Source organism: Helianthus annuus, chromosome 12 (assembly GCF_002127325.2).
Source record: "Helianthus annuus cultivar XRQ/B chromosome 12, HanXRQr2.0-SUNRISE, whole genome shotgun sequence".
In the NCBI taxonomy this organism is placed as follows: Eukaryota; Viridiplantae; Streptophyta; class Magnoliopsida; order Asterales; family Asteraceae; genus Helianthus; species Helianthus annuus.
In genome coordinates, this window is record NC_035444.2 from 2727431 (window position 1) to 2870661 (window position 143231).

At 35.3% G+C, this 143231-nt stretch overlaps 12 protein-coding genes, 3 long non-coding RNA genes and 1 other non-coding gene across 22 annotated transcripts; 7 read left to right on the plus strand and 9 right to left on the minus strand.

Moving 5' to 3' along the window:
* Positions 1–9264: 9264 nt before the first annotated feature.
* On the minus strand, positions 9265–9337 carry TRNAA-AGC. The gene has a single exon. It is a non-coding gene; the product is annotated as a tRNA-Ala (tRNA).
* A 3833-nt stretch (positions 9338–13170) lies between these two features.
* Positions 13171–15234, minus strand: LOC118484754. The gene is made up of 3 exons (XR_004874348.1): positions 15150–15234; positions 13781–13824; positions 13171–13409 (listed from the first exon to the last, which is right to left on the minus strand). It is a non-coding gene; the product is annotated as an uncharacterized LOC118484754 (long non-coding RNA).
* Positions 15235–15287: 53 nt separating this feature from the next.
* On the minus strand, positions 15288–20069 carry LOC110893796. Of its 2 annotated transcripts, none has more exons than XR_004874349.1 (5): positions 18759–20069; positions 17276–17507; positions 16367–16422; positions 15465–15783; positions 15288–15400 (listed from the first exon to the last, which is right to left on the minus strand). It is a non-coding gene; the product is annotated as an uncharacterized LOC110893796 (long non-coding RNA). The 2 variants fall into 2 exon arrangements; XR_002565961.2 differs by having other exon boundaries at positions 17437–17507; positions 18759–20063.
* Positions 20070–22589: 2520 nt separating this feature from the next.
* Positions 22590–27766, plus strand: LOC110893795 (proline-rich receptor-like protein kinase PERK1). The gene is made up of 7 exons (XM_022140928.2): positions 22590–23267; positions 24027–24572; positions 24775–24861; positions 25273–25343; positions 26021–26097; positions 26204–26351; positions 27156–27766. The coding sequence occupies exons 1-7, from the start codon at positions 22757–22759 to the stop codon at positions 27612–27614; spliced, it is 1899 nt and encodes a 632-aa protein (XP_021996620.1). The 5' UTR covers positions 22590–22756; the 3' UTR covers positions 27615–27766.
* A 2477-nt stretch (positions 27767–30243) lies between these two features.
* Positions 30244–34224, plus strand: LOC110893794. The gene is made up of 3 exons (XM_022140927.1): positions 30244–30343; positions 32051–32400; positions 33545–34224. Exons 2-3 carry the CDS (start codon positions 32056–32058, stop codon positions 34133–34135), a joined length of 936 nt encoding a protein of 311 aa, XP_021996619.1. The 5' UTR covers positions 30244–30343; positions 32051–32055; the 3' UTR covers positions 34136–34224.
* A 5442-nt stretch (positions 34225–39666) lies between these two features.
* On the plus strand, positions 39667–47402 carry LOC110893793 (aspartate aminotransferase, cytoplasmic). The gene is made up of 12 exons (XM_022140926.2): positions 39667–39925; positions 41333–41404; positions 41505–41566; positions 41653–41736; positions 42676–42775; positions 42869–42989; positions 43539–43702; positions 43822–43959; positions 44679–44800; positions 44892–44986; positions 45899–46019; positions 47191–47402. Exons 1-12 carry the CDS (start codon positions 39860–39862, stop codon positions 47273–47275), a joined length of 1230 nt encoding a protein of 409 aa, XP_021996618.1. The 5' UTR covers positions 39667–39859; the 3' UTR covers positions 47276–47402.
* Positions 47403–48434: 1032 nt separating this feature from the next.
* LOC110893792 (rho guanine nucleotide exchange factor 8-like) lies at positions 48435–52108 on the minus strand. The gene is made up of 7 exons (XM_035981040.1): positions 52030–52108; positions 51818–51976; positions 51559–51713; positions 51392–51466; positions 50627–50893; positions 49452–49778; positions 48435–48824 (listed from the first exon to the last, which is right to left on the minus strand). The coding sequence occupies exons 1-7, from the start codon at positions 52106–52108 to the stop codon at positions 48435–48437; spliced, it is 1452 nt and encodes a 483-aa protein (XP_035836933.1).
* Positions 52109–58774: 6666 nt separating this feature from the next.
* Positions 58775–63862, plus strand: LOC110893791. Of its 3 annotated transcripts, XM_022140924.2 has the most exons (5): positions 58775–59461; positions 59554–59665; positions 59748–59819; positions 60171–61620; positions 62148–62770. In XM_022140924.2, exons 4-5 carry the CDS (start codon positions 60174–60176, stop codon positions 62732–62734), a joined length of 2034 nt encoding a protein of 677 aa, XP_021996616.1. In that variant the 5' UTR covers positions 58775–59461; positions 59554–59665; positions 59748–59819; positions 60171–60173; the 3' UTR covers positions 62735–62770. The 3 variants fall into 3 exon arrangements, with proteins under 3 accessions (XP_021996616.1, XP_021996615.1, XP_035836612.1); XM_022140923.2 differs by having other exon boundaries at positions 58775–59665; XM_035980719.1 differs by lacking the exon at positions 58775–59461 and having other exon boundaries at positions 59654–59819; positions 62148–63862.
* A 529-nt stretch (positions 63863–64391) lies between these two features.
* On the minus strand, positions 64392–65227 carry LOC118484755. The gene is made up of 2 exons (XR_004874351.1): positions 65161–65227; positions 64392–64626 (listed from the first exon to the last, which is right to left on the minus strand). It is a non-coding gene; the product is annotated as an uncharacterized LOC118484755 (long non-coding RNA).
* LOC110893789 (ATP-dependent DNA helicase Q-like 5) lies at positions 65112–75175 on the plus strand. Of its 4 annotated transcripts, none has more exons than XM_035980720.1 (20): positions 65112–66446; positions 66518–66571; positions 66652–66764; positions 66853–67065; positions 67143–67221; positions 67380–67433; positions 67544–67618; positions 67711–67764; positions 67849–67893; positions 68258–68352; positions 68829–68958; positions 69049–69147; positions 69254–69309; positions 69724–69826; positions 69915–70043; positions 70164–70333; positions 70644–70668; positions 70769–70884; positions 71624–71734; positions 75031–75175. In XM_035980720.1, exons 1-19 carry the CDS (start codon positions 65178–65180, stop codon positions 71709–71711), a joined length of 2967 nt encoding a protein of 988 aa, XP_035836613.1. In that variant the 5' UTR covers positions 65112–65177; the 3' UTR covers positions 71712–71734; positions 75031–75175. The 4 variants fall into 4 exon arrangements, 3 of the variants coding, with proteins under 3 accessions (XP_035836613.1, XP_021996609.1, XP_021996610.1); XM_022140917.2 differs by lacking the exon at positions 75031–75175 and adding an exon at positions 72787–72948; XM_022140918.2 differs by lacking the exon at positions 75031–75175 and adding an exon at positions 72434–72741.
* LOC110893790 (dynein light chain 1, cytoplasmic) lies at positions 73786–75228 on the minus strand. Its single transcript, XM_022140920.2, has 2 exons — positions 75014–75228; positions 73786–74018 (listed from the first exon to the last, which is right to left on the minus strand). Exons 1-2 carry the CDS (start codon positions 75149–75151, stop codon positions 73875–73877), a joined length of 282 nt encoding a protein of 93 aa, XP_021996612.1. The 5' UTR covers positions 75152–75228; the 3' UTR covers positions 73786–73874.
* A 4119-nt stretch (positions 75229–79347) lies between these two features.
* On the plus strand, positions 79348–83515 carry LOC110893787 (protein LIKE COV 1). The gene is made up of 7 exons (XM_022140916.2): positions 79348–79622; positions 80573–80625; positions 81178–81287; positions 82119–82286; positions 82359–82456; positions 83023–83149; positions 83266–83515. The coding sequence occupies exons 1-7, from the start codon at positions 79491–79493 to the stop codon at positions 83358–83360; spliced, it is 783 nt and encodes a 260-aa protein (XP_021996608.1). The 5' UTR covers positions 79348–79490; the 3' UTR covers positions 83361–83515.
* A 529-nt stretch (positions 83516–84044) lies between these two features.
* On the minus strand, positions 84045–88721 carry LOC110893786 (probable ubiquitin-conjugating enzyme E2 37). The gene is made up of 6 exons (XM_022140915.2): positions 88440–88721; positions 88301–88370; positions 88104–88209; positions 87036–87134; positions 86803–86928; positions 84045–85051 (listed from the first exon to the last, which is right to left on the minus strand). Exons 1-6 carry the CDS (start codon positions 88579–88581, stop codon positions 84224–84226), a joined length of 1371 nt encoding a protein of 456 aa, XP_021996607.1. The 5' UTR covers positions 88582–88721; the 3' UTR covers positions 84045–84223.
* Positions 88722–91588: 2867 nt separating this feature from the next.
* LOC110896232 (ras-related protein Rab5) lies at positions 91589–97089 on the minus strand. Its single transcript, XM_022143696.2, has 6 exons — positions 96585–97089; positions 93218–93295; positions 92969–93136; positions 92766–92888; positions 91891–91984; positions 91589–91821 (listed from the first exon to the last, which is right to left on the minus strand). The coding sequence occupies exons 1-6, from the start codon at positions 96624–96626 to the stop codon at positions 91721–91723; spliced, it is 606 nt and encodes a 201-aa protein (XP_021999388.2). The 5' UTR covers positions 96627–97089; the 3' UTR covers positions 91589–91720.
* Positions 97090–104750: 7661 nt separating this feature from the next.
* On the minus strand, positions 104751–108635 carry LOC110893785 (aldehyde dehydrogenase 1). The gene is made up of 8 exons (XM_035980721.1): positions 108495–108635; positions 108249–108391; positions 107541–108014; positions 107277–107450; positions 106805–106942; positions 106585–106722; positions 106445–106506; positions 104751–105233 (listed from the first exon to the last, which is right to left on the minus strand). Exons 1-8 carry the CDS (start codon positions 108571–108573, stop codon positions 104960–104962), a joined length of 1482 nt encoding a protein of 493 aa, XP_035836614.1. The 5' UTR covers positions 108574–108635; the 3' UTR covers positions 104751–104959.
* Positions 108636–124071: 15436 nt separating this feature from the next.
* Positions 124072–128608, plus strand: LOC110893784 (ARF guanine-nucleotide exchange factor GNL2). Its single transcript, XM_022140914.2, has 3 exons — positions 124072–124748; positions 124835–125895; positions 126014–128608. The coding sequence occupies exons 1-3, from the start codon at positions 124110–124112 to the stop codon at positions 128517–128519; spliced, it is 4206 nt and encodes a 1401-aa protein (XP_021996606.1). The 5' UTR covers positions 124072–124109; the 3' UTR covers positions 128520–128608.
* The last annotated feature ends 14623 nt before the right edge of the window (positions 128609–143231 follow it).

The window sequence follows — 143231 nt, forward strand, 5'->3', positions numbered from 1 at the left end:
TGAAGCCACTGCACAAACTCCAACTCCACAACCAGAACCCATTATACCTCATAACGAAGGCACATCAAACGCTCAAAACCAAGACAACGCTCAACCCGAAAATCAGCTCAGGAGGTCATCTAGGCAAAAACGGCCTACTAATTGGGATGATTATATTACCTACCTGACTGAAATGGATGCTGGAAAGCTAAATGATCCTATCTCTTATAATGAAGCCATTAGCAGTGATCAATCTTCTGAATGGAACAAAGCAATGATTGATGAGCTTGAATCCATGAAGAAAAATGACGTTTGGGATTTGGTAGAATTACCCAACGGTGTCAAACCTGTAGGTTGTAAATGGGTGTTCAAAACAAAACTAGATCCGAATGGGAACGTTGAACGCTATAAAGCGAGATTGGTTGCAAAGGGCTACACTCAGAAAGAGGGAATTGATTATCAAGAGACGTTTTCACCTGTCTCTCGTAAAGATTCATTAAGGATCGTTATGGCCCTAGTAGCTCATTTTGATTTAGAGCTGCATCAGATGGACGTCAAAACTGCTTTCCTTAACGGAGACTTAGACGAAGATGTTTACATGAAACAACCTGAAGGCTTTAAACCTGAAGGTCAGGAGCATCTAGTCTGTAAGTTGAAGAAATCCATTTATGGGTTAAAACAAGCATCACGTCAATGGTATCTCAAGTTTGATGAAGTCATGAAGAGGCAAGGTTTTATGAAGAATCAAGTGGATCAATGCACCTACCTCAAGATGAGTGGGAGTAACTTTACTATACTTGTCCTTTACGTAGATGACATTCTATTGGCAAGTAATAGTTTAGACATGTTGCATGAGTCGAAGCGGTTACTCTCGCATAACTTCGACATGAAGGATCTCGGAGATGCTTCTTACGTCATTGGCATCGAAATTCACCGAGATAGACACAAAGGGATCTTAGGATTGTCTCAAAAGACTTACATAGATCGTGTCCTTACACGTTACAACATGCAACAGTGCAAACCCTCCGTCGCTCCAGTAGTTAAGGGAGATGTTTTCGGTTCATTCCAGTGTCCGACAACAGAGGTTGAAAAGGAGCAAATGAGCCAGATACCTTACGCGTCATTAGTCGGGAGCCTGATGTATGCTCAAGTCTGTACTCGCCCAGATATCGCTTATATTGCTGGAATGCTAGGCCGTTATCAGACTAATCCTGGCCTAGATCACTGGAAAGCAGCTAAGAAGGTCCTCAGATATCTGCAAGGGACGAAAGACTATAAACTGACTTATAGAAGAAGTGATCACTTAGAAGTGGTAGGTTATTCTGATTCTGACTTTGCCAAATGCAAAGATGACAAGAAATCCACTTCGGGCTACATCTTTATGTTAGCAGGCGGACCTATCTCATGGAAGAGTCATAAACAACAGTTAACTACAACTTCCACAATGATGGCAGAATACATTGCTGTTTACAACGCAACCTGTCATGGAATGTTGCTTAGAAATCTGATCACTGGACTCAAAATCGTTAATTCCATTTCTAGACCATTGAAGCTTTACTGTGATAATTCAGCTGCCGTTAGTTTCTCGAACAGTAACAGTTCGACTGGAGCTGGTTTATATCTCGATACAAAATACTTGTTCGTACGTGAACGAGTTGAGGAAAATAATCTTTGTATTGAGTATATTAGTACTAAAGATATGCTAGCGGATCCGATGACTAAAGGTCTCCCACCTAAAGTTTTCGAAGAACATGTATCGAATATGGGACTTACTAAAGACCTTGTTTAATGGCATATTGTACTAGCTTATGTTTTAATTAATAAAATTTCCTCAGTTTGATTTTGTATGTCTCTAACATATGTTCTGCCGGTGTAATGACATATAGACAAATATAAATACAAATCAGACGCTAAAGGGCTTATACATATTTTGATCGTAACTATTAGGTTTTAAATTGAGGCTATAGTATGACTAATGGGGGTCCTGAGTCGAATGATGATTCAACGGCTGTATTTCTCTGCTATAGTTCTTGGTTTAAAGCTAAAATGAGTGTTAACTCCTGGCCAGGCTTACCTAATACTCATGATAAATGATTACTTGGCTAAGTGGGAGAATGTGAGATTAAATATATAAATGTAATATTTAATCTTGTAGCCTATATAATCATTTATATTATATTAGATCAAAATATATTTATTAACCTATTAATAATTAGTTGGTAATTGTTGATGGACCATATTACCCTTATTAACTAATTGGGTTTCCTCTTGGGTGTATAAATAAGGGGCTTATTAGAGAGTTAAAGGGTTACACACATTACACAATCACAACCCTCATAACATCAAAGAATTCGGCTCTCTCCCCATAACCGATTCTCACCCTAGTTTCGGTTTCATCACCATCATAACTTACACCCTAAGGAGGAACCAGATCATCCTAACAATCATGACTAACTCGATGGCTGCATCCCTGACTGGATTCTCTGCTGGGTTATCTGCTGTAACAGGTATTATTCATGTTTTCCATTATGTTTAAACATAACTGATCCAACAGTATTAACAGGCTTACACCCTAAATAACCAAACTCATTCAGAAGTTCCAAACAATACTTTCTTTGACTAAAGTAAACCTCATCTTTATTATATAACACTTCAATTCCTAGGAAATATTTTAAAATTCCTAGATCTTTAATTTTAAATGTATCATTTAAAACCTTTTTAATATTCTCAATCTCAACAACAGAATTCCCAGTTAAAACAATATCATCAACATATACAAGTAAGAACACAGTAACTCCCATTTTGTTCAAAATAAACAAGGAATGATCACACTTGCTTTGTAAAAAACCAAATTTTAATAAAACATTAGTTAATCTTTCATTCCATTTTCTAGGTGCCTGTTTAAGGCCATACAATGATTTGACAAGTTTACAAACTTTTGATTCATCTTTAGAATAATAACCCTGAGGTAACTTCATATAAACATCCTCAGTTATAGACCCATGCAAAAAAGCATTATCAACATCTAACTGATATAATGGCCATTCAAACTGTACAGCTAAGGCAACAACAGTTCTTATAGTAACCATTTTGACAACAGGAGAGAAAGTCTCTCCCAAATCAAGACCTTCTCTTTGATTAAAACCCTTAGCAACCAGCCTAGCTTTAAACCTTTCTACTTCACCACTTGACTTATATTTAACTCTATAGACCCATTTACAACCAATAGCCTTTCTGTCTTTTGGAAGATCAGCTAGTATCCAAGTGTTATTTCTGAACAAAGCTTCCATTTCTTTGTTCATTGCTTCTACCCACCTGGGATCACTAGCTGCCTCTTCATAACATGAAGGCTCAACAATCTTATTTAAGAAGCAGTGAAGGCCATATTATCAGATGACAAACAAGCATAAGTGACAACCTTATCTAAACTGTATTTTACTTTACTGTTTAACACAAAATTCTCAAACTTCTTAGGCACAACAACTTTCCTAGTAGACCTTCTAACTGAAGGACTTATTCCCTCAGATGGGTTAAACTCATCATGTGAGGTACTACTAGTGTCCTCTGCCCTACCAGATTCTTCACTACTACTACTTTCAACTCCTTCTGCAGAATGCTGCTGGTCAGCACTACTAGGAGTGGCAGATGTAGAGGGAATTGGTTGCTGATCTTCACCAGTAACCTCATGAGTTTGATTACTCCCCTCTTCATCATTGGGAACTAAAGGTTCAGTTGTTAAAGCCTCAACACTATCAAAAAAATTCAGATGGTCTAAATTTTCAGTTAAACAAACATCTTGACTGGTTAAACTATTTGACTTATAAGGAAAAACTGTTTCATAGAACTTAACATCTCTAGAATAAAACTCTTTTTTATTATCTAAACTCCACAGTTTGTAACCTTTTTTAACATTAGAATATCCAATCAATATACACTTTTCAGCATTATAAGACAATTTATCTGAATTATTTAAAATAGTGCTAAAGCACAAACAACCAAACACTCTAAGATGTGTAAGTGAGGGTTTAAAACCAAACATTAATTCATAGGGACTTTTACCTAACAGCACAGAAGATGGTAACCTGTTAATAAGATAGACAGCAGTTAACACACAATCAGACCAGAAGTTAAGTGGAACACCACTTTGAAACAGCAGAGATCTTGCCAAATTTTAAAGATGTCTATGTTTTCTTTCAACCACACTATTTTGTTGTGGTGTGTAAGAACAAGTTGTTTGATGAAAAATTCCTTTAGTTTTACAAAAAATTCCCATTTTATGATTAACAAACTCAGTCCCATTATCACTTCTGAAAACCTTAATTTTAGTTTTAAACTGAGTTAATACTAACTCATAAAAGCTTTCTATGTTATCAAACACTTCCATTTTATTTTTAAGTAAATAACACCAAACAGTACGAGAGAAATCATCCACAACTGTTAAGAAATATTTGAAACCATCTCTACTAGTGACCTTATATGGTCCCCAAACATCTAAATGAATAATATCACCTATATGTTTAGTTTTATATTCACTTAAAGGAAATGGGACTCTAACTTGTTTTGCCCTATGACAAACTTCACAAGAATTTTTCATAATATTAACAACACCCAGATCATCTTTTAAAATTGACAAGACTTGATCAGCAGGATGACCTAACCTACTATGCCACAAATTGCTATTATTTAAACTGTTAAAACAAAAATTTATTGAATTACCATTTTTGCTAACAAAGTATAGACCATTATCCTGTTTACCAGTCACCAGGATTTTCCCTGATTTCGAATCCTGAAGCACACAATTATTATCATTAAACGCCACAGTTATATTATTATCTTTAGACAATTTATAAACAGATAGTAGATTGACACTATATGTAGGAACAAAAAACACATCATTTAAAACAACATCTTCAGCCAGTCTTATACAACCAATTTTAGACACTTTAGCTTTTGTTCCATTAGGATGAGATACAGTTAGATCATATTCAGAAACATCAATACTATTAAACATATCATTATCTGTTTTAACCATATGTTGATTAGCACCAGAGTCACAAATCCAATTACAGTCAAAACCAAAGTTTATTAGACTGGAACAAGACATAAACATATTTGAAGAATTAAAGACACAATTAGACTCACCTCCCATATTAGAAGGTTGAGACTCAGAACTGGTTTTTTCACCTAGGAGACTCAACAATTTAGCAACCTGTTCTGGAGAAAAAGGAGACATAGATGGCATAGAAGACACATTGGATTTAGAATTTGAAAAATTTTTACCAGTTTGACTTCCAGGTTTCTTTTTGAACCCTGAAGGATAACCAACTAACTCAAAACACCTATCAACTGTATGTCCAATTTTATGACAATGTGTACATTTAAGATTAGGATTAGGACCTTTATATTCTTTTCTTTTTTGTTCAAAAGACTGGTTGGTTTTAGAAACAAATGACACATTTTGATTCTTTGAACTTCCACTAGAATTTCTATGTGACTCTTCTCTGGATACAACTGAAAAAGCAACTTTGACAGTAGGTAATGGCTCTCTAGTCAACAAATTAGTCCTTACAGGTTGATAGATATCATCTAAACCCATAAGAAACTGCATCAATTTTATTAACATTGAAAAATCATTATAATCTTTTGCAGCTTGGCAAGAACATGTGGGCAGCTGAACCACAGCATCAAACTGTTTCCACATGGTGTTTAGTCTATGATAATATTCAGAAACTGAACTCCCATTTTGAGTAATACAATTAATTTTTTTATATAAATCATAAACTATAGAGCCATCAACCTTGTCATAAGTTTCTTTTAGATCAATCCAGACTTCTGAGGCTAACTTAGAGAATACTTGCCCTAAGTATAACTCCTCAGAAACAGAATTTAACAACCAACTTAGCACAACAGAATTACATCTGTCCCACTGACTACTTAGAACATCATCATCAGAACTCTTTTTATATTTACCATCTATAAACCCAAACTTATTTTTGGCTTCAAGAGCCAATTTCATAGCACTAGACCACACCCTATAGTTTTCAGTTCCTTTTAGTTTTATACCAACAATAGTTAAAGAACTTGTATCACTAGGATGTAAAAACAATGGATCACCTATATCCAACTTGCTAATCAAAGTCTGAGAAGACCCAGCATTATCATCTTTACCAGTCATGATCAACAATCAATGAAAAAATAACCACAAACAACAAATATACCAACAACAAGACAAGAATACAACAAACCCTAAGGCGAAGCTGTATCAGTGTCCAGATTCCAGGTTCGTCACTTATAGTGCCTGGACAGGTCTTAATACAGGAGCCAAATAACTAAGCAGAGCAGGACAACAATAGAGAAAACCAAGTAAAACAATCAAGTGCCGGTCCTCACTACCCCGACTTCAACTAGAACAACAACAACAACAAAAAAGAGAAGAGAAGAATGATCTCACAGTGGGTGCAAGCAATCCAAAAAACCACCAGATCTGAACAGATCTGAGGTTTTAACACAATATAAAGAATAACACAACTGGTCAGTTTGCCCTAAACCTTCAAGGGTTTAGAGACCAACACAGTTCTTCAACAAGAAGCAAGAAACCCTAGCTAGGGTTTGAATATCCACAACCTCCCAAGATCCAGAAGATCAAACAATCACAGACACAGATCTGCAACTTGAAGCAGACCTACACAAAACAACAATCAAATCAGACTAACACAGCGGAAATAAGACCGGATCAAGAGCTCAAAAGCTCTGATACCATGTAAAATTTTATGAAACAAATAACAACACAATCAACCACAAGAAATAGCGACAAAAACGGTGACAAAATCTTATTAACCCAAACCAAAAAGATTTCCCCCCAAAATACCCAGAAGATCTTACAATAGTAAGATCTGATACAAAGTACAGAATACAGAAATACAGATGATGATCATCCACTGATGATCATCAACAACAACAGTACAACAACCAACAAGAACAATCTCTCAGATACAGATGAGAGATTGTTTATACAAATCTTCGTAGAAGACTGAAACCCTAGCAGAACAAGATGAAATGGTTACAAGTACAATAATGATCAGCAGATCTCCTTTTATATCTTGAAACTTCACAATTTCCACTTTAACCCTTCAAGTATGCTCCGGAAAGATAAACAGCCCTCAAAGTTACAATTAGAACCCTGAAGATATTTGTTACAGTAACAACCAGGCTAACAAACAAGATAGCCCAATAATAACCAACTAACAAACATAACCACAAGCCCATTTATAAGACCAGATAACACATGAGCCCAATACAACAACATACATAAGCCCAATGAATGAAGAACAATAAGTAACAACTTTTAACAGTAAACTTGCAAAAATCATTAATTTGTATTCTTCCCCTTTAATAACTAACTAAATTAAATTTGTAACTCCTTTTCAAAATATATACTTTTTCCAAATTAAAAAAAAAAAAAACAAGTTAATTTAAAGCGTAAAATAAATTACTAGTTGTGTAGGATATATTTTCGAGGTGTGTAGGATAGATTTCGACTGTGTAGGATAAAATTTTATAGTGTGTAGGGTATATGTAGGAAAATTTTAATATTTGTAGGTTTTGTAGATTATATGTTGGATAATTAATGATTAATTGACTAATTAATTAGAGAGTTAATAATTAATTATATGAGTTAAAAATGAAATAGTATTTTACTAATATGCACTTTCTTCTTTTTCTTCTCACACTAAATTTATTCTCAAATGAACCTTCCCCTATACAAATATAATGTAAAAACTCATGATATCGTTTTTAATATGTGCAACAATAATTAATGTTTATAAAAATATTTGGGTATTCGTAACAAACTAAAACAATAATGGCTTAAGCATGCTAATTTGAACAAACGTATGGCTAATAGTCAAGAGTTGCATCTATATTCGTTTGTAGACATGATTCAATCAATGTATGACTCTATCAATGAAATATCAGTCTCTTTCTCGCTACATCTCTTTCTCTTATTGTTTGCTATTAATGGAAATCAATTTTTTTTGCGTAAGTGGTCATATTCGAGTGAAAGAGAATGGTGTATACTCATTTTTTGTGGACTAAGCTTGATGATTTACAACATAAAATGAAGATGAACATTTACAACAATCTTGATGATTTTCTTGAGATTTACCAACAAATGTAAATTGTAAACACCAAGGTAGATATGATGATATGCTTTTGGGCTATAACAAGAACAAATCGATAAGAAACTTTCCTTAAAACCACACCGAAAACCACGCATTGACAAATTTTACAAGTAAACTAGGAAAACGATACACATTATAAGAACCTCAACAAGAACTTTATATATAAGTTCACCTCATAAATTAAAAACCATATTCAATCTCGATCTCGTACCAGGTTACTTTGACGAGTAAAGGTGTTGCGCATGAAAATCATACTTGCTTTACGCTGCAGTTCAAACTCAAAGTGTTAGTTTACAAGTTACAACCACTATAAAATAGAATATCATTAAATGGCATTCGTCTTCTTGAGATCTAGAGAGTAAATTATGACAAATATGAATGAACTTACTTCATTACTTGAAGAAGGAATGTGATTTTCAAGGAATCATGGATTACTTAAATAAACACGCCAGTTGTCAATAAATGGCAAGTCATCTGGATTCACACTCGGGACATCGTAATCTTGAAGCATGTTGATTATCTCCTTAGTCGCACCAAAAAGTCGGACTGCAGGCTTCGACACATGCCTCCCTTTTCTCTATCACACTAGTGTGGCATTTCATTGCTATGACTTGGGGTAAGTTGGTGAGACATGCAGCCATTATGTCAGCGATCCTTGATGATAATTCATCAAATAATCTCTCGTGGCTTTCCTTGTCATTAATGATTGTTTCAGTAATACGATACATTGAGTTCGCACAACAAGACGTGAATTTAGAATCATCATCTGTACTTCCCACCCCTTCGTTGATCTTGTTTTTAGACTTTTCCAAGAACAATTGGACGATCTGCAGTGTTGGATCCACTTGGGAAGCAACTATATTCACTTGAGAAACAATATTATCCAATTCGTCTCCTAACCATTTGCGACAGACATCAACTTCTTGCCATAACGTTTCAGACGCCTTTTGACTGATTACATTGGCTTCAACAGCATTGAGGTTTTCTTCCACAAGTGTCATGTATTCAAAACCTTCCTGCCATGATCCAGTAGTTGCTCACATAGTGTTGTAGCCTCTCAATGGTTAATGATTATCTAGCTGATTGTTGAAGGTCTTCAAAAAAATGGAGATGCGGGGTATCGATCCCCGTACCTCTCGCATGCTAAGCGAGCGCTCTACCATCTGAGCTACATCCCCTTTTGGTTTATCTACATAACTTTATCACATTACTACAATATTTCTATAAGTATACGATTCATTAAAATTGAATGGCCCATTTTATCGTTCACCATTGTGATCTTATAATTTTTTTTAGATTACCATGTCATCATCCATCATCCACAATCAACCGAAATTTCAAAAATAATGTATACTTTAGGATCATAGAATACACAAACATAAACAACATTTTAAATTTTTAATCCAACTCAAACTTAAAGCAATGCTTTTCGAAACGGCCGGTTATGGTGCGAGGCGGCTGACCGAAGCAGAGGTTGATGAGATCATAGACAGCTTCTTTCTTTTGTTCATTTTCTCTTTGCTTTCTCATACAAGTCTTTCCGAATGGTAAGAGGAAAAAGATAGTGGTTGGTTATTCACAAAAAAACATGGGCCTTTATCAGATTAAAAAAAAAGAAAAGAAAACATGGGCCTTTGCCCTTTAGACAAAACAAGCTCTTGAAGCCCAGTTTTTTTTTTCAAGTTTTTTCCTTTCGGACAAGATCTTCTATTTTTTCTTAAAAAAAAAAATTTCTATTTATCTTATATATTATTTATTTATTCAACTAACTATAATGTAATCTGCTTTAAGATATCGGTTCAACTAGCGGACAAGTATGACTACGGTTTGATCACCAATCTGGTTTTAAAAATATTGGCTAAAAGATTAAAACAACTTTAAATAGTCGTGTAAAGTGTAAACTACATGACTGTTTAATGAACCGCTCGACGAGAAGTTTGTTTCTTTTATCAACAAACGATGGTGAATAAAATATGTGTGTTCATTTAGTTAAACAAACGAACGGGAAAATGTGTCTCGTTCGTTCATTTGTGGTCGTGAGCGTAGATGAACGTTTACTTTAGTATGGTTTTATTAGTTTTTAGGCCCGACAAATTGGTGTTCACGTTTACTGTAATTGGTGTTCACTTAGTTATGTTCATATGTTTATTTAGGTAAACAAACGAACAGGAAAATGTGTCCCGTTTGTATTTGATTAAGTATGAGAAGCGCTCGTTCATACTTTTAGTGAACAAACATAAGCGAACATAAACACAAACACAAACAAGAAAACCTCATTCGTGATTAATGTTTGATTGTTTGTGCCATTAAAATTAAACAAACAAACATGAACATAGTCTGTTTGTGCTCATTTGCTTCATTTATCGGCCTAGCTTCAGAGTCCCCCATTCTCCTTCTTTTAGCCTTACCGCGTCTTCGTTTAAATATATACGGCAATATTGTTTTGTCAAGATATGACTCATATGGTAAATATACCTTTTTAGGTGGTATCCCAACTATAGCTTAATCGTAGGCTCAAAGGATTGAAGAACACAATTGGTGCAATATTGTTATCAGCCATGTGGTATATTTGGAAGGCGAGAAACAAGAAAGGATTCAATAACAATTTCATACAAGTCTCAAGAACGGTGGAAGAAATAAAAAAGAACACATTTTTTATGAAGGCAAGATACAAGTTTCAAAACTTGAATTAGGAGCGTTGGTGTGATTTTAATATGAGACGTAATTGTTTGAGTTCGTATCATTTGTTTTGTTTTATTTTACTTTTGTTTTGTATTTGTTAGGTTTTACAGCCTTATTGGTCCGTTTCTGTATATCATAAAGTTTCCTTCCTTAAAAAAGTTAACTCTTTGTATGTTACCAATATTTATATAGGAATGGAATCAAATACAAACACTTATGTTTGTAAGAACCGTAAGAACCAACACATAATTGACAAGTGTCCCTTAATAAAAAAATTAGTTTAGGGATAATTTAGACCTTTTCACCATATTTATTTATATCTAATTAAAAATAATTATTAAAACATCTATAAATCCATGCAAGTTTAATTCAAATCAAAGTTTGAATTTTTTAACATATCCATGATCTAGTAACTCTCCATGATCGAACCAACCATTAGGGGTGGGTGGGGGTGGGTGACGATGGCGATGGTTGGTGGCAGTGGGTGGTGGGGGTGATAGTGGTCGTGGTGAGTGATGGTTGGTGGTCGTGGAGGGTGGTGGTGATGGTGATGGTGATAGAGAGTGACAAAATGAATGAAATGGAAAAAAAAACAAAGGAAGTGGATATAATGAAATTTAGGATGTATTAGGGGAGTGGGGGTGGTCCGTGATGGACCATCCATCACTCGTGAAACTATCACTAACACCGCCGCCACCTATTCCCATCACTCGTGAAACTTTAACGCGTTGATAATATCACGCATTGAAGTTTGTTGAATGTATGTGTATGACTTGTACATTGTGTATTAATACTTGTACATTGGAATCCCATCACTAGTGATGACCACCGCCACTAAAGAATGCTTGTGAATGATAGAATAGTGGTTGCTGACATGGCGGAACATGATTGGATGTTTGCGAGTGATGGAATTTCATCACTAGTGACCACCCCTACTTCCCTTACTTAATTTGAAAGCCATATTTCGACCCGGACGTTTTCGGGATGCCGCTAATAACCAACGAATGGCAAGTGCTTTTCCTTGTGTGGATCCTATTTCAATGGGAACTTGATGAGTCGATCCACCTACACGTCTTGCTTTTACTGCTATACCGGGATATTTATGGAATCTCCATGAATAGGATCAAACCTTATTCCATGGTATTTACATGAGGTTCTTCTTTCTTATTGTTAAGAAAGTCCCCGAGAGGGCTTAGTTGATCCATGATTTAGGTTTCATCTTTCGTTTCCTTTTCGTTTGTTTCAAAGGAATGAGATTACTTGTGTAGTGGGTGATTTCATTTCATCAACCAATAAAACACATTTTTTTTCATTTCTTCACAATTATCCATTTCATCATGTCTTTCATTCAGAATACCAAACATTATCTAAAAATCCCTCACCCTAACTATTTCCTTGATTTGATTCTGTATTGATTAACATTATAGGTTTTTTTATTTGAAATGAAATATTATAAACTCTCCCTTAAATTTTAAAATATGTTTTAGAAGCTACAATCTTAGAGAAGCTTAAGTTCAAATAGTATATCACAAGGCAAAAGTATCTTCAAGTTTTTATAAAAGATGTCCACCGGGTATGGTGGAGGTGACCTTAGTCAAACATTCTTACTCGGCCCGCATATCACGCCGCCACTCAATCACAACCCCCATGTGACACACATGGGCCACCACCCCATTTCTTACGATGGTTGGTTGCTAAGGACCATAAATACCATATAAGACAACCATAGGATGCTCAACTCACATTTCAAACATATTTAGGGACTAAACTATAACAATGGGGTGATTTGGATTACACTAATTATATGGTAGTACGAGTATCGTTTCTTACATCGTTCTAGCGTTTATGGAAGACCATGAATGATTAATTTTTCGATAACACGAAGGTTTGTCAAAAAAGAACTAAGAAAAAAAATCAACGTTCTATTTGGATTAGATGTAGGACAGTCTCTAATTCTCTATCTTGATTAGAATGAAATTTACGGTGTAAATTCAATATGATTCGTAATTTTCGTATGGCTGATGGTGATCTAGTTTCTTGCTATCTATTTGGATTAAACGTACGACAGTCTCTATCTTGGTTAGAATGAAATTCACGGTGTAAATTCAATATGATTCGTAATTTTCGTATGTCTGGTGGTGATCTAGTTTCTTGCCATGCTGGCCCGATGGGTTAATTACCGACTCACTTAAGTTGAAGCGGGTTGGGCTGGTTTAATTTAACAAGTGGGTTGGGTTAAATTAAGGATCAGAATAACTTGGTTCACAAGATTGGCGGGTTAAGTTGTAGATAATTATAAGTTGTTAAGTATGTAGTTTACTACTAATTATATATATATATGGAACCCATTAAGTGGGAGTTAACTTTGAAATCCATCTTGACCGTCGGATCATGCTGAGATTAAATCTCAGCCCTTTAAACTCCCAAAAATAACCACTCTAATGGAGGTTATTTGCAGTTTTCTGCAGGTGGTTTTGTTCCAGAAATTTAGGCCCATGATCTCCACTCCTCTTGCAAGTTTCCTCCAGAAATTTAGGCCCATGATCTTGTGCTATATAATGCACCTGCCTGTAACAAGTTCAAACATATTCGATCAAGCATTTCAGCAAAAAAAAATGAAGCAAAGCATAACTGAACTCGAACTAGGCGACCAAAAGTGTTCTACCAATGAAAATCAATCTCCCTTACCATCTTTATCGGCCACTACAGCAAAGGTTAGTAAAACCATTTGTTTACAAACCTGCTACTGTCACTATACATACACTAAACTTTTGTATTGATTTTGTTGTTTTAGGAGATCACCGTCAAGAATCCGTTCATAAAAAGTGGACCAGAATGTTATCAGGTTTTTATTTTTATTTGATACTCTTAATATAAACTTAGATATTTCTATCATCAACAATTTTGATTGATTTTTTATTTTAGGAAATGAAACTTACCATTCTGGATGATGAGCAGCAGAAAACGTTGTTTCATAATGGACCTGCATGTAATCAGGTTAATACCGTTAATATAAACTTATAACTCTTGATATGTTCATGATCATCAATTTTCATTGATTTCTTATTTCAGGAAATGGGACTTGCTAATTTGGATGATGAGCAGAAAACAATAAAAAAACATGGAGCAGCTTGTGATGAGGTATCTATTTCCAAACTATAAATTTCCAAATTTTTGTTGCTTTGATGGTTGTAAGATGTGTATTGAGTGTTTTTCAAAAAAAAAGTTGTTTTTTTTAAGTTTTAACCCAAAGGTTTTTATGTTTCTCATTTTAAACCTTTTGACATTTTTAGTTTTAACCTAAAGTTTTCCAACTTTTCAATTTAACCCCAAGACTTTCTTATTTTCCTATTATTACTATTATTATTTTATTATTATTATTATTAAAAAAATTTATTATTATTATTATTATTATTATTAAAAAAAATTTATTATTATTATTATTATTATTATTATTATTTATCATTATTACTTTTAACTATTTTTTTTATTATTATTTATTATTACTATTTTTATTATTATTTTTTATTATTATTACAATTTAGAATGGTATTGAGGGTGGCATTCATTAATTTAGAATCGTATTGAGGGTGGCATTCGTTAAGGGTGGCATTCATTAAGTGTTTTAACAAAACAGTCATTACAATATACCTTTTATTATAATTATTATTCCTATTATTACTATTATTATTTTTATTATTTTATTATTTTATTATTATTATTATTATTAAAAAAAATTATTATTATTATTATCATTTATCATTATTATTTTTAACTATTTTTTTATTATTATTTATTATTACTATTTTTATTATTATTTTTTATTATTATTACTATTTTTATTATTATTTTTTATTATTATTACAATTTATTATTATTATTATTATTATTATTTATTATTATTATTTATTATTTATTATTATTATTTATTATATATTATTATTATTATTATTATTATTTTGCCACCACTAATTCTTTTTTTATTATTTATTATTATTATTTTTATTATTTTTTTATTGTTATTATTAAAAAAATTGTTATTATTATTATTATTATTATTATTATTATTTAACTATTATTTTTTATTATTATTTATTATTATTATTTTTATTATTATTATTATTATTAAAATTTATTATTATTATTAATATTTATTATATATTATTATTATTATTATTATTTTTTTTATTATTTTGCCACGACTAATAAAATCCAATAGATCGATAGCGTATAATTGTCCTTCTATATTGACAGACCCAAAATATAAAAGCACCGGCCTTGCTGAATGTACAGACTCAAAAAGACTACCTGCTAAAATCGGGATCCACTGGCTTGAGTGGCAGTGGCAATAATTTAGGAGTAAGTGAATGGTTGGTCCCCCTCAAGTTGTGTAATATATTGGCAGCAAACCTGGAGGCATAGATGGCTGCACCAAGACATGGGGAGGTACCGGTGGCAGTGTGTGCTACTGCATCCTGGACTTCTGCCTCCCACGATGTCTACGCCAAGCAGCCTGTATAAAACAAGCTCCCCATGTCCTCCAATGTTGCGAGTAGTACCTGACAAGTTTAACATTCTCTTAGATTGTATATAAATATGATAAGTTAAGTAAAGAAAGATTACCGAAACGTATGCTGGAAGCGCTTGCTGTGTAGTCTCCTGAACTGGTAGGCTACAATCTTGAGGTCATTAGCTTTAAGTGAAAACGCTTCGACATCTGTAATCACTCTCACAGTTGTCGTTGAGAGGGGGAGAGTCGAAGACAGGTTTGGATCCAAAGCCCATGTGAGTAGCTCATCTCCACAAAAGTCACCTGCCTTGAGGTTACTAGAGTTAAAGAAGCCCCTTCTTCCACCATTTGTAGTCACAGTTAGCAAGTCTCCGCGCATTATAAACAGCATCTCATCTACCGGATCTCCCTCTCGCACTATGTAGCTATTCTCTGTGTAAAGACAAATTATTTGTGAGTAAAATACAAAAGTTCGGTTTTAAACACCTTAACTCATTTTTTACCCTACATATAACATTTTAAAAGTAAATATTGGAAATACTTTATTTTTAAAAGAAAATTGTTATTAATCAGGCTTGAATGTAAATTTTTTTTTTTAAGAAAACAACTCATAAATGTGGATGGTTTTTCAAAGTCACAAAATATGTGGAAGCTATTTTTCAGCAATTCAGTTTTTTTTTCACTCTTATGTTTATGATTATTCTTATTAGTTTTATATTATTATCATAAAACACTAACTATCATAATAATAATATTATTATTATTATTATTATTATTATTATTATTAGTAGTAGTAGTATTATTATTATTTAATTATTATTATTATTATTTATTATTATTATTTTTATTTTTTATTATTAGTATTGTTATTTATTATTATTATTAAAATATTAAAATTTATTATTATTATTATTATTTATTATTTTATTACATTTTTTTATTATTATTAATATTTATTATTATTATTTATTATCATGCAATTAAGGAGTGACATCAACATTTATGAGGTACTCACCTGCGAGTAACTGCCCTTCAAAGGACCAAATTGTCCAAAAGATCTCGAGTCTTCATCTACAGCAAATCAGTTTTTTTTCAATTTTATGTTACCCAAAAAATGGCATGTTCTTCATCTACAAAGCATTCTTATTTGCTTATCAAGTTCAAAGCATTCTTAAATATAGTCAGCCACTTTTGAATTTAAATTTAATCTAACTGAAAAAAAAAAACTGATTTGCTGAAATATGGCCATTTTTTAGGTAACATAAAACTGAAATATAGCCAGCCACTTTTGAACAACATTACAAATAAAAGCTAATTTATATTAAGTGTACACAAAGCTAATTTATATTAAATTATCTAATATAGAGGTAAACTATTAAATCAAACTTTTATTACTAATAGTTTTAACATCAAATTAATAATATCAACATAACATGATAAATGGTTAAACCTTTGCAGTTTTCTGACCTGATGGGTTGCTCCACATTTTGTGCCCATGATCTCCTACTTTTTAGAGCCCATGATCTCCACTCCAGGTCTAATAGATTTAAATCTAGATAACTTTTTAGATGATCTTTTGTTATTCTTGATTGATTGAGTTTGACTTATTTATTTAGGCTAATTTTAATTATGATGATTTAACCTTTTTCCCCCAACTCATTTACTACAGGTGGATGATATATTTTTAATAAAGAACATGAAGTATATAAGTATTTTTAATCCTTTAAAAAAATATAAGTATTTTTAATAGAGAAAATGAAGTATATAAGTAAAATATATTTTTATCCTAAACCGGAATATTGTTGAATGAATAGCTTAATAACTTGATAAACTAAATAAAGATGTGTTCTTATGACGGTTCTTAAATTTGAATAAATCGACACGAAGTTTTCCAGACATTAGATGTGGTTTAATTATATCGCACCTCTACAAATGTGGCACTATTACTCATGACTTTCTCGGTACGCCTTGTACTCAGGTGTTGTTGCCTATATTCATGTAAGGATAATATATAAAGGGCAATTGGGAAATTACACTAAACCTACAGGTGCAAAACATGATATAAAACTGAAAAAGAATACTCACAAAGTTTATGTTGAGAGAAGACATGAACATTCAAACCCTTGACCTTTGATGTCAGACCGGCCAAATTAAACCTGGCAAACACGAAAGTAACTTCATTAAACAATAGAGTGCTAAATCATGGTGTAAAGTAGAGAGAACACCCCTCAACGCAATCAAGGTTATGTTGAGCGAATAGACCTACCCTTTGACTTTTGAGGTCATCAAGATCAGGGCCGGCCCAGAGGGTGTGCAGAGTGTGCCACCGCTCTGGGCCCCCAAAATTTGGGGCCCAATACTTTTTTTTTCATTCGGTTTACGCTTAATAGCGCTTTGAGTCCGCATATATTCACCCTATTTTGACCGACCCATATCTTGCCCCTTATTCAAAATTCATGTATTCACCATTGGTTCAAGCTTAATTTGCATGTAGAGAGAAGTGTAAGGGAAACATGAGAAAAAATAACAATCTTTTGTTTTTTGTTTATATCTTTTGATGGTATCGTTTGATTTATAAAAAAAATAGGCCCTTACAGATAAATAACATGATCTAGGGCCCGAAAAAAATTTTAAGTTTTTTTTTATGTACATATTTTAAAAAATTTGTATGTTTTTAAATGAAAAATCTTAAAGGGCCTATATTTATGAACCAAAAACGTTAAAGCTCAACTGTTTTTACCAATCAAATTCAAAAGACCAACTGTTTTAGTGTGTAATGGATTAACGACTTGGGCAAAATCAATAAACAAACATAATGGATTAATGAATAGGTCCCAAAATTTTTATCACGCACAGGGCCAAAAATTCTTTCGTAATTTTTGAAGACGGCCCTGATCAAGATTATCAGTAAACTTTTAACATCAACACAAAGTCTTTAAATTGTGAAAATTAAATTTAACTCAAAAAGCAACCTGCTTTCCTTTGAGAAAACAAAATACCCTTTGACTTTTGAGGTCAAATGCATCACATTTTGACATTACCAGAGATCAAGATCCTTTAAATCAAGAAAATACAAGACTTTATAACTTTTAGCAGCACAGATAAACAATTAATTTGAATAAGAATTAACCATCTAACTCTACAGATTATCAAGAAGTACATGAACCCAAAACTTATATCATATTAGTATCATTTTAATATACATGTTTATAGACCATGTCCCAAATCATACTATTTCACGATGCATATATACACAGACAGAATATATACACATACATATATTACAAATTCTCAAAAAATCAACAAACAAAAACTTTCAAGGGTTAGCATGGTGATAGGCGTTTGATTAGATATTAGGGTATTGAGAAAACAAAAGATCTTCCAAGTAACTTAACAACAAGAATTACCTCAACTTGATGTTGCAATGATTGGATTATTTCATCAAGAACACCACCATGTTTTACCGGTGAACTTGTCGGAAGGAATTAAAGTCGCCGCGTATGTGCTCCGATCTCCGATCTCTCCCGTTCTCCGATCTCTCTCTCTCTCTCTCTCTCTCTCTCTCTCTCTCTCTCTCTGGACAGGGCAGCGTATGTGCGGCGAGTTAAGATGAAGACGGAGCTTGGGGTTGTGTGGCGACATGCGAGCAAGCACGGGACGCCGGTAGCCGGCCGTAACCGGTACCGGTCGCCGATGATCGGACAGAGAAACCAGAGGGCTGAAAGATGATGTCGGCTGCTGAATGTGTCTCTATGGTTTTAGGGTTTTTATTATAACACACTCACTTATATATTTAGGTTGAATAAATGGGTTGGGCCAAGTGTAAATCAAACTCATTTTGTTAGGTTAGAGATTATGAGCCCAATTATTATTATTTCTATTTCCATTTTTTATGTGCCAACAAAACGAGTTGGGTAAAATCAAATATATTAGAATTTAGTAAAGTACATGTCGGGTAAAACCGGGGTTAAGTACATGTCGGGTAAAACCGAGTCCAACAAAACGAGTTGGGTAAAATCAAATATATTAGAATTTAGTAAGGTTATAGAGACCTATTAATAATATCCTATAATTTTGAAGGCCTACTTATAAAATAAAATTACACAAACATGTGACATTGACTGAGAATTTTGATATACATTATAGGGATATTGGATTTAAATAATCTTAACTTTCACCAATTGACCAATAACAATGATTTTTACCGTACCACTCCCGACTTTCAACTTACCCAATAATAAATTGACCTTAATTTGAATTATGTATAGCATCCCAAAGGCACAATAAATATAATATTCTTAAAGGGATTAAATTATGTTTTTATAATAAAATAATATGTTAACCTTATTTTGAATTCGTATAAGTTATAAATTTTCAAATCAATATCTTCAACTACTACAATTATAACAACACATTCAATTTTTGTTTTTTGTCATATAACATTAAAGTTGTAGGTCTAATTGATAATGGATGTGCATTCCATTGTTGACTATTTTTCATCTCTCACACAATACGGAGTTTGGTATACCGTTACATTCGTTTGGGTCGACTTTGTTTTGTCTATCGCTGGTGAAAACAAATTATTGGTTATCTTTCTCGATCAAGCCGTAAGTGTCATTTTTCTTTCTTTTTAAATAAAAATTTATTTCTTACTTAAATCACTAAAAATCTCTTCATCTTTCAGAGACAAAAAGTAGCCACATTCATCCCAGCATCTTTAATTCACTTTTACGATGACATGAATTTGGTTGGCAACATGTTTGTATTAAGCCGTTTCCAAATTGAAAACTTCGAATACAAAGAGTGGCCAAAACATGAAAGGCACATCTTGGTTTTTGGTGACTTCAAGATCGTAATTAGTGAATATACTAAACTTATTAAAATGACACCATTTCATGTTTTGCCACTCTGTCATTTTTATTTTATATTGTTGTGTGGTTGTACACTGTTCACGTTCGTTTTCCTTTTATAAGTTAAAAATGGTGCTTTTGTTTATAATGTTGTTTAGATTTGTGTCCACTTAATGTGGGTGTTTGAGATTGCTTATTTTGAGCTCCTTTTAAGTTTTTGACCTCTTAAAAGTTAATAGGTCATTTTTATAGTTTTTGGATAATGTGTTTTGAGAACGAGGTTTAGTGGTTTGCAAAGAAGAAAAGAAAAAGTTAGATGGTTGCAACCTTTTCAAAAAAGGATATGGAAAAGAAGAAAAGGAAAAGCGTTGCTGAACACCCTCAATATACATTATCTTTGTTTGTTACACTGTTAGCGTAAGCCGTCCAACGGACGGGTATTAAACTAGTTATGTTTGAATTAGGATTATTTGTCTAGCAAGTTAGACTAGAGAAATATAATCAATCTTAAGTTATTTATGATTAATAGAACGTGAGAGTTATTCATGAATTTTTTTCTTCTACTTTTATATTTGGTTTGAGTGTCAATTCATAATTGGGACCTGAATAGGTTTTCTTTTTCTTATAATGTCATGATGTTCATTTGTTGTTAAAAATACAAATAATTAATAAGGTTTTAAGCATTTGTAAATTGAATAATTATGATATATCAATACCCACTTGTCTCACTTTGATGGATTAGGCAATGATGGATAGAGCCTAGCTTTCTTGCAAAGGTGTCATGTTCTATCCTGAGCCTACCTTGGTTTTCGTCCCACCATGTGTTACGTCAGAGAATGTTCAGCTCTTGTGGTGGCACAACGGTTGTCAAGTGGCAGTTGACAGTATAGTTTCCCGGGGAATACCCAAGCCAAACTCTTAAGCCAGCGTGAGCCCGGTTAAGACAACATAGTCTGACCGAAGTGAGATACCAGGGCTCTCTAATTTAGGGAGTGTGATACCCTAATAGTGATGGTTGAAGCAGAGATATAGTTTTGGTAGTTGAACAACTTTTGTGTGTACAAGATTTAAATTCAAGAGCATTCGTATAGATGGGATAAGATAGTGTTTTGTCGGCTAATGTGTAAATAAAATATATGGATGTTGCATGTGAATTGAAAAGAGAAGTGACCAAACAGGCTGCCTGCCAACGATGCCAAATGGAGCAACACCCTGCCGCTCGAATGAAGCCAAACCAACGACCAACGTTCCCGTGTTTTCTTTGTTTTTTCTTTCCTCAAATATGTAAATATACAACTCACTCGTTTTCTTTATACAGAAATATCTCTTTGAAATTGTCAAAATACACGTACTTGAAGAAAAACTAAAAATACTAATTTGTTATCTATAAAAGGGGTCAAAATTTTATAAGTTTATATAAATTTTCATATAAAACGATCAAAGTTTGAAATGTTTTACATCAATTAGAAAACCTAACTATGTACTTCTATTCTATGTATGTAACAAGTGTAACTATAGCTGACATTTTTGGGTTGATTTTATTAACAGTGAGATTTTGTAACGAATATGATAGATTCTCACAATCGCTTAACTACAACATTTACGGTTTTTAACGAATACGATAGATTCCCCATGGGTTTGCATTCTCGACTCGTGACCTGTTGGATATTCATAGATTCATTCATTCAAATGATGTTCATAGTAGAATGATTAAATCGGTTATTCTTATCTCATGCTGGTTGATATGAAAGGTGCGGAATGATAAGGCGTTTTTTAAAATAGTGAGATTTTTTTTTCAAATGAAAATATATTAAATTGTATATTATTAAACTCATAGTTTTAAGATATAATTAGTGCAGTTCCCAATGAGGTGGTGGTGTAGTGGTTGGGGGAAAAAACTTGTGTTCCTTGTAACCCATATTCGACTTCCACTCTCCTCATTATTTTCTGTGGCATCCAGGTGAAAGGCGAATATGGGTGGCATCGGTTCGTCGTGGATAGAGACGAGGTTTTACCGATTATTTCATTGTCGTATCTTCGGACAGGTGGAGATTGGGTTTCCGCGTATCTAGGAGAACCAAGGGGCTGGCGGCGGTCTAGTAGTCGACTCTGACCCCATCGCCCGATATCAGAGTGATTGACATATCAATCCTTACCGTTCAAAAAGAAAATAATTAGTGCAGTTGAAACCGAGTAAACGTACATTGATGGACCATAAACGTTTCACCAACTTAATTATTGCAAAAAGATAAAAATATAATAAATCTGTTAACAAGCTAATAATAATATATTTTTTAAATAATATAATCATCCAAAAATCAAAAAACCGAGTGTGGGCCATCATCTTTCTCTCTACATCCTGGTTTACAACTTTGTATTGCATTCGATCCATTCCCCCATGTGGAACAATCCCATATGCTCCAAATTCACTTTCTCAATTTTATCTTTTATTTACAAAATAAACAAAAAAAAAACTCCCACTAAGATAATTCCCAATTTCTCACACATATTCATAACATTTTAGTGACAAATCTTGTATCCATTAATCTTTAATTATGTCATCTCCACCGCCGGTCACATCTCCGGCACCCACATCACCACCACCACCGGCCAACACCACCACACCACCGCCCGCCGCCACAACACCACCACCAACCACCCCACCGGCGGACTCCTCTCCACCACCCCCTATCCCTCCCGCCGCATCTCCGCCGCCGCCGGACACTCCATCTCCGGCAACCTCCCCTCCGGCGCCACCCACAACCACCGCCCCACCTCCGTCCACTGGATCCCCTTCGCCGCCGACGCCACCTACTCCAAGAAACAGCCCGCCGTCCCCTCCCGGCCGGTCTCCGCCGTCTCCGGCGGCACCTAGAGGTGGCTCCACTAGTCCTCCGGCCGATTCATCGGATAATTCTCCCGGAATTTCAACTGGGGTTGTTGTTGGGATTGCAGTTGGTGGGGTTTTGATTCTTGTTGTGTTGAGTGTTTTGTTTATTTGCTGTAAAAAGAGGAGAAAAAGAACTCAAGCTCCGGCCGGTTATTATGTTCCACCACCGCCTAAAGGTTGGTACTTTTTCATAACCCATGTTCTAAATTTTGTATTTTTTTATGTTTTATGAATCTTTATGTTTAAATATTGAATCTTTTACATAACCCATGTTTTAAATTTTGTAATTTTCTGTTATTCATGTATCTTTTTGTTTATCTATTGATATTTTTTTCATGAATCATGACCCTTGTTCTAAATTTTGTAAATTTTTGTGTTTTATGAATGATCCATGTTCTAAATTTTGTAAATTTTTGTGTTTTATGAATCTTTTTGTTTAAATATCTAATCTTTTTCACAACCCAATTTCTAAATTTTGTAAATTTTTGTGTTTTGTGAATCTTTTTGTTTAAATATCTAATTGTTTTTCACAACCCAAGTTCGAATTTTGTAAATTTTTGTGTTTTATGAATCTTTTTGTTTAAACATCTAATTATGTTTTCACAACCCATGTTCTCAATTTTATAAATTTTTGTATTTCATGTATCTTTATGTTTAAATATTGAATATTTTTCATTACCCATGTTCTCAATTATATATTTTCTTGTGTTTTATGAATTTTTATGTTTATTTGTACAATCTTTTTCCCAACCCATGTTTTAAATTTTATAAATTTTATAAATCTTTGTGTTTTGTGAATCTTTATTTTTATTTATTGAATCTTTTTCACAACCCATGTTGTAAATTTTATAATTTTTTGTGTTTCATGTATCTTTATATTTATTTATGTAATATTTTTATCAATTATCTTGAATTTGGGTGTTCACACATTACAGTGGATTCTTATGGCGGTCCACCACAACAATGGCAGCAAAATGCACCACCACCCACTGACCATCATATAACAATGCCACCACCACAACCTAATCCCCCACCACCAGTGGCTTCCCGGCCACCACAGCCACCGCCACCGCAGCCGTATATCAGCAACAGTGGAGGTTCGGGGGGTTCAAATTATTCCGGCGGTTCAAACTCACTTCCACCGCCTTCACCCGGGTTGTCACTAGGGTTTTCAAAGAGTACATTCACTTACGAAGAGTTAGCAATGGCAACGGATGGATTTTCAGAAGCTAATCTTCTTGGTCAAGGCGGGTTTGGATATGTACATAGGGGTGTGCTTCCGAACGGAAAAGAAGTGGCGGTTAAGCAGTTGAAAACGGGTAGTGGACAGGGCGAGCGTGAGTTCCAGGCGGAAGTCGAGATTATTAGTCGAGTTCATCATAAACATCTTGTTTCTTTAGTTGGATATTGTATGACTGGTGCTCAAAGATTGCTTGTTTATGAGTTTGTTCCGAATAACACATTGGAGTTCCATTTGCATGGTAAGTTTTCACTTTCGGAATCATGAATTAGGGGGGCGTTTAGGGCTTGTTTATTGCGGTTTCTATAAGGGTATAAGCATTTTCGAGTGTTTGGATGAAGAAAAGGGTGAAGAATAATAAGCTAATAAGAAATGCATAAAACACTTAAGTATAACGATATATCAAGATCATAATCTAAATCTTTGAATAAAAACGATTTCAGGAAAGAACCGCCCTGTAATGGAGTTCCCTACAAGATTGAGAATTGCACTTGGAGCTGCAAAGGGACTAGCTTATCTCCATGAGGACTGTAAGTTCATTATATCTTTGAAATACAAAAGAAGGGGTGGGTTATCGACTTATCGTACAATATCCCCTTAACGTGCGAAGCGTACGAAGTCCACATTTCGAAATTACGCATGTTATCTACATAATTACGCACGTTATAAAATTCAAATCTCGCATGCCATGAAGCATAAAAATTATGCATGGTTAAAACTCAAATTACGCATAGGTTGGTTTAACCCTAATTACGCATGTTATATACATAATCACGCACGTTACTTTGGTCACTTCGTACCGTCACACGCTAAAACCCATTTGTTTGTCTAACTTTCACTACAAAAGAAAAAGGGTTTTAGTATTTAGTAATAAATAAAAAAAATAAAATAAAAAATAATATGATAATTCAGTAGTCCTCAACATTTTTTATCGTTCGCAGGTCATCCTAAGATTATTCATCGCGATATTAAAGCGGCTAATATTCTTCTTGATTTCAACTTCGAAGCAAAGGTAGCTTATTATCATTCTTATTGTAAAGGTGGCTATTTCAACCCATTTACGCACGAATGGGTTGACTTAGCCTGTGTTTTATCTCAAACCACGGGTCAAATGGGCCAAAATCAGAAAAGGGGACTGTTGAAATGGGTCGAATGCGTCACACACATTGAAAGTCACCAGAACTTATTTTTATTCAAAGATTTATATTATTGGAATAATATTGTTTTTCGTAATCATAATCAACACATTATTTATAGAGTAGACTTCCGTTTTGCTCCCTGTGGTTTGGTCACTTTAACGGTTTTGCCCCAAACCTTTAAAAATAGCCATTTTACTCCCTGATGTTTTGGTTTTGTTGCCAGTTTGCTCCCTGCGGGGAGCAAAATGGAAAAACAAACAATTTGGATGGAGTTAGAGGCGGGGAGCAAACTGGCAAAAAAACCGAAACATCAGGGAGTAAAATGGCTATTTTTAAAGGTTTGGAGCAAAACCGTTAAAGTTACCAAACCACAGGGAGCAAAACGGAAGTTTACTCTTATTTATATAAAAAGAACGTACAGAAAGTGTTTGCAGTAGCAACCCGACCCGACCCATTATAAAAATACATTTTGACCCGTTACCCAACCTAAACTTGAGATGTCAATTATCGCTTTGTTGTTTGCGGATGCTGACCTCAATTAAATTTGCAGGTTGCTGATTTTGGGCTTGCCAAGATCACTTCCGATGTTGCTACTCATGTCTCAACGCGAGTTATGGGAACTTTTGGGTAACGTTTATATTTTTTTTTTCTTTTCGACTTTTATACGTATAAGATTCAGTTTCTCGGAGACCTCATGACATGTTTTTTCGTACAAATCCACTATGTATTTTAGGTATCTAGCTCCAGAGTATGCATCTTCAGGAAAACTGACAGACAAATCAGACGTTTTCTCGTTTGGAGTCATGCTTTTGGAATTGATCACGGGCCGCAGGCCCGTTGATTCAGCCCAAACTTATGTGGATGATAGTTTAGTAGACTGGGTAAGTTCACTTACTTACAAACGTATTTTTTTTCGGTCACCTTTTTCGGGGATTCATGGGTTTAGACTAGGGGTTCAAACAGTGGCGGATCTTGCCCGTTGAACGTGCCAGGGCCGAAAGACACGGGCACTAAAAAAAGTCCGGGCAAGCCCGGGCCAAACATAGTATATATAAAAAATTTCGATCGAAATGTGGAAAATTAGCACTACGGCCGAAAAACTTGCCCGGGCCGTGGCCCTGCCATAACCCTTCTAAGAACCGCCCCTGGGTTCAAAATGGGTCGTGTTCGCGGGTTGGCGGGTTCAACCCGATTCGAACCTGAAAATTTTAGACGAACCCAAACACAACCCGAACCTGAAAATTTTAGACGAACCCAAACACAACCCGATTCGCAGGTTGACCCGAACACGACCCGTTCAACCCGATTTTTTTTTATTTTTAAATTTTCTTCTGCAAATTAATATATGAAAATTAGAACTTATTACAAAAAAAACACAAGTTTATACAATACAATTACATTTAAATTATAAAATCTTATGCTAATTTCTCTTTTTAAGTTAAAATTATGGCATAAAACACCCAATTTAATTTATGACATAAAACATACTGTAAATAAATATAATATAAATGGGTTAAATGGGTCAACCCGCCAATGTGACCAGTTTGACTAGAACCTGACCCGTTTAGACTAAACCCAAACCCGCGAATTTCGTGTTAGGTTTGTGTCGTGTTTTCAGGTCGTGTCACAAATTCACACCCCTAGGTTTAGTATAATTTTATAATCCTAACATAAATCAAATACAGGCAAGACCGTTGCTTACACGAGCTATGGATGACGGAAACTTCGACTCCATAGTCGACTCACGTCTACAAAAAGAATACAACCACAACGAAATGGCCCGTATGATTTCTTGTGCCGCGGCCTGTGTCCGCCACTCAGCCCGCCGTCGGCCCAAGATGAGTCAAGTAGTTCGGGCCTTGGAAGGCGACGTCTCACTCTCGGACCTAAACGACGGGACCCGCCCGGGCCATAGCTCGTCTTACGGGAGCTCAGACTACGACACAGCCCAGTACAACGCAGATATGGTTAAGTTCCGGAAAATGGCGTTAGGCACGCAAGAATACGCAACCAGTGAATATAGCCGACCCACAAGTGAATACGGGTTGTATCCATCTGGATCGAGTGGTGAAGCGCAGGACACCCATGAAATGGAAATGAACAAGTATAAAAGAGACGGACCGGGCTTCAGTGACGGGTTCTGATCCGAAAAGTTAAAACCCGAGTTGTGTATAAAGTTTCTTGCTAATCTGATGATATTCAAAGTATGATTTTATGTGAGTTTGATTGTATTTAAATGTTACATTTTGTTTTATATAACAGAAATTCTTTTATTTGATTATTTTAAGGAAGGTCTTATCTGGGGCTGTATTAACTATTAAGTATTAACTTCCAAATGTTTTCCGTAAGGTTTCTCTACTGAGGAGGTCCCAGGTTTGACTCCTGCTGTGTACATATTGGGATTTCAGTATGGAGTTGGGCCTGGGCAGGGTTTAAGAGCTTGTCTTGCTTTGTGGGGTAGTGGGTCTTTTGGCCCGTACAATTGAAAAAAAAAATGTTTGTTACATGGTAATGTAACTGTCATGTAAACGGTTACATTTTGCTATGTACATATTGGGATTTCAGTATGGAGTTGGGCCTGGGCAGGGTTTAAGAGCTTGTCTTGCCCTGTGGGGTAGTGGGTCTTTTGGCCCGTACAATTGAAAAAAAAAAATGTTTGTTACATGGTAATGTAACTGTCATGTAAACGGTTACATTTTGCTGTGTACATATTGGGATTTCAGTATGGAGTTGGGCCTCGGCAGGGTTTAAGAGCTTGTCTTGCCCTGTGGGGTAGTAGGTCTTTTGGCCCGTACAATTGAAAAAAAAAAATGTTTGTTACATGGTAATGTAACTGTCATGTAAACGGTTACATTTTGTGGGTCCTGTTACAAGACTTTGAAGTTTGAAAGCTACTATTTTTAATATCAGTTGGTGTCTATAATAAATGAAATCTTGTTTTATTAAACCTAACGGTCACAACAATACAATAAAAGATGATGAGAAGAAAGAAATGTGGTTATACAACAAAAGATGATAGAGACATGCAAGTTTATCACAAAAATATAAACAAATTGGTCCCATAATAAATACAATAAATAGAGATCAAGGGTTATGTCGATGCATATAAAAACATGCGGGAGTCTCAAAGATGTGTGTTACTAATCAACCTTGTTATCGTGTCGAAAAAATAACTATATATGCTACAACGCTAGCGCTGTGTTCCGGAGGCTCATTTAAAGAGGTAAGAGAAAGGAATTGAGAGGATAGGGAAAAATTCGTGTTTCGAAGTTCTTTTTTAAGAAAGAAAGGGAGAGAAGACGGTAAAGAGATGGAAAAATTAAGCATAACTCTTAAATTCCAAATTGGAGGGATTTGGAAAGAAAGGATTTGTATAAAATTCTAACTCCCTAGAAATTCCTAAATTACCAACCCTGGGCCAGACCCACGATGGGGTCCGGATGTGATGGACACACACCTTTATTTTTTTTAATGTTATATACAGTTAGACATCGAAAATCCCAACCATAATCCTAAAATTGAAACTATATCCTATGTATCCCCCCCCCCCTTTAAAACTTTTGAAACCGTCCTATAAGAAAAACTATAATGAAAATTTATAAAAAAAAAAATATAAAAACTAGTTAGTTTATATAAACAGAAGAAATACACTGGAAGCAACGCGGTGTACCCTAAAATATGCCACGCACGTGTCGTGTCCCCAAAAAAAGGAAAGAAAAAAGAACACCAGACGGATTTGGATTCGAACCGGCGCCCATTCCTTATAACAACAAAACGCTAACCACTACACCAAAGCCACAAACACATCATCATACTACCAGATCAAAACCTATATATACATTACACATGTCCGATGTATAGAAAAAATAAAGCAACTAACAGTGTTCTGTCACGTGGCAAAAACACTATTCCTAAGCTTCTATAATTTATACTAGTATTAAGCCCCTGCGTTGCAGTGTTTATCATAAAACTATGTTAAGTAGTAGCAATATTATACCATTGTCAGCGACCACCAACACCGGAAAAGCTCGTAAAAACAAAATAAGTAAAAACGGGAAAAAAAATAACGCCGAATGAAAAGCAGATGTAAAATCTCTGAATCACGCACGCTCATTGCTGAGAAATTAAACCGAAACGTAAAATATAGAAAAAAATAATTAAGTCCATCCAGAACCCGCGTGAAGGACGAACTTGTCAAACGCAAAAAAATAGATGTGACACAACAGGCCAGTCAAACGGGAAAAAAACATACGAAAAAATGTTGAACCCCACACGCACGTTGCGGTGCGTTAACTCACAAAATTTAGAACGAAATGAAAAACTTAGGAAAGATGAAAAGTATGGTGGACCAAAATTGAAAATAAAAAAAGAGTTAGGATTAAATTGCAAAAGATGAAAAACTTTTGGTTAAAAATAAAAAACAAATGGTCTAAATTGCAAAATTGAAGTTATTTATTAATTTTAGATAAAGATAAAGATAAAAATAAGTGATATCTATATATTGGTTCTTAATTAATAATTAATATTAATATTAAAAGAAATTTATTAAACAAATATAAATAAAATTTATGAGATTGAAGGAGGGAATGCCATGTGGCATTATTTGGATTCTTTTATTATAAGTTAGATTTATATTTATATTATTATTATTATTATTATTATTATTATTATTATTATTTATCTAAATTATAGCTAAGAAGCCCATACCGATTATCAATTTTCATTGTCCAAGCCCATTAGCCCAACCCATTCCGATAAAACTTGCGGTTTTTCCCATTCAACAATCAGCGACGAGACAACTGCTACCGGAGCCAGAATTCCCAGTTTCCCACCACCGCACTAAGTCGCCGGAGATCCCCCCTTTCCGACCAAGGTACGGTTTTTCTTGTTGTGTTTATTATTTTTGATGTTTTATTTGATGAATAATGATGATTAGGGTAAGTTATTAAGTGGCCTAACTAACAGATACGAACGGCTAGAAAACATAATTATACGTTAATTTAACATTAACATTACATTTCATTGTATGCTTATGTGGATTAGAATCAAAATTTAAAACTAGGGTTTGAAAATTGAAGTAGCTTTGGTTCGGTTTATGAGAGAAACACACACGCTACAAGAGATGAAACACTGCATATGGTTGTATCGGTTAACGTTCGGTTATGGCACACCCTTAATCATAACCGATTATCAGTTAGTTCCGTTCGGTGGCGGTCCGGTTATCGGTTAATTACTTAAGGAAAAATTACAAGTTTTGTCCTTTATCTTTATACCACTTTTCAGGCGGTGTCCTTTTTAACGAATGTTGGCAGACGGTGTCCTTTACTAGGTATTTTGTTGCAAGTTTAGTCCTTTACACCCAACCCAGTTAAAAAACCCTGTTAATTGTTGACTGGCGGTGTCCTTTACTAGGTATTTTGTTGCAAGTTTAGTCCTTTACAACCAACCCAGTTAAAAAACCCTGTTAATTGTTGACTGGCGGTGTCCTTTACTAGGTATTTTGTTGCAAGTTTGGTCCTTTACCTAGGTATTTTGTTGCAAGTTTAGTCCTTTACACCCAACACTTAACAGGGTTTTTTAACTGGGTTAGGTGTAAAGGACTAAACTTGCAACAAAATACCTAGTAAAGGACACCGCCTGTCAACATTCGTTAAAAAGGACACCGTCTGAAAAGTGGTATAAAGATAAAGGACAAAACTTGTAATTTTTCCATTACTTAATTCTGTCAATCTCAGTTATCGGTTAATTCGGTCATTCCCGGTTATCGGTTAATTCAGTCAGTCAATCTCGGTTATCGGTTAATTCGGTTCGGTGGCATAGTTGCTACAATTGTTAGTGTTTTAAGTCTTAGTGTTTTGCAAGTTGCAAAAGGTTAGTTTGTTAATGGTAGGAGAGTATACTGAATTGTTAGTGTTAAATTGCTATATATATAAATTTTGCGTGATATTAAAATTACCGATATCCCACCGCAATTACCAATATCTCAAATATCAATCCTTGACCGATATTGATGCAGCGCGTGAAACGAAAAAAATGAAGATTACACGTTGATTCTATGAATACCCGTGTAGTTCTTCCCCAACCCCCAAATTGTAACCCCAAAGGCCACGGAATTTGAAGTGAAAAAAACAGTTTTCTCAAAATTCAATTCTGATCTTCTCATTAGCTTTAGCAACATATAAATAAAGACTGAAATTCGAAACGGGCCTAAAAAAGATAACGGGCCAAACACACGGCCTAAAACAAAAAGCCCAAAATAGTTCAAAAAACATAAAAATGCAAATAAGTAATAGAAATAAGCGTTTTTTGGCCCGGACGATGACCCAAACCGCCGTAGGCTGTTTGCAGCAAGATGGAGCTTGTTCTCACGTTCGAATCGCCTGGTCGCACGTCCCAAACGGACCCCCGTAGCCCAAGTTAGAGCCATTTTAGTGAAGGCCCTTTTGTTACGCGGTCTTGGGCCTCCAAGTACAAAATAGCCCGTTCCTCCACACTTGGGCCCACATCAGATATCCGATTTTTTACCGCCTTAACTGCTTAGGTACATATGTTAACTTTATTTATGTTACCGTGTAGAAAGTTATCATGGGCAAACACAAACACGAAGCCAACGGAAAGAAGGAACAACTAAAGTGGACGGAAAATATGGATAATTTTTTCATACAAGCCATGATAGCGCAACAAGAAAACGGCAATAGGGTTAATGGCAACTTTACTACACATGCATACAACAATATGGTTGCGGAGCTGCGCACAAAGCTTCAAATGGATTTCACGAAAAATCATTTGAAGAATCGTTTAAAAACTTTGAAGGAGCATTTTTCGCAGTGGTACGATATGTTTCACGGAACGTCGTTGAGTGGGTTCACATGGAATTCTAGTACTCAGTTAATTGAAGCGGAGGAGGAAGTCTGGGATAAATTAATAGAGGTAAGTGCTTTAATTATTTTTAGGCTTGTATATGAATCAAACGAACACGAACGGGGCGTGTTTGTGTTCGTTTGTTTAAGTTTTACCGAACAAACAATTGAACACGAACAATTAAACGCACGGGGTTTTCTTGTTCGTGTTCGTTTATGTTTGTTCGTTATTAGTTTAAAGGAATTGTTCATGAACGCAATGGCTTTCGGTTGGGGGGGGGGGGCGAAAACGTATATACCAAAAAAATTCTATAGAACCGGGGGGCGAAAACGTATATACCCACAAATTTCTATACGAAAACTACATATATAACACTACTGAGCGAAAAATTCGAGGGAGCGGGCGCCCCCTCCCCGCCCCTCTTATCCTTCGCCCCTGCATGAACGTGAACGAACGAACGTCACCGAACATATATGAACGGACATAACCGAGCTAACACTAATTAAAACTAAATATGAATAACAATGTCTTCGGCCTAAATACGTTATATGTTTATTTCATAAAATACACTAAATTGTAACGAGCCGAACAATCTTAAATACAAAATATTAATGAATGGAATAAACAAACAACATAAGTTAATGAACATAAGCGAGCGAACGTTCACGAACATTAATGAATAAACTTAAACGAACGTTTACGAACATAAGTGAACGAACGAGACACGTGTTCATGTTTGCTCATTTAACTAAATAAACAAAACGTTTTATTTATGTTCGTTCATTTATTAAAGGGTAAATTACTTTTTGAGTCCCTGTGTTTTTTAGTGGTTTTAACTAGTTGAGTCTAAAAGCAAAAAGTTTAACGACCTGAGTCTCTATAAGCATTTTCTTTAACCATTTGAGTCCTTTTGAGTCCAAATTTTAACCTTTTGAGTCCAATTTTTTGGACTCAAATCGTTATAAAATGAACAAATTTGGACTCAAAACGTTATAAAATAAATTGCTAGGGACTCAGGGCGTTAAACTTTTTGATTTTGGACTCAAGTGGTTAAAACCACTAAAACATAGGGACTCAAAAAGTAATTTACTATTTATTAAATAAACGAACTTTCTACCGAACGAGCAACGATCGGTTCATTTACAAGCTTAATTATTTTTTGAATATTTAGACTGTCGTTTATGATACTAATTATCGCGATTTTGTTAAATAGTCCAAGCCTGATGCTGCAGCGTGGAAGACGAAGAAAGTCTCAAACTTTAATAAGATGTTAGAATTATTTTCAAAGGATAGGGCAACCGGTGCACACGCTGTAACCGCTAAAGAAAGAAACGCCCAATTGCAGAAGAACGACAACATTAACGCCGATACGAATCTAGACATGGAAGACTTCTTAGCTGCCAATGATGTAACTCTCGAGAGCCAATACAATATCGATGATGATATTCAATTGGTAGATTGTACCGAGCAGTCTTCTAGTGAAAAGAAAATTAAAAATAGAAAAAGAAAACTTGGACAAGAAGCTGAAGATTTTACCTCGAAGCTTATAAAAAGCCTTGACGATGTGGCTCTTGCCATTCGTGAAGGTAATAAAATATTAGAAAGAGTTTATCATCGGGAGTATACAGGTGACGAGATTTATAAAGAATTGGAGCCGATGGGTTTGGAACCTCATGAAATGCCGATGGCTTTCAATTATTTGGTGGAGAATCAAGCTAAAGCAAGATCAGTATTTACTTGTCCGGTTCATATTCGGTTGAGTATACTGAAATGTATGATGGGTTTGAGTTATAAAGCGATATAAGGATGTATAACTCGAACCCATCATACATTTCAGTATACTTGTTTGGTAAATTTTTGGTAACTTAGTACATTATCTAGTAAATTTTTTCTTGTTTGGTAACTTGGTACATTTATTAAGATTTTTTTTTTATTTCTTCTGCATTGAACTTTTTGTTCATGGATCTTGAAAGCAATTGCTGGTTAAAGGATAACTTTTATTAAAGGTTGTTTGTGCTTATGTTGGTCGGTCGATCGAGTTCAAAAATATCAAACCGTAGCGAGAGGTTGTTTGATGTTTATGCCAAAAATCAACCTTGTAAAACTTGACTAGACCGGACCGTAAAATTGGTATGTCTTTGATTTTTTTTAGATATGACGAGGGGCGAGGGTTTATGGGTTCTATCTGGTTTTCGCGCATCAGGGAGTATGGTGGTCGAGGGGTCGACGTTGGACATAATGTTTACTTAAGTCAATACTACTTAATTGTTGTTGTTTCATTGCCAAGTAACTAATGAATTAATTAATTATTCATCAACAGCTTATGTTTTATGTTAATACACTTATGTATTAAGGCAATTTACATAATGGGAATGTAGATGATAATTTTCCTTAACACAATTTACATAGGTTAAAGTTGTTTTATTTTAAAGGGTATAATAGTAAAATTCTAACTTTGTTTTCTTGTCCTCCCAACTCAGGATTACATAAAATGTTTAATTTTCTTTCCTCTTTATTAGACTCGGAAACACGAATATAAAATCAATCTTTCATTTCTTTTCTCTCCTAATTCCTCTTCCTATCTCTTCTTTTGTTGAATGAAACTCGGGAACACATCATAGAAGGATGAGACATTCATACTACAAAAATCAGTAGAAAGACGAGACCCGTACTTTAAGCAACCGCTACGACAACTCTAATGCCGCTGATACTTTTTCGATCCTAAAATCCTACATATGAGTTATTTTGCAAATCGCCTTTATTTTTAGACTCATTTGTTGGATAATTTGGACACTTATTAAACTTTATGAAAGAGAAGGTTATTTTGATAACTTTAGGTAACCACTTAAAAAGTCTAAAGGTTCATATCTAACGATCAAAATTTATAAAACAGATATTTTAATTTTTACATTCAACTTTTAGTTATATATATAACAAAAGAGGGTGGGTTAGTAATAGTTCCTAAGAAACAATCTCTATTTTTGCATTATTTTTCTTCCTTAAATTTACATGCAAAACACAAGTTTTTTTTAGTTTATTTTTGTGTTTCAACCTTCAATTTTTAGCATTGTCACTTACACCCCTACAGGTTTCTAAAAACTTTGTGAAATGTCATTTTGACTGCCTCAAGTTTTACGTGCTTATTTTTATGTAAGGGGGTCAAATATAATACATTTTCGTGCTTATTTTTATGTACATTTATGTTGGTCTACGTTTTGTTCGGAAACGAGTCAGGTCAAATATAATACGTTTTCACTAGGCGGTATAAATTCGACTTACTTTACGTTTCAACCCCGCTACATTGCATGGTACCATTCTTTAACGTAAAAAAAAACACTATTTTCTTACGTGCTTATTTTTAAGTATGTTTCGTTATAAATCCAAGTTGGTTCACATTTGACGTAAATTTTCTTGGGAATGGGTCATGTCAAATATAATGCGTTTTCATGCTTATTTTCAAGTGTGTTTTCAGTTGGTCTACGTTTTAACGTAAATTTTATTCGGAAATGAATCAGGTCCAATATGGGATGCCATAAGTTCGAGTTATATTAAGTTTTGACGCCGCCACGACGCATGACGGGTCAAAATACTAGTTAAGTTATATAAAGTAAATTTAATTTAGCAAATTTAGTTTTATGTTCTCGGGCCCTATTTAACGGGTAAACATTAAACTTTGTGGGCTAACAAGTGAGATGGCCTGTGGCCAGATGGCATTGCAGGCTTGGAGCCCAATAGAGCAGCCCAAAGTTTTTAGACCATAACACGTATCTAATTTTATTCTCAACTAGCATTAAGACCCGCGCGCGTTGCAGCGCGGATTCTTCTCAAACATCAAATGGATTAGTTCAAACGTTATGTGATGCGTTAACCATATGAAAACACGCATTTTAACGTATTTGATTAAACTCAATGTAACCTATATAAACATTACGATTTGATCAAAACATAAAGCATATCAAATTATAGAGTAAAATCATAACGTATTATATATGACCCGAGTAATACATAGAAAACGTAACGGGTATAACGCAAAAGTTGACATGTATAATGAAAAGAGATTAATTAGAGCTTTTAAAAACGGAAAAAAGAAACCACAATTTGACTCCACTTGGATCCAAACAAAATTTACAAAACATTTATAAAAATAATCACGAAAACATATTATATTTGATCTGACTCATTTTGTCGTGCTCGTTGTAGATTTTCATGAGGTTTTTTAAGATATAAAATTACTTGGATCCAAACAAAATTTACAAAACATTCATAAAATAATCACGAAAATATTCTAAAAGCCTTTACATTTTAGGACCCGTGCGTTGCGACGAATTTGTCAAATGGAGAAAAATAGATGCACTGCGATTGGCATGTCAAACGGGAAAAAACGTTGAACCCCACACGCACGTTGCGGCGTGTTGACTCGCAAAATATAAAAAGAAACGTAAAACGAAAAATTTGCGAAAGATGAAAAATATGGGGGATCAAAGTTGAAAATATAAACGTGTTGGGGTGAAATTGTAAAAGATGAAAAACTTTGGGTTAAAAGTAAAAAAGTAAAAGGGGTTAAAATGTAAAAGATAAAACCTTTTGGGTTAAAAGTGGAAAATGCAACTTTTTTTTTTGAAAAACCCCCAATGCATACATTACAACAATACAAAGCAACAACTTGTTGCAAATTTATGATATGGAAATGTTTATCAGACGAGAACTTTATACACCACTGGTTCGGTACACTCTGACTGCTGTTATTTAGCACTGATGGTTTTTAGAGTTGTACCTGAATCGGGTTCACAAGTCAGACTGGTTTCCGGATGTTGTGTAGAGTGGACGCGAAAAGAAGTTGTTGGATAAGAAATGTTTGTACTTCTAGATTTATTTCACTCGTCCTATCTTGATGTTTTAAAAAATTTGAAACCTTTTCACGTTTATTTGTAAGCGTACAACTTTCTTTCACCTTTATCTCTCATCTTAAAAAAATTCTTGCATCTTATTCACCATTTTTATATTTATCTTACTCACAAATACTTTTTTTTTAATTATATTCCTCATTTTTATACAATCACAATAATTTTATGGAAGATGAATAGTAGCTTTTTATATATAAAAAGATACCGTACCAAATTTTCAAATTATAAAAATAGGGTGTACATTTTGTGGCTATGATATGGAGTGAAAAATAATGATTTTTAGACATTTGTCTTAAAATTTAAAAGTAAGGAGAGATATAGTGAAGCTGTTGTGAATGCTCTTATACATTAGAGCAATTGTTAACACCCGCACATATAGAAGGGCTAAAATTTGAAATTAGACGTCTATAATTTTCTATTACTTGGTGCGTGATATACAACAATTCCAATTTCCAACAAATCGTTTATAAGAATCGTCCTCTTATTAAACGAAAATTCGTGTCAGCCGGTGTTTTCAAAATTGAACTAGTCAGTACGGGGACCAAACACATAATAACATCTATTTTAGTTGATCGGACCACTTTTTTTTTATTTATCTTTTATTTTGGTTTTGTCTCCAAAATCTTGTTTCCTGATTTATTTAGTATTTCATACTTCACATTTTGTTTATTTAAAGCTTTGAATTATATTTTTATCTAAATCTATACAAAAAGATAAAGAATTTTCATATATTGTTTTCATTTAGTTACATATTTATATTTTGAACTTTTAAATTATTTATAACGTCATTTGATTTTTAAAATCGGTTCAGCAGATCTGACCGGTCCGACAAGTAAATAAGCAAGAAGGTCAGTTCAACAGACCGCAATTATAAAAGCGTTGATGATAACCATTAAAAGTCGCTTCACCGGGTTATTAATTTAATCCGGAAAACATCAAAAGTTCAAAAGTCAAAACTCTTTAGGTTTTACATGACTAATGTAGATGGGAAAATGAATTAGTGTCGCAATCAGCATTTGTTTTAACAAATTCAACATGCCATTCTGGTCTATTTAATACATCAAAATTGTTCTCATTTAGTCAACTTTCTATAACTTCCTATCAATTTATTTTAAATGCGGTCCCAATCGAACCATTTGTTCCAAATTCATGCCGAAAGCAACATTTTTAATATCGACCTTTGATACTTCTAAAAGTCCATGTTGACATATGAAGAAAAATACTAAAAATAGCACATAGTGAACTTGATCAATATTTTAATAAGCACTTTATATTCGATTTTAAGAATTAAGTCAATGGTTATTGTTTATTTATTAACCAAAGAATCATTAACAAACCCATACATAATTTCCCATGAAACATTCTAATTTAATTCTTAACTCAGTGAACCAAACGACCTCTTAGACGTGTAGAGATAATTAATTAGATGTACTATCTGACACCACTTGATTTATTTTGGAACACGTGATTTACCTCTTATGTTGATCATTGGACTGGTCACTAGTCGGTAGTGCGAGACACCTAGCAGTGACGTAACCATTTTTTGTATGTAAATGTCTGTCACGCCCTTTCTTCTTTCTCATACTAAATTATTATTATAACTGTTTGTAACACTTTCTTTTTCTCTCATATTAAACCAACAAAATACAATGTAAAAATATACCTTGTGATTCATACAATCATCTAGTAAAAATAGGTATGTAATGAACACAATAGTAATCTACAAAGCTAAATTACATGACATATGATATGTTGATCAAATGTTTTCATTCTCCGAACAAACTTGAAAAACCCAAAATATAATTCGAAAAAAAAAATTTGTATTTAGGGTTTAAGTACTCAAATCAGCTCCTTATCCGAATCAAATTTGAATTTGTTAATCTCAAACTGACCCGACCTGATTATTCAAACTCAAATTTATTTCCAAAATGCAAACCCAAATAACCAGAACCAAGACCGATAATGTAAATATACTAAGGCTACATAGTGTGATTTAAAGCCCCCCATGCTAGTTAAAGTGTCACTCAATGTGGCGTAGGTAGTGAGACTTTAGCTAACCCATTCGTTAACTAGCATTGTGCGGTTTTACGTGGTTTACCTAAATGTTTAAAATACAAAGAAATGAAATCTGATTGGCTAACTCAAGGGTGACCCCCATAAAAAAGAAATCTGATTAATGTCGGTCAAGGGCTTGTCGGAGGTGATGAGGCGCCCCCTTTTGGCTTGAGTGGGGCGGTGTTAGGGGGCTTTAAAAGATGACGTGTAGGTGAGCGTCAGTCACCCCCGCATAGCCTAATAATTTTAAACTGCTCAGACATATGTTTTTACCAAGTGAGATAGAATACAAACTTGAATAACCCGAACCCGATTCGACAAACATATATCTCGATAATTTAAACATATAGTATTAGTCTCAAGTGTCAAGTGGTTTTCTCAAGAGTGTAAATCACAACCCTTGTCGGGCAAAGCATTTTCAACCTGATGTTAGTTTGCGTGCCGCCCACGGTATTTCCATAATAAATCAGCAGCTAAAAACCGTCTGAGAAGATTTGCATATAAACCCACCCCCAATTTCTTATTCTCTCTCACAAATTCAATAATAATTCTTGAAGAACAAAAAAACAATGGCTGATCATTCAAGCTCCGTTTTCTCCCAAATCGCTCGTGCTCCTGAAGATCCCATCTTAGGGGTATGATCCACTACTTTCCCCTCTTTCTTTTTGCAACTTTCCGGTAATCAACTTCATATAATCTACTCATCAGTTGAGTTTTAGCGATCAAGTTTAAATCTTTAACATAAACACGATTTGGGTTTTTATAAAGTTATGTTCTTGACTAATAATATTCGATGTTTAGTCATTATTAAACATTCTAAGTTCTTGTAATCTACTGATTAGTTGAGTTTTAGCGATCAAGTTTAAATCTTTAACATAAACACGATTAGGGTTTTTATAAAGTTAGGATCTTGACTGATAATATTTGATGTTTACTCATTATTAATTGTTTTAAGTTCTTGTAATCTACTGATTAGTTGTGTTTTAGCGATCAAGTTTAAATCTTTAACATAAACACGATTAGGGTTTTTATAAAGTTATGATCTTGACTAATAATATTCGATGTTTACTGATTATTAATCATTCTAAGTTCTTGTAATCTACTGATTAGTTGAGTTTTAGCGATCAAGTTTAAATCTACGATTAGGGTTTTTATAAAGTTATGATCTTGACGAATAATATTTGATGTTTACTGATTATTAATTGTTTTAAGTTCTTGTAATGTACTAATCAACTGTTATATCAAGAGTTTGTTTTTTTTTTTTTTTTTTTTTTTTTGATCAAGCTTCATTTTTTAAACAAATCCCCTTTTTAGGGTTCTCAAATCTCATGAACATGTTGATTGATTGTTTGCAAAATTGGGTTTTTTATTTATTTATTTTTTATTGTTATTATTACTAGCTTAGAAACCGCCTATTATTATTTACGATGTAACTTGGCAAGTATGAATGAAATCGCTATTTATTATATATAAAAGAATTAGATAGGGTGAAATAAGAGAAGCCCGAAAAAGAATTTCGGGTTCACATAATTGTGACGTGTTACAACGAGTTACTATTTTTTTTTATTATTGTTTTTTATTTGAGTAAATTACTTTTTGAGTCCTGGTTTTAACCACTTGAGTCCAAAATAAAAAAGTTTACGCCCCGAGTCCCTAGCCATTTATTTTATAACGTTTTGAGTCCAATCTTGTTCATTTTATAACGATTTCAGTCCAAAAAAATTGGACTCAGAATGTTAAAATTTGGACTCAAAAGAACTCAACTGGTTAAAGAAAATGCTTATATGGACTCAGGTCGTTAAACTTTTTGCTTTTGGACTCAACTAGTTAAAACTACTAAAACACAGGGTCTCAAAAAGTAATTTACCCTTTTTATTTATATGGGGGGAGGGGGGTTGTGGTAGACTTTTAGGGTTTTAGATAATCTTGGATGAAATTGATTTGTTGATAGTGGCATTTGGTTTTTGTTTTCTTATAAAAAAATTAATAAAAAAAGAAACTCAATTTTTTTTGTCTTTGTTATATGATGAGACAAAAAACAGGTTACTGTTGCTTACAACAAAGATTCAGACACATCAAAGTTGAATTTGGGTGTAGGTGCTTATAGAACTGAGGTAAGTGATTGTGATTATGTTCTTGATTGATTCATTAATAGTTCTTTAATTGTGATTGATTAATGATTATGCAAAATTTTTTTTTTGTTGTGATTAATAGGAAGGGAAACCTTTGGTTCTCAATGTTGTAAGACAGGCAGAACAAAAGCTCGTTAATGACCCGTTAAGTAACTTATTCTTATACCCGTAATTTGATTCGAATTAGTTGATATTCGGTTGTGTGATTTTTAGTGTTTTGTGAAATTTAGGTCTCGGGTTAAGGAGTATCTTCCCATTGTCGGACTTGCAGATTTTAATAAGGGTAGTGCAAAGCTCATTTTTGGTGCTGATAGGTAACAATTTTTTTTTTTTTTGGGCCTAAAATCAGTGTTTTCTAGACTTGATAACTTGAACTAGGGCTGCAAACGAACCGAACGAACATGAACAAGACCTTGTTCGTGCTCGTTTGTTAAGGAATATATGTGTTCACGAACTGTTCATGAACACTCACCGAACGAGATTTTATGTTCGTGTTTGTTAAGGAAATGAACTAGTTCGTGTTCGTCTGTTAATTTTAGGAAAAGAATGCAAACAAATGTTCATGAACAGAAACTAATGTTCATGTACGCAAATGGAAACAAACGAAGGCAAACAAGCGTTCATGAACATAATATATAATAAATTGATACTTTTATTTGTTGGAATTTTGAAGGAATTAATAAAATATACAAACTAAAAACACTAATGAACTATCGAGCACAAATGAACATACACGAACATGTTACCGAACGTTCACGAACATAAATGAACAAGCGTGGCCTCTGTTCATTTATTTCATTCATTTAACTAAACAAACCGAACGTTTTGTTCGTGTTCGTTCATTTATTAAACAAATGAACAGAGGCCACATTCGTTCATTTATGTTCGTGAAGTTCGGTAACGTGTTTTCATTCATTTAACTAAACAAACCGAACATTTTGTTCGTGTTCATTCATTTATTAAACGAATGAACACAAACGAACATCCCGTTGAATGGTTAACGAACCGTTTGCTGAACGTTCGGTTCTTTGTAGCCCTAGCTTGAACCATAACCTTACAATCGGTCTGGTTTTTTGAAATTGGTTTGACCAATGGACTAGTAAGGCTGTGGGTTTGATTACTGGTAATGAAAACATTCCCTAAAATAGTAGAGTCACCATAAATACAATTTTACGGTGTAATTGTTTATTCTTATATTCATAAATCAAAATAATTAATTAGTTTCTTCTTTGGAAAAAAAAAATGAAAAATAGCCCTGCAATTCAAGAGAACAGAGTCACTACCGTGCAGTGTTTATCCGGAACCGGCTCACTAAGGGTCGGTGGAGAGTTTCTTGCAAAGCATTACTATGAAGTAAGCAAACAAATTTATATATTTTTCATTCGGTTTAATTATATTCTCAAAACAATAATGATGATTACGCCTTAATCACTTTTTTTTAAACAGAAAACGGTGTACATTCCATCCCCAACATGGGGAAACCATCCGAAAATCTTCACTTTAGCCGGATTATCCGTAAAGACATACCGTTACTATGATCCTGCTACACGTGGGCTCGACTTCCAAGGTATGAAATAAAAAAAAATCATTATGATATATACTTGTTTTTGTTAGTTGTACGTTATCACTTTCAAGACATAGTAGGGATGTTCATCGAATAACGAATTTTCGAATTACTCGAATCAATTTTTTCTAATAAATTTTTTTTTGCTTGAATTCGAATTCGATTAAAAACTGGTAAATTCGAATAAATTCTTTTTTATTCAAATTCATTTAAAATATGTAAATTTGTTATGGGCTACTTGGTAATGGGCAACCACTTGGGGTGTCCCAGTGGCCAGCCTCACCCACCTCTTTCCAGAGGACCCCGGTTCGAATCCTGGCAGGCACACCCTCCAGGCTTTCGTTTCCGGTTGGGTAGTAACTGCCAGGCAGCTATGGGGCTAAGCTAGCTTGTGGAGTGGGATCACTCCAGCGGTTGGGAGGACCGTGCAATATCCCCCCCCCCCCCCCCCCCCACCACACACACACACACACTTGGTAATGTGCTATTTTAGGACTTACCATAGGCCTTTTCAAGATATTAACTCGATGGTTTATTTAAATATACAATTAGGCCTTCTGGAAGATTTGGGTAACGCTCCAACGGGAGCGATAGTCCTCCTTCACGCGTGTGCTCACAATCCAACTGGCGTCGATCCAACCCTTGATCAATGGGAACAGATCCGAAAATTGATGAGATCAAAAGGGTTGTTACCGTTTTTCGATAGTGCATATCAGGTTGATAAAAATTTCGACTTTTTTTTTTTTCTGAACATAATTTTTAATCTTTTTGTGTGTTCATGTATCTATTAAAGTTATAAAGCAATAAATGCTTATTTTTGTTAAACTTCATTTAGGGTTTTGCAAGTGGCAGCCTCGATGCAGATGCACAATCTGTTCGAATGTTTGTTGCTGATGGCGGTGAATGCTTTGCAGCTCAAAGTTATGCTAAAAATATGGGACTTTACGGCGAACGTGTTGGAGCCCTTAGCATTGTGAGTGACAATTTTTGTTTTTATTTACAATAAATCTTTTTCATGTTAGAAGCAATTTTAGTAGGGGTCGAAACGGGTCGTGTTTGCGGGTTGGCGGGTTCGACCCCCAACACGACTCGAATATTCGCGGGTTGACCCGAACACGACCTGTTCAATCCGATTTTCTTTTATTTGTTTCTACAAACTAGTATATTAAAATTAAAATTTACTAAAAAAACACAAATGTATATAATACAATTACATTTAAAATTTAAAGTTATAAAATCTTATGTCAGTTTCTTTTTTTATGTTATAATAATGGCATAAAATACACACCCAATTTAATTTATGACATAAAAAATATTGTAAAAAATATAATATAATATAAATGGGTTAAACGGGTCAACCCGCCAACCTGACCACGTTGACCCTAACCCGGCGCGTTTAGCTAGACGGGTTTGCAGGTTCAACCTGAAATTGACCCGAACCCGTTTAGACTAAACCGAAACCCGTGAATTTCGTGTTAGGTTCGTGTCGTGTCAGAAATTCACAACCCTAAATTTTAGTCTGTTGGATATAATCGTTGGGGGTGAAACTGTTTTCAGTAAGTAGTTTGAGTTCGGTTATTTCAAACTGGTTATTCTTTGCTAGATTCACAATTACTAGTTTACCCTTACGGTTAGGCAAGTCGTTTTCAATAAGTTAATTTTTCCGTGCGGTTAATTAAGCGGGTTTAACAGGTTTGCAAAACCGCCGACGTTGCAAGCAGGGTAGAGAGTCAACTTAAATTGGTTATTAGGCCGATGTATTCGAGTCCGCCTCTTCATGGTGCGTCTATTGTTGCAACTATACTTAAAGACAGGTACCGTAATCTCTTAAAAAAGTTATAAAGAAATCGGCTTTTTTGGATTATTAGTTTTTAAACTTTATAAAACTTCTTGTGTTTATTATAGTAATTTGTACAATGAGTGGACGGTTGAGCTTAAAGCAATGGCTGATCGGATTATCAGCATGCGCAAGCAATTATTAGAAGCCCTACAAGCAAGAGGTAAGACTAGATTTTTTTAGAGTAAAGTACACAGATGGTCCCTGTGGTTTACTAAAATTATGGATTTGGTCCCTAGCTTTTCCAAAATACACGGATGGTCCCTCTCATAGTTGTTAAAAGCCATCGCCTCTTGCGCCTAGGCCCATTTTTCAGGCGAGGCGAGGCAGTTGCGCTTTAAGTCGAGGAATTTGCGCTTTATATCTCTAGGTGATGATGGTTCAGGCGCACATTCCGGCAAGATTCCTAGATTCCGGATAGTTTCCGGCCAAATTCTCTAAATTCCGACGAGATTCTAGCCGGATTTCTACTTTTATCTAAGGAAAACTACTTTCCTACACTAATACACTAATATTTTTAGAACTTTTGGTTCTAAATAGATGACATATAGTTTTATATAATAGATTTTGTTTATTTAATTTGAAGAATAGTATTATTTTGCTAATACATAATGTATTTTTAACTTCTTTTCATTATGCGATTAATTTTTCTCAGGCCCTCGCTTTTTATGCGCTTTGCGCCTAGGCCCCAGGCGAGGCCTATGCGCCTTGAGTGCGCTTAGCGCCTTTAATAACTATGGTCCCTCTGGTTTGCACTTTGTAACGCATTTAGTCCCTAGCCAACAAAACTAAAGGTTTGTTGGCAGGTCCAAAAGTTAAGGACTAAATGTGTTACAAAGTGCAAACCACAAGGACCATCCATGTACTTTTGAAAAAAGTTGGGGACTAAATGCGTTACAAAATGCAAACCACAGGGACCACTTGTGTATTTTTAAAAAAGTAGGGACCAAATCCAAAATTTTGGTAAACCGTAGGGACCATCCGTGTACTTTACTATTTTTTTATTTATAAATTATAAAAGCATACTTTAGCGTATCATTTAAGCTTAAAATCCGTGTGGTTTCACATGTATCAGGAACACCGGGTGACTGGACTCACATTATAAAGCAAATCGGAATGTTTACTTTCACCGGGCTGAACGCTGAACAAGTTGCTTTCATGACAAGAGAGTATCACATCTACATGACTTCCGATGGGTAAACATATATATACTCTTCTAAAACTTCAAAATTTCATATATATCCTTGTAGATTTTTTAAATACGAACACCAACGTCACTTTTATTCATTCCGTAGTAAATAAAATAATTCAATTACTTGCAACTGTTTATTTCACCTAGGAGAGCAAACGAGCCGAGCCCGAGATAGAGCTTGGCTTGATTCGAGCTTTGGTTCTAAAGCTCGAGTTCGGCTCGTAGGTAGTTTTTCAAGCTCGAGCTCGGCTCGTAGGTAGTTTTTCAAGCTCGAGCTCGGCTCGTAGGTAGTTTTTCAAGCTCGAGCTCAGGTTCGGCTTGTTAATTATTTTTTTGATTAATATATTATTATATTTTATATATAATTTAGTTTTTTCATATTTTTATAAATAAATTATTTAAAATAATAATTATTATGTAAATATATATTTAATTTAATATATTAATAAAAAGAGTTAATTACTGTTTTCGTCCCTGTGGTTTGTCAAAAATCACTATTTCAGTCCATTAGTTTAAAAATTGCGATTTCAGTCCCTGTGGTTTCACTTCCGTAACCATTTCAGTCCACCTCGTAACCATTTCAGTCCCTGTACTTAACAGAATAATGGATTGAAATGGTTACGAAAATGAAACCACAGGGACTGAAATTGTTACGAAAGTGAAACCACAGGGACTGAAATCGCAATTTTTAAACTAATGGACTGAAATAGTGATTTTTGACAAACCACAGGGACGAAAACAGTAATTAACTCTAATAAAAATATATAAATAGTAGGCTCGTTTAGGCTTGTGAACCGGCTCAAGTTCGATAAGCAAAGCTCGGGCTCGTTTACTAAACGAGCTTGGTTTTAGGCTCGTGCTCGAGCTCGTTTAAGCTCGGCTCGTTCGAGCTTTTTTTTCTGAGCCGAGCTCAAGCAGCTTGTGAGTAGCTCGACTCATTTGCACCCCTAATTTCACCGAATAAGCAAACAAAATTGTTACGTTGAATCATTCCGTGTATAATGTCTTCAAATTATACTATCTATCATGAAATTAGTAAATACGCTTATTTCCATGTTTTTTGAATAGGTAAATACGATAATCATGAAATTCGAAAGGATATATACGAAATATATATATATGAAATATAAATAGAGCTTTCGCCGTAACATTCTTTTTCTTCGTAAATCACGCAGGAGAATCAGCATGGCTGGTCTAAGTTCAAAGACTGTACCTCATCTTGCGGATGCTATGCATGCTGCTGTTACCCGTGTTGCGTAAACAAGCATGTTTTGTTGTAAGTCTTAATAAAGCTGTTTTTGGATTACTTTAAGCCGGCATGATTATCGCCTAATCTGGAAACTTTATTGACATTATTAAATTGAGCCACTTGGTTTTGCTTAATTTCTCCACATTTTTTCAATATTATTGTTAGAAAAAGAGATCCAATTTTATTTTACTACTCAAAATTAGAGGTGATCATTTTGATCCATTTACTTGTGAATAGGTCGAGTCGAGCGGTAACCCAATCCGGATAGGGCTGTCCTTTTTTATCCTAAACCCAACCAGAATTCGAAGCCACCCGAACCCGAATTAGAGAATACCCAGAAAACCCAAAATTTAAGTGGGTCGGTTATCGGGTATTTTTTCCCATCGCGAAACTCGAACAACCCGACCTTAAACTCGAAACCCGAAAAAACCCCGAACATTTATCCGTCTTTATTTTATAAATGCATCTTGGTTTGGAGTGTTGGTATTAGAGGTGTAAAAAAAACCGGTTTTAGAACCGAAACCGGGAAAAAAACCGAAACAGGTTTTTTTTACCGGTTTTTTTATAACCGGACCGGTTTTATAACCGAACCGCCGGTTTGTGACCGGTTACTAATCTTGATCTGAAAAACCGATTAATAACCGAAACCGGTTTTAATAAAACCGGAAAAAAAACCGGTTTTTTGGGGAAAACCGGTTAAAAACCGGTCCTAACCGGTTACACCGGTTATTGTTTTGGACTTGAAAAACCGGTTAATAACGGAAACCGGTTATAAAAAAAACCGGTTTTCGTTTTGGGTGAAAAAAACGGTTCGGTTAATAACCGAAACCGGGTTTTAAAAAAAATCTATTTGAATTTTGATGATATTCCGTTTAAGATAACTATTTTTTTTTCATTTTTACATCTAACCCCAAAACTGAACAACCTGAACTTTAAATGGGTCGGTTATCAGGTTACTTTTTCTTAGGCAAAATCTTGAAAACCCCGAATAACACTCGGCCCAACAAATCCATTTTGTTGGATTTGGGTCGGTTATCAGGTTACTTTTTCTTAGGTAACTCGTTTAGTATTTACATCACGAAAAAGCTGGACAATGATCAATTAGAAAGAATAAGATTATATTTACATTCAATGGGCAATTATCACCATTAATCCTAGTTCTAATATTCATTAATGGCGAGTTGTGGGGCTTCTTAACTTATAAGCCTCTAATTTCTCCATATATGAATTCTTCGTTCTCGCCAAAATCTTAGCCGATTTGCTATGATACTTTTCGGGTTCTTTTTCCTCGGGTTGAGGACTTGCTTCTTGCTCAACACTCCACCCCATAACATCTGACAATGTCGTCGCTGTAGGTGATCCGGTAGGCGATTCACCAGGAGTTTGACGATTAGAATCGTTTAACGTTGGTCGTGATGACAAAGTCCTCTTTTTGGCTAGCAATGATGGATCTTGTGCCACGTTATCCGCGTAAAGTACATCCTCGATTCGGTTCATCACCGTGCTAGCTAAACTCTCCAATACCCGCGAATAGCTTTCCAATATAGCATGACCGACATCCTACATAGATCAAAGTATATCGGTCTTTTTAAACGAACATCCTAACTAAGGGCGTCAATTCTTGACACGACCTGAAACCCGACCCGAATTTGACATGAGAAAAAACAGGGTTGGGTTAACTAACACGACCCATTTAAAAAAACAGGTCAGGTTTGGGTCAACCGGTATTAAAAATAGGGAAGTTTCGGGTTGACCCGTTAACCCGTTTAACTATTTAGAAAAAAAAAAAAAAACCTTTTATATTTTTTGTTTATGTTTTTCGGTTTCTATTTTACATGATTAGTGTTAATAATGTTAGTTTTGTCACACTAGATTATTTACCTGTCACGCTCATGCTTACCATTAAGCATGTTTTCCATAACCCGCTTAAAACCCAACAACTCGTTTGTAAATCGTCAGTCAACATGTATGACTCATCTAAAAATACGGGTTAAACAGGTCGTGTTGACCCGAATTTATATGTCTGGGTTAGGATTGTAAACTTTGACACAAGTAATAATATGGGTTGGGTTCGGGTTACACATTTCAACCCACCAACCCGCCAATCCATAAACCTGACACGATTGACACCCCTAAATTCCTAACACCATCTTGAACGAAATATGAAATTTCGTTCCTTGTTCGTACCTTATTAGACTCGATCTTGCTGATTTCTAGCGACGATTGAGGAAGTCCAGGGAACCGTTGTTTTAAGAGGAGTAAAATGGTTTCCGCTCTATCTTCAAAAAGCTCTCGTTTCTCCATGCTTACCGTTATCGATGAGCTCCATGAAGATTTCGAGTCCTTTTGATTCATCTTTCGTTTCCATATAACTATCGAAGCTTCTATCTTGTTCTTGAGATCAAGAACGTTTATCTCGTTTGATAGATCCATCGTTGATAGAAACTGTCCTGGATCGAACGAGTCAACCGTAATACTTTTGTAGATTTGATCTCCAAGGCTTTCTCTTCCATTCTGTCAAGTTTAAAAATTATAGCATTTTTCTATGGAAATTTCGAATCGTTTTACTTGTAAACAGTTCGATTTAAGTTATTGAGTTAATTACTGTTTTCGTCCCTGTGGTTTGTCAAAAATCATTATTTCAGTCCATTAGTTTAAAAATTGCGATTTCAGTCCCTGTTGTTTCACTTTCGTAACCATTTCAGTCCCTGTGGTTTCACTTTCGTAACCATTTCAATCCATTATTCTGTTAAGTACAGGGACTGAAATGGTTATGAGGTGGACTGAAATGGTTATGAAAGTGAAACTACAGGGACTGAAATCGCAATTTTTAAACTAATGGACTGAAATAGTGATTTTTGACAAACCACAGGGACGAAAACAGTAATTAACTCTAAGTTATTTATATCTCAAACGGGTCAACGTTAAAAAAAATAGTTAAAAAGGAAACCGGTCGAACTTTTGAAAACTTTTAGTCTTTTTGTCAATGCTAGAGGTGCACAAAGTCGGTTAGATTAACCGATTCGGTTAACCGGTTTAGTCTGTTATTTTCAAAATTTTGTTTTATCCGGTTATTACCTTAACTGGTTCGATTATTCACTTTAACCTTATTAACCGGTTATTTTCATATATATTTTTTCCAGTTTTTTCGGTTTTTTTCACGGTTAACTGGTACATCGGTTAAAAATAACCAGTTACAAACCGACGGTTTTTTTAACTCCTAACCGATTATTGGTGTACCAGCTATTAACCAGTTACAATGGATATAAAAATGTTTTCGGGCCAACAATCTGGCCCGACCCGGTTTGACCCATACGAAAAACGACCCGTCCGAGAGCAATGACAATGTATTTAAACATTACCTTAGGGAGATTATCAATATAATCATCAGGGATCTCCATTTCTGCTAATATTTCTGCATTTATGGCCATAGAAGCTTTCAAAACTTGATTAACACAATCTTTTTGATACTGCATCCATTTTCTCGATTCTTCGGAGAGTCCTTCCGGTGGAACTTTGACCGTCGGTAGCCACCATTTATCGCTTCTTTGAACTCCCTTTTCGGACTCATCTGCATCTTTCGACACGTACCAGAATTGGTTCTGGTTTTTGAAATTGTCGAGACAACCCTGTATCGTACATTCTTTCAATAATCTTGAAGATAATCGTTAACATTAGGGGTGTAAACGTGCCGGGCCGAGCGCTGAGTCCGACTAGGCTTGAGCTCGGCTTGCGAGTAAAACCCAAAGCTCCAACTCGGCTCGAGCTATTTGAGAACAATCTCAAACGAGCTAAAAGCTCGGCTTGAGCTCGCTTCAACTTTGCTTAAACGAGCCAGAGCTCGGCTCAAGCTCAGCTCACCAATGTTATGATCATTATTACATTATATTATATCATATTGTATACAAAAAAAATTGTTTAGCCTAAACGAGCTTTGTATTTCAGGCTCGAGCTAAGGCTCGATAACTAGATTAGCTCTATTTCAGGCTCGAGCTCGGGCTAGTTAAGGCTCGGCTCGTTTGAGCTTTTAACCGAGCCGATCACGAGTAGCTCTCGAGCTTCTGGGCTTGTTTACACCCCTAGTTAAAACGGCATACGAAATTGCGATATGAGAATAGAATCATTACAATGAGCATCGCGTCTAGCTTTTTGAGAGCCGGGATGTTCATCCTCAGATCGCCTCTTTGTTTTGTCATCATAACCTGCGAAATTGTGATTGTTTGACATTGAAGTCGTTAGTGATCAGATAAACGGTTTCGAAAACGCAAATTTAACCAACCTGAAATGCCCATACCTCCATATTTGATCCGTCTTTCGATGTTTGTTGAGAGGGGACGAATTCAACGATGTAATTGGTTACCGATAAAAGCCAGCCGACTTCCCTTCTCCATCTTCTTTTCCTATCTTCCGGCATTGGAGCGAGCTTGTGTTGCTCGCCAAATGCAGAAGCTGCAAAAAAAAAAAAAAAAAAAAAAAACCGTTTTGAATGAACATCTTTTAAACAATATGTTTTAATAATTTATTAGCATATAAAACGGTTTTAATAAGATTACCGGCAAGATTTGTAATGGCGTTTGATAACGCCAAAGCAGATGAAACCCCTTTGCCACCACCGGACATATCTTCTCGTAAAATAAGCTTAGCAAACCTTTCTTTCATTTGCTCCAACTCTGCACAAAAAAAAAAAAAAAAAAAAAAAAAAAAAAAAAAAACTGAATTTTCCGATCATATTCGGATTGAAACATGAAAACTATAGAAAACGTACCATGACGCTTCGCTTTTACCAGGGAAACATGATCATCGTCGCCGCTTATGGTGGTTTCTTGTTCGTCTATCGTTGTCATGTTTCTTTCCTCTTGGAAGTTGGAATGTTGTGATTGTGTTATGGTCTATGGTGATATGAATATGAACAAAGGTTGAAAAGAGTTTAATGAGGGATTTGTTTAATTGGTTTTTGTGTGTATTGTTGTTTGATTTTTGCTCTTGTGTTTATTTTTATTGTTGGTGTTTACCACCTTTTGAATGTGGGGTTCATGTTTATCCTCTATAATGATGGGATTTGAAATTATAAGGGTTAAATAGGGTGATTTTTGAACTTGAGGGACCTAAAATGGACACCGGGAAGCTTTCTAATTTTAAAATTATGATTTTATGCAAGTTTTTGGATTTTTTTTAGAGTTAATTACTGTTTTCGTCCTTATGGTTTGTCAAAAATCACTATTTCAACCCATTAGTTTAAAAATCACTATTTCAGCCTATTAGTTTAAAAATTGCAATTTTGAGATATATTGGGTACTTAGGATCTTGGGATATAAAAATTACTATTTCAGTCCATTAGTTTAAAAATTGCAATTTTGAGATATAGTGGGTACTTAGGATCTTGGGATACATTAGTTTCCAAGGTTCAAATTCAAGTGATATTTTACTCACATGTGGGCCCACATCCCCAAAATTCAAGTAAAATTTTATTATTTTCACGCTTACATTATCAGGATTCTCATCTCAAAGTTTTAAAAGAAAGCTATAGTAAACTCTATATTTAGGGATCCACTATTCACACCTCATCCCTTCTTCTCCGACCAGAAATCCCTCTTGCCCTCTTGGCGCTCGTCTTCCCCTCCATTCACTCCATTGGTCGTAAATATTTAACTTAGTTAAAAGATTCAAATGTGGTATTTAAATTCCAAAAAAAAATAATAATAACTAGTAATTATTCAAAAAAAAAAAAAAATGGAGGAGTTGCTAGTTTAAATTCATGTATGCTTTGTGTTATACCTTTTTTGTGTTAGATAAGCAACAATCGACAATAATTATCTTATGTAAATCAGAAAATAGATTAACAATTAACAATTAACAAACATATGAAATTACAACAGGGCTCTAGTATTTAATAAACCTTAACTTATTTCATTGGGCCTGTGGGCCGACCTGTAAGTGTATGTTGTGTACTTGTGTATTGTACCATAAAAGAAACATAAAATCATGTTGAGTAATGTTAGTATTAGAGTTAAAGCTAATTAAATAAAAAAATATTAAGTTTAGTCTTCAAGTTGTGTACGTAATCATCTTAGAATCAAGTACACAAACTTTGAGATTATTTGTCTTATGTAACAAAGCCTTTTTTTTACCTAAGTGACAAGTATGTGCCTCATAGTGTTATGTGGAATTTTTTTTCTTTTACAAAAATAAAACTGATTTAAATTCAAGTACACAAACTTTAAGATTATTTGTTTTATATAACAAAGCCTTTTTTTTACCTAACTAAATTGACAAGTATGTGCCTCATACTCAGCGGTGGACCTAAAAATTATTTATTGAGGGTACGGATGAGATGTTCAATCATATTTTCAAGAGGTGTGGTCAAGTTTTTTTTGCCTAAAATATACATTAATTTTTTTTAAAGGATGCGGCCACCCACCTTGGCCAAAGGGTGGATCCGCCCCTGCTGATAGTCGTATGTGTTTTTTTTTCTTTCACAAAAATTAAAATTGATTTAAACTGTTTTTTTTTTTTTTTTTTTTTACAAAAATGAAAGAAACTCTGGACCACCAGTTTGGTTTTAGCATCTTACCCGTTGGCCAATAAATTGAGAGTTTGGTCAAGCCATGGTTAACCCATGAAGTATTGGGTTGAACCCATTTCTTTTTCTTTATAACATGCAAACTTTGCTTTTAATAAAGAGTGGGCAAAGTGATGAAATGTTTCCCAAAGTTGTTACTTGATAGGCTCCCATCCGTACTCCTTATCAGTTTAGAACTTCATTCCATGATTTTGTTAAACTTGTAACTATATCTATAAGATATAAATATATATATTTTCATTTTGATCAATAATTTTATTGAGTTTGTATTTGTTTTTTATTTATATATATATAGATAACAAAAGCATATATATTTATATACTTTGGGATAAAAAAACAAAACCATAATGTGTAATATGCTTTTGGGATAAAAAACATTAATCAATCAAATCATATAAAGCATAATGTCTAAAACATTAATCAATCAAATCATAAAAAGCATAATGTGTAATATGCTTTTGGGATAAAAAAACAAAACCAAAACATTTTATGGGGACCAATGGGTTGTGATACATTGGCAAAGACAAAACCTTTAAAATACCTAGATTGGAAAAAGGAATGTCTTGGATTCAAGTTCCACAAATGACAGTGGATTAAAGAAATTAGTCGTTAAAAAAAACATTTTATGGGGACGAAGAGGGGTATAATGACCAATGAGTTTTCCAATGAATTATTGTCACTTTTGACTTTTTCTTTCCATAAAAGTAGCCTTTGAATCAAATAACTAAACCTTTGGTGGAAATGGACGTTTAATCAACACATAAGTTGTGTTTAGTGAGGCATAACCATTTACTTCTTAAAAGTACATTTGAAAGAGCAATCCATCAACTACGACTTACTAGAGTTTTTAACCAGTTTAACATGGTCCTGGGTTCGATTCCCACAAGGGATTTTTCCCAGAATTATTGGGTTTTCTCCCGACTTGGTGGTATAGACATTATTACCTAGTGGAGATGAATATGATCGGGTGGTTCTACTGGTGTCATGATGATACTCCAATGGTTCGTCAGTGATCCAAATTTGCCGTTAAATAATTTCGCAATCACATTTCACGTCGTGTGAGTATAAGCTAAGAACATAATAAAACATGAATAAAACATAAAAAGGTTTGGTGAAGCAAATGCGTGTGGGGTCAGCAACGAATCAAGCATAGATATGGTAATAGCGTCGGTGATTTAGGGCCGTTACGATAAACCGGTGGACTATCAAAATACATATTCTATTTTAATGGGCCGAGTAGGGCCCACAATACTATTTTTCATTTAATATAACCCAACCACCTTATATGTGTTATGACTCATGCCAAAATTTTTAAATATTATCACTTTAAAAAATCTCAATTTATTAAACAAATAGATTTGAAAAATGGCTAATGTTCCATTGTATTTGTACATGATAACGTATGACAAGTTATTATTTTAATAATACTTGGCCCAATTAAAAATATATATGTCAAAATAATAATACTTGGCACAATTAAAAATATATATGCATACAAATTTATGATGGATTGACTATGGTACCATTTGACTAACAATTAAATTTATAAATTCTCAGCTAGAATAGGTACAAAGTTGTTGAGTGTATTGTTATTTTAGAACTTAATTTATTATTGAGATTAAAATTCTCAAATACATAAAAAGATCAAAACATGCACTATAGCCTCTGTCACACTGTTTTTTTTTTCAAATATTTTTATTTTTTCTGTAATTTGTCTTTTAACACATATAATGTATATAAGTACGGACGCTCGGGGGCAAAAGTGAAAGTGCATTAATTTTAACGTTATTTTACTAATTTTATGAAAATAACGTTAAAAGAGAGAGATGGTTAACCATGCATCATGTGGTGGCGTTGATAGCCGAAAGACCAAGGAGTACATGCACTAATCGGCCTTTGTCTTAATTGCCGAGTGTTATGTGCCTTATGTCCAAGGCTTGATGTAAAACTACTATCGAGCCAGAGGTCTCAATGGAAGTAGTCTCTCTATTCCTATGGGGTAAAGGTTATTGAAAAATAATTTAATCAAACAATTAATTTATTAATTACCGAGTTATCAGCCAAACCAGTTTGTTCCAACTTGAGCAAACTGATTAAAGAAAGGTAGAAGGAGACTGTCCCATTGTCGGACGAATTTAAAGAACAAGTAAATTAAAACCAACCTGGCGAGTGAGAACGAAGATCCTTGAACAAAAGCCTTGAACTGCACGGAAAAACTCCTGTCCTTAAAGGATTTTACGCGCTCGTAATGCTGTGAGCTGCAGCGTAAACTCCCAGGATTTAATGCAGAACTGATCTGGTATTCCAACAGCAATGGAAACCAAAAAACGCAGAAGCTGGAACGAAAACAGAATCACACAATAGAGAGAGAGATAGCTGCGAATTTTGGTGTAAATAAATGGGTAGCAGGAAGCCTTTATTTATAGGTGTGGGTTATACCTGAGAATGAGAAAAATAGGGAGTGATATATCAATCCTATACGAATTCGAAATACTGTATACATATCCTATACGAATTCGAAAAACTGGATAATTATCATTATACGAATTCGATTTTCTATAGGATAACCCCCACTGTTTTCGAATCCATCTCTATCTCCTTCTTATCTCATCTCATTCGGTTTACAGATCTGACCCACCTGAAACCGAACCTTAGCTAAAAATAAAAGCTCCTCAGCTCCTAGCGAACGTGCGAAGTGCGAAGTGCGCCTCAAACGCGCCCATTCGCGAGCTCGCGGCTCGGCGCGCGTGTGGGCTTCACCCACTTCTCAACCCATTTATCACTATGGAGGCCCATAAGGGGTAATCCCTTATAAACCACTCAAACTTTACTCACTCCACCAATGTGGGATGGAGGAAACATACCAACTTGTATGTTCCTCTTTAATATTATCTTTAATATTTCCAACAAAGGTAAGGCTGTCTACATCTTACCCTCCTCAGACCCCAACTTGGTTGTGCTATTGGTGAAATTTATTGAGTATGATGATGATGTCCATGATTAGCTCTTTGGATTAAAAGTAACAACTATTCTTTGGATTAGAAATCGGGCATTGAATTAATCTAGATTGGTCTCTTTCGTGTAATAAGGCTCTGTATTTTCACAATGCCTAAATGATAGACGTTTTTTTATATTTATCTTTGATATGGAATCTTATTAGTTGTCTAATGATATTTTTAACTGTTAAAAAAACATGTAACAATTAGTTCATTTGCCACCTGCCTTTTGTCCGTTTGAGTCGGAGGTTGTTTTAATGAAGTTTTATTTTAAAAAAAGTTCATTTGCCACCTCCAACAATAATAGTTATACTTTGGGAAATGAGGTTCAAATTCAAAAATTACTTGCCCAATACATCATAAATTAAAGTAGAATTTGAAATTGATGTCTAACAGACAAGAGGCAAACAAAAGATTGGTAGGGTTTTAATTACATTTAAAGCTCCACCCAAAAAGATACTAAATTCAGCCCAACAAGACACTTGTGATACTATTAACTTTTATAAAAACTGTAGGTAATTTTTTTTATATAAATTCGAAGCCAATGAGCTAGTGGTGGAGTGGTAAGGGAGAGACATTGTGTTCCAAGTGACTCAAGTTCAATTCCTACCCCTAGCATTTAGTTTCTGCGGCACCTGGTGATGATGGGAGACTAGGCGAGTAGGCGGCGATCGCTAGTTCGATCCTTGAACTGAGCGGGTTTTACCTCACCGCACTGTCGTGCCTTCGGGCGAGTGTTCACGGGTTTCGGCCCTAGGTGAGGGTTTTCCCCGGTTCGGAAGGCGAGTGTATCCCGATGTGGTGAATTTCGCCAGTAGCCCATTTGGAGGATTCGTTGGCCGTTAAAAAAAAAAAATTCAAAACCTTTTACTTTCTGATATATATTTAGGAAAAAAAGTGTTTTAAGTAATAATAGCATAAGAAGTAAGATTTTCGAAACCTTTTACTTTCTGATATATATTCGAAACCTTTTACTTTCTGATATATATTTAGGAAACCTTTTATATATTATTAATAATTTTTAGTGCAAGTTATGATTTACCTGATCATGTTAGATCGTAGAGTATTAATAGGATCCTGTAACTTTTCATACAATGTGTTCTTATATCCATAGCTTGGTTTATCAAAATATTATTCTATTCTAAACCGTGTTCTTATTGTTTGTAATAGAAAAGTATGAATTTATATTTTATATATAGGGGTGAATTAACGTACAATTCCTTAACGTACGAGATAAAATTACGTACGTTATAAAACTTAAAATCCTAATCACGCATGAAGAAAATCAGAAATCACGCATGCGGTAAAAACCTAATCACTAGTGCCGGCCCTGAGAATTCGTGTACTATGTTTGAGCTCGAAAAAACGTGCCCTTAGGCCTTAACGAAATTAGGTATTGAGCTCACTAAAAGTCTAAACCTAATGCCAATGTACTAATAACTAATCTAAACCATAAGAATAATTTTGTAAGTAGGCCTATGTTGGTGTTTGTACGGGTATACCCTATTAAAAAAATATTTAACATATACGTATCGGGTTTCTTTCATAAAATAACGTGCTCTTCTAAATATCAGGCCCTGACCGGTAGTTCTTACCCCCCACCGACAGGGCCGACCATGCTAATCACGCATGTTATAAAACTAATTACACATGTTATAATTTCATCTCATACGTATAATACGTTAAAGAATATTATATTTTACACTTTCCTTATACACACATACACACTGAGATATTGTGTGTATATTTTTATCAATAATACATCAGTAAATAAAATTATACCAAAAGTCACAATCTTTAGATTTTCAACATGCTCATGGGTAATCATTTTAGCACATGAAAACATGATTATGTGAATAATTATCTCTCTTTTCAAGGAAGTATAATTTCTTGGGATACTCATAAATCACAGATTTCCTTAAAAAACAATTATTGTTCACCATACAACCATATTTTACTCATATTATATTACTTCACCATACAACCATATTTCGCCCCCTTCTCTTGAATTCGCCATTAATATCTCATCAAATTAGTTGCTTCCCCTGCAAACTTGCTCTTACATTCACCATAATTCATAAAGTTTTATTCTTGAACTCTTTATTTCAATTAAATTCTTGATCCTTGAAACAAAATCTTGTTTTTTTTTTTTTTACTCTGTTTCTTACTTTCTTGACCTATGTAGTGTTCTTCAATCCTGAAACAAAATCTTGATTTTTTACACCGTTTTTGTTTTTTAATTTTCTTTTTTCATGTTTTTAGAGGTGGGTTCACTACAAATCATTAATCTTGAAGCAAAATCTTGATATTTCACTCTGTTTCTTATTTTCTTGATCCTTTTAGTGTTCTTCAATCTTGAAGCAAAATCTTGACTTTTTACAATATTTTATTGTTTTTATTTTTGTTTTCATGGTGGAAGTAGGAAAATCAAATGTTTTTAGAGGTGGGTTCACTACAAATCATTAATCTTGAAGCAAAATCTTGAATTTTTACACTCTTTCTTACTTTCTTGATCCTTTTAGTGTTCTTCAATCTTGAAGCAAAATCTTGACTTTTTACACTTTCTTTTTTTGGGTTTTTGTTTTCATGATAGAAGTTGGGAAAATCATATGTTTTTAGAGGTGGGTTCACTACAAATCAATAATCTTGAAACTTTTTTACACTGTTTTTTTTTTTTTTTAAGTTTTTATTTTTGTTTTCATGGTGGAAATAGGGGCAAGCAGATGTTTTTAGAGGTGGGTTCACTACAAAAAGTCAAGATTCACTTACCCTTTTGCTTTCTCATCACCAAACTATCAAGAAACTTAATCTAGTGTTCATTAATGGTAGTTTTTTTTTTTTTTTTTTTTTTTTTTTGTAATTTTGTACCTCAATTTCACTTTTTTCCATCTGGGTATTTGTTTTTAGCACATTTGAGAGAGAATTGACTTTGGTCAATGGTGATTACTCCTTCTGGTAGCAAAATAAACACTTAAAAAGGTACTCATTCTTATTGGATTATTCTTGGCTTATTTGCTTATTTAACTTGATTTGTTTCTAGTTTTCTTTTTGGATTCTTGTTTAGATCTATCATTGTATGTATAGATTACATTCTTGTTTTTTTTTTTTTTAATGATGGTGATTGATGAATCTTTAATTTTGCTTTTGTCTTGTTTGCATTAAGCCGGACAAATTCAAAACAAATTCTTTGAATTTGTCTTGTTTTGGATTTAAATTTGTTGATAGACTAAGAAACAAATGTAACCCAAATGGGATTTTTCATAATTTTTTTTAATAATTTTATATAAAGTTTCTGACTTTATCAGTCCAATTATCTTCTAATATAAACAGAATATGCCTCAAGAAAGCCTGAGATCAGTTGTGTACAGATCATTTGTCACCTGTGAAGATCCAAGAGGTGTCATTGAAGGGAAAACAATAAGAATATCGAAAACCGGTTCTTCGAAAATGAAGTCTCGAAAACCCGAAAAAGAATCACTATCAAAGAGTTCACAATCAAAGAGTTCAAAAGAAAAAGAAAAAATGTCTCTTGTTGAGGTGAAAAATGGAGCTCAGAAGCTAAATCAAGCTATTGATTCATGGTCAAATGGGGTTAGTTTTAGAAGTTTTAAAAGTCAACCGAAAGATATCGCGAACGATTTGCTAAAAGGCGCGCTTGATCTTCAAGAATCGCTCTTGATGCTTGGCAAATTGCAAGAAGCTTCATGTATGCCAAGTTCGAAGAAGAAACGAGAAACACAAAGTGACGAAAGTTTTGGTAGAGTTGGTTCGGATCGGTTTGAGAGTTTTCGATCTTATGATTCGGGTTATCAAAAAGAACGAAAATCAGCAAACGGGTCATCACGAGATTGCTTCATGGAGCTTAGAGAAGTGATTAAAGACGGGCTTTCGAAACAAAATCTTTTGCCACCAAACAAGTCTTATCGATTATCTCCCGATATCGCTTCAACGAGCTCAAGCCGATCATCGTCAATGATGTATTCGACTCACGAATTCACTTCTTCGGACTCTATTTCATCACGGGCTACCGAGGAAAAGTCAAAGGGGTCAAACTTGATCGCGAAACTCATGGGTTTAGAAGAGTTTCCCTCAAAACCGTCCCTAAAAGAGTCGGATGTTACTAGCAAAATGAGGCCCGTTTTCGACGTTGACTTGCCGAATGTGAAGAAGCCGGAGTTTTTCGTACAAAAATCGGACCGAGAACATATGTCATTAGATGAAATCATTATAATGATGCAAACAAAAGGACTATTGAGAAGCAATAAGCAAGAAATCAAACAAAGTAGCAAACGATTGATAAACGATGTGCCACCGATTGTTTTGATGAGACCGCAACGTTTAGGTCCGGATAATCACAACGTTAAAGTTTACAATAATCCGATCCGAAAGCTGAATCAAGAAAAGGCGAAAACCGAAGATAAAAGTGTCGAGAATAAAGGAAAATCGAAATCGCCTTCTAATAAGCCGAAAGCTTCGGTTCATGTTGTCCCAAAACCGCAAAGAAAGCAGGAAATTGAGAAGAAAATTGACCAGATTCGAAAGATGACACCACCGGTTAAGAGAAAAACAACAGAGAAGGCGAAATCGACAAATTTAATATCGAAAAACGCTTCGAAGCAAGTGAATCCACAAAGAAGTGTTCACCAGAATGCGAAATCGTCTTCGGTTTTATCATCCAACAAGTTAAAGAATCAAATGAAGAACATCAAGACTGAAAAGCAGGTCAATGAGTCATTGACTAATCAGGAAGAAACTCAGGATTCTGAAGTTGCAATCAGAGGTAAATCACACTCATAAACTAGGGGTGCAAACGAGCGGAGCCGAGCCCGAGCTCGACCAGGTTCGATCTCGAGCTTGAGCTCGGCTTGGTAGTTTCTCGGGCTCAACTCGTTTATTATCTGTTAATTAATATATTAAATAAAAAATGATACGAATAATAGACTCGTTTAGGTTCGCGAGCTCGATAAGTGAAGCTCGGGCTCGTTTAATAAATAAGCTTATTTTTAGGTTCGGGCTCGTAAACAAGTTTAAATAAGCTCGGCTAAGCTCGTTTACTAGACAACTTTAAGTAAGGGGTAAATGTTATTAAATATTTATAAAAACTAATATTACATTGAGGCTTGATGAGCCTGACGAGCTTCACATGTCAGGCTCGAGCTCGGGCTCGATAAATAAACGAGCTTTATTTTAGGCTCAAGCTTGGCTCGGGCTCGCTAAGGCTCGGCTCGTTTAGAGCTTTTTCTCGAGCCGATCTCGAGTCGTTCGATTCATAAGTTATTTACACGATTTAAACTCTTTCCTGTACAGAAACTGCAAATGTGAGACATCAATCTCCCAATAAATCTTTTCGAAACGATTCATATCAAGTTAGAGATGTTATCACGAGTACGGATCAACCCGAAACTAGAAACAATCAAGAACACAGTAGCGCTGCAGCTTCTGATATCGATAAACAGAAAGCAAGAATCTTGAAAACTATAAACGTTTTTCAAGAATCCGAACCAGCAAACTTCGAGCTTTTTCAAGACTGCGTACACGAGTTTTTAACACACGAAAACGGAAGACAAAATCCATGGATTCAAATATCCATTTTACCACCGCGGCTTTGTGTTTCTGAGGATCACATGATTAAACAGATAGCGGAAAAGTTCGAAAGTTTAAGAAATTACAGCGAGGTTTCTAACGAGAGTTCCTGCGAAGATACGGTTTTCGGATTGTTGGAACGAGATTTGAATTTGTTAACGATCGGTGGAGCGTGGGGTACTACCGGTTGGAAAGATGGTTGTACTGTAAATGAAGTTGAAGAAACTGTTTTGGATTTGGAGAAGATAGTTTTAAGCAGATTGATTGATGAAGTACTTTTGGAACTTGTAAGCATGGGCAGATTTGTGTAAAGAATATATATATATATATATAGGATTAGGTTCAAACGTGAACAAAATCCCAAGAGTGAACTGCGTGAACTGATCCTTGATTTTTATGATCTTGAGATTAAAGTGAGTGACATGATGGTAATTATTTGTTATTTTTTTCATTTAATTAAATACAAAAAGGGTATATGTGTAATTTTAATCTTAAATTGATTGCATAAATCTCTCACAAATCAAGTAATCAATTATCTTCTTAAATTGATTGCATAAATCTCTCACAAATCAAATCAAGGATTAGGAAAGATGTAACTTAATTCGATTACTAAAATAATTATTTGTTAAAATGCGATGTACACATGTGTATTCTGATTTTGCCCTCTTTTTAATGCGATGTACACATGTGTATATCGTCTGTTTTTGTGATATCTCAGAATTTTTTTTGTATTGAATGTTGATGTACACCTGTGAATTACTGTGCACATATGTACGATGCTTAGTACACATGTGTACTGTTCTATTTATATCTAAGTACACATGTGTATACCGTTGAAATATGAAGGTTACATGGATCTTAAAAAATCAAAATTTGAATTCTGATGATGAAATCTGAAATAAAAATTAAAATTGAAATCTGATGATTTGTTGTTTGTTTTGATAATTATCTTATTAATAAATAAACATAATGTGGATAATGAATTCAAATTAGGAAAGATGTAACTTAATTCAATTATTAAAATAATGATTTAAATCTAATTTTTTATGTAATTACAATCCTACCCTTAACAACTAAAAAGGAAATCAAGGGTCAATATCTGTTCACGCAGTTCACTCTTGGGAGGTTGTTCACGCTGGAACTCTACCCTATATATATATATATATATATATATATATTAAATTATGATTTGGAGCTTACAAAATGGAAAAAAAAAGATGGTTACTAAGTGTCTAAGTTATAGTAGATAAATAGAAGTTTAGTGGATAGATTGTAGGTGAAACTTGAAAGGTGTTTTTTTGCATGTTGAAATGGCAAAACCTGACCCGACCCGACCCGATTGCGTTATAGTGACTTGTATTCTGTTTTGTAAACTCTGTATATCACAATCTAACTCTAAAAGTAGTTGCAAGAAATGTCATCATTCTAGCTTTGGTTCATATTTAGAGGTGTTCAAAAAGCTCGGGCTCGTTTGAAAGTTGAAACTTGCTTGACAAAAACTCGAAAAGGGCTCTCTTGTAAAAAGCTCGTTTCGTTTTCGAGCCGAGCTCGAGCCATGGGTGCTCGGATCATGGCTCGGCTCTGTGGCTCGACTCGATGGCTTGTATGTCTGTGTGTATATATATTTATAAATGTGTGTTAATTTTGTGTGTGTGTATATATACATATTTATTAAATGTGTGTTGGTTTTTTTTTATATAATGTGTGTATATACATATTTATTAAATGTATGTTAGTTTTTTTTTATGCTATCAATATTTGTAAAAAAAAAAAATTAACGAGCTGACTCGATCGGGCTCAAAGTTTTTATGAACCGAGTTCGAGCTCTACTTTTCAGCTCGAGTTTACATTTGAGATCGAGCCCATCCTGGCTCGGCTCGCTACCGGCACTATTCATATTTCAGTTTCCATGCATATAGATTACAAAAAGATGATGCATAAATATTGCTTTCTGGCCAATATATAACAGATTACAAAAGTAAAATTTTATTAATGGATTTGGACAATCTATTCAAGATCTTGAAAAGGTACAAAAAAACCATAGTTCATGATTAAAAAATCAATATGCAGCACCTTTAAAGATTAGGAAATTGAGTGTCTCCAATGAGAAATATATAAAAGACCCTTCTGAATGAGTGAAAAAGCTACTAAAATTTGAGCCCACAACACATTGCCATCCACCACCATAAACCCTATCAAAATCCTGCAAATAGAGTGAATTTCCATCACGACACAAACCTAACACTAAATTCGCGGGTTTGGGTTGAGTTAAAACGGGTTCGGGTCAACCCGGTCGGGTTGGGGGTTGACCGTTTTTGAACCCATTTATATTATATCATATTTTTTTACAATATGTTATATGCCATAAGTTATATCGGGTGTGTATTTTATTCCATTATTATAAATTAAAAAGAAATATTGACATAAGATTGTATAATTAAAATGTATTTGTATTATATACATTTGTGTTTTTTTAGTAAATTTTAATTTTAATATATTAATCTGCAGAAAACAATTAAAAAAAATAAAAGAATTCGGGTTGAACATATCATATTCGGGTTCATATGTATGACACAATTTTCATATTCACGTCCAGGTCGGGTTGAACGCGCCGACCCATGAACACGACCTGTTTAGCAGCCCTAAACATAACCCACAAATTAACCAACAAAGTTAAACACAAAACACAAAAAAACAAATAAATTCTAAAAAGAAAATCTTTAAGCAAAAAAGACACCTTCTTGATATGTGCAGATGGACAACTCCGATGGATCTCACATCTCCTCCACGCCTCCTCGTCAACCGTCACCACCACAGCCATGGCCTCCGCAACCGCCGGCGTCGGCGTCGGCGGCGGCGGCTCGTACTCTTCTATTTTCAAATAAGCTACGAAAAAACCCTAAATCGAATGCCAAACCTAGTTCTTCCAGGCCGATTCTGAAGATTAAGCCGTCCACCAAGAGACCTAAACCACCGCCTGAACCTCAAATCGACCGATCTGTCCCATGTGAAACCACTGATGCTACTCTACCTTCTCAAATCTCCGGTTGTGATTCGTTTGATGCCACTACTACTACAAGTAGTTCTGATGTTAACCTACCGTTTCAGATCCGCCGCACCTCCGGTTGTAGTTCGTTTGACTCTTTTTATCCTACTGAGATTCTTCCGGCTGGTGGTTCATGCTTATCCAGATTCTCGTCCTTTTCTAAGCTCCGTATGTCTTCCTTGAACTTCAAACCGACTGAAAAGGATATTGATGATCATGTTAATGTCAATTATTTGGAAAGAGTTACTCAGAAGCATCCAAATTTGATTGATTCTAATTTGGAACAACAGAATATGCCTGATTCTTCTGATAGTGCAAGTGTAAATGAAACCCTAAGTTGTAGAGATTTGGGGAAAGTTGCGAAGAAGAAACACCCGAACCTAATTGGAAGTTGTGTTTATGTTACTGAGCAGGTGAGCAAACCTAAACCAGTAAATGAAGGTAACTTTGTGAGATTGAACATCAATGGTCATGGCGGTCGCAAAAAGTTCGCAAACAAAGTTAGGAAAAGGAATCCGAATGCTTATATTGGGAATCGGAAGTCGTATAAGAGGAGCAAAAGAAAATTGAAAAGTGTTGGTGAAGGTGAAGAAGATGAAGATAGGTTTTGTGATGAAGGTTTGCCTATGGAGGAAAACGAGAGAACCGAAACAAGGCTTGATTCGGAGGTTATTGAAAAGGCGGTGTTTGATGTTCGGCAGGATCCGTCTGATGATAATTTGGTTAAGTTATTGAAGCTAGTTTACGGATACGATTCTTTTAGAGATGGGCAACTGGAAGCAATCAAGTTAATACTTTCCAGGAAATCAAGTATGGTGATTTTGCCTACGGGAGCTGGGAAATCGCTTTGCTATCAGTTGCCTGCTATGATTTTGGAGGGAATGTCACTTGTCATAAGTCCGCTCGTGGCGCTTATGTATGATCAACTTAGACAGCTGCCACCTGTGATTCCAGGAGGTTTGTTATGTAGCAGTCAGGTATTATTGATCTATATGTATGTTTGTACTTTGTGCTCTATCAAAATGTGTGATGCTTGCTGTTGTTTCAGACACTAGAAGAGAGTTCTGAAACACTTAGGCGGGCTCAAGAAGGAGCCTTGAAGGTGAGATTCCTTAGATGTTGAAATCGTATATATCATATGTTTTGTTATTGTCTGTAATAGTACAGAGCATGGTGTTTCAGGTCCTTTTTGTTTCTCCAGAGAGATTACTAAATACAGAATTTACATCCATATTTTCTGCAAATTCACTCATGTCGCTTGTTGTGATTGATGAAGCTCACTGTATTTCTGAATGGTGAGTTGACATAGTTATGATTTGTGAATTTTGTCAAACAATTAAGATTCTGTTTATTGTATCACCATTAGTTTACATTAATTGACAGGTCTCATAATTTTCGCCCTTCATATATGAGACTTCGGGCATCCTTGCTTCGTTCTAGTCTTGGAGTAGGTTGCATTCTTGCAATGACAGCAACTGCAACAACCAAGACTATGCATGATGTGATGCGTTCTCTTGAGATTCCTCCTACTAACCTCGTTCAAGTAGCACAAGTTAGGGATAATTTGCAGTTATCTCTATCATTGAGTGGAAATAGGCAAGTGAAGTTTTGCTTACTTTTTGTAACTGCCTTTGTTTTTTTTTTTTTTCATTCTAGTTTGTTAATGAATTCAGAATGAAGGATTTGATGGCATTGCTCAAAGCTTCGCCTTACACAGAGGTTAAAAGCATTATAATTTACTGCAAGTATCAGGTATGCTTGAGTGTGAGACCTTTTACCCTTTGCAACTGTATAGAATAGAAACAAACTTTACAATTTTTTTCCTGATTTTAGTAACCAATGTGAAGTTCAGATGCAATACAAAAACAAACTTATACTTACTCATTTTAGCAAGCCAATTTTAATTGCAGTCGGAAACAGATATGATCAGCAAGTTTCTTTGTGATAGTAATATCCGAGCAAAGGTTAGCATTTCATATGCCCTAGAATTTATCACATGATTGACAACCATATTGTGTTTTTGCCTGACATTATGCTTTGTTTCAATATGATGCAAACAATAAAATGCCATTAGAGTTACCATAGTGGGATCCCTGCTAAAGATCGAAGGCGTACACAAGAGTTGTTCTGTTCAAACAAGATACGAGTGGTATACAGTTATTATAAGCGTTTTAGTATAAAGGAAGTGGACTATAAACAGATACCGTATCTTTTCTTAACATCTTTCTTTTCTCTTTGAAGATTGTTGCAACTGTTGCGTTCGGTATGGGGCTTAATAAAAGCGACGTTGGAGCTGTAAGAACAACTCTTTAGTATTCAAGATCTTAAAAAAAATCCCATAAAAATGCTGATTCCTTTTTTCTTTTGCATATTTTACAGGTAATTCACTACAGTTTACCTGAAAGTTTGGAAGAGTATGTTCAGGTTTGTACAATTATTCACTACAGTCTACAGGTGGCAACTTTGACCCATTTATTTATGAATTGGTGATTTGGGTTGTCTTTCATTTCAAATGGGTCAAAAATTAAATTTAGCTAAAAACGCAGACAACTCAAATGGGTAGGGTCACCCAAAGTCTATCTGTAATGTTTAATTGCTTACAACTTCCAAAACCTGCCCAGCTCTGTTTTGAGCTGCACTAGAACTGACCCACTTCAACCTGAACTTATTTGACCCGTTATTCAACCCTTTTTGGCTCACCAATCTTGCAACATCTGTTATCCACCAGGTGGTTTCCGTGGCGATTATTATATCACTCAATTGATAGTATAGTATGTTATATTTATAGGAAATTGGACGTGCTGGGCGTGATGGGCGAGTATCTTATTGCCATTTATTTTTTGATGACACTACATACTTTAAGCTTAGAAGTCTTATGTACAGGTAACTAAGGCCAAACTGCATGAAATGGGAGCTAATTTTTACCCTTCTTTATTTTAGCAATCTAACTTAATTAAGGTGCAAAATAGAAGCCAACTCACAGTTTGTTACTGATTTTAGCAACCGATTACATTTAATGATTTTACCCGGTGCACGAGGCTCCCGCTGTCCCACATAAGCGGGGTCTGGGGCCTGGGGGTGCGTCACCGAATTTAAAAATTAAAATCTTTTACAAGTTTGAAAAAATGATATTTTTTGTAACTTTATATTTAAAAAATGTCACATTAGAAATGACAAATAAGTTGCCACAGCAACATATTTTGAAAAGTCAGCAAAACATTGTCTGTTGCTACTTGTTTCCAGTTGACAGGCCGTTTGTTGCTACGGTCTTAATAAAATGTAACTGGTTGATAACTAATAATAAAATCCAAATTTTGCTTCGGTCTTAATAAAAGTCAGCAAAACATTGTCTTTTTCAGTGATGGGCAGGATCAATACACAGTAAATAAGTTTCTCTCTCAAGTTTTCAGTGGAGATTCACATTCACAAGGAAGGATTTGCACAATAGTCAAAGAATCTGCATCCAGGAAATTTGATATGAAAGAAGAGGTCTTTTAAAAAAAGTTGTTATTGCACTAAAGTTATAATACTTTTATTATGTTATGACCCGTTAAATTGGAATTTATTTAACTGTTTCAGGTTATTCTAACTATCTTAACTCGTTTGGAGTTAGCTGAAGAGCGGTACTTGCGTTTACTTCCCCAAACAAGTGTAACATGTGTGTTAAATTTTCACATGGTGGGTCCCTACTTAACTACCAACTTGTACTTTCTCTTTTTTCTTTGACTTCAGTTATAGTTTGATCTGATATTTTTCTCATTGTAAATAATGTTGATGAGTGCAGACCTCCCCAGCATTACTTGCTGCTAAGGATACTGTAATTGAAACAATTTTGAAAAAGTAAGTGATCGAGTATGGCCACTACTAGAGAACGGATTGATTTGGGTTTCGTTTTATCTCCAGTGGACTAACGGGTCAAACGAGTAAAATAAAAAAAAATAGCTAAAGCGGAAATGGGTCGAATGGGTCAAAAGTTTCCTAAATAGCAATATATAAATATTATATTATCTTTACCCAAAAAAAAAAAATTATATTATTATTGTAATAAGGTATTTTGTTGTAATTTAGTTAAATGTATTAATTGTTTTCGAAACGCTATTTTCCATCCACCTCATTTTTACCTGGGGTAAAGTTACAAGTTTTTACCTGATACCATTTTGACCTGTTACAGTGTTACTCACCACCCACCCATTTGCCATATCAGCTATGAAACACGCAATCTATAATACATAACAACTGGATTATGGTTTTCAGGTCTGAAATAAAAGATGGACAATATGTTTTTGAAATACCAACTGTGGCTAGTAGCATTGGATTTCAAGTTTCTACTGTAACTAATCATTTGCAGAATCTGAAGGTTTGATTCTGCATATGCATATATATTACTTTATATTCTTGTTAGTTGTTTATGGACTTTTCTTAGTTATTGTTTATCTCTTATTTAGTTGAAGGGTGAAATTACATACGAATTGAAGGATCCAGCTTATTGTTACATGCTTGTAAATTTCCCTAGGGATATATGTTCTTTGGCTGCTGATCTGGCTAAATGGTTATCGGATGTTGAAAGTTGCAAGGTATTTATTTAATATAAATATTCACAAATACACTAATCCATGATACCACCATATATTTGTTATATATATTTTTAATAATTTTTTAGTTACTTACATATTGCAAGTTATTTATTGACACAGGTGCACAAAGTAGATGCGATGTTTAATGCTGCACTTTTTGCGGTGAAAACGTGTGATAGAACAAATGGCTGTACTGATTCCCAACACACACCTTGCTTGCAAAAGAAGATATTGGAATACTTTAACGCAGATAATGACAACAGTATACCAAATAAAATGGTCCAAACCAGGTTAAGAAAATTACATATTTTAGCTGACTTACGTATAATATGCTATGACGTCGAAAAGACAAAAATACCTTTGATAACGCATCATCATATGGACTAGTTTCAGTATATGGGTGGCTTTGATGAAAAGGAAGTATTTAGACGACCTACACATGCGTTATAGCTTTAGTTTCTTTACCAAAAAAAGTTTTAGGGTATGCATGTTCATTGGTGGTCTTAAGTGTTTTCAAAGAGAAAAGTAACGGGACATTATAGTGACGCATTTTGGATGATTGTATCATATTCTGACCCGTCATATTTTATGCCTTTGCAGCCGGTTTTTGAGGGCAGATATCAAGGTAATGCATGCATATCACATGTTACAAAATAGTCTGTCTTGTTAAAATACAAAAAAGTGAACTTTTCTACTTTGATGTGTGATATTTGGTCGTGTTATAGGTGTTTCTTCAGAGCAACTCACACGCCAAGTTTACTCCCCGGGCAATTGCTAGGATAATGCATGGTATAGCAAGTCCAGCTTTTCCTTCTTCTACTTGGTATAAAACCCATTTCTGGTAAGTTTAATATGCTTTTCTGAACAAAACCATCTGAGGTTCTATGAATTAAAATACACTTTGGGCGACTTTCAGCCCATTTGACCACTTTTTTTAGCTATTTGATTCTATGTTGTCAAAGACGCAAGGCGCAGGCGAGGCGCATCAGCCTTGCCCGGAGCCTAGGCGCAAGGCGCAAAAAAGGCGTGGGCTTTTTTAAGAAAAGCGCACATAGAGAAAAAAAATATAAAAAATATTTTATGCTTTGAAAATAAATAAGATTCCACATATAAAATTAAAAAACTATTATATATGCAAAGATGAGTTTCTGAGCTGGAATTTGGTTGAACTCGTGCGTGCCCGCACGTCCTGCGGACACGAACGCAGCTCCGAAAACCCGAGCCTGCGTGAGGCAGGTTTTTGCACGCACTCAGTTTCGGTTTTTTTGTGCGTGCGTTTTGTTTTCTGCTTATGCGCTGCGCCTCAGCACTTGTTTTTGCGCCTAGGCGCGCGCCTTTTTGCGCCTCAGCAGCGTTTTTTTCAAAAAAAAACCATTTTTGCGCCTAGGCTGCCACCAGGCGCTATAGTGCGCCTCGCTGCGCCCGAGCGCCTAGGCGCACGCTTTTTGCGCTTTTGACAACATAGATTTGATTGGTGAAAGATTTAACATAACCTGAATCAATCAGTTAGTTTATAAATGAATGGGTCAAAACTGCCACCTCTACTAACTAACTAACTAACTAAGTGAGGATTATTGCAGGGGTAGGTATATACAAACAAACATTGATGTTATCATGGAAGCAGCAAAGGCAGAACTGATGGCTTGTGCAGGGAAATCGGCAGTTTAACTGGTTTTCATTTGACAGGCAAGGTATGCGGTTTGTGTTTGCAACATGGTTTCATAATAGTCTATTAATGGTTGGTTTGGTACAAGCAAGACATTTTTGTGACATAACCATCATAATTGGCCGCTTGTGACAAACTAAGAGTCGTTTTTGTGGAAAATAAATAAAAAATATCAAAAGGAAAAGGTATATAATAATATAAGTGTATGAATAGATAATTGTGTAGCGCGTCTAAAACTTAAATACGGTCCTGTCCATGGCCACACTACAGCATAGTTGGTGGTGGTAGGTACCAACTGCTTTCAAATCATGGCATGTTGTGATCATATGTTTTGCCTTTGTTTTTGCTTTAAAACATGACCACACTACATCGTTGTCCTTTTCTTGTAGCTAGAATTCAAGTAGTAGAGTTTCTTCAGATTGTTGCTCCTATGAGTCCCGTAAATCCCATCTCTTATGCATGCTGCCAAATGTATAGCCTCAAAGTCCCCATAAACAAAACTATGAGGCTAAGGGGTATGGGGGGCATGGGATGGGTCATGGATTGCCACCTAGGATGGTGGATGATGTGCTACACCACCCTCCTTAGGGAACCACCATGGTTAGCATGGATTAAACCATGGCAACCATGCACCCCATTTCCTTAATTAGTTAAATATAGTTTACATAAAATAAATTAAAAAAAAAATGAGGATGTTGGTTTGAGTCATGACTACACCATATAGGTGGTGGATTTGAGTAGTGGATGAGAGTGGGATGATAAGGCGTTGACGTGGAAGTTCATGTTCAGGGGCGGTTCTTAGAAGGCCACTGGCACGGCCCGGGCAAGTTTTTCGGCCGTGGTGCTAATTTTCCGCATTTCGATCGAAATTTTTTATATATACTATGTTTGGCCCGGGCTTTTTTTAGTGCCCGTGTCTTTCGGCCCTGGCACGTTCAACGGGCAAGATCTGCCACTGGCCATGTTAATATTATTTGCATCTACATTTTATTATTTACTTAGTTATGGGCTAATGTCATTGTAGTTGGTTCATTTCACCATTTTAGTAATGATATCTTTCTTTCTTTTTTTATATAGTTAATGCATATTGTTTGGACTATATTTGGAAGGCTTAAACCGGTTGTTTGACAGAGATTAAAAAGAAATTTGCCATTAAAAAAATGAGACGGTTTGATTAAAGGGCTGATGCAGACTCTTTAAGCAGATTGATTGATGAAGTACTTTTGGAACTTGTAAGCATGGGCAGATTTGTGTAGAGAATATATATATATATATATATATATATATATATATATATATATATATATATATATATATTAAATTATGATTTGTAGCTTACAAAATGGGGAAAAAAAAAAGATGTTACTAAGTGTCTAAGTTATAGTAGATAAATAGAAGTTCAGTGGATAGATTGTAGGTGAAACTTGAAAGGTGCTGTTTTTCGCATGTTGAAATGGCAAAACCTGACCTGACCCGACCCGACCCGATTGCGTTATAGTGACTTGTATTCTGTTTTGTAAACTATGTATGTCACAATCTAACTCTAAAAGTAGTTGCAAGAAATGTCATCATTCTAGCTTTTTGGTTCATATTTAGAGGTGTTCAAAAAGCTTGGGGCTCGTTTGAAAGTTGAAACTTGCTTGACAAAAACTCGAAAAGGACTCTCTCGAAAAAAGCTCGTTTTGTTTTCAAGCCGAGCTCGAGCCATGGGTGCTCGGATCATGGCTCGGCTCTGTGGCTCGAGTCGATGGCTCGTATGTATGTGTGTGTGTATATATATTTATAAATGTTTGTTAATTTTGTGTGTGTATATATACATATTTGTTAAATGTGTGTTAGTTTTTTTTTATTTTTGTTTTTTATGCTATCAGTATTTGTAAAAAAAATTAACGAGCTGACTTGATCGGGCTCGAAGTTTTTACGAACTGAGTTCGAGCTCTACTTTTCAGCTCGAGTTAAAGTTCGAGATCGAGCCCATCCTGGCTCGGCTCGCTACCGGCACTATTCATATTTCAGTTTCCATGCATAAATTACAGAGTTGATGGATAAATATTGCTATCTGGCCAATATAACATATTACATAAGTAAAATTTTATTAATGGATTTGGACAATCTATTCAAGATCTTAAAAAGGTACAAAAAAACCATAGCTCATGATTAAAGAATCAATATGCAGCACCTTTAAAGATTAGGAAATTGAGTGTCTCCAATGAAAAATATATAAAAGACCCTTCTGAATGAGTGAAAAAACTACTAAAATTTGAGCCCACAACACATTGCCATCCACCACCATAAACCCTATCAAACTCCTGCAAATCCAGCAAATAGAGTGAATTTCCATCACGACACAAACCTAACACTAAATTCGCGGGTTTGGGTTGAGTCAAAATGGGTTCGGGTCAACCCGGTCGGGTTGGCGGATTGACCGTTTTTGATCCCATTTATATTATATCATATTTTTTTTACAATATGTTATATGCCATAAGTTATATTGGGTGTGTATTTTATTCCATTATTATAAATCAAAAAGAGAAGAGTAAATTGCCATTTTGGTCCCTGAGTTTTTGTTCAAATTGCCATTTTAGTCCAAATAGTTTTTTTTTTCTCCTCTTGGTCCCTGACTTTTCCTTTTTCTTGCCATTTTGATCACATTGTCTAACTTAGTCTAAAAACCAGGTTATAATCAGGGGTATTTTTGGCATTAAATTATTATGAGGTTTATAATTTATGTTGTAAACTACCCCTGGTTATCACTACACAACAGTTATGCCAAAAATAACCCTGCTTATAACAAGATTTTTAGACTGAGTTAGTCAATGTGATCAAAATGGCAAGAAAATGGAAAAGTCAGGGACCCAAACGAGTAAAAAAAACTATTTGGACTAAAATGACAATTTGGACCAAACCTCAGGGACTAAAATGACAATTTGGACCAAACCTCAGGGACTAAAATGGCAATTTACTTAAAAGAGAAATTCACATAAGATTGTATAATTAAAATGTAATTGTATTATATACATTTGTGTTTTTTTTGTAAATTTTAAATTTAATATACTAATTTGCAGAAAACAATTAAAAAAATAAAAAAAAATCGGGTTCATATGTATGACACAATTTTCAGGTTCACGATCCTAACATTTTCAGGTCCGGGTCGGGTTGAACCCGCTGACCCACAAACACGACCTGTTTAGCACCCCTAAACAAAACCCACAAATTAACCAACAAAGTTAAACACAAAAAAAAAAAAAAAAAAAAAAAAACATAAAAAAGTTCTAAAAAGAAAATCTTTAAGCAAACAAGACACCTTCTTGATATGTGCAGCAATGGAGGTGCAATCTACAACATCATAAAGATCAAGAGCTTGAGAAGCAGAATCCATTGCATGAGCCTGCATCTTCAATTGCATATCAGTATCTTTCACATATGCTTTTCCCTCCAACATTCTATCTTTCAAACAAGTTCTTGATTATACCCTTAAAAATCAAGATTCCTTGTATTTATAGTAATTCAATGTAAAGTTGAACTTTGATAATGGAAGGAAAGGTATGAAACTATGAATATAGATGAGATATTAGAGGCCATAAACTTCATTGTCTAGTAGCAAACATCAACCCATCTTGATTGTATTGTAGTTGACAATTCTAGTTGTATTGCATAGAAAGGGTCCAATGCATAGGTGTAGTAATTTTGTTGTTTTCCACAAGAGTCTAACATCAACCCATCTTATTAGTTATCAAGATGACATTGCATGACTTGTGATTATCACTTTTTTGTAGAAAGTACAAACCCTTTTTGTTCTTTTTTGATTATTTATGAGAGTGTTCGACACGAAACGTGTAAAGTGATAACAACATGTGTCCACAGTCCACACAACCTTTCTTTGGGTAAGTTTACAACAAGCGTATATGTTATCGTTAGACCTGTTATTTTTAAATTATGAAACTTCAAAACGTTATTGTGAAATTGTGTTCCTTGAAGGATAGTTGAATCCAGTGGCGGAACCAATGTACAAGGAGGGGTAGCCCGGGCTACCCCTCAACTCTCTTTTCGTAGTGTAAAAATACCCTTCAACTTCCTCTACCTAGTGTAAATTTTTTATCTTTTTATACAAATGATGCCTCTAACCCCCTAAAAAAAATTGGGATACCCTTGAATTTTTAGGCTAGCTCCGCCACTGGTTGAATCACCTGGATCACTAAAGTTTTCTTTATCAGGTTGTATCAGGTCACCAAATTTTTTATATTATTTATGAAAATCATAACATTCATTTCCTTAGTTTGTTGGAACTTTATGATTATGCAACAATAATTTCACTCATATAATAGTGTGACACACGAATACGTTTCATGTATACACTTTTACACACAAATCTTTTAATAGCTCGCTTTCTTTCTCTCTTACATGGTCCGCTTTCTTTCTATGTTACACCCCCCCCCACCCCCAATACAGACCAAAAGCATTCACGTCATGTGCAAAAGAGAGAAGATACAACCCAAAGAAAATAGGTGGCTAGCACATGCGTAACTTCATGACTTGAAATTAATAATTGCAGTCTTAATGTTTTCCATCTTTAACCGCGCCAACAATTAATTTCATTCTATAATAACATGTACACGAATTTATATCTAGGCAAAAGATCAAATACAAATAATCTTAACATACTAAACATACAAATTGAAGGAAAACCCAAAAAGACAAGGTGGCATTTTTGTAATTACCACCAACTAACATTTTTTATTAAAAAATCGCTACATTTCGTTAGCAAAAAAAAAAAAAAAATTTTTTTTTTTTTGCTGCTACTAAAAGTAGCGATTTTTTAATAAAAAATGTTAAAAAAAATAAAATAAAATAATTTGTGTGTTTTTTTATTTTTTTAGATTTTTTTAGGTTTTTTGGGGGGTTTAGTTTTTAGCATTTTAGCTTGGGTGGGGGGGGGGGGGGTTAGGTTTTTTTAGGTTTTTGGGGGTGGGGGGTGGGGGGTTTAGGTTTTTTTTTGGGGGTGGGGGGAGTGGTTAGGTTTTTTTAGGTATATTTGTAGAGTAACTTTGATAGTTATTGATAATTACAAAAATGCCACCTTGTCTTTTTGAGTTTTCCTTCAATTTGTATGTTTAACATGTTAAGATTATTTGTACAAGAACTTTACCCTTTATATCTAATACTTAATGACTATTTACGTCACATGTCGGAGTAATTTGATCACTAGATTTTTCTCCGTTTCTTTTATTTTACCCTTTCATTTTTAATATTATTATTATTATTTTATTAAGTGTATCTTATCTCAAATATTGTAATATATAATCACTAAATTTTCATTACTAACTATTTAACATTTTATGTATTCAACTTGTGTAATACACGAGTTCGAACATGGGTGAGAGTTAGCTACAAAGTCCATTTTTCCTACAAAGTGTAAAAAGTGATAAAACACACTCAAAACCCACAAATAACAAAGTGAAGATTAATAAAATGCCATATATGTGGGTTTTATGTTGTGTTTTGGATGATAAGACTTTGCTTATTAAATGACTAACGTTAATGTGTTTTATGTTGATTATATCATGTTGTGTTTTATATTTATAGTTCTACGATGGTGTGTTTGAAGTTTTTATGGACTGTTAGGGTTTGGATATTGTGTTTTAGTGATCTTCACTCTGTTATTTGTGGGTTTTGAGTGTGTTTTTATAGCTGAAATTGTGGTATTTTATGACTTTGTACACTTTATAGGAAAACTGGACTTTGTAGCCGAACCCCACCCGTTCGAACATAACCGAATAGTAATAATATGCAATTGTACACGTGATAGAAAATCACATATCACATTAGCTTAGGGCTGTTTTGTAGCCTCTTAATATCTGAATCAGTTAGCATTGTGTTTGGTTCATCGGAAAAGACAACTCTGAAACACATAATAAACATTTACCCATTAAGTTTCAAAATGATGTTGAGTAAAAGTTTTACTCATTTGGCCCTTTACCTGTGTTCATAACCCTCACCCGACCACTCAGTCACTCACGCACCATCTCCTCGACCCATCACCAACTACCGCCACATCGGCGACTCTTACTGGCTTATCACTTAGTGATTAAGAGTAGTTTACCCTATCAAACCTCTTGCTGGCTTAGCATTTTCTTGACACAGATGTTACCAAACAACCCTTTTAAGGGCATGTTTGGCTAAGCTTATTAGAGTTAAAAAGGACTTTTGAGAAAATGACTTTTTGAAAAGGAGTTTTTAAAAAAAGTGTTTGGATTAGCTTTTGGGGTGGGAAAAGCCAATAAGTCAATAAGTTGTTTTTTTAAAAAGTGTTTGGCTAAGCTTATTGATGTAAAATGACTAAAATGGACATTCTTTCATAAGTCAATAAGTTGCTTTTTAAAAAAGTGTTTGTCTTAGCTTTTTTGTTTCTCTTCTCTTAATAAAAAGTTTAATTTAATAAAAAGAAACCTACAAAATAAAAAAATATGTCTTTTACAAAAAGTTAAAACACAATAATACCATCATAGTTCTCATAGCATATTCATCCATACAATTGAAAAGATGTCATGTTCATCTCCGCAATGTCATTATATCTCCCGCAATGATATCTCGGATCGCTGCCATATACATATCATCATCATTTGTACGACGTGTAGCCTGAACTTCTTCGCGAACTTCATCGCTAGTACCACCTCCTCTAGGACTGTACGATAGAAGGGAACCAGATGATGAACGTTGTTGTTGTTGTTGTTGTTGTAGGGCACATATACATCCTTTAAGGGGTGTTAAAAAATAAAGGGTATATTGGTAATTTGTTGGTTGAAAAGCTATAAGCTAAAACAAGAAGTCACAATCTCCTGACTTTTCAAAAACTCCTTTTCATTCATGTCAAAAAGTCATTTTTAAAAGCCCTTTTCCATTTGCCAAACACTATAAGACCACCCTAGTGGGGCGTGATTTTTAAAAAAAATTGCAAAAAACGCCCGGAAACGCCCCCACCCCCATTACGGCCGGCGTTTTCCGGCGTTATCTTTGAACAAATTTGTTGCTGGCGTTTTATTTAAAACGCTTCAAGGTGTTTGACTGGCCAATCAATTGACGACATGGGGGTTTAGAGAGAGAGATGGAATGTGGGGTTTGATTTGGTCGGATTTTTGGCCGGATTTTACGGGTTTGCAGGTCGCAGGCATAGGCACGAAGAAGAAGAAGGGTTTGTTTTAAAACTTTGATATTGACACTTAGGCTCCTATAGTTTTAAACTTTATTATTTTCTGTTTTGACACATTAGGCCCTAAAGTAATTTTTTAGTATTGTATTTTTTTTAATTTTCTGTGTTTTTATTTTCTGTATTTTTATTTTCTGTTTTTAATTTTTTAGTATTGTATTTTTTATGTTTTAAATTAAAAAAAATAATTGGGAAATGATTGCATGGGCGTTATTGGAATAATGCCCCACTACACCACTTTATGCTATAATGCCCCATGCTGACTGGGATGACACGTGTCGCAAAACGCCTCATGGTAGGGGCATTATATTGATTTACCACTACACATGATCTAAGGAATAACCGAATAAGTTAGTTTGAAAAGCCTAGCCAAACATGCCCTAAGTAACATTTTTTGTAATTTCTCTCTACACATTCGGGGTTTAAAAGAGAGTTAAAACACTCGACACGCAACGCAACGCAACCTCAATTCCCCAAAGAGAAGTTTCTAACGAACATAACTCAAATTCAATACCAAAACTCACAACTCAAAGTTCAAGATTTTCAACAAAATCTTGAAGAACAATAATAATCACAAATGGTGGATAAAAAATCTTCAATCATCAGAGACAGAGATCGAGAACTGCTTCTACCAGTTTCCAATCCCACCAATGACGAACAATCATCTCCAAAACCCTCATCTTCTTTCTCTCATCACGCTGGCCGTGAGGTTTAAGAGATTAAAGTTTCGAAATTTTGTATCTTTTTGCTTGATTTTATCTGTTTATTATTTAATTGTTTTGATGGGTTTTGGTAATTAGGTTGATTTGCAGATGGGTTTTGGTTTATTTGAAGGAAAGATTGAATCTTGATTGATTAGGGTTTAGATGGAGTGTGCCAATTAGGGGGTGTTTGGCATTGTTTTGGGAAAGTGGGTGTTGATCATTAGTTTTGGTGTTTGGGTACAGGGATATTGTGACAATTATTATAATGTTATTTATGGGTTTGATGATCAGTTTTAAATAGGGGTGTACACGAGCCGAGCTACTCGAGATCGGCTCGTATAAAATTTCGAAACGAGCCGAGCTTAAAGTAGCTTTATGAAAACTTATTCTAGTGATCAGTGGCGAAGCTTGACGTTTGTGACGGGGGGTTGAAAACGTATATACACAAAAAAATTTATACGAAAACTACATATATAACACCACTGAAGTTCGGGGGGTCTGACGCCCCTCCCGGCCCCTTCAAAGCTGCGCCAATGCTAGTGATTCACATGTAAAATTTTAATCGATCCGGTTTTGACAAACATACAAACGTACCCATTGAAATCACACTCATAGCAGAGCTATTGGTAGGGTGTACAATATAGTAATCCATTTAACATAAAATGTGGCTAAGAGAACTAACGCAACGACCGTACAAAAGTAGCGTAAGGTGGTGAGTAGACTATAGAAACACTCAAATAACTGATTCTCTGATTATTTTAACCTCAAACAACAGATGCACATTCACATGCAGCACACTCTATCGTAGTATCGTTCAACCTGTTTTGTATTCTATTTCTATGTATCGTTTAAAACGCAATGCCAAACACCCCCCTAAACCTGATAATGAGGATTTAATCGGATTATGATAAGGAATTCAGATTGAGGGTTTAATCGGATCATTGTTTTCATGCAGACTTTCTCAAAGGTTCTTAGGAGTTGGGCTTCTAAGAAGTTCATGACTGGATGGTATGCAAAGTTTTCCTTCATAATATCTTTGTCTTTTCCACAACATTCTTGAAACTTAAAGATAAGAGTTAAATGCCATTTTAGTCCCTGTGGTTTGGGTTATTTTGTCAGTTTAGTCCAAAGGTTTCATTTTTCGCATGTGGGTGCAAAAAGGTTTCACCATTGCCATTTTAGTCCACTGGGTTAACTTCATCCATTATTTCTGTTAACGAGAAAGGCAATTCGATCATTTTATATGGCCGAATTGCCCTTCTAGTTAACAAAATTACATATAAAATGACCGAATTGCCCTTCTCGTTAATAGAAAAAGTGGATGAAGTTAACCTAGTGGACTAAAATGGCAAAGGTGAAACCTTTTTGGACCCACGGGCAAAAAATGAAACCTTTGGACTAAACTGGCAAAATGGCGCAAACCACAGGTACTAAAATGGCATTTAACTCTAAAGATAATCTTGTGACACCTTTACTTCTTTTTTACATATTGCAGTAAAATTATATATATATGCTATGATAAAACATCATCTTGTTCTTACCATTTGACCCTTATTGCAGTGTCATCCTATTACCATTAGCTATTACTTTCTACATAACATGGTGGTTCATACATTTTGTGGACGGGTTTTTCTCTCCTATTTATGCTCAACTTGGCATAAATATATTCGGTAAGCATCTTTCTTTTGGGTTTTATATTTTTCATTTTATAATTAATATAATCTCATTTCTAGTTATTGACCATATAGTTGATAAATCTTGTAAAGTAGTTTCATTTGTTTCTTATAGCTTTCAGTATTCATCTATGTATATAGAGGTTTTTTGGATACGTATTTTCTTATGTGTTTGTTGTGAGTTGTGACTTGAAGAATTAGATTAACATAACGAGTAAATTACGTTTTTGGCCCCTGTGGTTATATCACTTTTACTATATTAGCCCAAAATAAGAATTTTTAACATATCTGCCCCCATGGTCTCTATAACTAACCATTTTGGCCCCTAAGTCTAGAGATCATGGGGGCCAAAATGGTTAGTTATAGAGACCATGGGGGCCAAAATGGTTAGTTATAGAGACCATGGGGGCCAAAATGGTTAGTTATAGAGACCATGGGGGCCAAAATGGTTAGACTTAGGGGCCAAAATGGTTAGTTATAGAGACCATGGGGGAAGATATGTTAAAAATTCTTATTTTGGGCTAATATAGTAAAAGTGATATAACCACAGGGGCCAAAAACGTAATTTACTCTTAACATAATCTATTGATTAAAGGTTTGGATAGTTATGTAATTTTACTTTTGTGTTAATAATCAGTTATCTTGCAGCAACTCCTTGTGTGTTTCTGCAAACCGGATTAATTTGAGTCATTGGACCGTTAATAATCATATAATAAAAATCAAAATCGTTTTTTGTCAAACCCTCAAAAATGATTAGCGCTTCTTCACTTAATCACATCCAAACACTAAATCTTTAAAACTGATTATTTGATTATTATGTCTTTTTAGGTCTCGGGTTTGTGACGTCAGTGACGTTCATATTTGTGGTGGGAATCTTTATGTCATCATGGTTGGGTGCATCGGTTTTAAGTCTCGGAGAATGGTTCATCAAACGCATGCCATTTGTTCGCCATATTTATGACGCCTCAAAACAGATCAGCACCGCCATATCGCCAGGTGGGCCGTCGTTAATTCTTATCTTGTACTAATTTACGGGGCCCGCAAATACTTAAACTGTCTAAAATGCAGATCAAAACTCACGAGCCTTCAAGGAAGTTGTAATAATTAAGCATCCTCGTGCTGGTGAATTTGCGTTCGGGTTCATTACTTCCTCCTTCATTCTCCAGGTGAATCTTTTAAGGGGATTTTTGTTTATTGCATTTTATGAAAGCACATAAATAACATTTTTTAGTGTTTGGATGAAGAAAAATAATGTCTAAAATGCCATTTTCGTCCATGAGGTTTGGCCAGTTTTGCGACTTTCGTCCAAAGGTTTGCTTTTCCCCATCTGGATCCTAAAGGTTTGAAATCTTTCCGTTTTCATCCAGCTCGTTAACCCCATTCATTTTTCTTCGTTAAGTATGGGGTATTTCCGTCTTTTTGTTAACTTAAAGGGCAATTCAGGGGTATTTGGTCTTTTTACATAAAGTGAAAAGGCCGAATTGCCCTTCATATTAACAAAAAAGATGGAAATACCCTTGACTTAACCTAGAAAAATGGATGGAGTTAACCGGCCGGATGAAAATGGCAAGGTTTCAAACCTTTTGGATCCAGATGCGGAAAAGCAAATCTTTGGACGAAAGTCGCAAAACTGGACAAACCTCAGGGACGAAAATCGTATTTTACTAACGTTTGCTTAGTTCATATGATCAGACTTTTTTATTGATTTTTTTTTTTTTTTTTTGAAAAACAGAGTTATACAGGAGAGGAAAAATTGTATTCGGTATATGTCCCAACAAACCATCTCTACATCGGTGATATATTCTTGGTGAATTCAAAAGACGTTGTCCGACCAAACTTATCTGTTCGTGAAGGAATAGGCAAGTTATCCTTTACCGTGTATATAAGTAACAATATTGTTTGTGTTAGTAATCATAATTAACGCATTCGGTATTCATAAAACAAGATTAAAAATCTTTTTTTTTTGTTGGTGCAGAAATTGTTGTCTCGGGGGGCATGTCAATGCCGCAAGTTCTAACAACGTTCGATTCAGGCATTAACGAATATGGACCTAGAAATAACCCAAGTTGAGAGTTTATGTGAATATTTGAGAGTTTAACTTGTTAGTTTTTGCACTTCTTGATGAAAAAAAAAAAGGTTTAAAAAAACATTTAAAGTAGTCTTGGTTATAAATTTCAGGTTCATTTGGCAGCTAGATGTATAACATTTTTTTTGTTTAGGGACAATATATTCATGCATAGGCCATACAAGTCATACATACAATTTGCCCATTTTGAAGTATAGACCCTTGAAATGACATTTTAAAAGTAAGTTATCTCATAGAGTAAATTACGTTTTTGGCCCGTGTGGTTATATCACTTTTACTATATTAGCCTAAAATAAGGATTTTTAACGTATCTACCCCCATGGTCTCTATAACTAACCATTTTCGCTCCTAAGTCTAACCATTTTAGCCCCCATGGTCTCGATAACTAACCATTTTGGCCCCCATGATCTCTAGACTTAGGGGCCAAAATGGTTAGTTATAGAAACCATGGGGGCAGATATGTTAAAAATTCTTATTTTGGGCTAATATAGTAAAAGTGATATAACTGTAGGGGCCAAAAACGTAATATACTCTATCTCATAAATGAAAATCGCATTAAAGTACATATATTTTGCTTGTAATTTATCTCTGTTTAAACAGGTCAAACAGATTGACAGGTTGTACATGAATTGTGATAAGTTATAATCGGATTAAACGAGTCATAAACATGGTAATGAGGTTGTAACCGGTGGTTATAGACATGCGCACACACAAAAGTTTAATATTAAAGGGGTTAACAGGTCAACTCAAACATTACATGTTTGTTTCAAATGTGGAAACAACTCGAACTTGATAGACAACTCAAAACTTGAAAACCAAATCTGACCCGAATCAACCGATTAAAACCTTAGTATTTACCCAACACACGTTTTCGTGCAATCAAACGTCTAGGCTTCGAAGCAACCGGCTTTTCTTCTTCGCTATCTTCACTATCCAACACAATCACTCCTTCAGCTTCACACAATCCTTGTTCCAAAGTTTCTTCATCGTTTTTAGAAACATTTGTATCCGAAACTTCATCATCTACTCTCAAATACATGTTACGATTATGTTTTCCTTCTAGCGTTTGGAGCGGCTTTCGTGGAAGTTTTGAAACAGGAGTTGAAACTTTATCATCATTTTTCTTGTTCTGCGGTATGCCTAAAAATGGTGTAGACGGTTTCTTTCCGGTCAAACCTAGCTTCTTGCGTTTCGGGTTAGTTAAACCAGTTCCATCAAAGGATTTCTTTTGATCCTTTAACAAGTTTTCCTTTTGTGCATCAAGATCATGAACCACGGTTGAATCCAATACATGATCTTTACCGTGTTGTACATTCTTGCTAGAAAGACATAGTTTCTTCGAGCTAATAACCGGTCGTTCGTTACATTGATCACGATCAGAGCTAATAACCGGTGGTTTGTTATATTGAACATGATCAGAGTTCATTGCGGTCAAAACATGATCTTTACCATACTCAAATGACGTATCTTTTGAACCTTCTTTTGGTTCTTGTATCGGTGACTGACGTACTGTGTTTGACGTGATTTCATTCATACCCGTATCACGTTCCCGTGCGTTTGATCCTGAATACGAAGCATCCAGTGACAGCTTTCTACCCGTCCCTGAAAGCTTTTTAAAACTTGCAGCGTACTCGCGCAGATCAGTTTTCACCGGTTCTGGTGGTTTATCTTCACTCTACAAGTAGTAAAATTTAAAAAATCAACACATACATTCACCGTTTATACTATGCAGTTAATATCGCCAATGTACCGATATATTGCAGGGCCGACCCTGAAAATTCGTGTACCCTGTTCGAGCTTGTAAAAACGTGCGGCCTTAACAAAATTGGGTATTGACTATTGATCTCACTAAAAGTCTAAACCCAATGCCAATGAGCTAATAGCTAATCTAAACCATAAGAATAGTTTTGTAAGTAGACCTATGTTGGTGTTTGTACGAGTATACCTTATTAAGAAAATATTTAACATATACTTATCGGGTTTTTTTCATAAAATAACGTGCCCTTCGAAATATCGGGCCCTGGCCGGTGGTCCTCCCCGCCCACCCTCAGGGCCGGCCATGTATATCGGTTATCGGTCCCTTCGTGAGATATCGATATCGGTGCAAAATATATGTCAAATAATCGGTACCGATATTATCAGTGATATTTGACCAATATATCACTGATTTTCCCGATATCAGTACCTTTCTTCTTGGTTCTACCATTCGTCTTTCTTCTTACTGCTGCTAGGAGTGTTATAACTCTAAATTGTTAGTGTTTTAAATCTTAATTAGTTCCTAGTTGCTACTAGGGCAAGCCCAAAGGCTCAAGAGCTACTCGTGATCGGCTCGGTTAAAAGCTCGAACGATTCGAGCCCTAACGAGCCCAAGCCCGAGCTCGAGGCTGAAATAGAGCTCGTTTAGTTATCGAGCCCGAGCCTGAAATACAAAGCTCGTTTAGGCTCGCGAGCCCAAACGAGCCTAATCAAAATTTTAGTTTTTTATATATATAATATAATAATGATGATGATAACATTGGTGAGCTGAGCTCGAGCCGAGCTTTGGCTCGCTTAATCGCTGTTGAAACGAGCTCGAGCTGAGCTTTTAGCTCATTTGAGGTTGTTCTCGAAATAGCTCGAGCCGAGCTCGAGCTTTGGGTTTTACTCGCGAGCCGAGCTCGAGCCGAGCTTTGGCTCGCTTAATCGCTGTTGAAACGAGCTCGAGCTGAGCTTTTAGCTCATTTGAGGTTGTTCTCGAAATAGCTCGAGCCGAGCTCGAGCTTTGGGTTTTACTCGCGAGCCGAGCTCGAGCTCGAGCTTCATAAAAACATAACGAGCCGAGCTCGAGCCTAGTCGGGCTCGGGCTCGGCTCGTTTACACCCCTAGTTGCTACAATTGTTAGTGTTTTGCAAGTTGCAAAAGGTTAATTTGTTAATGATAGAAAAGTATACTAAACTCTTAGTGTTAAATTGCTATATATGAATTCAGCATGATATTAAAAGTTACCCATATCCCACCACGATAACCGATATCTGATTTTTTACCGCATTAACTGCTTAGAGCTTGTGTAGTGGGGCGCTATATGCCATCATAAAGCCCCTATAAAGCCCCAAACACCACTACAGGGGGCTTTATGAGATAAAAGATGGTGAGTGGCGCTATACATATAGCGCTTGATGGGGGGGGGGGGGGGAGGATTTCAAAAATGGACCAATAAAAAAAAGCAAGTGTTTTTTAATTAATTAATAAATTTTAAAATTAATAATTAGGTAATGATAGGTAGGGGCTTTATGACTACGGGCTCTAGTGATATAACGCCCCATAAAGCCCCTGTGTGACGTGGCACGACACGTGTCGTATAACGCCCCACAAGAGGCTTTATGACTACGGATGGCCTTAGCATTTAATCGTTACTCTTCACCTGCTTTTCAAGCAACACATACATACCATGATTGAATCGGTGACAAATTGAATCCCACCGTTATTCGGACTTGAATCAGATCTGGCGAATTTTTCGGTCATAGATCTTGCTTTCTGGTCGAAAACTTGTTTGTTGTATTTATACTCCCTGCTCTACACATTGCAACACACACACACACATATGCTGATCAGTACTTTATATGCCATTGTGTGTATCATTGACAAAATAGGACCAAATTATATAAAGAATATTCACTCACAGCTTCACACATTAGTCCATCATCAGGATTGGGTTCACTGAGTAACAACCCAATGCTCGTAAGAACAGTTGAAATGTTCAAAGATGGCTGCCATGCACCCTGATTCAGATAAATCAGAGTAAAACAAGATGCAATTAGCATTTTTCTTGCGGTGACCAAACACAAGAAATTGTGCAGCGGCAACCAACATGTGTTTAAACCATTTGCATTTAATACTTTTGGTTTCCTTGCGTGTGGAGCTACTTAGTCGAGTCCAACGGGTCATGTAGTGACGGAACTTGAACAACTAAAGTGGGGGGCCGAAAATATTACACATAAAAAACCAAATTTTTGTAGCCCAAAATAGCTTTGAAAAACACATGTTAGATTTGGACTTTTGGAATAGGAGGGGCTAGGACTGCAAACGAACCGAACGAACACGAACAAGGCCTTTTTTGTGTTCGTTTGTTAAAGAAATATATGTGTTCATGAACACTTACCGAACGAGATTTTATGTTCGTGTTCGTTTGTTAAGGAAATGAACATGTTCGTGTTCGTTTGTGTTTGTGTTTGTTTTAGGCAACGAACATTCATGAACAGAATATATCATACACCGTAACACCGATACTTATTAAATATTTTATTTGTCAGAATTTTGAGATATTTAAATAAAATATAAAAACTAAAAAGACTAATGAACTATCGAACATAAATGAACGAACACGGCTTCTGTTCATGTTCGTTCATTTAACTAAACAAACGAACTTCCCGTCAAACAATTTACAAACTGTTCGCTGATAGTTTGGTTCGTTTGTAGCATAGGAGAGGCAAAACCACATAAAACTAAGATTATTTAAACAATCAAACCCGATGAGCTAAAACTTATACTTCTAGTCCCTAATATGTTCCACCCTTGAGGTCATGCATAGTACTGTTATGACCCCAAGATCTATGAATGTAGCTTTGAAAAGACATAGTTTTGTCATTCAAAAAGGGCTAGCGGGATAGCTTGTCACCCGTTTTCAATGTATTAGATAAACACTTAGCATCCAATGGGATTATGCCACCTAAATTAACCAAAGAACTCACCTTTGGAGGGAGGTTTAGAATATCAAGACAGATTCGCCCTCCGGTGTCAATATTTGGATGGTATATGGGAGTCCCAAATGTCACAATCGGCGGCTGAAACGGATACCTACAGATTCCCACATAATCGAAACACATAACTCATACAGACAAAACATCAAACACTTGGTGTGCACAAAACAAACCCATTCAAATCCCACCTTTCAGGTATCTGAATCTTAATCTTGAACACCCCTTTTTCATAAACAGTACCTTCAGGACCCTCGATCTCTGTTCAATCACAAACAAACCAATCATAAGTTAGAAAACTTGCATGCGGGTGTTGCAGTGTGAACTTACGGGCATCAATGGCGGTTAGAGAGGAGGACTGAAGATCGGAAGAAGGAGAGAGGTGCGGGAAAGAAGCTCCCGGCGGTGGGTCGGTGAGGAGGAGTTTTAGTTCTTTTTGCATTCGGAGATTGAGTCTTGCTGCTTGTGCCATTGCCGGGTTTTGATGACGTCAGCACTTTCCGGTGATCTGTTTGTTGGGTTTTGTTTTGTAAGTTTTGGGTGGATTGGGTTGGGTTATTGGTTTTGAAATTTTGTGTGTTTGAATTTGAGTTTTTGGAGGTTTAAGTTAATAGCGCGGGCCATTTAAACATTTTAACACTTCTTTATGTTTAAAGTAATCGGGTTTAAGTTAGGATAACCGGGTTCAGGTAAGTTTCAGGTCGACCCATTTAACTAAACGGGTCTAAGGATGAGCTCGGTACCAACCTAAAATATCGGTACCGAAAATACCAAAAAATGGGTACCGGTATTTGAAGATAAAAACTGGCAAATACTAGTACTAGTATCCGGTACCATTTGCTCGTCCCTAAATGGGTCAGATTCGTGTCAACCTGACATGGTCGCGGGTTGACTCGTTTAACCCATTTATTTTTTATTTTATTTTTTTAATATGTGTTTTATGTTATAAATCAAACTTGGTGTGTATTTTTTGCTACAATCCAAAACTTTAAAAATAAAATGGACATAATGTGTTTTTAATTAAAAGGTAATTGTTTTAGATACATTTGTATTTTTCTACAAAACGTAAATTTAGAGTGTTTTTATGGGGAAAAAAAAGATCGGGTTATATAGGTCATCTTCGTGTCAAACCGCAAATATTCATGTTGTGTTTGTTAAATGGTTTTTTATTTTGGGTTACATACACAATCCGTTTAGCACCTTATTTTTAAGTATGCAAAATGCTGATATAGATAAAATGTTATCATATAAAGTGTTTCAAAATTGTAACTAGAAATGGGTATGTTTATTAACGTTGTGATTAGCATTAGACCACCCGTAGTGGGGCGTGGTTTTTTAAAAAAATTGAAAAAAACGCCTCCTCCCCCACTACACCGGGCGTTATCCGGCGTTTTTTTTGGAAAAATTTGTTGTTGGCGTTTTATTTAAAATGCTGAATTTGGTTAGTGGTCTCTGACAATCACTTTTGTCCACCAATCACTTTTGAGCTACCCACATGGTCTCTTACAACTTTTGAAAATGGTTTGGAGCAGTGTGTATTTCGTGTTTTTTTTTTTTTTTGCATTAAAAATAATATGGACGTTATTGGAATAATGCCCCACTACACCATTTTGGCAATAATGCCCCATGCTGACTAGGATGACACGTGTCGAATAATGCCCCATGATGGGGGCATTATTTTGTTCCACCACTACACATGTTGTTAATAAAAAGTAAAAAGCTTGTATATTTGCATATGCAAGAACCAACATCAATAACAACCATGCTTTACTGCAACAGCATTCTCAAGAGGTTTGTAAAACATGGTGTATATCTAGATGTGTCAATAACCCATTACCCATCATTTATTTCTAACTTAGTATTATTATTAACTTCTTAAGATCTTTATTGTAGAAAACACTCTTGTGCGCCTTAGATTTGTAATTTTTATGCGTATTAGAGAAATCGTTAGAAGGTGATTAAGGCAAAATCATGGAAAACATCATCCGACAGGGGCGCAACTTAGGCATAGCCCGAGGGAGCCCCCCCCCCCCCCGAACTTTTCGATGCGTAGTGTTATGAATAGTACTTTCGTATAGAATTTTTTTAGGTATATACGTTTCCGCCCCCCCGGTTTTGGAAATTTTTTTTTTTTGGGGGGGGGGGGGGGCAAGCTTCGCCAATGAATTCCGACACTCAAGTAAACATCGTTTACGACGATAAGTGTACGGCTATGCCTATCCATATAAATGTATACTGTCTAGAACTAGAAGTGTAAATGATTTAAATTCATCATACATAAATGTAGTTTTGTTGGAAATTTAATCAACTCAACTAAATTGTAACTCATTTCACTTTAAACACCTCTCAACCACCATCCACCCAATAACAAGTAATTCATTGATCTACCATTTATTGTTATTGTTATTATTATTATTGACACTTTGACATTACAATCTTTCCATTCAAGTGTCACAAAAAGTAGTCAGTCACACACACTCAGTTAGAAAAAAATGAAGGGTACTTCAGATCTAATTATGTGGTTAACAGTGATTTTAGTGGTCAGTCTTGCAATGATTTGGGTTTTGGTTTTACTTCTCTTAGCCGAGCTGTATCGGTTTCCGTTAATCCCCTGCTCGCGCCGCTGTCACGTTAGAACTACTAACGCTGCCACTACGGACACGCCCACCACCGAAAACGTCTCTTCGTTGGTTTACATTTCTAACCCGCTTTATGTCGATGAAAGTGGTACTCCGTTTGAGACAACAACGTCGACAGATAGTTCGTCGTCTCAGCCGGACACAGTGGATTATTCGGGTGATGATGAGAGAGAGGATGATACATGATTGGAACTTGGAAGTGATGGTTACATGACTGTTAATGCCGGTCAAGAAGCAGCCCATGGAGGCGCGCTTTGTGTGTTTGAAAGACGTTCCGTCGCTGCAGACTTGGGTACCGAGAATTTCCCGAACCGAAATATTTTCGGTACCGACATTTGGCGTTTTCGGTACCGGTATGGTACCAGTACTTGGTATCGGTACCAAACTGTACCGTACCGGTACCCACTTTTTGGGATTTTCGTGACTGGTTGGTACCAAGCTCATCCCTACTTCATATGATGCTTTATGTCTCCTATTCTAGGAACCGTATCTGTATATTAGAATGTTAATACGAGTTCGATTTAAATATGATTACAAAAGTTATATTGTAAATTTATAATACAAAAGATTATAAGGTTGCATACACTAAAAATATACATGCTCCCACTCATTTTACTTTTAGTTTTTTTAAAGAATAAACTTCCGTTTTGCTCCCTGTGGTTTGGTCACTTTAACGGTTTTGCTCCAAACCTTTAAAAATAGCCATTTTACTCCCTGATGTTTCGGTTTTTTTGCCAGTTTGCTCCCCGCCTCTAACTCCATCCAAATTGTTTGTTTTTCCATTTTGCTCCCTGCAGGGAGCAAACCGGCAACAAAACCAAAACATCAGGGAGTAAAATGGCTATTTTTAAAGGTTTGGGGCAAAACTGTTAAAGTGACCAAACCACAGGGAGCAAAACGGAAGTTTACTCTTTTTTAAATTTGACACGTTTGAGATTAAACACGCGTGTCCAACGTTTGGTATACAGTATTTCACGCGGAGCAGCAAAATAAACGTTTCTCGTTTTCTTGAGTAAGGGTTTGTAGTTTCATTCCGCTCGTTGTTGAAGGGGCAACTTGTGCTACTCTCTTTGCTGCAAAACATGTAATCCTTAGAAGAGCTCTTGTATGGTTCATGATAAGTGATAATGTAGGTTGATTACCTAATTCATAGAAGAGCTCTTGTACGTTTTCGGCTGTTTTAGCAGATGTTTCGAAATATTGCAACCCGTTTTCTTTCGCATACTGCTTCGCTTCCTGCAAACACCATAAAAACATATGCATACCACATTCATGATAATAGCCATTTTGATTAATTTACCGGAGTAAATTACTTTTTGAGTCCCTGTGTTTTAGTGGTTTTAACCACTTGACTCCAAAATCAAAAAGTTTAACGCTTTGAGTCCCTAGCCATTTATTTTATAACGTTTTGAGTCCAATTTTGTTATTTTATAACGGTCTGAGTCCAATTTTGTTAATAAAATTGGACTTAAAAGGTTAAATTTGGACTCGAAAGGACTCAAATGGTTATTAAAAAAGTGTCTAGGGACACAGGGCGTTAAACATTTTGATTTTGGACTCAAATGGTTAAAACCACTAAAACACAAGGACTCAAAAAGTAATTTACTCAATATACTAACTAATACATATTAGAGTAAAATGCCATTTTCGTCCCTCAGATTTGGCTACTATTGCGACTTTCGTCCAAAGGTTTGTTTTTCTGCATGTTTGAAATCTTGCCATTTTCATCCAACTCATTAACTCCATCTATTTTTCTACGTTAAATCAGGGGCATTTCCGTCTTTTTAGACATTTTTTTTGTTATGATTAAAGGGTTTGGGTGGGCAGAAAGTCAACAGAGGTGGATCTTTATTTCTTATCACGTTTAATAAAAAATGTCTAAAAAGACGGAAATGCCCCTTGATTTAACGGAGAAAATGGAAGGAGTTAACGAGTCGGATGAAAATGACAAGATTCCGAAAAACAAACATTTGGACGAAAGTCGCAAAAGTGGCATTTTACTCTGTATATTATATACCTCAATCTCAACCTCTCTTTTTGTACTTAAATCTGCTTTATTAGCCACCAAAACCGTAACCAAATGCGGGTTACCCTGCTTCTGCAACTCTTCTATCCATTTCTTGGATCGCTCAAACGAAGCCTGCAACCGAACAAAACCAAAAGCTCTTCACTGCAATAACCATCCGAACGAGAAGCTAAAAAAATACACAAACTTATTACCATATTAGTTATGTCATACACAACAACGGCTGCAGCTGCACCGCGATAGTACATTGGGGCCAAGCTATGGTACCGTTCTTGTCCAGCGGTGTCCCATATATCGAATTTTACAGTAGTTTTGTTTATTGATACAACCTGTGTGAAGAATGCAGCTCCGATTGTGGACTCCTGCATCGGTTAATAACTAGTTACGCGTGTTTAAGGATGTCGAAAACAAGGGTTTTGTGGTGATGAAATTATGAACTGAACCTGGTAATCATAAAATTGGCCTTTTACAAATCTTAATACCATACTTGTTTTGCCTGTTCCCATGTCTCCGAGGATTACCTGAGAGTTATGGAGATTTTAGTTTTCGAATTAACATTGATCTCGGATTCTTGTATCGCGATTGATCAACACGTGAAATCAGAGGTGTGAACGAGCCGAGCCGAGCCGAGCCTGAGAACGATTAGGCTGAAGCTTGAGATCGTTTAACTTATGAGAGCTCGCTTTGACTTTGTTTCAAAAGCTCGAGCTAGGTAGGCTCATGAGAATTTTATCAAGCTCAAGCTTGGTTCGTTTATTATTTATTAATTAATAATTAACATATATTAATTATAAGTACTTTTATATAAATAATATGTATAACATAATAAAACATAAAAAAAAAACTATATGTAGGTAACAAGATACATATATGTAACTTCGCAAGCTACAGATGTGATTTCACGAGCTACATATATTTTTTTATTTTGTTTTTTTACTTTTAAAAATACTAATCTTATATTTAAAATATATGAGAATAAAAAGATAAAAAAGAATTGATTGTTGGTAGTAGTTTTCTCGGTTTTATGTTTTTATTGATTTTCTCATGAACTGAAACCTAAAATACTAATCTTATATCTAAAATAAATGAGAAAAAAAAAGATAAAAAAATTATTTGTTAACAGTAGTTTCCTCGGTTTTCAAGTTTTTATTGATTTTCTCATAAACTTAACCCTAAAATACTAATCCTATATCTAAAATAAATGAGAAAAAAAAAAGATAAAAAAAATTAATCGTTAGTAGTAGTTTCCTCGGTTTTCAAGCTTTTATTGATTTTCTCATAAACTTAACCCTAAAATACTAATCTTATATCTAAAATAAATGAGAAAAAAAAAAGATAAAAAAATTAATCGTTAGTAGTAGTTTCCTCGGTTTTCAAGTTTTTATTGCTTTTCTCATAAACTTAACCCTAAGTGTGTAAGGGGTGCTCACCTAATAGGTGAGTCCCCCATCTTACACCTAACCAATCACATGGTGCCACGTCAACTCCCCTAATACACTCCTCTAATTCCCCATTTTGATGGCGGCACTCACCTATTAGGTGAGTTCAAAATTTTTTTTTTTTTTTTTTTGTTAAAATTATGGATGTTTAAAAATTTATATAAAAGACATTTCATTAAATTTAAAAAAAAAATACATTCAAACTAGAAAAAAAAAACACATTCAAACTAGAAAAAAAAAAACACATTCAAACTAGAAAAAAAAATACATTCAAACTAGAAATCGCATGGCCACCCGTACTTGTTAGCGATTTCTCGCTTTCGGGCTAGGATGATCGGCAACATACTTGGCGGAACATCGTCGTGCGGCTTAAGGAAGGTTTTCATATCTCGATCGTAATTGTAGTTTTTCATCGTCTCGATTTGTACCGATATGAGCTCGCGAGCCTCCGACTCTCTTTTTTTCCTCAATTCGATCGCCTCCAATTCTACCGCTTGCTTCGCTTCTTTCATGGCGGTGTACACTTTGAATTGTGCCGCCAACTCGGCCGAGCTTCCCTCGGACGATGTAGCTTGACGCTTGTCTCGCCGTTGTGCTCTTTGTGGCGAGGGATCTTCGTTAATATCCGGTATTGAAAAGTCTACTTCAACCGGCTTTCTTTTATGTGCCGAACCTTCACCTTCCTCGCCCATCAATGGGACTTAGAAAGTGTTAAAAAAGTATGAACTTAGAAAAAAAATAAAAAATATGCAATGTTAAAAAAATATAATTTTTACCGCTTGTTGGTATAGGCCGTTGAAAAAGTTTATTTTCGCATGCATCGGGTTCCATTTAGACCGTACTTGATGAACGGTCCGGTTACTTCCACCGATAGTTTTGTTAAAGTGCTCTAAAATTTTACCCCAAAAACTTTCGCGACTTTGTTGATTGCCCTTTTTTTTGTTGGTAGAACAATGTACCCACGCCTTCGCCAACGCCTCTTCTTGTTCTTTTGTCCATTTTTCGCTCACCGTTTTCCCTTTTTTTTCTCGAGCCTCGTCTTCTTCGTTGCCCGCGTCTTCGTCCACATTATATTCATATTCCTCGTCGTCGTCGCCCAAATTTTGAGTTTCGGGCACTACCTCATCGTCCTCGTCGTCCTCGTCAATAGGTAGAGGACGTTCGACATTTCCTCGTGTAGAAGGAACTTGTGGAGAACGATAAGCATATGGGTCGAAGGCGGGGGATTGAGGAGGAGCGTCCATTGATAGCAAATTTTGAAAATAGCCGAAATTGGGTTGTTGGGTGTTGTAAAACGAGGGGTGTGGAGGTTGTTGGAAATAAAACGGGGGTTGTGAAGTGTATCCGTAAGGGGGTTGTGGTTGAGCATTTGCACCGCTCGAACCATCTCGAGACGGTTTCGATACCCGCCCCTTATTTTTTTTCTTGGCCTCGCGGGGTCGGTTCTCCATTGCTCGGTGTATAAAAAATAAAAAGTGGATGGGGTTTGGTTGGATAGTATAAAAAATAATGGTTGTGGTTGGAGAGTTTAAAAAAATATAGAGAATGAGATTGGTTGGAGAGTATAAAAAATAATGGTTGTGGTTTGGTATTTATATTAGTTTAAAAAAAACTTGAATTTTTTTTTTTTTTAATAATCCGACCGTTGTCAACGGTCTAATTTCCTCGATCCTCGCGAAATTTCATCGGTGAACACACACACAAAATGCACCCCGAATCGGGACCCCGCTTTGATGGCGGCGGTGTTCCCGATCGGGGAAGGGGCTCACCGAAGGGGCTTACCGCGTACGCCCCAGACACCCTAAAATACTAATCTTATATCTAAAATAAATGAGAAAGAAAAAGATAAAAAAATTAATCGTTAGTAGTAGTTTCCTCGGTTTTCAAGTTTTTATTGATTTTCTTATTAACTTAACCCTATATATATTATTTAGTTATTTATCATAGTTTGAGAATAATAAGACCATGCATAGTGGTAAGGGTGAATAATGCCCCCACCCTTGGGCGTTTTCCGCCATGTGGCAGTCCAGTCAGCAAGGGGCATTATTGGGCGTTTTTTTCTAAAATTGGTGTAGTGGGGATGTGTGTATTATGTTAAAAGGGGTGTAAAGAATTAAATAAAAAAAAACTAACCAAAAAAAGGATTGGCCAAGAAAAAGAGAGATGAATGTGATTGGCCAACAGTTTCCATTTTGGCGTGATTTAAAACACGCTTCGGAGCTTTTTTCCGAAAATAACGCCCAAAAACGCCCATGGGGGTGGGGGTGGGGCATGATTGGGCGTGTTTAGGGGTTTTTTTTGAAAAAATCTCGCCCACTACGGATGTTCTAATAATACGAATATTGCAGCGTGATTGAAAGAAAATACTTACTAGCTTTGCTTGTATATTGTTGTTACTCTTGCCTCCCATCATTGCCTAATTTTTGCGGATATTTTTAGATAGAGCACCAGTTGGTGTGGTGAAGAAAATGATGGGTAATATGTCGTCGAACAAATCGAGAATGTGGGAGAATTATATGATGTTTGGGTTTTTGGCTTATTATTATTATATTTGACCAGTGAGTTGGAGGTTTTAGGTTTCTGCATTGTTTATTGCGACGATATTAACTGGTATATCCTGACGGCGACGGCAACGTAAACGGTCCTCCACCGACCACCATGTTTGGGCTTATTGGATGGATAGTTGTTGATTAACATTGTAAGTTTGTACCTAGTCCCGAGGGTATGGAGAGCGCTACCCTTGGCACCTCTCCGATAGCGACATAGGGGTGCCACCGCCCATGCCCCGCCGTTTAACAAGTGACGCTATTGAAGGCGCTTCAGCATGGTAACGAGCCCAAATTTGACAGGATCAAGGAGAGTTGGTCAAGATAAGGGGGGCGCTATAGGCATTGAGGGGGCTTTATCCCACACCCTACAAGTTAAGGGAAGGCGTGATAAAGCCCATTGGCTGACGTGGATCTGACGTGGCTTGATAAAGCCCCTAGGGGCTTTATCCCACACCCTCCAGCCTTATAACTATCGTTTGGGCTTATTATTAATTTTATATCAATTATTCTCGCTCCAATCAAAACCTCTAAAACATCGGTTTGTAATTCGGAAAAAAACTTAACTCTGTTAAGCTATTTTAACGCAGACTATTATCGGCCAAAAGTGGACCAGTTTGAATTATTATCGGCAAATAACTGAGTTGAATTATAATCAGCCAAATTGAGAAAGTTGAGATTATTTAAATCCAATTTGTCTTTTTTACTTTTTTGATTTCTTATTTTTATATTATTATTTAAATATACACAAAACATTAAAAAAAATAAATTATTTTAAAGGCGATTTGATTTATATTAAATTAATTGTAAAGGTATATGATGATGTGGTGTTGGAGTGGAGGTACGTGAGAGTTTGTTATTCCGAGAAAAATAAGTGTTTTTGAAGAAAAATGAATATGATGTAAAAGTTTATGGAGGTAGTACTCTTATCAAATTGCCATCACCATTTGGTGGGGTGGTAGAGGGTTTGTGTCTCTTGGGAATAGATCAGGTTCAATTTCTGGTATGGGGTAAACTTGGTGTAATTTAGAAATATGGATATATAACCTTTTGCCGTTCAAAAAAAGGTACTCTTATCAAATTAAACTTTTGTAACCAATCCTAAGGACATATGACTAGGATTCTAGGAACTCGAAAAGTACACCACACACAACATGAATCCTGATCAATCATACAAAGAAAGCATCATATTCTGAGAGCATCATATCATATCATACTATAATAATAATAGAACATTGATGCATGATAAACATTATATTCTGGGCAATATTATACATGCGAAGAATATAGAGAGAGCACATATGCAGATTTATAACACACAGAAGTCCAACTCTCAGCAGCCCATGTTTATTAACCTCACATTTAACCAACAACATATAATTAAAATACAAACTATGATAAAGAATTAAACTATGGAAATGGTAAAAATAATATGTTATTTTAACACATTCATATGTCCTTGTAATTCTTTAAAAGCAACAAACAACAGTCTGATTAGATAGTTGAGTTCTTTTGGGCACGTTTTAGCCGCTTAGGATGTGTGTTATGGTCCGTGAAATAGGAGCGTGAGGGGTTATGTGACCCCTCACGCTCGTGAATATCCCACTAGGCTATTTAAAAATAAATATTAAAAAAAACTTTTTAATTTGGATATTGTTTCTACTTTTTTTCCTACCATAACCTCTTGAAAGTCATCTGTCCAACACATGTTACGATTATCTGATTATGATGGTTATCAGAGTATTAACATGCTACCATGAGTTTTTTCAGAAATGGGTTCTCATCATTAAAAAAAATACCGAAAAATTGTGACCATGATAAAATATTTTTTTGGATCCGACATAACATGCACTTTAGGCATGACCATATCTATATAATCTAATGTGGTTAAGATAATAATGACCAAACATCTATTAGGCTCGTGACACCTGATTCATTTATGGACTCATGTGGGCTGCCACACTTTTCATGAGGCAAAAGGTTTGGCCCATTGAGTTGTGTGTGGCTCATGTTTCTCACCAAAATATACTCATGGAAAAGCACAACCTTTTTCATGATCATAAAGCAATTCCTTAGCAAGAATTTATTCTAAAGGCTTGTCTTTCCACCCAACTTTCTTTGCTCCCATTGGTATGCATGGTATATAAATCAACCTAATCAATATATTCTTTTCTTACATTATTGTAAAGGAAGAGAAAATGTGCTATCAAAGTTCTTGTTATTCTAGTGTGGAGAATCTTATGAAAACAAGGAGATACATTCTCCAACCACCACGAACCACGGTGGCAGAAGATGCGCGTGAAACCCAAGAGACAATGAAGCGATGTTTGTGCTCTCCAACAAACCATCCAGGCTCGTTTCGATGCAGAATTCATCACAAAGAGTATGTTTGGGGTGGCCGTGCTACTCGAGTTACCATGTGACATGTTTAGTTTCTTTATGGTATGCAATTTGATTTATGTATATCTTGAATCAAATGGTATGTTTAGCTCCTCTAATCATCACTTCATGAGGGTGTGAACTTAAGGTATAAGTTGAAGTATATCATTCCATGTTGTTGTTGGCATCAAATCTTTCTACTTTTGTTTCATTTCTAGAAATTTAGCCTCGGGTTAATTGCATAATAACGTAACCAATTTTTTTATTTTTAAATTGTTTCACACGCGCATCTTTTTCCAAGAAAAAAAAAAGTTGGGGTAATCCGTACAGGTGAGCGAGTTGAGTCAAAATGATGTGGTGATGAAGATTATGTCACGATAGAGAATTTGAATTCGCGACAACCGAAGTTGATTACTTGAAATTAAACTTGGATTAAAATGGCTATCCTCTAATGCAATTTGCACATTATCTTAAGCACTATAAATTATATAAATTTCACTGACAATGTTATCCGTCAGTGAAAATACCAATGATAGGTGAAATTCTTTGGGGAAACAAGACGTGAATAAAGACTTCATTGACGGATTTTCTGGATCTTAAATTCAAGCCGATTTTATTGACATACCCTCTAATGCAATTTGCACATTATCTTAAGCACTATAAATTATATGAATTCACTTACAAAGTTATCCGTCAGTGAAAATACTAACCATAGGTGAAATTCTTAGGAGAAGCTAGCCATGAATAAAGACTTCAGTGACGGATTTTCTGGATCTTAAATTCAAGCCGATTTTATTAACATATAACCGACAAATTTTCAAATATTTTTAAACATATTGCAACATGTTTTCAATCACAATTCCATACTAAATTTTTTTAAACTTGATAATTTTTTTTTCTACTCACAAATATAGATATAGAATAACGTTGATATGTGCAAACACAAACCAAACCAATAAATTTTACAAATTCATAGAATTATTCAAATTATCCAAAAATTACAGTAGTGTATCGTGTTACCCAAATTTTAGTGTTTCCAAAAATATAATCATATTTACTTTCATTCTTAAAGCGAAAACAAATAAACTACGAGAATGATTTCAAGAGGAAAATTCATATGCTATTGGACGATCAAAAGATCGCATCAAGCTCTCTTTTGTTCAAGCAAAAATTGAAAATTTTAAACTACATTAAATTAATTTCCTAAATAAACTCGTGAATTCCTCAAAACAAAGAATCACACTTTTTTACATAAAAAAGTAGATAAACAAAATATGCAAAATGCAAAGTTTCGGAAAACCGCCGAGAATCGAAACTAGGGCTAGTGACGATGGAATGCGGGTCCGATAGTTAGGACAACCCACTTATGTCATTCGTCACAAGACCTAACTCGTCGAGAGCTTTAATTTGTTAGACCCAATAATTCCACACGTAACCCAATTAAACTTTTTTTGTTAAGCCTTTTTTCGGTTGTATTTGTCTCTATCTAACTAGTCCACGTATAATTACACAAGCTGTTGATTTAGCCCCGTATTACTTATAACATTAAAAGTCGTTATGAAAGATGCATAGAAAGCACAAAATGCATAATTGCATCTAGTGGAGGTGGGCAAGAAAGAACAAGACATCTTCCTTGATTCGAGGAATAAATAAAAAGTGACGTTTATGCCAAGTAATTTAACTAGTATTGGGTATGGTTACTATTTTTATATATATTTAAAAAAAACTTAGCATACTATTTATACCCGTAAACACTCACCAATATACAGATCATACTGGGCCTTTTTCGCTAATACATGATTTGGGCCTGGAAAAGTTCTCAGACCAGTTGTATGTAATAGCACTAAGTCCCACAAATTGTGGGCCCATCTCCGAAAGTGATGGCTGCTAGGCTGCTATAATTTGATTTGATTTTAATTATTTTGCAAGTTGCAACTAAATGGCGGCTTTTACATTCAATTTATTCATAGTATTTTTGGTATGGGGTAATGATATGAATTGGAGAATAAAATAGACGAGGTATTCTAAACTAATTCTAAATCTGCACAAATGTCATGTGTAAATCCTTAACCACTTGGGAGAACTTCTTTTCGACACATATTGATATTATCGCTATGCTACAAGCCCTTTGATGATTAATCTACATGTAACAACTGGATAATAGTAAATATGTTTAATGTTTAGTAAAATAAGTTAGTTTTTGAGTTATACAAAAGCAGGTTATTCGCCATAGAATGTGTTATATGAACAAAATAAAAAAAAAATACTGAGCTAACGATGAAACGACAATTATTAAACGAGAATATTTATGTCAGATGGTGTGGAGTAACGCTGCACACAAACTCATCTTGGTGGCGCCTCCAACGCCATTTAAGGGTGCCATCATTTCTTCCGCCAACACAATGGTGGACGCTAGGGGGACAGGGAGCGGGGGCGATGTGTCAAAAACAATCAGATATTTTTCTTTGTTTTTTTAATTAAATAATTAAAAGAGCTTCATTTCACACCATATGTTTTAAGGATGAGAGACTTTAAAGCCATATTGTTTATGTAGTACTAATGTAGTGCATACGTGGCGTCTTAAAGTTTAAGAGGACTTTACTCCACACCACCTAACCTTATAAACTGATTATTCACAAATTGCTGACACGTAGTAACATATGATTAGTTGACATAGAAATATTCAAATGATTATACTAATAATTTTAAAAAGTAAGAGTATTTTGTCAATTACGTTGATCAACATGAATATGATTGCGATTTTCCCTTTAAAAACAATGAGTCATACGTCTACATATTTCAAGTAATATAAATAATATAAAATGAAAGAGATCATAATATATTAAAATCATTAAGAGTTAAGACGTTATTTTCATATTTCAATTATCCATTAAAACAATTCACTACAACAATCACATGATTTTATACTTTTTTTGAACAAAACTAACACGTTGTAAGCAATGTTAAAACAAAAAACCTAATATAACTAAAATAAAATAAAGAGATCATAATATATTAAAATCATTAAGAGTTAAGACGTTATTTTCATATTTCAATTATCCATTAAAACAATTCACTACAACAATCACATGATTTTGTACTTTTTTTGAACAAAACTAACACGTTGTAAGCAATGTTAAAACAAAAATGGTAAAAATTTAAAATTTGTTTTGAACTAAAATAATTTGACTAACCACGAAAATGACAATTAACTCTAAAAAAATTAAATACAATATTATATAATTTCGTAGCAAGTGTGTGTTACTTTCGCGTGAGAATCGAGTCAACACGCTGGCATCCAGCCAGTCAAACAAATCCCACTCCACGCGTGTCTTCCACCTTACTTCATTCCTCTCAAAATTATACATACAAACCCCAATATATATACACCCCCCATCCTCAAAAACCTCTCAATTCACCAATCTTCACTCCCCTAAACCCAAATCTCAAAACGACCCATTATTCCCACACTCTCCACGATCAAAACCCAGATCCAGCTCCTTCAATCTTCCTCAAATTCCATCAGAAAACGATGAATTCTCGATCGGTTGCAGTCGCCTTTATCGGGTTCGTGTTCATGGCTTTGTTTGGTGTCAATCGAGCTCAAGAATTCGCTCCGGTTCCGGCTCCGGTTCCGGGTAATGATGGTGCTGCGATTGATCAAGGGGTGGCCTATCTTCTTCTGCTGGTGGCACTTGCTATTACTTATCTTGTTCATTAGAGTTGTGTTTGGTTGATTGTTATATTCTTTTGATTCTTATTTAGATTTTAGTTATTGTTGGTATGTGGATTTGGAATTGATATTAGAGATTAATTTGATCGACTTTTCTACAACTTTTGTTTGATGTTTTAAGGTTGATTCTTGGAAATTGTGTTGAACAAACAATTTTATTTTTAACTACAAATTTCTTTTAATCTCTGTCAAAGGATTTAACCATTAAGAATGATGTTTGTGGAAGTTGTTTGGGATAATCTAACCAAACACAAGGTAAACCCCTAATGATATGCTGTGATTTGGTAGTACACACTCCTATAGTATAGAGATTAAATTGACCGTCTTAGGGGTTGGGGCGCCATCACTCACCTCACCACACACTCATCAATCATAACATCCAATCAAGTTTCGTCATGTCATTGAGTATTATTCCATCACTAGTGATGGATTTTAGTGGAAATGTCCATCACTCACCACACAAACATCTACCATTAAAAACAACTCACCACACAAACATATACAACGCGTGCTCACTATCACGCTTAATTCGTTCCATGCGTGATAACATCCACCGGCGGTGGTGTTCCACACCGTTCCACGCGTGAAAGATGGCCGACAACGGGGCGCCCCGTCCTCCCTTATAAGTATATAACTGAACGATTATGTGTATGGATGGCGAAAATACCCGAAACCCAAAGTATTTGAGACAGGTATACCCGATACCAAGAGGTATTGGCCCCATCCCATTTATGTGGTTATGGGTATTGGTTTCGGTGGAGGGTGCTAAAAGTGAACAAAATTGTCATTTGCTCACACATAGTATACAAGCATGAAAAAAAATTAAGCCCGTAACAAGTAGAAAAAACGGGTTCTTATTGAGCAAACTTTTAATGGGTTTAAACTTTAGCAAACTTTTAATTGGTTTAAACTTTAATTGGGTTTAATTTTAAAATATTGGGGCCAAATTTAATGGATATTAATGAGTAAAAGAGTAATCTTTAATATGGGTTTTAGTGTTTATTAGGCTTAAAATAAGTAGTATATTAATGGGTTTTAATGTTTAACAAAATATATAATTTTTTTTTAAAAATATATACATATACTCTAAAAAGTTTTGGGTCCATGGAGAGATCGGGCCATGAGCCGTCGCCTACCCCACCCCCTTAGGGCCAGCCTTGTATACAGGTGTCGATGTGATGGGATGGGATGGTATACATCCATATATGGAGTGTATGTGATGATAATATGACCGTTTAAGACAACTGATGCGATGAAATAGAAATAGCCCCTACACAACAACCAATGTGTACACCATAGCAAGTTTGCCGCACGGGCGCACGGCATGTCCACCGCCAAAGGAATATTGCCGATTGGCAAAGATGACGGAGAGGAGTTTTCAGAGAGAAGTTGTTGCATGCGGCAAAGAAGAGAGAGAGGGTAAGTGGTGGGGCCCCATACCGAAATCAACCAGTCACATGTTTTTTTTAAAATTAATTTGTCTAATCTAGGCATGCACCTCTTATGTTTTTTGAGCAAGAGAGAAGAACAAGAGGAGAAATAACATGTCACAATATGATTGGATGTAGGGAAAGTTTGCCTAATCTTATTAGGCATGCACCCCTTACACCCTTAAGGCCTTAAGAGTTAAGATTGCTTTTCTAAAAGAACATATAATATGCGTGTGCATACATATTCCTCTGGAAAGGTTTAGAAACCTCGTGGTATAGACTTTTTATGAAACCAAATAAACACGTTGGACCGTTTACTTTTATGTTCCTTCTATATAATATCACAATGTTTTCTAGAAACATTGACCCGAAAACTTGCACACAAGTTAATTTTGACCCGTTTCACTTTTACAATTTTTTTAATCATTAAACCATTTTGTTTTTATATGTAAACATTACAACAAAATTGTATCATTCTATTCCAACCCCTTGATTGCTTTCGAACTTACAATTGCAAAACCAAAGATTCACTTAATAGCACGACATATGCATATCATTATTCATTGAACCACATACATTAAACAAAATTATTCAAGAAATTGACCGACGCGGGCCTAGTTATAATAAGTTATATGACCGATTAACAAGTTACCAACGTTTAGAGCCATGGAGAATCGTATATGGGTGTGGCAACCGTCTTGACTTGAAGATAATGCTCAAGAGCCTCCAATCCTTGTTCTCTTCCGAACCCGCTCATTTTATAACCTCCATGAGGTGCGTCACGGTCAAGGGCTATATAACAATTCACCCACACCGCACCAGCACGAATAGATCTTGAAACTGTGTTTGCTGTGTCGATGTTTTTCGTCATCACGCCAGACGTGAGTCCATATTTTGTTGCATTTGCTCTCTTGATCACTTCCTCGATAGTCCTTTAACATCCACCCCGTTTTTTATCGTTAGTCCCACAAGTATACAACAAAAATATTGTAACAGTTAAGACGATAAATACACGTGTTTATATATTTTGTAGTTCTTTTAATACTTAAAATTGGTTTTGTATTAACATGGTCAAGCTTGGCTTACATGACAAAGCAAGCCAGCTATGTTCTAGTTCACTTAAGGTTTGCTTAAGTTTTTAATGTGAGGGTCCCCGGTCTACCCTATAACTAAAGGTGTAAACAAGACTAGATGCTCGAGAGCTACTCATGATCGACTCAGATAAAAGCTCGAACGAGCTGAGCTTTAACGAGCCCGAGCTTGAAATAGAGCTCGTTTGGTTATCGAGCCTGAACCTGAAATACAGAGCTCGTTTAGGCTCGCGAGCCTAAAGAGCCCAAAGAAAATTTTATTTTTTAAATATAATATAATAATAATGATAATAACATTAGCAAGGAGCCAGGGCCGGCCCGAAGGGTGTGCAGAATGGGCGACGGCTCAGGGCCCAAACCCATTGGGGGCCCAATTTTTTTTTGTTTATGTATTAGTTTTACAATGTAAAGTTAGAATATGTACATAATTAATCGGAAAAATACCATCCTGAAGCTATTGATTTGGTGGTTTGAAAGTCACTTTAGTAATAAGAAGACACGAGTTCTAATCCTGACATTCTTAGTTTTGTTTTTCTTCCTTATCTATTTATTAAATGCAAATGACATTAGTTGCCTAATTTTGTCAAGTTACATTAAATGATTGGTGTTGATTCAATTGACATTAATTCATTTTCATATATTCAAATATTTTTTATCTATATATTTTTTTTTAAATTTATATTTAAGGGGCCTGTATTTTCTGTTTGCACAGAGCCTAAAATTTTCGAACATTTTCGGAGACGGCCTTGCAAGGAGCTTTGGCTCGTTTAGGTGATATTGAAGCGAACTCGAGCCGAGCTTTTAGCTCGTTTGAGGTTGTTCTCAAAAGAGCTCGAGCCGAGCTCAAGCTTTGGGTTTTACTCGCAAGCCGAGCTCGAGCTCAAATAAGTAGGCTCAACCCGAGCCGAGCTCGAGCCTAGTCGGGCTCTGGCTTTGGCTCGGCCCGGCTCGTTTACACCCTATACCTATAACCATGGTATTAAGAGCTGTACATTTGGTTAATGATCACACTTGTAGGTAGAAAATCAAGACAAAAAGTTGAAAACACATACTTGAACTTGAGGACCGAGATAACCGGGCCAAAAATTTCTTCCTTTGCTATGGTCATATCATCCTACAAAACCAAACAACTTTGAAAGCTTAATTATCATTACCATATTTTATACAACAATATGCTACAAGTCATATATACCGTAACATCGGTGAACAAAGTTGGCTCGATATAGTATCCTTTCTTTCCAATAGGTTTACCGCCGGTTACCAAAGTCGCGCCTTCCTTCTTTCCATGCTCAATGCACGAAAGTATTTTCTCGTATTGTTGTTTATTGTTCTACACGAGGAACAAACTAAAGTTGTGCAAATATACGCGATATGGTGTTTCTTAAGATTTGAGAACCGAAGTTTTGTTATACCTGAGGTCCATGACGAGTGGCTAGATCAAAAGGGTCGCCCATCGGCCAAGCTTTCACCATTGCTTCGAGTTTCTTGACGAAAACATCATAGATTCCTTCTTGAACAAAAATGCGAGATCCCGCCACACACATCTCTCCCTATAAGTACATTCAACAAGTTAGAACATCAAAAGTGGCTACTCTGACCCACCAACCCACCGATTTTGTCACCTCTGTAAAATACCAGTGTATTTTTTTATACAAATATTAAAAAATTAACAAGCATTAAATATTGTTCTTAGAAGTTAGAACCGGATCGGACAGGCCGGTTGGATCAAAACCGGCTTACATTACTTGTCTTGTTGAGTACTTTTATATTTTGTTTCTTTCTAATTTTCATATTATTTATAACGTCATTAACTTCTTTAAAATCGATTCAACTAGTAGAATGGCAAGACGACTGGTTTATTGACTCATTAGCTTTAAACCGTACTTTGTTCATTAAATTTCCCATAAGAGCAAGCTCCGCGGCTTTATCAACATCGGCATCGTCAAAAACAATGAAGGGTGACTTCCCACCGAGCTCGAGCGACACAGGTTTGAGATTGCTCGCTGCCGCAGCATGCATGACGGTTCGACCGACTTCAGTGGACCCGGTAAAAGTAACCTAGATTCATCAAAACATCATTAGTTCTAAAGTACCAACAAGTTTTACATAAACTATAAATGTCAAACTCATGTTTTCGCAATTTCGCACCGCGTCAATGTCCATATGTGAGCTAATAGCGGCGCCCGCGGTTTTCCCAAACCCGTTAACGACGTTAATCACACCATCAGGAACACCCGCCAACTTAGACAAGTGAGCGAAAAAAAGAACCGTAAGAGGAGTTGTTTCAGCGGGTTTGATCACCATGGTGCACCCAGCGGCTAAAGCGGGTGCAACTTTAGTGGCAAACATGTAGGCGGGACCATTCCAAGGAATGATGTGTCCCACTACACCAATGGGTTCGCGTAATGTGTAAGCTTGAATGTTACTAGACATTTTGAGAGTGGCTCCACGGATTTTATCCGCTGCTCCCGCGAAGTAGCGGAATGTCTCCGACGAAATTCCGACTTCAAAGTACCTCACGGGGCCGAATAGTTTTCCACCGTCGATCACTTCTAAGGTCGCTAACTCGTCAGCATTTTCGTCAATCAAATCCGCAAATTTCAACATAATCTTTCGCCTCGCCTGTTTTTTGTGCAACATCAAGGAATTAGAAAATTTGAATTTTATTTTATTTTATTTTCTTACCAACGGGTCACTAAAAGTCTAAAAATGTCGTTTAACTTGAGTGAACCGGTTATATATACTCGGTACACGTAATGTACATTCCTCTTTTAACCATATTTGAAAAAATATGTAATTTTTCAAGTTTAGAGGGGGTTACACGAAATTTCCCCTTATAAATATAAATAGACACACCTCGCCCGACAAGCGAGGCCAGGGTCCATTGTCGAAAGCTTCACGGGCCGCCTTAACGGCCAAATCAACGTCTTCCGCTCTTCCTTCAGCCACCGTTGCCAACACTTCTTCTGTCGCCGGGTCTATTGTCTCGAACGTGTTTCCTAATAGTTTCGATCATATTCGAAGCTAGTCACTTTAACAAAAAATCCAAAAGTATATTATGTGTTAGATATGTAAAAAAACTTAAGGAAATTAAAATGAAACCTGAAATGGAATCAACAAATTCTCCGTTAATAAAGAGTTTGGTGAACTTGATCTCATGGGTTGCAGCCTTAGAACTCATATTTGACTGACTATTTTTCTTGTATAATTTGAATGTGATACTCAAATATGACAATTGGCCTATTTATAGCCATCGTTATAGTACTTGTGGAAATATGGTTTTTATTAACATTTTTTTATGGGAAAATGATGGAATGAAAACGAGCAATAATATAAAAGCACAAAGAGCGTGTTACCAATTATTTTTCAGTTTATTTTCTTTTATATGAATATAACATAAAAATATATTCAAAAATTTAATTATAAACTTTGTATTATATTCGACATTCAATTCTAATGTAATAAAACTCAAAAGGAATACTAATTCAACATTCAATTCTAATATAATTAAACTCATAAAGAGTTAGAATTTGATTTTTAGAAAAATGAGCCTATTATATATCTTGACTATTGAGTCTCTCAAAATTACATGATAATATAAAATCATTAGTAAAATGTGAAGTATTTAAATTTTAAACCTTTGATTTTCAGATACTTTAAGATTTACATATTAGAACTACAATGAATATTAGCAGTTGATAATCCAATTAAGATAAATATATTCTTCTATTATATTCAGTGACAAGTATTATTAGATATATATATATATATATATTTTTTTTTTGTATTTGTTGCTAAGGCCATGGGGTATGGGGCGTGGGTTGGGGTAAAACGCCCAAGCCACCACCCCGGGTGGGCTTGGGTTGGGGCATAGCCCTTGGGGCTTGGCTTTCAAGCCGGGCATGGGGCGGTATGGCCAAGCTAGCTGGCTGAATCTCATTCACTCACCCCGCCACGTCAGGCGGCCATTTCAAATTTCGAATCTTAAAATTCAAACGTTCCCCCCATACCACCAAACCGCCACCCCGGTGTCCCAACAACCTCTATATATTTGTAACCCCAACCCACTGGTCCCTCCATCCCACGAACCGAAACCCCACCGGCTACCCACTTCTCTCGAACCCGCTACCCCACTGGTCCCCCCCATCCCACGAACCCAACACCGTCAAAAGCGTCGTTGACGCTATGAAGGGGCAGCCACCCGGCCAAACAAAATATTGGGTGGAAGCATTCGGAGCATACCGACATAACGTCGGTAACGACCGCCACAACCTCAACGCGTGCCAACATAAATGGCGCGAGCTACGGCCCAAGCTCGAGCGTTTCAAGGCTTACTACGAAGCCGTTCCCGGTGGCGAGTTAAGCCACGAGGACCGGGTGGCGGTGGCGAACATAGAGTGTCGAGGCAAGGAAAAAAAGGCGTTCGACAAGATCGACTTTTTTGAAATTTTTTTAACGCTCTAGGTTTGTTATTTTGTAATTTTTAGAAATTATGTAATTTTTAGGATTATGTAAGTTTTAAAATTTTAATGAAGTTGTAGGTTTTTTTTATAAATGTTGTGTGATTTTTTATAAAATTTTTGTATTTTTTTTTTTAAATATTCTGCCACGCGGTGCACCCAACCCAAGCCCAACCCACGCCCCGCCATACCCCGCGGACACGTAACCAGGGAGTGGAGGGCTCCCTTTACACGTGTCAGCAAATGCCCCAACCAAAGCCCAACCCAACCCCACTGTCTAAAATACTACTATTACATGCTATATAGACTATGTGTACAATGTGTTGTTTATACTGCAATTGATGGTATATCTAATAAAAATATAAAAATAACGGCTTACATAGTTATCGTCTTTTATACACGATTTTAATCAAACAGATTTTAAATGGACTAAAATTTCACAAATTCACGTTGACTTTAAAAAAACATTATAGTTTTCAAAAATAGTTTTTTAATCTAGCGTAATATTTTGTTGATAAAAAATAATAACCCAGATTTTTTTTGAAACGAGAAATTTGGATCACTGACGGACCACTAAAGTATTAAATTGTCACCAGCGAAACCATCCGAACATATCTATTCACCTAATTTGAAATATGACAGTTTTGTTTAACTTAATTTAACACATTGTTTTGTTTTTCTGTGAAGTTTCTAATATTTAATATTTCATAAAGATCTATATATACACTTATATTCAATTTTACTAATATGTACTTCATATAGAAATTAAAATAAGAAAGTTAAGAATTTTTATATTTTGAAAACTATTGTACTCTCTACGCACATGTGCTAGATGTAAAATTTAAGGCCAATATGGAAAGTCAAAAGAGGATGGTAATGAATAACAAATAAGAAAAAGGCAATAAAAGAGCCACCCAATAATAGCACACCTTAATAACCATATTTTTAATGAATTTCGAAGTGTTTAGAAAAATAAATAAATGATAATAAAAATAATAAAGTTGATCAATTTTGCACAGCCATCGAAGACCAATAAATAATATAATAATAATAATAAAAATAAAAAAAGTTGATCAATTTTGCATAGCCATCTAAGAGACTAAGACCATGTTCCACGTCTTCATTGAAAAATTAGAAACACATCGGCATAACTAATACGATGTAGTTTCCTATAAATAGAAATATATAACCTAGTCACATCGGCATAGAAACATGATGAGTTTAATAACAATTGTCAACTTATATATTTCGTAAACTTTATTTGAACCCAAAATCTTTATAGTGTTTATCAATCTAACAAGATTAGCAACACTCATCATTAAAAAAATGTGTTACATAATGAGGTAAAACATCCCGAGACCCGATCACAAGCGACTCCAATTTTCGATGTTTTACCTAGAAGTATAGGTAACATACAATGTTGGTTAGTGTTGGTAATTTACGGACCTCAATTCATAAGTTGGTGAACTTGAGGGATTAGTGTTGATAAATCGGTAATAGTTGGTTAAGTTTCCTGATTATATTATAATTAGTATTTAGGATTTGCGCTTTGCGGCTGGACTAGTGTCAGAACTCAAGAATGATATAGAGATTGATTTTATTGAACAAAAGTCTGAACCGAATTACAAGGAAAATAACCAGTCAACACAGCTTGCTGGAAGAAAAGATGGAAAATATGATCAAGACAATGAATGTCAGCAGTGTACAAGGATCTCACGAATGAACATGTGAGAGAACTGAAAAGTTTGTAAGAGAAGATTGAAGCTCTTGAATGATTCTGCACCTCTCGCTGAATCCCAATAAAAAGGCACGGCTGATGCCCTAGTACCGTTAAAACCAGGCTGCTGCTATAAGCCCAAAAACAGCTTCAAGCCCAACTGCTCCAAGCCCAACGAGAGACAAGCAGAAAGGAGCGGCCCAGCGGAGAAAAACCTCACAAAAAGAAAAAAAGGATAAGAACCAGATATATATAAATAGCATATTTAAACTGAATAATGTAGGTTATTTTAACATCCCCCCTCAGTTTAAATGTGCGAAATGATTAATAAGACCTAAAGACTTACACATGTTAGAGTGCGCCTTCGGCAACAAGCCTTTTGTGAACAGGTCAGCCAATTGATGCTCAGACTTAACGCCAAGAGTCTGAATCATCCCAGCAGCGATTTTTTCCCTTAGGAAAAACAGATCGACCTCAAAGTGCTTAGTTTTATCATGAAACACAGGGTTCGCAGCAATAGATAGAGCTGCAGTATTATCACACTTCAGCTTAACAGGAATGTCAACATCAATTTTCAATTCCCTGAGAAGGTTTATCAACCATAACACTTCACATGTTGCACTGCACATTGACCTGTACTCTGCCTCGGCAGACGATCTAGACACAACGCTTTGTTTCTTGCTTTTCCAAGAAATCAAAGACGCACCAAGAAATATGCAGAAGCCAGTGACAGATCTCCTACTGTCAACACATTTTGCCCAATCAGAGTCAGCGAAGGCTGTTAGATGGAAAGAACTTCCCTTTCTAAACAGAATTCCAGCACCAGGAGCACCCTTTAAGTATCTTAAAAGCTTAAAGGCGATTTGAGTGTGAGCCTCAGTAGGCTTATGCATAAACTGAGATAAGTAATGAACGGAATAGGCTATATCTGGCCTAGTATGAGATAGGTAAATTAATTTACCTACAAGTTTTTGATATTGGGTAACATCAACACTCTTTGACTCTTTTTGTGTTAAATTTGTTAAAACATGATTCTGTTCTATGGGACAACTGGTAGGCTTGCTCCCACTCATCCCATATTCGTTCAAAAGGTCCATACAGTACTTTCTTTGAGTAAGACACACACCATCAACAGTTTTTATCACTTCAATTCCCAAGAAAAATTTTAGTAAACCGAGATCCTTTATTAAAAACTCAGTTTTTAAAAAGTGTTTAACCTTATTTATTTCATCTTCGTTATTTCCTGTTATTACAATATCGTCAACATATACAAGGAGAACAACAAGAACTGAATCAACAGACTTAATAAACAGGGAATGATCACATTTGGACTGATTAAAACCAATTTTAACCAGTACCTGAACCAGTCTTTCATTCCACATACGTGGAGCTTGTTTCAAACCGTATAAAGACTTGTTTAACTTACACACTTTACCTTGATTTTCAACACTTAAACCATCAGGTAACGACATATAGACTTCTTCTCTAAGGTTACCATATAGAAAGGCATTGTTCACGTCAAGTTGATATAACGGCCAGTTATTCTGAACAGACATACTGATAACACACCTCACAGTAACCATTTTAACAACAGGAGAAAATGTTTCCTCAAAATCTATTCCCTCCCGTTGATTAAATCCCTTCGCCACAAGTCTAGCCTTAAACCTATCAATTTCACCTGTTGACTTATACTTTACTTTAAAGACCCATTTACACCCAATAGGTTTTTTTCCATTAGGTAAGTCAACGATATCCCAAGTATTATTCCTATACAAAGCAGACAGTTCATCATTCATAGCGTCTACCCACCGTTTATCTTTAATAGCTTCTTTATAAGTACAAGGCTCAACCAGTTTATTAATATTAGCAGCAAGACACACATTTTCTTTAGGCAAGCGAGTATAATCAACATACTTATCATAGTTATATCTAGCATTTCCAACAATAAAGTCCTCAAATCTTTTTGGGGCAGTTGAGGATCTAGAGGACCTTCTAGTGGGAATGGTACCCTCAGGAAGGTTTGACTCGTCATTAACACTACTAGACTCAACCCTCACAGGACCAGTTTCATTCCTTAAGGACTCATTACTCTCAGATGAATCATCAGTCCCTGATGATTGCTGAGTATCACTATCCTCAGGTGATTCAACCTCATCACTGTGTTGCTGTGTCAAAATAGTTGAGTCAGTGGATACCTTCTCTTCATCATTGGGATTTTTATCACTTGAAAATTCAAAGCTATCGAAAAAATTTAATTGATTTAAATTTTTAGGATTTTCTAAACCAGAACAGGCATTATTTTTAAAAGGAAACACAGTTTCATGAAAACTAACATCCCTAGAAAAGATAAATCGCTTTTGATCGAGACTCCAAACTTTATATCCCTTTTTAAAGTTTGAATATCCCATAAAAACGCATTTTTCAGCTCTCTCTTCGAGTTTATCAAGGTTATTTAAAACAGTAAAATAACAGAGACAACCAAAAACTTTCAAGTGATCAAGAGAAGGTTTAAACCCAAACAACATTTCATAAGGAGAGTAGCCATGCAAAACAGAAGAAGGAAGCCTGTTAATTAAGTAGGAAGCAGTAAGAACACATTCAGACCAGAAATTAAGAGGGACATTAGACTGAAATAATAAAGCTCTAGCAATGTTCAACAAGTGTCTATGTTTCCTCTCCACAACACCATTCTGTTGTGGAGTGTATGTACAAGACGTTTGATGAATGATTCCCTTTTGTTTGACAAAGCTTGACATTTGCGAGTTAATGAATTCGGAACCATTATCACTTCTGAAGACCTTTATATTAACTTCAAATTGAGTTTTAACCAGGTTATAAAAGCTTTGTATGTTTTCAAAAACTTCAGATTTTGACTTCATTAAATAAACCCAAACTGATCTGGTAAAGTCATCAACTATAGTGAGGAAATATTTATACCCCTCTATACTAGTAACCTTGTAAGGTCCCCAAACATCTAGGTGAACAAGATCTCCTACCTTAGTTGCTTTATGGTCACTAAGCGGAAATGGAATCCTATGTTGTTTAGCCTTGTGACACACATCACAGGGATTAATTTCATTAGATTCGGACTTAATTTGAAGAACATTTAACACTTGTTCAGCAGGATGACCCAGTCTAGAGTGCCAAAGCTTTATATTTTCAGCCTTACTTAAACAAACAAAAGCAGAACTGTGAGAATTACCACAAAAATATAGACCCTCAGATTGTCTACCAGTCACCAGGGTTTTCTTTAAGCATAAATCCTGAATATAACAAGCATTTTCATCAAAGACAACTCTAAGCTTATTATCCTTGGCTAACTTATACACTGAAATAAGATTCACACAATATTCTGGAATGACAAAAACATCTTTTAGAATCACAGAATCTGACAGTTTGAAACAACCAATTTTAGTGACTTTAGCATTAGTACCATTAGGATGCTTAACAGTTATGTTATATTCCGAAACATCAACTAGATTAAACATGTTTTCACTAGTTGTAACCATATGCTGATTTGCACCAGAATCAATGATCCAATTCAGATTTTGTGTTGAAGCATTATTTGAGTTAAAACAAAAAACATTCTTGTTCCAACCAAATGAAGAAAAAGAACTATAACATTTACCTCCTACATTGGATTTGTTGGTATCATCAGTTCTGTTCTCATCTAGCAACCCTAGCAACTTAGAAAACTGATCAGCAGTTAAGGAATTCAAAGAGCTAGCACATTTATCACTCACAGAAGGACTAGCACCATTACTAACAGAATTGTTAGACTTTGGCCATTGATGACCATTTTGATTTGATTTTTGTCTATAATTGGGAGGATACCCATGCAATTCAAAACATTTATCAACCGTGTGACCAAGCTTATTGCAATGAGAGCATTTAAGATTGGGATTAGGACCTTTATTAAATTTTTTCTTATTGTCATTGAAATTATTTGTCTTAGCAGCAAAACTCACATTAGGATTTTTCGAAACGTTATTAGATTCTCTGTGTGATTCCTCTCTAGATATAATTGAAAAAGCAGTTTTAATAGTAGGAAGAGGATCCCTTGTCAATAAATTGGTCCTAACAGGTTGATAAATGTCATCTAAACCCATCAAAAACTGCATAAGCTTGATTAACTGACTAAACTCATTAAACTTAGTAGAGGCATTGCAAGTACAAGAAGGTAACTGAAGGATGGCATCAAATTGTTTCCACATTGTGTTAATTCTATGATAATATTCAGACACACTAGTCCCATTTTGACTCACAGAGTTAATTTTTTGATACAAGCCAAAAACCACAGAACCATCAACTTTATCATAAGTGTCTTTTAAGTCATTCCACACCTCTGAAGCAAGTTTTGAATACACTTGTCCAACATACAACTCATCAGAGACAGAATTTAGAATCCAAGTTAACACAATAGAGTTGCAACGATCCCATTGACTAGCTAAAACATCATCAGTTTTTGACCTAGAACAAGTACCATCAATAAACCCTAATTTGTTTTTAGCCGTTAAAGCAAGTTTCATGGCATTAGACCAGACCACATAATTCTCAGTTCCCTTTAACTTGATATTAACAACAGTAAGCCCACTAGAATCACTAGCATGTAAGTATAAAGGATCACTAGCATCAAGTTTGCTAATCAACGTAACAGAAGATTCAGTTTTATCACCCATAGTAAACAATCAAAGATGATCAATAACAGTCAGAAAAACAGATAGCCAAAGACAAACAGCCAAGTAGAGAACACCCGAGATACTGAATTAAAAATCACACACAAAAAAAAACCAGAAATAATGCTAAATGGCGGATCTGCACCAGTGTTCTAGATCGCTGGTTCGTCACTCAATAGGTGCCAGCGCAAGTCTTAGTGCAGAAGCCCTAAAGATAAACCGATAAGCAAGAAAGATCTCACCAAGATTGGTTCCCAAGTTAGGGTTCTCCAAAAAATTACTCACAGTCCGTAACCTTCACTTAGGGTTACGTGACTATGAGGCGAAAAAAAAAAGTAATGCTCCCTTGAGAGTCGAATCAAGAGTCTTGACTCTGGCGGCTGACAGGAAACACCAAATCAGAAGAGGATCTGAGCGAAAACCCTAGATCTGTGACCGAACAAAACAACCGAGCTCAAGCCGCTTGATCAACACCGAGCCCTAGTACGCAGCGGAACGAACACCAGAATCACCCTTTGAGCTCTGATACCATGTCAGAACTCAAGAATGATATAGAGATTGATTTTATTGAACAAAAGTCTGAACCGAATTACAAGGAAAATAACCAGTCAACACAGCTTGCTGGAAGAAAAGATGGAAAATATGATCAAGACAATGAATGTCAGCAGTGTACAAGGATCTCACGAATGAACATGTGAGAGAACTGAAAAGTTTGTAAGAGAAGATTGAAGCTCTTGAATGATTCTGCACCTCTCGCTGAATCCCAATAAAAAGGCACGGCTGATGCCCTAGTACCGTTAAAACCAGGCTGCTGCTATAAGCCCAAAAACAGCTTCAAGCCCAACTGCTCCAAGCCCAACGAGAGACAAGCAGAAAGGAGCGGCCCAGCGGAGAAAAACCTCACAAAAAGAAAAAAAGGATAAGAACCAGATATATATAAATAGCATATTTAAACTGAATAATGTAGGTTATTTTAACAACTAGTAAAACCGAATGAAAAATAGAAGTAAAAACATTGAACCATGTACGCTAGTTGCAGAGTGTTAACGTGTAAACGTTAGACCGTCGACTTAAGACCCGCACATTGCGACGGGTCGTTAAACGGAAAAAAATTGATGTAAAAACGTTAAACCATACACGTGCGTTGCAACGTGTTAACTCGTAAAATTTAGATCGAAACGTTCAACCAACAAATTTGAAAAAAAAAAAGTATAGAGAATCAAAGCTGAAAGTGAAAGTGTTGGATTAAAAATGAAAAGAAAAGAAGCTCTGTGGCAAGTTTGTATACAATGAAAAGTATAAAAGTAAAAAAAAAAAAAAAAAAACAAGCACAAAGCACACATCTACTACACAACAAAGTTGGTATTTAATTAGTTATTGTAATGTAATGTAATTGTAATGTATTGGATAGCAAATTAGAGTTACTCTATAGTTAAGGTTTGGTATTACATTGTAGATAAAAATCGAGTTATGGCTTGGGAGATTGTAATTGAGTTTTTGAGTTATATTTCTCAGTTATAATATATTGAATAATTTTTCCATTCGTATTTGTGTTTTTGTTATCCAATTTGCTTGTCGATACGGACTTTAATTGGTATCAGAGTTGATTATATAAAGTCCCAAATTAACCACACGAAAAACCAGTCCAAAGCATTATACGTCCTTCCCATTTCTTGCACGAAAATATCTAAACCTTGAATTGTAGGATTTTCTCAAAGTCTATATTAGGACTATTCTAAATGATAGCAATTGTAATCCAATTAAAATAAATATATTCTTCTATTAGTTGTGAAAATTTTTGTAAAGTCAAGAGAGGATGGTACTGATTATAAAAAAAAAAAATAAATAAAAAAAAAACAAAAGTTAGATTTAGCAACAAAATATATAAAACATGTAGCTCCCCTTAATTATTTAATAAGTTTAGAAATGTTGAGGGCTGCTAGAATGAGAACTACCTCGAGTTGTAAGAACCGCGAGAACTACACCCCACGGGTGGACGTTCACCATGATTTTTTTTTACAACTAGATGTGTGTATTATAAACACAGCCGTAAAAAAAAAAAAATTTAAACGCCGCGGTCGAGGGGGCAGTGGCGGACCCAGGATTTTTTTTCATTGGGGTCCATTTTTTCGCGTTAGAATTTTTCACAACCAAACATTAAAATTTTCGGGTCGGTCATCGTAGTCGGATCAGGTCGGGGCTAGGAAATAATGTAGAAGCATTTAGTGGACATGAAACCACTACATTATTAAGAATCATTTTTAAGAATCAAGTTATCAAATTATGGTGATTAATAAGTTGCTTGAAACCAATAGCTACCTAAACAACACAACTACTTCACATAACTTTAAAATTTTGTTTAAGCTTTTTTTTTTTGTGTGTGTGAATGCCTATATGTTGAAAGTTTTATTTGATAATCAAATGTGAAATAAAATCATTTGGAGACATTAAGTTATCATTTAAAAAAAAAGCAAATTAGAGAATCAATGGGTGGTTGTGGTGTTTTAAAACACTAGTTTAATTTGATAGAAAAAATAAACTAAAAAACCAAGGATGTAAGACTTGAACTTGAGACCTAGTTGTTGGAACACAAAGAGATTTACCACCATACCATCTTTGCTTTTAATACTATGGGGTCCAACTATTTTATTTTATGGGGTCCTTGAAAAATTTAACATACCGGTTCTACTATTTTTTTTTAAACATTGGGGTCCGTGGACCCCGACCCGCACCATTTGGGTCCGCCCCTGCGAGGGGGTAGTTTTTTACACCACAAGTTTGGTGTTTTTAATTTTTTTTCTTTTTTCTTTTTTTTTTCACCAAACTTGTAGTGTAAAAAACTACCCCCTCGGCCGCGGCGTTTAATTTTTTTTTTTACGGCTGTGTTTATAATACACACATCTAGTTGTAAAAAAAAAATCATGGTGAACGCCCACCCGTGGAGTGTAGTTCTCGCGGTTCTTACAATTCGGGGTGGTTTTCATTCTAGCGGCTCCCTAGAAATGTTTATAAGTAATGATTATAAAATAAATAAAAGTTAGATTTAGCAACAAAATAAATAAAACAAGTAGCTCCCCTAAATAATATAATTAGTTTAGAAGTGTTTACAAAAAGAAATCTGGTAAAATTTGTATATGTTATGTACCAATCGGATTTGGGATAAATAATCCGTTGAGTGGATTAGGCTCAAAAGAAAATAGCAAAGAAGCAAGACTTGAGGTATCTCTCTAATACTTTTCATTCATAATAAGAAATGGACATACATAGACTGTTTAAATAGAAATCACAATGTTAACCATCTAACCCACTACCCCACTAACTCAACTAATAACTAACTATGGAGATAAAAAAGGAAATCATGTGGAAACAAGAAAGTGGCACGTAACATTCCCTCCTACTCAAAATAATCCTTGTCCACAAGGATGAAGTCGGATCATTAGCGGTGCACCACGGTGGCCGCCATTCAGTTCTTCCTGCGGCATTCGGGGCGGTCTCACCTACCTGCCATGGTGGTCGCCAATCAAGCCATTTGTTGACAGCGTCCATAGGTTTGTTGGTATGCAACTTCATGGGCTTGTGAAAGTGGTTAAGGCATGACAGTGATGCCAAAAAGTTGCATGCTATTGGTTTCAAATAATAAAATATTCTTGATGATTTCTGACCAAATAACCGAGAGAAGAAAAACTTATTGGTTTGTTTGTTGTGTTTGGAGAACAAGGCAGAACCATGCAAGCATGTCTTTAGTGGTGATGACACAACTCTCTGGATCCGGCGATGAGGAAAAGAGGCAGCAAACAAGAAGCAAGGTTTATGACCCGGTAGTTTTGCCGGCGGTGGAGACAGTTGTTGAGGCTGTATAGTTTCAGGTTTCGGGACAGTTTTTGGTGTAGGCGAGGAAGATGGTGCTTTGGCGGAAGCACGCAGTGGTGGCGTTGACGTAGATGATGCGGTGGGCTCGGTGGAAAGATTATGTCCGTTTAGGGAGTTCTCAAGGGATTGAAACCCGGTGCGAATTTTGTGCAGAGTAATGATGATATGATTGATTTGGAACTCATACCAAACAAACTTTTCGTTCACATACCGGCGAAATTCCTCCTCACTTTGGGTTTGAGCGTCCATTGATGTGGATCAAGACCGCTCTGATACCAATTGTTATGTACCAATCGGATTTGGGATAAATAATCCGTTGAGTGGATTAGGCTCAAAAGAAAATAGCAAAGAAGCAAGACTTGAGGTATCTCTCTAATACTTTTCATTCATAATAAGAAATGGACATACATAGACTGTTTAAATAGAAATCACAATGTTAACCATCTAACCCACTACCCCACTAACTCAACTAATAACTAACTATGGAGATAAAAAAGGAAATCATGTGGAAACAAGAAAGTGGCACGTAACAGTATAACCATCCAAACAAGACCAAAACCATGGTGTTTCTAGTATTCATTGAAAATTAGAAGCATATCAGCAAAACTATCATAATGTTAGGTCTCTTTAATCAGAATTTTTTTTTATGAAAATAAATATGTAGAATAGTTACTTTCTAACACACAGTCACATACTATCTTAAAAGACATGGAAATTTATCTCAAGTTCTCAACCTTTTCATATCAAAATTAGCCACAATAAAAACTGGCTTAATAGGTCGCTCACACGTATAATACGCAACTCTCATTTCTTGCCCCAACGTATTAATTGGCAAGTAGGCATGTAAACAAACTGAATGAACACGGACAGGGCATGTCCGTGTCGTTCATTTAACTTTAATCGAGCGCAGACGTGAACATATAATCAAACGGATTTTTTTTTGTTTATATTCGTTTATTAGGAAAAAGAATATGTTCGTGTTCGTTCGTTTAAAACTAAACGAACAGTTCGCTAATGCAAACGAACATAAACAGACATAATTGAACAACCACAAACGAAAAGAAATGAGATAGGTTGAGAGTGATTGGTTGCAAATTGACGGGTTCAGTTACGATAAGTTTTATTGGAAAGCCCATTTTAATTACTATAAAGCTCATTTACTAATTAGTAATATATAGATATAAAACCCCTTTTATGTTTATAGTTAAATAAATATAAAAACTCATCTATTCGTCAAAATTTAAACAAACATAAATAGACGATCAAAAAGTGTGTTCATGCTCGTTCATTAAATTAAATGAACAACCTTGATCATGTCCATTTGTGTATTAAATAATCGAACATATACGAACTTCCTGCCGAACAACTCATAAACGTTCTATTCGTTTAGTGGCATACACTTGTCTATTCATATGTAATTTTCGAACATTTTCCCTTACTTTATTATATTGCCTAAATACCTACTTAAATCTAGGGCGTGCTAGTCGCATTTGGATCAACCTGAACCAAACCCGCTCGCGAGCGAAACCAAAAACGCCTCAAAACCAAACCCTTGAGGACTAGACCCTTAAGGATTGGGTTTGTAGTCGTTCTCAGGTAGAGATGCACAAAAAAACCGGACCTGGTAAAAAAGCTAGAACCGGCTTTTTATGCCTATGTTTTCTATGCCCGAAACCAAAACCGAGCCTACCCACAGGGTATAAGGTATACATTTGATTTCAAAACTTGTAGCCAGAACCGTACACGATTTATAACCATTTAATACCCGTAATCGGTTTTGATCTATACGCATAACCAATTTTTCTTAATACCGGCTCAGGTTCTTTTAATATCGGATACATAGTGTTTTTTTAATACCCGAAACATATTATAATTATGATGGAAAGTTCTTGTACAAATAATCTTAACATACTAAACATACAAATTGAAGGAAAAGTCAAAAAGACAAGGTGACATTTTTGTAATTATCTATAATTATCAAAGTTACTCTACAAATGTATCTAAAAAACCTACCCCCCCCCCCCCAAGCTAAAATGCTAAAAACTAAACCCCCAAAAAAACCTAAAAAAATTAAAAAAACACATACAATTTTTTTTTAATATTTTTTATAAAAAAAATCGCTACTTTTACTAGCAAAAAAAAAATATTTATAAAACGTAGCGATTTTTTATAAAAAAATATTTAAAAAAAATTGTGTTTTTTTAGGTATTTTTGGTTGAGTTCACATTTGTATAGTAACTTTGATAGTTGGTGGTAATTACAAAAATGTCACCTTGTCTTTGTACTTATCCTTCAATTTGTATGTTTAGTAGGTTAAGTCTATTTGTATTTGATCTTTTGCCTATAATTATGAGTGTAACAATAAATTAAATTGCATTACGTTCAAAAAAAATTAAAGTCCATTTCTAACACAAATTAAACTATTAAGGTACGTTTTACTTTTTTCTTTACTATCTTATATCTTTGTAAAAGTCCATTTTGTAGATTCAAATTAAACTGTTCAGGTATGTTTTACTTTTTTTCTTTACTATTTTTTATCTTTGTAAAAGTCAATTTTGTAGATTAAATGCAGTCTAGTATTTTTTTTAATTTATGTTCGTGCATTTAATTTAATTTTATTTCAATGCATATTTAATAATACTAAACCCCCTGAAAATAGAGTATTAAAAACCCAAAATTAGGGTACTAGAAAACCCGAAATAGGGTATTAAAAAACTTGAAAAAATGGCATTTTAATTTCGGTTTTTTAAGAACCGGTTCTATACCCTATCCTAACTCAGGTACGTACGGTATACTATACTCTACGTACCTGAGTTAGGATAGGGTATGGTTTATTTTACCTAATAACCAGAACTAGAATCAAACCGGTTATACCAATACCCAATTCCATCTCATAAAAAAACCAGAACCGATCGTTAATAATACCTTATGTAAACCTCTATTCTCAGGTAGGACTAGAGGTGTACAAAAAACCGGTTTTAGAACAGAAACCGGAAAAAAACTGAAACCGGTTTTTTTTAACCGGTTTTAGAACCAAACAGCCGGTTGTAGACCGGTTAGGGATATTTATCTTCGAAACTGGTTTTAAAATAGAAACCGGTTATAAAAAAACCGGTTTTTTGAATAACCGGTTAAAAACCGACCCTAACCGGTTGGAACGGTTATTGTTTTGAGTAAAAAAATCGGTTAGTAACTGAAACCGGTTATAAAAAACCCGGTTTTTGTTTTTGATGAAAAAAACTGGTTAGGTTAATAACCGGAACCGGTTTTTGAAAAAAACCGATTTGTACACCTCTACCTGTAGGACTGAAGGTATTTTAAGGCTGCTACATTGGGTTTTTGGGCTGACGTTCATCAAACCATCAACTCAGCAGTTGGGCTTTGGATTCATAACTAACTAACTAACTAAGTATAGTCATGTTCAGTTCTTCACTTAACAGTTGGGCTAGACTAATTACATTAGAGCTTAGACATATTTTATGTTGGGCCAGGCTATTGCCGGATGTTAGTAATAAATTATGTACATATTATGAGCCAATACGGGGCTACCCTATTCGGTAGAGACGTTTGTCTCTCAGGGTAGAGGTCTCAGATTCAAACCTGAGTAAATGAACATTTTATATTATTTTATCTAACGTAGAGTAGAGTAACATTTGACATTAAAAAAAATTAAAAAAACTTAATTTATGAAAAATTAGACTCAAGTTTGGGCAGATTTGTAAATATACAATTCATAACCAATTCAATTAAAACCAAAGTTTCAAGATTCAAACACAAAAAATTATATTTTTCAAATAAAAATTTATAACTTGAAATCTCATTTTAACCCACCCTACATGTATGCATAGGTAAAGAGTAGTTTTAGGTGTACCTCTTGTTTACCATTTTTTTTTTCATACCATACCACTTTTTTTTTCCCTTTCTATACTTAAGTTCCAAAAAAACAACTAAATTCCCAAACTACCCTCGCTCTTCACAAACTTTGCAAATTTAGATGGGAAAACGATATGATGTCGAAGAGGAGCCCGATGACGAGGCGATGGAGGAGGACGAAGAAGACGACGACGAGGATGAAGAAGAATACGATGAAGACGACGAAGAGAAAACAAACAGGATTAAGAGAAGCAAAGAGCTAGGGATCTCATGCATGTTAAACACGGAGGTCGGGGCGGTTCTCGCGGTTATCCGCCGGAGAAACGACTCGTCCTCCCAATATTATCATCAAGACGACGCGTTAGATTCCGCGATAACGAGTTCTTTAAAGTCGCTAAGATCACTTATATTTAGTAACCAACAACCGTGGAAACAGATCGATCCGTCCATCTACGTTTCCCCGTTTCTAGACGTGATATCGTCGGATGGCGTCCCCGCGGGTGCCACCGCGGTGGCGCTCTTTTCGGTTTTAAAAATCATGAGACTTAATATGTTTGATAAGAAGACTCCGGGTGCCCGAGAGGTAATGGCTAATGTGGTCATGGCCGTGACGGGGTGTCGCCTCGAGAAGACACACCCCGTCACGGAAGGCGCCGTGATGATGAAGATTCTACAGGTTTTACAATCCGTGATGAGACACCCGGCATCCGTCCTCCTCAATGATCACGCGGTTTGCACCGTCGTGAACACGTGTTTTCAGGTCTTTATTTTTTTAAATTAAAATTACACCATTCTAACCACGAAAATCACGAACTCGCCTTTATTTCTTCGTAAACATGTTTTCAGGTGGTGCAACAATCGGCTCATCAAGGCGATTTGTTACAACGAACCGCTCGACACACGATGCACGACATAATTCACATCGTATTCTCCCGTCTCCCCGAGATCGAAGTCGAGGACTGGGAGAACTCCGAATCCGACACCGAAGACTCAATCGACGAATCCGGTTACGGGATCCGTTGTGCGGTTGACATATTCCACTTCCTTTGCTCCTTACTAAACGTCGTCGGGATCGCGGAAACCGAAGGGTCACCCGCACTAACTGCGGACGAAGACGTCCAGGTTTTCGCGCTCGTGATAATCAACTCCGCGCTAGAATTAAGCGGAGACAGCATAGGAAAACATAAAAAACTTCTTACAATGGTTCAAGATGATCTTTTTCATCACTTGATCCACTACGGGACCGCTTCTTCGAGCCCGTTAGTTTTATCAATGATATGTAGCACGGTTTGGAACATATACTACTTCCATCGCCAATCAATCCGCTTACAACTCGAAGCGTTCTTTCAATTCGTGTTGTTTAAAACGTTAAACATCCACGGGTACTCGAATTCCTTACAAGAACTCGCGCTTGAAGGGGTCATAAACTTTTGTAGACAACCTACATTCTTAATAGAAGTCTACATTAACTATGATTGTGACCCGCTTTCGTATAACGTGTTCGAAGACATTGGGAAGAATCTTTGCAAACACGCGTTTTTGTGCGGTGGCAGTGCCCCTGGGGGCACTGTCACCGCGACAAGCTTGCAACTACAAGCTTTTGAGGGTCTCATGGTTCTCATTCATAACATGGCTGATAATGTTGATAAGCAAAACTACTCGAGCCCGAAGGGCCCGTACCCGGTTGAGATATCCGAATACAAACCGTTTTGGGAAGAGATCTCGAAAGAAGATACGGGTTATGAGGAATGGATAGAAGCTGTGCGGGTTCGAAAGGTGCAAAAGAGAAAGTTGATGATCGCGGCGAGCCATTTTAACCGAGATGAGAAAAAAGGGATGGAGTACTTGAAGATATCTAAACTGATATCCGACCCACCCGACCCGAAAGGACACGCCATGTTTTTAAGGTATGGGTCGGTTTTGAGCTCAAACTGAACTTTCAGTTTTAGAAAACTGTTCGGTTTCGATTATTTGGTTCGGTTATTTCAGTTCGGTTAATCGATTTTTTTCTCTTATTCGAAATAGGTACACTCCGGGCCTAGACAAGACAAAGATCGGCGACTTTTTAGGCGATCCAAGCGAGTTTAACCTCAAAGTCCTCAAGGAATTCACGGATACATTCGAGCTAAGCGGGTTGGTACTCGACACAGCTTTACGAACATATCTAGAAACGTTTCGACTCCCGGGAGAATCGCAAAAGATTCATCGAATCTTAGAAGCGTTTTCCGAGAGATTTTTTGAGCAACAATCGTCCGAAATATTCGTCACGAAAGACGCGGTCTTCATACTATGTTACTCGGTGATCATGCTAAACACGGACCAACACAACCCGCAAGTGAAAAAGAAAATGACCGAAGACGAGTTTATACGAAACAACCGAGCGATCAACAACGGTCAAGATCTCCCGCGAGAGATCTTATCCGATATTTTTCAATCGATCTCGACAAAAGCCATCACGATATTCGGCCAAAATGGGGCCGCGGTAGAGATGAACCCGAGTCATTGGATCCAGCTCATAAACAAGTCAAAACTCATCCTACCGTACATCACAACCGATTTCGACAGCAGGATCGGTCGAGACATGTTCGCCGCGATCGCGGGCCCCACCGTCGCGACACTCTCCGCCATTTTCGAACACACGGAAGACGAAGAAATCATTCACGAATGCATCGAGGGACTATTCGCCGTCGCGAGAATCTGCCAGTACGGACTCCAAGACGCGCTCGACGAGCTACTTTCGTCGTTTTGTAAATTCACAACTTTGTTAAACCCGTACGCGTCGGCCGAGGAAACTTTGTTTTCCTTCGGACACGACCTGAAGCCGCGAATGGCAACACTCGCGGTCTTCACCGTCGCTAACAACTTCAAAGACTCGATCCGAGGCGGGTGGAGGAACATTATCGACTGCTTGTTAAAGCTAAAACGACTCCAACTTCTACCGCAAACCATCATCGAAAGCAGCGGGTCGGGTAAACATAAACGCTCCGAATCCGAATCCGTACACGACCTAACCGGACGGATCAACACATCGAACTTAATGGCGATCATTTCGCACTGCTTATCGATGGAAAACGTCGAAGAGTCACTTAACCTCGGCATAACCGAATTCGAACAAAACCTTAAAGTCATCCAACAATGCAAAATAGGAAGCATTTTTAGCAAAAGCTCAACACTACCCGTCGAACCGTTGCTAAACCTCGGACGGTCGCTAATATTCGCAGCCGCGGGTAAGGGGCAAAAGTTTAACACACCAGCTGAAGAAGAGGAAACAGTTCAGTTCTGTTGGGAGTTGATTCAAGCCATGGCTTCGTGTAACGTCCACCGGCTTGCGGTGTTCTGGCCTACATACAATGACTACCTCCTCAATGTCATTCAGTTCCAACTGGTGTCGCCAATGCCATTCGCGGAGAAGGCGATTGTCGCGTTGATTCAGATAAGTTTAAAGCTTCTTGCGTCTTCTGCGAACGAAAAGCTCGCAGAAGAACAGGTTTTCAAGTCGATTAACTTGATGTGGAAGCTAGATGGGAAAGTTTTGGAGATTTGTAACGAGTTTATAATCAAATCGGTGACGAAAATGTTAAACAAGTACGCGGCGAATCTGTTGTCGCAGTTGGGGTGGAAGACGGTGTTCCATTTGTTAACGAGTACTGGACGACACGCTGAAACGTACGAAAGGCGAGTCGAAGCGCTTATTAACTTGATGGCGAAAGGGACGGGGATATCGGTTATGAACTACGCGTATTGTATAGATTGCGCGTTTCGGTTTGTGGCTTTGCGGAATAGTCCGGTGGATAAGAACATGCGGTTGATGGACTTGATGGCGGATTCGGTTAAACTGATAGTCGAATGGATGAAAAACGGGTACCCGGATGTGGGAAGTGGCGCGAGTATGAACAGTATGGCTGGCGGGATGTCGACGGTTGACGAAAACAACATGCATTCGACGTTGTCGATGAATTTGTTTTTGAAACTGGGAGAGGTTTTACGCAAAACGAGTTTAGCGAGACGAGAGGAGGTGCGAAACTATGCGGTAACGTCGTTGCATAAAGGGTTTATAAACGCGGAGGAGCTTTGTTTCGCGCCGAATAATGTTATAAACTGTTTTAATCTTGTTGTGTTTGCGATGGTGGACGATTTGCACGAAAAGATGTTGGAGTATTCGACACGGGAGAATGCGGAACGGGAGACGAGGAGTATGGAGGGGACGTTGGGGCTGGCGATGGAGTTTTTGGTGGATGTATACACGCGGTTTTTAAGCGTGTTGATGGAGAGTGCGGGGTTTAAGACGTTTTGGCTGGGGATATTGAGACGGATGGATTCGTGTATGAAAGCGGAGCTTGGGGTTTATGGCGAGTCGAAGATGAAAGAGCTTGTTCCGCGTTTGTTAACGAAGATGATCACGTTGATGCAGGAGAAGAAGGTTTTGGTTCCGCATGAAGGGAATGATTTGTGGGAGATTACGTTTATTCAAATACAATGGATTGCTCCTTGGCTTAAAGACGAATTGTTTCCTGATTCTGCTGTTGCTTGATTTCATTTGTAGTTTTAGAAACATGTACCACATTTGAACTCAATTAAATGATTACTAGCTAGGATAAGTAGCAGTAATTGGTTGTTAAATTGATTGTCATACAAGTTTAGTTGTGAAAAATAAGCAAGTACGAGTGTATAACTCGTAACAAACGGTATTGGGTATAGGTATAACCGGGTTCAGGTATAGGGTATGACCGATTCCGTGTATTTTCGAGTATAAACTGGGTACGGTTTCAGGTACGAGTTTTGAGCTCAAAATGTATACGCTGTCCATACCTTACGGGTAGGGTCGGGTTCGGTTAGGTTAGGAGTATAAAATACTTGTGTGCAAAACTAACTGGTTCCTAGCCGATTCCGGGTATTTTCGGGTATAAACTGAGTACGGTTTCAAGTACGAGTATTGAGCTCAAAATGTATACACTGTCCATACCCTACGGGTAGGGTCGGTTCGGTTACGAGTATAAAATACTTGTGTGCAAAACTAACTGGTTCCGGATATTTTTCTTGGGTTGGTTCCAGGAATGGGTTTATAACCCAAACCACTTCACCAAAAACACGGGTTTGGGGCAAAGCCGTTTTGGAACCGACCCAACCCGCCACTTCGTATACCAGTTTGTATTCTCGTTCGCTTAAACTGGTTAGGACCCAACTTGATTTAAAAAAATAGGTTAAAACCCTGTTTTTGTCCCAAACCGGTTTGTCCAACCCAAACAATTTGATAGGTTCAAACACTTTTCCTCGTATACTAGCTTATAACCCAATCCGACTTTTACAAACCAGTTTTTACTTTTTGTTCAACAACTCGGTTCGAAACCCAAATTGGTTTAAAAAACGGATTTGTATGGTTTACCTACATTCCATCTTCACAGACCCTACCAAATATAATTAGGTGAGATTTCACGGAGCATGGTTTATTGTTATCTTTAAAAAAACATATAATTGGGCCCTAGACAAATGAGGGCAAAAGTTGTGGGCCTGTTGTTTTACCCGCTTCCCACTTGGGCCGGCCCTGTCGACCAGTCTTTAAAAACGATATTAGTTTGCGAAAAAATATACATTAATTTGTAATGCTAGTATGCTACTATAATGTAGATGACGAAATTATTTTGCCTTTATTGCAGGTATCATGCGTAGTTTTGTGTGAGATCCATTAAACTATTTGTTAGTATTTGGGTGGGGCATTATGAAATATAAATTATTGTAATAAATGTCAGATTTCTGCACTTCATGGTGGTGGTTTGGTGTCACATACAAAATGATTATAGAGAAAGTAAACAAGTTTATGATTGAGGTAGTATTTGATTAGATGCTGCATGCTCGATGGCTATTTGGGTGTGGGCGGTTTTCAGTGTTTGATATAACATCTCGCCGCTATTCTTTTTTGAGTTTAAAGACATTTTAGACATTCACAATCTCATTAAGAGTGGTAAGAAGACGGAAAAGATCATTTACGGCCTGGCTATTATTGCATGCTGGTGCATATGAAAAGGAAGAAACAATGTGGTTTTTAATCAGATTAAATGTAGTCCGCAAGATATCATAGGGGAGATAAAGTCGAGAGGTTATGTTTAGGTTAAAAATAAATCTTCCTGTAATTATATTAGTTGGGCGGATTGGTGTAAATACCCACTGTATATGTAATTTCTTGCACTTTGCCCGTTTAGGTCAGGGGTGTTGTTGTTTGTTTGGCCTTTTGTCCTTTTAGGTCGGATGTGTGTTTTAATAAAGTCTATTTAAAAAAACAAAAGTTTTGATCAGGTCACCAAAAAGTTTATACACATTAATTAAACCTCCAAATATTTTATTATAATATTAGTAATGGACGTTAATAATTAATTTCGCATATACTAGAATTGGGTTTACTTAAAATACCTAAAAAGATCATGGAAAAAACATGAACAAACTACATAATTCTTAGACCCTCTGTTATTTAAAATCCACAATTTTTTTTTTTTTTTAACTTTTTCCTCTCAATGTAGTTTTTTTTATGATAAGTATTTATATATAAAAAAATGTATAGATGGGGTAGGGTAGTTGACCCCAAGCCATGTGTTTCTAGCTTAGGTCGTTAAACGACAATACACTGGTCCTTGTATATATAAGTTGTTCATCATTAGATATATTTGGATGGAAGAAAATTTGTGATGATATGGGCCATATATGGCCAATAACATGAGTTTTTTGTTACGTATGCTAAGTTGTATTATTTTGTATACATGGTATATTAATACTATCATGTAGACCACACAATCTTATGATACATATAACAATTATTTCGACCCCAAATCGCCAGTAGATCCACTCATGTTATACCCTCCTCCACTACCAAAACCAAACTTTCAAACAACCCCTTTTTATTGTTAATAGAAATCATTATATAATATACACGTTACAAATTTACATCGAGATAGTTGGTAAACGGGCAACAAACTGCGCCGCTACCCCTTTTTGAATAGAAAAACTAAGTCTTTTAAAAATTACGTCCATAGATCTCGAGGTCATAACATTACTATGCATGACCCTTTGAACTCGACTAAGTAGGTCCACGGCCTCTGGCACCAGAAAACCAAAAGTATCAAAAGCGAACGGGATAAACACGTGCTGGTTGTCAAGGCACGCTTTCTCGTGTTTGGTCACTTTACCCGAAGCAGCCTTTAAAGCAGCCTGACCCACCGTGAAAGCACTACCCCCTAAGCCCACAAGCGGGGAAACCCCTGTTAGATCCACACAGGCAGTTCATTGTAGAGAGCTCCGGGGGTTCAAATACCAACATGATTTGGTTAGGGATGTCCTTTTTGACATATTCAGGCGCGCTGATATTTCTGCAAAGAAAGAGGCACCCGTTAATTTCTTAACTGACCCGTTGGAAGGGAGATCTACACTTCGACCAGTCGACATTCTGGTCTTTGGATGGGTAGGAGGAAAACATGCGTGTCTCGTGATCGCTTAGAGCCCCTCTTCCTAACCGCGCGCGGGCCGGGCTTAGAGCGCGTGTGGATCTAACAGGGGTTTCCCCGCTTGTGGGCTTAGGGGGTAGTGCTTTCACGATAGATCAGGCTGCTTTAATAGAAATTTGAATTGTTGGAGGACAATGGAGACCCCATACCCTATACGTGCTAGTTCGTATAATGAGATGATTATACATCTCATTATGATAGCATTTAATCATTAAGTTCATATTCTTAAGATAACAAGAGAAATTTTAGAATAATTGTTGTATTGAGTGTCTTGTCATTAGGATTATTTATACCCAATGCATATGTACATAGTATACCCTCAACTATGGTTGCTTGCACAAGTCGCTTAATGATACGATTAGGGGACCTATGTGATGGTATTGTTTCCATGTGTTACCGGTACATAAACTTTTTATGTAATTTGAAAGTCGAGTGACACCATGTATTTTCAGACGATACATATAAAAAGTTAGCAATCGTAATCTAACATAGTCATGTGGATTCTCCATGGTCTAGAGATTAGTCATTCACGCCGTTGATCAACCATCACCTTTTAGGTTCGATTATACACCACTATATGTTTCTTTAGTTATACCCACTTATCTAAATCTGACAGCCCATTATATAACTATACATATCTCTGGCGGTTGATAGGTAACTGGTCCGGATTCAACATGGGATCGTACACATCAGTTTCCGATCTCCTCAGAAGTGAAAAGAATATTGGGCTACCCAGGATGGAAAGAAAGGTGTATGGGATTTTAATCTACGCGACTCTCTGGTGCATATGGCGGAATCGCAACGATCAAGTCTTCAAATCCAAGATGTGCAGGCCTGAAAGGCTACTAGAAGACATCCAACTCTTAGTTTTTGAATGGTTAAGTCAAAGGGCAAAATCTCTAAAAATCGACTGGAATAGATGGTGTAGTAATCCGTTTTTTGGGCTCTAGGCGATGTATAATGGCTTGGTTTCCATGGGTTTTTCTTTCTGTTTTTATTTCCTTTTTTTTTCCTTAGTTCATGTTCCGGGTAACGTTTTGGGTTGTATGGGGTTTTTTGCTAGTTCCCCGCTAGCTCTTTGATTTATATCATTGTCGCCGTTCAAAAAAAAAAAACATACACTTTATAGATATATTTTCTATAAATAAATTTTATGAATATTATATAGATGTTATATTATATGTAATATAATATCTAAATTTGCGTTAAAAATATTGAGATATAATGACACGATAAACGAATTTTGTAATCCTCTAGTGATCACAACATATGAGCGTAAAACAATTTGGAACGAACTCGTTCAATATTAAGGAACTTGTTCATTTTCATGTTTTAACATGCATTTTCTTGTTTAGTAATATTTACTTGTAACAAGTAGAAATTGTGCTAAAGTGTGAAGTCATGATACAATTACGTATTACGTGTTTATAATTATGCAACATATCCATATAATAACGGAATGAATGAACGAGCAACAAATAAAGCGAATATTAACGAAAATCACAAAATATAACAATGAACATAAAATATAGCAAGGACCATGAGACAATGATTTCAAAAGAACAATATGCATGAAAAATGAAGAGTGAAAAGACAACCAGCATATAATGAACATGAATTGAAACATATCAAACAATCGTATCAAAAATCGCATCAAACAAACGTGTATATCGAATATAAAATACTTTGAGTGAAACGAAACACATGATTATAACAAAGCCAAGTATCTACACCGGATGTATCAATCTAAACTTTTCTTAATTAACATTTATAACCTTCCTCTATATGGTCACCATAGTCTACATAATAATTTAAGTTCAAGATTTTATTCATACTCAAGGTTGTAAAAGTCGCTAGTCGGGCGGTGGGGTACCGACTAACCATTAATCGGGATTAATCAGGGTTAGTCGGGATTAGTCAGATTGTGATTTTTATATGTAATTTTCAGTTTTTATATAATGTACACTTATATATAGGTAAATATTATAAGTAGATAGGTTTTAACCCCTCGACCAATTTTTTTAAGTATATAGGATTAGTCATCGGAATCTACTCAATTTGGTTGGAAACCGGCCAGAATTTACAAATTTTGGCGAGAATTTGACTCGAATCGCCGATTTTTTTCCCGGAATTTGACTGGAATCGCTGATTTTTGGCCGGTCGACTAGGGCCGAGTAGGTCCGACTAGAGCCAACTAGGTCCGACTTGGGCCGAGTAGCGATTAATGGTCCGATTAACAAAAAATTAATCAGTGCCTGGTCGACTAGCGATTAATCACCGACTAGTCCCGATTTTTACAACACTCTTCATACTAATTAGTCACATTCTTTTGGATTAATTTATGATATAACTAAGTAAAAAAATAAGTGTTGAAAAGTATTATTACTTAAACACCGTACGTATAACATAACCATTATATTCTGAATAAACAAAACAATTCTCCTTACTCTTATGGTCATATTTGATGAACCCTTTGGTAACACCCTTTGATAGAAAGAAAAGCCACACCTCTCTCTATCTATCTCAAATTATGTAATATGGGGCCTAAGCCTCAGAGTGGGAGGAGAAAATGGTGTATAAGTGTGTGTGTGATTTTTACAGCCATAAGTTGTTAGTGCTTTATAGCGTAGACTATGATGATGTAACATCACAATTCTCATTTGGTATACAAGTTTAAAATTTTCAAAGTTGAAGAATGTTTTCATTGCTTTGATTCTTGAAAACTACATGAATAGATAGATAGATAGATACAAGTAAGATGTCCCGATCGATGATGCAGAGAAATGTGTTTTACAGGAAAAAAGTTTATTTATAGCAATTAAGCAGAAGGCACCTTCATATAAACAAAGGAGTAAAGTACACAGATAGTCCTAGTGTTTTTCCAAAATTTAGGATTTGATTCATAGCTTTTCAAAAGTATACAGATGGGTCATGAGGTTTGCACTTTGTAACACATTTAGTCTACATGCAACAAATCTAAAGGTTTCAGGAGGTTCAAGTGGTGGACTAAATGCGTTACAAAGTGCAAACCATAGGAACCATCCATGTACTTTTGACAAAAGTTGGGGTCAAAATGTGTTACAAATTGCAAACCATCGGGATCCTTCGTGTACTTTTGAAATGTTAGGGACTAAATTCAAAATTTTGGAAAACCACGTATAGTTTACTCTAAACAAAAAGATAAAAGTTTGACCTACAAAAAAAATATCTGTAACATTATTATGAAAATCGATACCGAAATTTCCATTCCATTTACAAGTTGAAAGAAAGTTTGGGATTTATAGTAACAACTAGGACGTTGCCCGCCGCGTGTTGCGGTGGCGCACGGCGGGTTGAACCGTGCACTCACACACGAAGTGTAAAACACAATGCGTAAGACGCATTGCACTACAGTTAATTCGTAAAACATAATGCGTGAGACATAATACGCTACACATAATTCGTAAAACACAACGACTAAAAGACAATTACTTAAAAGTGTATAATACAAAGCTTTTAACCATGTGCATAAAACATTAAAACACACAAATATGCGTCGTTGTGTGAAAGCTTAGGGGTTAGACTTTGTAGGTGGCTAAAGAGCATGGTGCACGTAAACAAAGATATATAGAAAACATTATCATTCCTGAATGACGCAGTATACGAATATGAGAAAGGCAATTTAGTTGAAGAAATTATAAGGAAAGGAAAAAAGAAGAAAAAAAAAGCAAAAAGAAAAATAGTTGGAAGGAATAGGGATCGAGCCCTTGATTGATATGTTATCCAAAATCGTATTTACCAGCACCACCATGCAGCTTTTAGTGTGAATTATTATAATTAAATTTACTTAACAACTCACAATGTCGGTGGGGAAACCTGCCGACATTTGTGCTTAAGATATATTAGATTTTTAAGAGTCCAGCACTTACCGAGTTTCGTTCAAGCCCCGCCACTAAGATTAGCAGTTTATTACCTTAAGTTAACGGGTATTTTTAGTTTAAAAACTAACACATGGAGTAGACTTGTACGTACAGGTTAGACAAAGCGTGAAACGGACGGAGGGTAGGATCTGGTCAACGCCGATCCCGAAACGGAAAGGTACGGTACGGTAGCGGTATTTGACAGTAAAATTCGGTATTTTACCAGTACCGTACCGAACCGGTACCGATCCCGAAAATACCGATACCGTAAATGCCAAAAACTGGATACCGTTTCCGGTACCGAAAAAATTCAGTATGATATTTTCAGGATCGGGACAGGATCGGGATCGGTATTAGATACCAAATGTTTATCCCTAGTGTGATTGTTGTAAAAAGTTCGAATTTTTATAAATTTTCAAAATTCTGCAAAAAGAGCGTAGACGTCATGGTCCGTATCGTAGTTATTAACTGAAAGAGGGGCTGAAATAGAAAGTATCAATAGAGCAAGGGTTTAAAATAAATAATGCTTACCTGTATATAAGACAAAAAAGAGGAGAAATGGTCGGTTGCCACCGACTTTTTCTTTTAAGATGTTATACAATAACAAAATATTACAGAATTCCTAAATACTTATTTTCACAAATATTGGATTTAAATTTGTATCCTGTAACAAAAATAAACCGTTTAATTACATAAAAGATGTATTATGTAACAAAAAATAAAGTAGTAACATGCAAAAAAAATATCGGCAACATTGTTATGAAAACGGGTGTATTAACGAAATAATAATAATAATAATAATAATAATAATAAATAAATAAAACCAATTAATAATAATATTAATATTCAAGCCAAAATATGCAAATATTTTTAGTAAGTATAATAATAAGTCGTAATAATATAAATGATAAGTTAATGATGAATAGTAGTAAAATGATAAGTTGAAAAGGAAACAAATTGCTAAAAATTAACCAAAAGTAGTTAGTGGTGGACTGGTGGTCAAATCCCTTAAACCATTTATATGGAATGGATTCAAGAATTTTTTTTTTTTTTTTAAGTAATGTTAGTGTTTTTAGATGCTTCGATTTCATAGAACTAGATGTATAGATTTTTTGGTCCATTAATGCTCATCATATAATAAAGATACGATAAAATAATTAAAAAAACACTATTGATTCAAGTTTCAACAAATTAACATTGCTAATTTAAGTTTCAACAAAATTAACAATTTAACATCACTAATTATCTATTATAATTTCACATAATCATTAAAGTTTTGACAAATTGACATCACTAACTATTTAATTCAAACTCATAAACATAACATATTCATAGAATCGTAGATTATAGGTAAGTAAAAGAATTTGGAATTTTACCTCCCAAGAATTAGACTTTGGAGCAAGAAATTGGACTGATACAGAGGTGGAGGTAGGCGGCATAGACTTTAACGGAGGTAGAGAAGTGGTCTGATCGGAGGTCGGCGGCAATTGTCGCGAACGAAGGTGGGCGGCGTTTTGGTGATGGTCGTGAATTTGTGGGCTGCAACGTCTGATATTCTATTGTTTTTGTGACTTTGTCGGCTTCAGTGATTGATAAGTGAAACCCTAGTTTTTGTAAATTTCAAGAAAATGTCAATGAGCATGATTGAACCCATGACCCATTTGCTTAGAAGTTAAGTGTTTAAGCATTGAAACCATTCTTCGTTCTTGTATATGGGTTCACTCAAGATTTTTAGAGACACTTTATTAAAATTTTGAAACTCCCAATTAACCGGGACCTTTATATGTAGGTTTGTTCGTGTACAGGAGTGAGGCTCTAACCATCTCCTCTCGTCTCATTTTTTCCAAGTGTTATTAATAAAAAGGTATAATCTATACTATATCATAACATTAATTAATTTATTAGTTTTTTAAATAAACTTATATTTTCACTTACCAAGTTTTACCAAGTTCAAAATTATGTTGATTAAAATATTAAGAAATGATAAATAATTATGATAATTGTTTGGATGGTAAGAATGATAAAAATACAATCGGTTAAATAACTCAAAGATAGATAATACTAAAAATCAAAATTAATACTAGCTGAAAGAAATAATGTTTTAAAAATTAACTTATCAAAATTTATAATTATCACGTCAATGTTCATTTTTTAATACGTGTCTTGACGAGTTTATATGTTAACAAATTACATTATATTTTAATCTATTAATCCAATAATATACGAGTTTATTCAACCATACAATACATATGTTTTTTTAAACATATTTCTATTATTAATTATATAACATTACATTTAGCAATCCTTATAATACACGAGATTATAAACTTTTATGTGTGAATTTTTTATTGAAAAAGTTATTATTTATCCTGTATATTATATGTTTATGTGTAAATTTTTTATTGAAAAAGTTATGATTTATCCTTTCTTATAGAAAAGTATGAGTGACAAAACACTCAAAACAACATCCAATACCGTTGTGCTCAAGTTCTCAAACTTTATATCAACAATAGTAACGAAATTTAGAAGAAATAACTTTACAACATCTATAGAATAAAAATTCGACTTTTTAATTGACGTTAGTTGGTGGATAAATAGTAATATAATATATTTAATATGCATCCAATACGGTTTTTATATATATTTAAAATTAATAAATTAATAAAATAAGTAATATAAAAAGGGTAAAGGTGGATATCCCACAAGAAAAGGAGATGTTCCGATTAAGAGCATCAAAATCAAAAAAATGAGTCAATATATGTTCGCTTTCTGCTACATTCTATTATTGACTTTTGCAGCAGCCAAAAGCCGATTTACAATGGTGACATATGCATTTGGGTCCACATACGTTGGAGAAAACGGCTTCGAGGTTTTATCTCACGTGACATAAACATTTTTGGAAGATGTCGTATTATATTACGACTAACGTTGGTCACCAAGTTAAGGATAAATTCTACATACAGTAGTTTTATTAGTTTGATACGTTTGGCTCTTTGGCGCCGGAGCCAGTTTGGTTTTTTGCTAGAGTTCGGCGTGTGGTCCATAACAACTTTTCGACCTGTCAGGGGCGAGGCTTTGTTTTTAGTAGATTAGAGTTGTCTATTCAGAAGGGGATGGCGGCGCAGTTTGTTACCCGTCTACCTGTTATCCTTATGTAATTTGCCCTGTTGATTGGAATGAAACTTATTTTTATATAAAAAAAATTAATAAAAATGTTTTTTAATGTAGCTGCTTAGCAGTTTTTAGCCGGAGCAGTAGCTAAGCTCGTGGTTTTTATAATTCAACGGTTTAACTGGTTTAGTCACCTGCCCAGTCTTAATAGCTGCTCGACCAACGAATGTTATAGATAAAATATGTTGTTTAGAAATAGATATAATATTCTTGCGGCTTTGATAATTAAACGGTTTAACTAGTTTAGTTACCCGTCGGGTCTTAATAAATGCATGCCGACGAAAGTTATAGATAAAATATGTTATTTATTTAGTAATTTAAATCTAATAAAAGATTCTGATTAATATCACATGTCATTCCCTCATTTAACTTCAAAATTTTACTTATATTTAATTTTATTTTTTTAATAAATAATATATAGTTATCACTAATGCTTATCCTTTATCTTTTAATATAAATAAAATAATAATAATTTAATAATAATAATAATCTATACTATATAATAAAAGAAACCTGATTTTGGACATGTGTCATTCATTGAAGATGTCTATATTTGTAATTTCCTACCTTTTCATACTTAATATTATTATTTACCAAATTGACACTTTTTTATTTAGTTTACCCTTATCTCATATTTTATGAAAAAAAATATCGATTATTCTATCTCTTATTTTCATATTGCATTTTTTTTAAATTTAGTTTGTACTTATCTTTTCCGTTCAAATGGGACAGAAGTAAAATTATTGGGTTTCACATTTGTAATTAGTTATTTTTTTATTAAGATGCTATCGTTCTATTTGCTCATGTTCAAAATGATCAGAAAAAAAAAACTCAGTTATTTTTGTTTCTAGGAAATCATAATCCTTTTATTTGATTCAATCATTCTACAAGTTTTAAAACTAAAATATAATATATCATAATTAAATTCACATTTCAAAACCCTCAAAATTCAACCATTCAATAATCACAATTACTCACACTTATAAGCCCATATATAATCTAACCTACTTTTAATAAAGGATTCCAATTAATTCTACGTGAAATTTATAAAGATTTTTTGTTATACACTTAATTCATATATAATCTAATCTAACTTTTAATAATGTATATATGTGTGGACGCTCGGAGTGCAAAAGTGAAATTGCACTAATTTTAACGTTATTTTACTAAATTTGTGAAAATAACGTTAAAAGTGGCGGACGGTTAATCATGCATCATCATCATGTGGTGGCTTTGATAGCAGAAAGACAAAAGGGAACATGCACTAATCGGTCTTTGTCCCGATTACTAAGTGTTACGTGCCTTATGTCCAAAGCTTGATGCGAAACTACTATCGAGTCGAGGGTCTTACTGAAAGCAGCCTCTACGTCTTACTCTCCTCAGCCCCTACCTTAGCTTTGCTATTTGTGGGATTTACTGAGTATGATGATGATGGTTTAGTATATATAATTAGATTTATTCAACCCGTAAAATTACACGGGATTTATAAAGATATATATTTTTTTTTGTTATTTAGTTTATAAAATTACATTTTTCTAACCCGTGTAATATACAAGGTTACAAAATTACATTTATTTAACCCGTGTGTTTTATTTTAGTATATAAAATTATATTTATTCAACCCGTGTAATACACGGGGTTCTAACCTAGTTATTATTATATGTTAAAAGAAAGGAACTTTTAACAATAACTTAGATATATTAATCCGCGTGTCAGGTTTTTATTTAACCCATGCAATACTTGGGTTTTTTAAAGATATAAAACTTTTTTATTATGTAATATATAAAATTACAGTTATTCAATTCGTGCAATACATGAGATTTTTAAAAATATAATTTTTTATTACTTAATGTATAAAATTACTTATTCAATTTATACAATACACAAATTTTTTAAAGATATAGAGTTTTTTTATTATATAATATATAATATATAAAATTATATTTATTTAATACATGTAACATACGGGGTTCTAACCTAGTAGATATAATATTTACTAGTTGTGATTTATTATTGAGTTAAATTTAATTGTAATTATCTTTTTTTATAACTTGGAGTTCTTGTTGTAGTTATCAATAGAATAACACCTCAAAAGATTTTCTTTGTTTTATAGAAATTGTTATTATGTTTTCCATAACTTGGAGTTCTTGTTGTAGTTATCAATAACATAACACCTTAAAAGATGTTCTTTGTTTTATAGAAATTGTAATTATCTTTTCCTTAACTTGGAGTTCTTGTTGTAGTTATCAATAGAATAACACCTTAGGCTATGGGGTGTGGTCATGACTATCATGATCCGTCACGTCAGTACCATGTCACTCACCTCTAATCCATAATCCAAAACCATTACCCTAAGAGTGTGGTCATGATCCAAACCACTATTCTCTTATTTATTTTAATTTATCTTTGTCTAAAGAAAAAAGAAATGATTACTTGAAAATTGAAAATGAGGACCATGGTTGTCATGGTTTGATCCATGCAAACCATGATGGATCAGGGAAAAGGATGGTATAGCCTTCCATTCATGTTCCTACTTCACGAATCATGTCCAAACTATAACCCCCATACCCTTTAGCCTTAAAAGATTTTCTTTGTTTTATAGAAAGGAGATAAGACAATGGCTTTGACGGATAGATTTCACATAAGTATTTCCATGAGACTTTTTGTCAAAGACTTCCATATATATATATTTTTGAGTTAATTACCAAAATCGTGCTTGAGGTTTGGGCACATTTGTCATTTTCGTCTAAAATGACACTTTTGTACCATTTTGCCTCCCACGTTTGTAACTTTTTGCCATTTTCATCCAAACCACTATCTTGGTTTATTTTTTCTGTTAAGTTAATGATTTATATAAAGAAATTGGAAATTAATTTCTGTATTAATTTTTAAAATTTAAAACATTATTCGCCTTAATATGTGTGACAAAATTAACTAAATAAAAGAAATTAAAAAGAGTTTGAGTAAATTGCCAAAATCGTCGCTGTGGTTTATATGTGCCAGTTTAATCCAAATATCATTAACTTAACAGAAAAAATAAACCAAATTAGTGATTTGGATGAAAATGGCAAAAAGTTACAAACGTGGGAGGCAAAATGGTACAAAAGTGTCATTTTAGACGAAAATGACAAATGTGCCCAAACCTCAGGCACGATTTTGGCAATTAAGTCTTTTTTTTTTATTAAAGTTACCTTGAGAATCATACTCTTATTATTTTTTGCTTCCACTTTGCGCACTGTATATCAACATCTTGTGCCGCTAGGTCAAATACAATTATATTTATACCTGTTGGGGGGGGGGGGGGGTTGCGGGAAACACAAGCAATGTAATCACGTATCATGTTAAAAAAATTATAACATAACTAGGGCTGGCATATCGTGTCAACCCGACATGTTAAGACCCGAACATGATAAGACACAAACCCGAAACAGGTAAACACGACACGAAATCTTATCATGTCAGGTTTTCCAAACACGAACACGAACCTGATAATAAACAGGTTACACGAAACGACCTGTTAAGACACAAACAATTTACCAACGTATCATATAACCTGTTAAGACACGAACAAGACATGTTAAGACATGAACACGACCTGTTACTATATGTTTGTTATTTAGCCATTAACAGGTCTTAACATGTATTGTATAATTGTCTTAAGTCTTAACAGGTCTTAACATGTATTGTATAATTGTCTTAAGTCTTAACAGGTCTTAACATGTCATATCATGCCTGACATGACTTGTTAAAACACGAACACGATAAGACATGAACACGAAATATGTAAACACGAACACAACACGAAATTAAACAGGTCTTATCGTGTCGACATGTTATAGACACGAAACCTGTTAACTTCGTGTAGGTTCGTGTCAGAATTGTCAACCCTAAACATAACCATACTCAAATTAATGATAATAAAATGTTTGTTTTGATAGTGTGATTTTTTTTATATTAACATATGAAAGAGTTATGACCTTTTAAAAATCATATGGGGAAGTTTGTTTGAAAGTCAATAATATGTTTTAAAAGTTATAATTATTTAAACTCTTTGAATTACATGAAATTACTTTTATTTCCTTTTTATATGTATTATCTATATCTATATTTATACACTACTATATAACAAATCTCTATGGCACAAGATAGTAATTTGCATTCTCACTTTTAAGACGTCTTGCAAAAGCTTTTATGTGTTTGATACAAATTATTCAATTCACATTTGATTCACTACATTCGATCCGTACTTAATGACACAAATTTTATTTTATTTATTTTATTTTATTTGTTAGTTTGTATTTAATGACACAAGTTTTATTTATTTGTACTATAAAATAAAATACGTTTTATAAAGAGCATGGCTATTAAGACACATATAATTTTTTTTTCTAGTAGGTTTTGATAAATTTATAAAAAGTCATACCCGGTTATAATAAATTAAATAAATCATACATGTATTAATAGTATGGTTGCAAAAGTCGCTAGGCGCTCCCTAGTCGGTCCACCGGGGAGTTGAGAGTACTCGGTCTAGGCGGAGAGTACTCGGGGAGTACTCGGACATGTTAAATTATAAAGAAGTTACTTTTTGGAGATTAAATATATGTCAAATAACATATTTTTACTAATATTTATAACAAAATATGTGAAAATGATATTCATTTCTTAATATGATAGGCATAGAAA

Bases quoted from the DNA above. Each gene is read 5' to 3' on its own strand.
- LOC110893791 (XM_022140923.2), top strand. From the start codon at position 60,174: ATGCCTCAAGAAAGCCTGAGATCAGTTGTGTACAGATCATTTGTCACC. The intron at 61,621-62,147 runs GTAAATCACACT...TTTCCTGTACAG, and splicing joins TTCTGAAGTTGCAATCAGAG to AAACTGCAAATGTGAGACAT.
- LOC110893785 (XM_035980721.1), bottom strand. From the start codon at position 108,573: ATGAGTTCTAAGGCTGCAACCCATGAGATCAAGTTCACCAAACTCTTT. The intron at 108,392-108,494 runs GTTTCATTTTAA...CGAAACTATTAG, and splicing joins ATTTGTTGATTCCATTTCAG to GAAACACGTTCGAGACAATA. The intron at 108,015-108,248 runs GTGTGTCTATTT...CACAAAAAACAG, and splicing joins GGCCTCGCTTGTCGGGCGAG to GCGAGGCGAAAGATTATGTT.
- LOC110896232 (XM_022143696.2), bottom strand. From the start codon at position 96,626: ATGATGGGAGGCAAGAGTAACAACAATATACAAGCAAAGCTA. The intron at 93,137-93,217 runs GTTCAGTTCATA...TAACCGATGCAG, and splicing joins GCCAATTTTATGATTACCAG to GAGTCCACAATCGGAGCTGC. The intron at 91,985-92,765 runs GTATATAATATA...TGGTGTTTGCAG, and splicing joins AAAGAGAGGTTGAGATTGAG to GAAGCGAAGCAGTATGCGAA.
- LOC110893784 (XM_022140914.2), top strand. From the start codon at position 124,110: ATGGGAAAACGATATGATGTCGAAGAGGAGCCCGATGACGAGGCGATG. The intron at 124,749-124,834 runs GTCTTTATTTTT...ACATGTTTTCAG, and splicing joins TCGTGAACACGTGTTTTCAG to GTGGTGCAACAATCGGCTCA. The intron at 125,896-126,013 runs GTATGGGTCGGT...TATTCGAAATAG, and splicing joins GGACACGCCATGTTTTTAAG to GTACACTCCGGGCCTAGACA.
- LOC110893794 (XM_022140927.1), top strand. From the start codon at position 32,056: ATGGGCAAACACAAACACGAAGCCAACGGAAAGAAGGAACAACTAAAG. The intron at 32,401-33,544 runs GTAAGTGCTTTA...TTTGTTAAATAG, and splicing joins TCTGGGATAAATTAATAGAG to TCCAAGCCTGATGCTGCAGC.
- LOC110893795 (XM_022140928.2), top strand. From the start codon at position 22,757: ATGTCATCTCCACCGCCGGTCACATCTCCGGCACCCACATCACCACCA. The intron at 24,573-24,774 runs GTAAGTTTTCAC...AAACGATTTCAG, and splicing joins ATTGGAGTTCCATTTGCATG to GAAAGAACCGCCCTGTAATG. The intron at 26,098-26,203 runs GTAACGTTTATA...TATGTATTTTAG, and splicing joins CGAGTTATGGGAACTTTTGG to GTATCTAGCTCCAGAGTATG.
- LOC110893787 (XM_022140916.2), top strand. From the start codon at position 79,491: ATGGTGGATAAAAAATCTTCAATCATCAGAGACAGAGATCGAGAACTG. The intron at 81,288-82,118 runs GTAAGCATCTTT...ATGTCTTTTTAG, and splicing joins ACTTGGCATAAATATATTCG to GTCTCGGGTTTGTGACGTCA. The intron at 83,150-83,265 runs GCAAGTTATCCT...TTGTTGGTGCAG, and splicing joins ATCTGTTCGTGAAGGAATAG to AAATTGTTGTCTCGGGGGGC.
- LOC110893792 (XM_035981040.1), bottom strand. From the start codon at position 52,108: ATGACAACGATAGACGAACAAGAAACCACCATAAGCGGCGACGATGAT. The intron at 51,977-52,029 runs GTACGTTTTCTA...CGGAAAATTCAG, and splicing joins GGTAAAAGCGAAGCGTCATG to TTTTTTTTTTTTTTTTTTTT. The intron at 49,779-50,626 runs GTAATGTTTAAA...TAAACTTGACAG, and splicing joins ATATTGATAATCTCCCTAAG to AATGGAAGAGAAAGCCTTGG.
- LOC110893789 (XM_035980720.1), top strand. From the start codon at position 65,178: ATGGACAACTCCGATGGATCTCACATCTCCTCCACGCCTCCTCGTCAA. The intron at 67,619-67,710 runs GTATACAGTTAT...TTCTCTTTGAAG, and splicing joins GTTCAAACAAGATACGAGTG to ATTGTTGCAACTGTTGCGTT. The intron at 67,894-68,257 runs GTTTGTACAATT...TTATATTTATAG, and splicing joins GTTTGGAAGAGTATGTTCAG to GAAATTGGACGTGCTGGGCG.
- LOC110893786 (XM_022140915.2), bottom strand. From the start codon at position 88,581: ATGGCACAAGCAGCAAGACTCAATCTCCGAATGCAAAAAGAACTAAAA. The intron at 88,371-88,439 runs GTAAGTTCACAC...GTGATTGAACAG, and splicing joins TCTAACCGCCATTGATGCCC to AGATCGAGGGTCCTGAAGGT. The intron at 85,052-86,802 runs GTATGTATGTGT...TACTACTTGTAG, and splicing joins TTGTCACCGATTCAATCATG to AGTGAAGATAAACCACCAGA.
- LOC110893793 (XM_022140926.2), top strand. From the start codon at position 39,860: ATGGCTGATCATTCAAGCTCCGTTTTCTCCCAAATCGCTCGTGCTCCT. The intron at 42,776-42,868 runs GTAAGCAAACAA...TTTTTTAAACAG, and splicing joins TTGCAAAGCATTACTATGAA to AAAACGGTGTACATTCCATC. The intron at 42,990-43,538 runs GTATGAAATAAA...ATATACAATTAG, and splicing joins ACGTGGGCTCGACTTCCAAG to GCCTTCTGGAAGATTTGGGT.
- LOC110893790 (XM_022140920.2), bottom strand. From the start codon at position 75,151: ATGTTGGAGGGAAAAGCATATGTGAAAGATACTGATATGCAATTGAAG. The intron at 74,019-75,013 runs GTGTCTTGTTTG...CTGGATTTGCAG, and splicing joins TTGCTGCACATATCAAGAAG to GAGTTTGATAGGGTTTATGG.